A 112411-nucleotide genomic window follows, 5' to 3' on the forward strand; every position below is an offset into this window, starting at 1 on the left:
TAACACATCGTATGTAGCCCCTACCAGGAATCTAATACGATTCTCCTCCATACTCCACAGGTCCCTCCAACTAAGCTTCCTCTTCTCTACACTTTCCCAATTCAACCACTGTCCCTGCTTAGCCTGGGCCACTACCTTTGCACCCCTTAATATCTCCTCCTGTCTACGTATCTGTTCCACGACCAGCTTTCTTTTGTCTTTGAGACCTGCTTTATTCCATACCGATTTGCCTGAGCCAAGCCCCCGGCCAAACTGAACATTACCTACAATCTCTGCATGTCTAAGAGCTGCCTCAGCCTCCTGAACTGCTGATCTTGGGTTCCACTTCCTCCCCTTGGTTGGATTTGGAACCACACCCCTAACTACCACGTCCTTACTTCTAGATAACAAGAGCTCTGTCCTGACCTTGGTACATTTAAATTCCTCTGTTAAACTAGATACTGGCAGCTGAAGTATCCCTTTTCCATACAATGCAACACTACTTAGGCACCTAGGAGCGCCCAACCACTTCCTAATATAGGAGCAAACCAACCTTTCAATTCTCTCCGCAACAGATATTGGAATTTCATAAATTGACAATGGCCACATTAACCTAGGATATAGCCCAAATTGCAAACACCACAACTTCAACTTTCCTGGAAGTTCTGATTTATCTATTCTATCCAATCCTTCTGCCACATTTTTTCTAAATTTTACCACTTGTTCCTCATCATTCAACTCCTCATTGTACCACCTACCTAAGCTCTTTACTGACTTTTCCCTAATTGTTGGGATTTCCTCATCATCTATGACAAACTTCCTATCACTTAACTGCCCTCTATGTAATAAAATGTTTACCTTGATGGACAGTCCACTGCACTGCTTGTTGCAGGAAGCAACTGCTGCTGGCTGGCAGTTGGCTGGCAGTTGGCTAGCAGTTGGCTAGCTGGCTTGTAGTGGTGGTGGGGTAGAAAGTGTTTGAGACACTGTGAGTGTGTCTAACTGTATAATAATAATTCAAAAAGTACTTGATTTGCATACTGCAAGTAGAGACCATGAGTAACTATGCCAGAAAGAATGACGAGGATTCATTCATAGGTGGCACTATACTAAGCATTTCAAAATTAAAATTTTGCTTTTCTTGAGGTTGTGTGTATGCATGTTGTGTGGATGCATGCATGTATGAGGTCACAGCTATTGTGAATTTGCACTTGTCCTTAATTTAATGTGAACTGTGAGTGTGTCTAACTGTATTTTTCTTAATTTAATACATATTTACATTTTTTAAATCTTGTAATGAATCATTTAAATATTTTGATTAATTTTATTGAATAAATGGTTGCTACGGCAGCTAGGGTGCATTTTTGCGATGCCCCAATATCCAGATTTGTTTGAAATATATCCACCAACACATGTACCAAATTTTGTGCTTTCATCACAAAATGAACGATTGCTGTGATGTATTGACCTAAGCCACCCCACCACTGAACAATGAACACTGCAGGAATTCTAAACAGGAGAAGTTTCAGCTTGTTGCAATCTGCAATCCTTTCCCTAGATACCACTATAAAGCTTACACACTGGACCTATCCATGACCATGAATTTTTCCTAACCTAAAGTTTTTTGTGTCTCTGAGCCTTATCAAACTATAACAGTAGTTGATGATTTAATATATTTTGTCAATATTGCTTGGAGGACATGTTGAAATATCTTAAGAGCTTAAGTTGGCACTAAATCTAAGTAGAATAGATTCAGTTGAGCGTGTGTGAGGGATCTGAGGGATTTATGGTTTTGTTTTTAACCAAGCATCCTGCAGTTACTACTTCCCAACTATTTTGGTACGTCACCTTGAAAGAATCCTATATCCATTTGGTTGTGACCCCGGGATCACAGGTTACATATGTTCATAGCATGTGAGCAGCTCTACCAAAGTGTGAATATTCTTTTTTAGAGTCAAATTTCAATTAATTTAAGAGTTTTCAAGAGCTACCCAGAGAGAAATATATCAAAGCCAACAAGGGCAAATTCACTACAGAGGGCCAAAACATTTCTATTATGTGAAATGTGCTGTAGCTTCACAAATGCTGCCAATTCGAAAACATATATAAAAATCTAAAGCAAATACAACAACTGAAACATACTGCAAATGAAAAAAACGTGCTGCAGAAACCCAAAACCAATACATTAACAGCAAACACAGACACAATGCAACATGAAAACACACAAACCCCAAAACTAATGCAACAGAAAACTGTTGAATATTTATAATACTATAAAAGACTAAGGCCAAATATAAAAAAAAGAATATATACCCTTTTATGTAATCTCTTTAAAACACTTTACTTCAAAACACTGTATTGTCTAGTCTCTCTTTTGGGTTGAAAATCAAGCAGTTCCACATAGCGCTCCCCCTAGAGGCCTGGAGAGAGTCCACTGTGTTGATTGGATACGCAGCGTTTTTCTGTTGCATTTGTTTTGGGGTTTCTGTGTTTTTGACTTTGCATCATTTCTGTATTTGCAGCATTTTTGCTGGTTAATATATGTGTTCTGGCTTTCTGCAGCATGTTTCCGTTGTATTTCTGTTGGAATTAAGTATGTGTGTTTGAGTTGGCATCGCATCTGAAGCTGCAGCACGTTTCTACTAGTGGACATGGTTGGGCGGCTCTAGCGCAATTACCCTTGTTGCCCACTGTAGAAAATACCAAGAATTAAAAAAAAAAAAAACATCTAAAGAAATAAATAATTTCGCAGACATGTCTTTTCTTTCCTATCCTGGCAATTGTTTCTCAACCCCCCCTGTGACCCCTTAGAGATTCCCCTCAGGTCAGAAACCATTACCCAGCTTGTCAACATTTAAACTACAACAGGTGGGAGAGCTGTCTTTTACAATTGTAGGTAACTGTAATGCTGCTTCTCAGTGTGAAACATGTTTGATCAATTAATGGTCAAGTGTATAGGATTTAGGGGGATATATCGGCAGACATGGAAGGTAATGAGTATGTTTTCTTGAGTGTATAATCTGTATATTTACATACAGAGCGGGCCCTTTTCCATAGAGTCTGCCATGTTGTTTCCACAGTAGCCCAGAACGAACAAACCAAACACTGACTCTCGATAGAGCCATTCCATTTTTGTGTTTTTGCGTCAGCCACCATAGTTCCACTCCACTTTTGGCACAGGTAAGAAGTTCACTTGGTTGCAATCTGCAACCTCATCGATAGATTGCCACTAAATCCTACTCATTTAACCTTTAATACCATTATTATTTAATATTAATACATATTGTTTTGCTACTGTTTATCAACAGGAAAAAGAACAGTCTCCTTTTTGAGCTTCCTGGAGATCTCTTGCACACCAAAAGCCAACAAGTGATTTTTCTCCAGGCGAGTTTGAGGAACCCTCAGAAACCAAAACCGGGGCGATCCCTAAAACTGACTGAACTGCTCAGCTGTGTATGGCCACCCCTGCTGCCAGATTTCTCCTTTGCCAGCTGCTCTAGCCTAATTAGCCATTTAAAGAATCTCCATGCCAGAGGAGATGTGTTTCCATGTATGTGAATTTCACTCACCAGTCTTTCACTTCAACATGTTTCCCACCCTCCACGACTACAAATCTGCATATGGCGCACATCTGGGCCTTCATTCATGAACATTCAGGGAACTGAGGTGGTTATCTGATGAGAGGAACACACAAGGAAATCTGGCAGGCCATTTTGCTTACTGTGTGACAGACTCGATGTTGACAGAGAGATGGTTTGAGAAGTAAATGCATCTCAGACCCCACAGGGCTCAATCAGGTTAGTATACACAAGTGCTTTTGTTATTTTCCTGTTTAACTGTGAAAAGTGGCTCTATTACATCTTGTGGCACGAGCTGAAACGATGAGAACAGTTTGTACCGTTTGATTATTTAAAAATGAAATCAAAGAACAGCCCTTGGTTTATAATGGATTTACGGCTTACAAAAATAAAAAGACAGATGCAGACACACACATATACACACACACACACACACACACGCACACACACACGCACAAATGCAAACAAAATCATCTCTAATTGGATTAGGGCAGCTCTTTGGGCTGATTCACTGACCATGGAGGCCTTGTCCTCTGATAAGTAGGGATCTAACCAGCGCTGGTTGTCTGTGTACTGACCTCCACAGTTGCTGAGCGTCCACTGACACCTGACACAGCCAGCTTATTCTCCCCACTGGAGCCTAATGTCTGCTGATGGCGGAGACCACCATCCCCTCTTTAGTTTGGGTGCAGTGGGCCGCGTACACATAGGCCAAGCAAGTCTGTCACCCTCCATCCACCCACCTCTCATTAGGACGAGACAACCTGTTTCTGTGCAAATGACTCTTGCTGTATTCTATGCGGGTGGTGGCTCAGGGGTTTCCCACTCACTGTGTCTCCCTGGATGATAGATAATAATTAGGCCCAGGGCTGTGCTAAAATACCCTCAGAGTCTGGTTTGGGTTGGATTTATACAAGCATTTAACATTATGTGGCTTTTAGAACAATTTAGAAAAATTATACCCCACTGTTAGTGGTCTTAAGTTGTGGTTTTTCCCATTACATAGAGCATGTGCATGGCAAGAGCATGTAGCAGCATGAAACCTGCATGATATTAATAGTATGCACGGCAGCAAATTTGGCAGGGTGGTGGCCAACTCAGAGACCCCACCAACAGTGCTGCACTTTTCCCATGCTCTGTACAGTCTATCACCTATAGCCAACTAAGTTAGCAGGTTTTAAACCTGGGTTAGCTACAAAATATGTGATTAATTAATTGCTCTTGTTCTTTTTAGGGGCTCAGATGGAAGATGGTATGATCATGAATCAAAGTAAAGTTAAATTACTTAAACTGCTGTTGGAAAACTGACAGATAATTTAATTTACAAATGTGTGGACCTTTTCACGATGTCATGTACAACACTGGAACACAGCTCATTTCATTACAAAACATGCATGAAGTGTCTAAGTAAGGTATTGGGCCATCACGAGCCCCCAGAATAGCTTCAGTCCTGAAGCATAAGTCTCATGAGCCAATCCAATCACCACAAAAAATCTTAACATGTATGTTTCTGCAAACACTGATACAATAGATTCGTTATTATGTTGTGGATATGTTGAAACTTTACGTTTCAACAACGCTGTGGTTGATGTGTAGGTTTAGGCACAAGAACCATTTGGGAAGGGTCATGTTTTGGTATAGAATAACCAGTTTTGGTGGCAAAAACCCTGCTGGAAATGCAGCAATGTCTCAGTCTCAGTTGCTTTTCATGGCACTCACCCCAGCACAAAAACAGTGAAACGCCCATGTCTGAGGGCTAATATGCTGCTGAAAACAAAGCAATGGATTGTCAAAAAACACCCATGTTTGGTGGCTAAAAAATCAACTGGAGACTGTTGGTATTGAACAGTCTGCAGTGGTCTGCAGCTTGGCAGGCTTATCGCCTAGTTGTCACGCCATCCACCATCCCCTCAACCTCCTCATGACAAAGTCAGTATGAAACATGCAAATGTAATATGCAGTTGTGATTTGCAGAAACATACAATGCCAACATTTTATTCTGGCAGCTGGGCTGCGTGAGCTCTACTGGAGGAATGAACACAGTTCTCCCCACAGATATTCCCTCATTTGGTGTTCTGATTATGGCGGTAGAGATTCTGACATACTGCGCTGAAATCTTCAATATCTGGCGATCTATCATTACTATCAAGCACAAACTGGAGATGGACTAACAAGGCAGATTCACAGACTCTGATTATAGTTCAGGGTCTTTAATCAAGTTCAGGTTGGTACAAGGGTAATCAGTCATTCAGGCAAAAGTATCTGAATCAATAGGCAAAAAGGGTGGCCAAGAGGCAAGAGCAAGATAATGGTTACCAAAATAAAACAGGAAACACAGGGATGACAAATAAACATGAACTCGGGGAGCTTGACGGGTCATGACAATTAGAGCATCTCCAAACTCATCAAATCATTTAGCAACTCATTGCCCTAAAGTATATTGAGTGATCTTTATTTCTAAATTATATATCTCCTCTCATTTATTCAGGCTTTTAGCAATTCTAGCGGCATGTTGGTTGGTTGGTCCACTACTTTGGTACTGCTTGAAATATCTTAACTACTGGATGGATTGCCTGGAATTTTTGTACAGACATTCATGGTGTCCAGAGGATAACTGATGACTTTGATGTTCCCCTTACTTTTCCTCTAGTGCCAACCACATTTGTGGTTTTGAGTGAAATATCTCGACAGTTATTGCATGAATTGCCTTAATTTTTTGTACGGACATCCGTGTCCCTCTCTAGATAAATTGTAATTTGTCCAGTACTTTCGTTTATTACCACCTGCCTGCCTGCAAAACTAATAACATCTCCATCGGCCTCAGCTGTACTTTGTTTTTAGGGCAAATTAGCAAATGTTGCATGCTAACATGCTAAGCTAAGATGGCGTACATGTTAAACATACCTGCTTAACATCAGCATGTATTGTCATTGCAAATATGTTAGCATGGTGAAGTTATCACATACACACAAGCAGAAACCACTATAAAGTGTTACATACCACACACACACTGGCTGGTATGCGCTTACACCAGTAATGAGTAAATTGCATTGAAGTTGGAATTGCTTTTAGATGTATATTTTATGATGTTTAATGGTTCAATGTCATGACTAGAAAAATGAAAACAAATAGGAAATGAATGTTGTGGAGTACAAAGTTAACCAACAGTAATGTTTATCAGCTGCTGCCTGGTGTTTGGTTCAGGAGTTGGTACAAATAAAATTCATCAAATGTAATCAAGTGCAACAAGTCGATAGTATAAAACACGATGAAATATAATCAATTGCAGCTTTGCAACAGTCTATGGAAGCACAAAATTCCACATTCGAAGTCAGGACCAGGACGCTGTCATTTGGATGAGCAGGAACAAACAGCAAATGAATCAAAACTTCACAGAGCGGATGCTCAGTCCTACTACATGTCAACAAGACGACATCAAATCTTTAAAGTATTTTGTTGTTGGAAAAGGAAATTAATCATTTTTCTTCCTTACACATAGTTCACCAACAAAATGCTAAATATGATCGATCTCTCTTTTTCTGCACATGCTCATCTGACAGTCCCGTCCAATTATGGTTAGAAGAAGTGGGGGATGATGCTCATTATGATGGGTGGAGAAGCTTTCTCTATTCCTCTCCGCTTTCTGACAGATGCTATAATTCATAATGTGAGCGGAAGATTGGTGCGTGTTAAGTACCGAGCATAGCCTACACTCTCATTCGACTTAGCTGGTGGTCCGTCTGAATTATGGTTAGGGAAATGTTTTCTGCATGTGTGTGTTTTTAACTTTTAAAAGGACAGAAAGAACCACTCTCGACAAAGCTATCCTAAAAGCATCCATTATGTCCTGCCTCATATGCTGTCTATGAACACCACATGTTGCTGGTCAACGGCATGAAAAATACGACTTTCTAAATCACTTGTGGCAGGTTTACAGTACACTTCCCTCGCTGCGTGTCTGTCCTGCTCTCTCTGTGTCTGCCCTTGCACAAACACACACATAAACGCACATATAAAACCACACACATACATATGCAGTGGCCAATATGAGACACCATCATTCAAGTATTCAAGGAGATAAACTGACTGTAGACGGCAGGGGACAACATTGTTGTCTTTTTTTCTGTGCGATTGGAATCATAAAAGTGATCACGCACATGCACACACAACTTAAACTGTCTTTATGTCATATATAAAGCTGACATCTGTCAACAGTGAAATGAACAGCACATTTCTATCACCATGAATTTAAAATGTGCTCTATAAATTATATTTACACTGCTTTGAAATACAATGTGAACAAAGACTAAAAGACAAAAATGATCCAAGTTAGAAATACTTAGATCCTTTAGATTAAGGATAAATTTGGCAATATTCTATATATGTCTCACAGTCAGCAACATGTGAAGTCCAAAACCAACGAAGAATTGATAACATGTATTGTCTGCGTAGTTTACCCATGATATGTCTTATTTCTCTGTGCTGTAGAGTTCCATTGTTCTCCAAAAATGAACACATGATTGAGCCACACTGTTGCACTGAGTGACGTGTTCCTTCATTATGATGAAATATGGGCACTGTAGCTTATTTTGGGTCAACCCCACAGACACCGACCTGTTGCTGTAAATACTCACGAGACCAGAACACCAAATTTGAGGTGAAAATACAGCCCAATAAGTACACTACTTACTCCTGTTTGAGTAATGTTTAAAAAAAAAAGAAGTAAAAATACTACAGTAAATCAATAAGTCTCTTACAAAAGTAAGGGCATATATTCATGGCCTTTTATTTTCTTTCTTTCTTTTTTTTTTTTTTTTTTTAAGATTTAGATCTTAGTAAGAAACAGTGGGCTTGGGGCTGAGTGACAGACCATGGCACTGTTGGTTTTGGTATTTAAAGTTTCTGCAAACCATGTATACATTAATTTATATGTTATCATGTAGTAGTTACACTGAAATGTTACATTTCTTTGTGCTCTAACAGTACTGTGGTTAACATGTGATTAGGTTTATAGGTACAAAAACTACTTTGTTATGGTTAGGAAAGCATCATGCTTGAGCTTAAAATACCTACTTTTGGTGGCACAATTGAAGCGATGGCTCGGTTAAAAACAACTGCTTTTCATACCATTATCTCGGAAGAAAAAGCAAAAAATGTCACAGTAAAAAAACAACCACTATTCACGGAACTATCCCGGTAGAAAAGCAGCAATGGCTTGGTAAAAAAGAACTGCTTCTCATAGCACTATCCTGGCAGAAAAAGCAGCAATGTTTTTGTAAAAAACTGCTGAAACAGCCATGGGTTGCTAGAAATAACCCATGTTTGGTGACTAAAGAGCTGTATGAAACACAGCGACAGGTCACTAAAAAACACCAGGTTTTTGATGTTTGTTGGTCTCGAACAGTGGTCTGCAGTGGTCTGCAGCTAGGCAAGTGTCTGATATCTGCCATCCCCTCCACATCCTGATGACAAAGTCAGTTCATACACATGTAATCAGAACTTCGTCATTTTAGAAAATTTTGTATGATACATATGTATTGTACGAATGTAATGCATTTGTTGTTTGCACAAATGTACAATGCCAAATTTTTCTTTTGGTGGCTGGGCTGAGGAGCAACATTAGCATTACCATAGAGTTGTGTCAAACATTCACTCTCCTATTAGCTCTGTTTTGTTCTCCACCATCTCCTGAGGGAAATACATGGCTCTTTAGCAGCTAAATGCTCCCATATGTGTACCAGCTAGTTGCAAAGTTTGTCTGCTGTTTGGTGCTGAGCAGGTGGTGTTACAGTGGCTTTATCAGAGTTAACTCCTGCGGCTGAAAACAACATCAATGAGAGCAGAGTTTGCAGGCCTTTTAACCAAAACAATAGCCTGAAAGATGCAGTCGTGTTTTTTATCCAGTTTTCATGTTAAAAATAAATGTATCTTTTGTATGACAATTTAGTAATGTCTTGTTTTTTCCATTTTTCCATTGGTGTTGCTTTCTGTTCAAACTAAAAACAATTTACACACTAATGTGTATTGCAGTGTTCTAGTACCTGGATTTGCCAAAACACAAACTTAAATCAGTCTCGTTCTAACTGTAAAAAGATGTATATTGAGTTATAGTTGCAGCTCCCATTATTCCTCCAGCCAAGAGCTTAAGCTGGCTTCACTGTTCTTCACCAGAAAAAATGTATCTCTTCCCCACAGAATAAGTCAAAACTTTCATGTTAAGTGTGTGTGACCTCAAAATGGGAGCCAGCCCTGCTTATTAAACCAAAGCATAAAAATTCAGTAAAAACTGATAATTGTTTAGTCCAATTTTCCAGCTAAACAATGTTTTGAATCAATCATATCAAACACAATATGTCCTCAAGAATCTGTTTGATTGGTCCCTGTTGAAAGAATCAAAGTCCACCGCTGCCACAAACCAATATGGGATTTAAATCTATGTGGCCATGTGTTGAAACACCCCATCAAGAAAAGTGACCATAAAGCCAGGCATCTTTGAATCTGGGACAACACTAGGTTACATCAACACTTCTATCTCCCACCAGTTGGGCTTTTGTTGCTGTTTCTGCCTGGTGCCGTTCTAAGATACAAATCCAGTGACTGTAGACGAGTCATTCATAATGTAAGCAAAAACAACCTCAAAGCAACCAATGCCTGGGGTTACAGTAACAAACGAAAATGCAATGAAAACCTCAAATACTGTCTAATATTCTACACCGTAGGCCCATCTAATGCACCATAAGTCTGCAAACTAAACTTGAGATCACCACTAAATCACCACTAAAGCGCCTCATGATCAAGAAATGAAATGGTTGATTAAGTTGACCTGACTCTGGATGAAGACACCACTTCCATTTTGGTAATGTGGCCTTTTGATGAGGCCAAGTGTGAAAATAAGTGGGTCATGCAGTATTATGTGCTTGAATGTATTCATTGCTTGTGTATGGATGTAATAATACTAATAGTTAAAGTATAACATGATGTCAACATATCTTCATACAAAGCTTCACATGATGTGTTATGAAAATTGTCACGTTACATACTTAACGTAAATTTACATAGATTAGGTTTAAGAGAAGAAACATGGTGACGGTGTATCTTCAAATAATAGAGATTTTACTTGGCTTCACATGGTCATGAACACTGGTCTCCTAGGGGAAAGTCCTGTGTTTGTTTGAATATCAATAACTGTTAAAGGTTTAGTGTGTAGAATTTAGGGGAATCCATAAGTGCTGAAATTATTTAGAACATGTGTATTCCCTTTCTCTGCCTTCAAAACGGCAGTCCACTAACTAATGTGTGATTATGCCTATTATGCCTATTATTTTCATACAGCCTATGATTGCAACCAACTGAAACTTCTCGCATATGCCAAGCTTGTAGGAGAAATACGGCGAAAACGCATCAACCACCGTTGATTTGGTTTGTCCATTCTGGGCTACTGTAGAAACAACATGGAGGACTCCTTGGAAGAGGACCCACTCCCCATGTAGATATAAATGGCTCCTTCTAAGGTAACAAAAACACAATGATTCTTATATTCAGGTGACTATAAACTAATGAAAACATAGTATTATATTAGCATAATAGTATTATATTGCATTTTTGCTGATACATGTCCCTAAATCTGGCTGGACCTCTAAGTTTTTCACATTGGGGGGGGGTTTAATTTGGCAGTCAGTGACATATATTTGTACCTAAAATTAAATTTGTTTTTATACTGAAAATAGTGTGTCATTAAAAGTTCCACCAGCAGGAGAATTAAGTATATTTAGCACATGCATAAGGAACACTGATGCTAAACACTTGTGACAGTATGCAGGCAGTTCAGCTTTGCCTTGCTCAGCGGCACTCAGCAGGGACATGACGAATCCTGCAGCTACAAGCTCACAGCTGAACTGCACCAGCCGGGCTGGTAGGTTCATCATCTTCCATTTACTGGTCAGCTTCTTTAGATCATCCTGCACAAATGAAAAAAAGTATTTTCTGGCAGAATCTTATGAGCAAATCATTCAAATACAAAGTTTGACATCACTGTAATAATTACATTTTCACTGAGTCCAGAAACCAGCTGTAGAGTTGTTTCTAAACATCCAGGACTCTTATTGTGAAGTGATGAAAACCTCATAAAAATATGTAATACTATAAAAACAAATTGATCAGATTTTGAAAGAAAGAGTTATGGAAGGACACTAAATGTGCTCATACCAGCGACAATACATATTTCCACTGAACACGAACTGGAAAATAAAACTGTGATGGAGGGAAAATGAGGAAAAGGGGGATTGATAAAAGAGACAATGTATCCCAGCTGAGTAATGTAAGTGGCAGATGAATTGAAAACAATATCCCATCCACTAGGCTTGCCAAATTCAGTTACAGATTTCAGCTTTAACCTATTGGATCCCTGGAGCTGTTTTGAAGGGAGTGAGCAGGAAAGCAAACAGTATTAATCCTCAAAAAGTTCAAAATATCTTCCTGTCATAACAAAGGATCGGGCCCTTGTTCTGCGTAAAGTCTGCAAAATAATATTAAGTGCAGATGTGAAGGAAGATGGAGGCATAAACACTGGGCCCTGTCTTTTCTAAATGTTTAAAAATGAGCCCTAATGCAGAAGGGCTGTGGGTATTTGCCCAGCTGTTGGATAAATAAGCAGAAAGATTCAAAGGCTGGATAACCTCCGCCAATGCCCATCAAACCAAACAGATGAGAGAGCGTAGTAATCGGCTCCATTCTCAAATGAGACAACACTGACTCCAATTAGCCTTCAGTCCCAGATCCACAGGGGGAGAAGGGTGGAGATCTGAAAGAGGAATGAAAGTGAGAAGCTTATATTTTACTGAATGCATTCTAAAGATAAGTAACAGAATAAACTTTATTCTCCTTTTGGTGTCCAATTTATGTTTTGTTAAATGCACTAAAATTCCTTACCTTCCAAATAAACCAAAAGCCATGACTGAATGTCAGGGATTTGATCATGCTGTGGATGTAGATAAAAACTATGTCAATATGGAGAGTTGAGGAATCACATACTGACATCCTTTGGTCTTTTCTTTTACAGTTAATGTTACTACAACTAGAAAACTGGATTGTACCTTTACAAATTGTAAATACGTCTGCTGTCTCAGGTGTTTTCCAACATCTGAGTGTACAAAAATTACATGCTGAGTTCCCCAAGGCTCCATATTGGGGCCTTTTTTGTTTAACATCTACATGCTTCCATTGGCTCAGATTATGATAAACAACAAAATATCTTACCGTAATTATGCACACAACTGTGCGACACAAATTTACATAAACATATCACCAGGGGACTATGGTCCAATACAAGCTCTGACTGATCAACTCAGACATATCAACAAATGGATGTGCCACAATTTTCTTCAATTAAACAATGACAAAACTGAGGTAACAGCGTTTGCAGCCAAGGAGGAACAATTAAATGTCAGCGCTCAGCTTTAATTAGCAATGGGGTAGTCATGGAATCAGACCTGAATTTCAATAGCCACATTACGACAGTTGCAAAGTCAGCTTACTATCACCTGAAGAAAATATCAAGGATGAAAGGACTTACGTATTTGGAAAAATTTGGGCTGGTGGACTTTTTCCTTAAAAAGACAAATAAACAGTTTCAACTTGAGGTAGTATATTGATTGTAAGCAGAGGCATAGCACTAAATTCTTGGCCTTTTGCATATTCAGTCTCTGTGGGCCCCCCCGCCCTTGGTCTCTTGATCCATGTCTCTCTCACTGAGCTTTTAAAAAATTTTGTTTACAAAGTCGGTTTGCTTTCTTTACCTTTCCTGTCTTTCTTTCTTTTCCTTTTTGGAACCCCAATTTCCCTTTCTTGGGGAAAGACATGACAGTGTATGTTGGTGCTCCAGAAGCATATGCAGTCACTCAGAGATGAATCTTAGTGCAGGTGTGGACTTAACCATTTTGGGCCTATAAGGGGTGAGAGGGGCCCCAGAGAGCTTTCACAATTGTTTATACAGAGATCAGTCTCTCAACTGATTTATTTAGCCAATTTTATCGGCACTAATTACTTAAAAATAAAAAAATTACATACAAAACCAAACCAGGCTTCACGAGGGTCCCCCTCCCATTTGGTCGTGTGTAATCAGCTAGCATGACATGGTCAGCTTAGAAAAAAGCTTAAAAAATCAGCGCCATACAGTAACGTTGGCTTCCAATTATTTTCACCTGTGGAGGCAGCAGGGGGGCCAGCATTTGTATCAGAGGGGCCACAGCACCCCCTGCCCCCCCCTTGGGGACACCACTGTCCAGTCATGCAGAAACCTCATCACACTTAACAACACTGTCTTACCATGTAATGCAAGGCTTTCTAAGTCTGTTTGTAATTAGATCAGTTAATCAAAGTGGATCAGCTGTTTTCTTTACAAACACTGATGTCACATCCATACATTTCAGCTCTCTGCATTACGGAGGATCCTCCACTTCGATGGCACGCTCTCCTCGGCTTGCTGTTGGTTAGCAGATGAGCGACTGCACCCTCACTCACATTCGGAGTGAAAAAAAGGCTTTGATGTGCAGAAATAATTGGCAGCAGGATCCCTCTGGAAACACATAGGACATCTTTCAAGAGATTCAAGAAATGTTTTCACTACTGTTGAGCTCACTGGCGCTTGCTCCATGCTAGATTGGAGGGGACGGGGTGCACAGAGCAGTAATTAAAGCGAGGTGGAAGAAGTGAGCTGACATTCATCAGGACTGAGAGTGGGGGGGGAGCTGATGCTGAGCTCTGAGCCAAACCAACAGTCTAATTCTTCATCTCCAGTTATTTTCTTGGCATTTTCTTCCTCTGAAGTTTGTTTTGTCATGGTACGGGCCAATATTTTAGCCCAATCTCATACTTCCACATTTAATCCTCACTATTGATTGTACAAATACAATTTTCAAAGTTATTATGTAATTAAATGTATGTTTTGCTGCTGGAAACTTCAAAGAGCCGGCTGTTTCTGAAGACATCGCTTGCCGCTGATGTAATAATTTCCCTGGGATATTTAAAATAAACACATTAGGCCTGAAAGAATTCAAAACTTGTCTCAGACTATAATGCCTGGCCCTGTGATTGGCATGCATGAGGCGTGGAATGCCACTTTTCAGTGGAAGCCAATGGTCGCCTTTAACAGCCCGCGTTTCCAAGCTCCCATGCAGTGTAAATTATAGGATAATAGGGTGCAGGCGATTGCAGACTCTGTTTATTCAATCCATTTCTTCACACAAGTTCCCATTGCCTTTTTCCTTCTCTCTGCCGTGTGTGTGGTGGTCCTCTGATCCTGCTGACCCTCGCCATGTGTTTTCACTTTCAGCTCTGATCTCAGCTCTGCGACCAGCGGGGAACCAAATACAAATTGAACAGTAACCATTCACAGGCCACTCTTTTTTCATACCACCGTTAAACCCGCTTTGTCTTCCTCAGGAGGAGCTCAGGGGATAGATGTCCCTGGTTTGGTCACGGGCCTCAAGTCGGTTCCCCTTGCAGCCATCGGGTCTTGTTGTAGACATCCAGCAACAATGTGGTTTACTGCACTTCATAGCACATTTGACATCTTTTAAATCACATTACTCCCCTAAAAGAATCAACAGGCCACAAAACACAAGCTAAAAATGAAAACCTTTAAATGGGCATAGTCTTTTCTCAAAGCATCTAGAATGACGAGCCGAAGCCAAGAGAAAAAAAGTGCGCAGAGGAACAAATCGCCAGTGTTTGGGTGGTGTGCTTTTTATTATTTCAGTTAAGGTGAAGTTTTCATTAGTCCCATAAGCCCCCCCACCCCCAACCTTTGAAAACGAGCCCTTTTTCTGTGAAACTCGCTGGACAGCAGCCGCTCGCAAGTGGCAGGGTATGTTTGTTCAGCTTTTATTGGGAGATGTGGTTTGAAGAAGTTAAAAAGAACCTTTTTGTTGTTCTTGGGGTTCATATTTTCTCTGGAGTTGCTCCACGTGCAGTGTTTGTTCCCTCGACTGAAAATGAAAGGGGTAAAACCTGAATGCAATAACTCACCTAAAGTGAAGACAAACTCTCAGAAGACTCCACGGATAATTTCTCAGATAAGATATAAATCAAGCAGGGTGCAAACCATGAGCTGCTGGCTTTTATTGAAGGTGATTGCCAGAACTTGTGTTTAGACAGTTTAACTTCATGCTTTAAATGCCCGGCTGAGACTTAGTGAACAATTTAGTGACCTAACAGGATGTAAGCCCAGAATTACACCAAAGCCATGATGTTCGATCGGATGATACGGTGCCGATAACATCTACAGGCTGTTGGTGTAATATCAATTGTGGACATATTAATACATTGCGACAAAGTGCACTAAATATCCCTACATATGGGTTTGTAATATGATTTTCAATAATCTTCCCTTCACTGGGATTCTCCCTCGGAGCCTCTTTATTAGAGTAAAAACACATTCATCACCTGTTTCACATTAAAGTTTCACGCATGCAGCCCCAGCCCCTTGTATCTTGTAAACTCTGCTTCGTTTACTTAGCCTGGATTTCATTGTGGCCATTTTGCACGGTTTACCTTTGTTTAGTTTATTAACCCAGGGGGTTACTTAACCTAAACATCACAGCTGAATGCTTTGGCTTTGGGTTTCAACATCTTTAAGAGAAGTATTTTTTGAAAGTAACAGAGGGTGAGGATGATCGGGTTTATGATCCACACTGACAAATGGTTATATGGTTGTCAAGTGAGAAAGTGATTGGTGGATGACATTGGAGATTCTTGAAATGGTCCTTTTATTTGAAGTCACGCTGTATCAGTGCAAGCACATTTGACATCAAAGGTTTTAAATGTACAGATTTAATTTTTATGTTTGCTTTGACCTTTAAAGATGTCATATGTAACTTTTCTGCATTAAAATGTATACGAATAACTAGACTGATGTATATATTTTCTTGATTTGTGTACTTGCATTATCGCAAACCCTGAGAAATCTGTCATTTTAATCTAAGACACAGTCTGTGTCATTTGGTCATTGTCGCCTGTCAGTGGTGTCATATACCCTTTGCGCATGCGTCATGGTTGTGGTTGTCTGCCAGAAGCTGCCATAAATTGACTTTTTATCCAGTTTTAAGCCACAATTTTACGATACACTTTTTAGAACTTGGTCGTTTTAACTAAATGTCTTAACCGGATGACAGATTTTATGTATCAGACGTCTGGATCTTAAGTTATCAGAGAAGCAAGCTGAGCAAACGTTAGCGGCTGCTCAGCTCGAGCCCCTATCTTGCCAAACAGTGTCGGAGATTCACAGATTGTTAACGTGAAACTGCTTTATTCAGTGTTTTTACCAGTTTAAATCAGCAGATCATTTTGTTTTGGAGAGGAAGAGACCTCTGCTGATAATTCGGCTCCTAGTAAAAACCTCCTGAACGTCTGGATCCTAAGATATCAGAGAAGAAAGATGAGCTCATATTAGCAGGAGCTGGGCTAGCGACAAGCCAAATAGCTTTGGAGAAACATTGATTTTCAATGTGAAACTGTTTTACTCAGTGTTTTTGTTTTGGAGAGGAAGAGACCTCTGCAGATATTTCGGCTCCCAGTAAAATCCGTCTGAACGATGAACGCTGAAGGAATCCTAAATTGGAGGAACTGATTGCAATGACGGCATTGCTCAGTAATTTGTTAGGCTATTATGATTGAGAGACCCCTAACAGCAGAAAATTACATATTGTACGTTCAACATGAAATGTCTTGAATAAAATTCTGCTAATTAAAATTTGCCTCAGTGAAACAAATTTAAACCCAATTCTGTCCTTTAATTTGGACATTGATCCTTGTCTCAGGACTAACAAAACTCAAAATCTGTATCTGCCATCTAACTCCCAGGCTGCATCAGTTTCAACAGCATGTCTGAAACTCCCAGAGGACGCTTCTTAAACAAATAAAGGCTCAGAGCAGCATTAGAGAGAAGGAAAGCCTTCAAAACCTGTGCATGCACTGAAAGTTGAGTGAGACTCTCCTCATTTGCTAAACCAAAAATATCCCCAGTTTAAGGACCAGCTCCACGGCTGACGGCTGGCGCTCGGTTCCCATGCTCCAGCATTGTGTCTCTTCCAGCTGCAACCAGGGAAAATGGGGGAGGCACACTCATGGGTGGTCCGCCCCACATGGTCCCACACTCTGCGGTTTGCGCCCTACATCTGATAGCAGTGGCTCTCAGCTGGGGTGCGCACAGCTCACATTCTCAGTGTGGCATTTTACTGCAACAATCTCAAGCTCCAGGAGGAGGCTGGAACTGTTTACCGGGCAATATCTTCATCAGGGCGGCACACTGCACAGCTGGCCTCCCATACACCAGCACTAACTTTTCTTCACCAAAGGATGTTGTAAAAAATCTTCTATGAGTTTGTGAAGTACTTTCACCATTAATCAGATAGATAATGGTTCTTAGTGATTACAACTTTTATCTTTTCATCCACTTACCCCTGCGTGCTGCCTTTCAAATAATACTTGTAGTAATCGACACTTTTATCTACTTTTGTCACGCTCAGTTAAGTGAGCATTAACTACTTGTGCTGCACCGTAACCATTACTCTGCACACATTTGGCTTAAAGAGACTCTCACACGCCCTTGGTATGGGGGTAAAATCGATCATTTTCTCAGCCAGAAGGTTTTGCAATGTTCACACAAATCACGCAGAAATTTCAATTGCGAACGCCCCACAGTCTAGTTAGTAAGTGAGGGGGGCTGTTAGATCATTTATGATGAAGTGGATTTATCCTCAAGCCCACAAATACCACATTTTATTGACTTTCATACGCTGGCAATCTGATCTGAAGTACAGGAGCACAATTAGCTTCATAATAACATTTTATGGAAATAATCGATATGGAGCAGAGCAGATATTGGTTGGGGCTTCGAGTGTGGTCCTCTGTGCACTGCAGTTCGACACAGTTCTCATGAGCAGAGAAGCCAACATGTTGCAATCATCTTTGAACCCAACCACACACATGTGAAGATGGATATCGCAAATTTTCTGTTATATAAAATACTGCCTATGATGACTGCATAGGTGACATTTTGTCTTCAGCATCAATATTACACATTGTCTGGCTAAAACTCTGTGTTGGTTTGAGTTCTGGTAAAGCTCTGATAACCTTTTCTTTCTTCCATAAATGTTAATGACAGCTCTGCAGTTTGAAGGCAATAACATCAGTGGTGATTTCATATATGTTACAATCACATTACACTTTTACTGATATTTTATTTAAAGTGCTGCTGGCAGAATTCTGTCAACATCTCAGCAGATTGTCCGCCGATTGAAAAAAATTGTTATCTTAAATAAATATTGCCTTTCACATTACAAGCAAAAAAAAAAAAATCTGATAAATTCTCCAGATTTTAATTTTGGATTACCGCTGAAAACTGGCTAAATCCAGGTCAACTTTCCATCAAAGTAGGTGCCTAAGAGCTCAGTCTGATATTCTCTCATGGGAGAATATGATCTATAGCTATGCTGAAGGGGCTGCAAATGCAAAACAAGTGAGAAAATCCAGATGCAACTGTAATTTGGCCAAGTGTTTTCCAGTTGAGTGTGTGTGTGTGTGTGTGTGTGTGTGTGTAAAGGTCCCAGAAGCATAGACCCTCATGTTAAAATGCCCAAACATTACACCAGAAATTAAAATGTTTACAGCCTGGTACAAAAACAGTTCTAGATTTTATTAAGGCTTAAATTTATGCAAAATTATGGGTATGGCTGCTTTGTGTAACAGGTGGGTGCCTTGCATTGACAAGTCACTATCATGGTGATATTGTTGATTAGGTAACATGACCATTGTGAAACTCCATGCATAGCGTTTTCAGTTAATGGAAGTTAATTGTAACATTTTGGTCATCTAAAAAAGTCTTGCTCGGCATTTGGTTTTACTAAAAAGACTCTCTAGGGTCTAATTTTCCTATTAAGTACATTTTGTTTTAACAGTTTTAAGCCTGTTTTTCATTGGCAATAATTAGCATTAGCATTATTACACTCAACCATAGCTGTAAATGTACTGTGCTAACGAAGCTAGCAGCTAGTGTTGGGGTTATTTGTCCCATTTCGTCCAGATATGGTCACTCTGGTCCCAAAAATCCAAGATGCTACAGCCAAAATGCCAAACTCAAGGCTTTTAAACAGGAGTCCACAAACTAATATGGTAGTATCACAATGGCTACATCCATAAATTTATACAGTATATATGTTCATATCACAACTCATATTTTGACTTAAGATAACCAATACAGCTAGGAGCTTTAAGAACATGTTATACAACTTGTTGTACCAATGTCTTCATCCCTACAGAAGCATCAGTTGCTGTTGTGCAAAAACAAATTCAAGTGGGACCATCCAAAATCCAGTCAACCAACGGAAACAAGAGACATGTGTTGTCAAGAAACACAACAGGGCTTCATGTCTCCCCATGAGGACAGTGAAAGCATCACCAGGCATGTCAAATCTGCAGACGGCACACATACTAATTCTGCTCCTCATGTGGAGAGAGGGCCAATGTGAAGAGCATCTGTAATCACAGCCTTACAAAACAATATGAGATGAAAAAAATGTAATCAGATGAATATTTAGTATTATGATTATGATTGATTGTTTAGTAGAGTCTGGTCAGACAAGAAAATACCAAGTTCTTAAAGAGACAATTCCCTCCCAAAATTAAAAATACATATTTTTCCTCATACCTGTGGTGATATATATCAGTCGAGATTGTTTTGGTGTGAGTTGCCGAGTGTTGGAGATATTGACCGAAGAGATACTAGCTTATCTCATGCCACTCAGCTATCTTACATTACAGCTCAGCTTAGGAGGACGCCATTCACGTTTACATCTCGTGCTGTCACAAACGTGAGCCTCTTGTAGATGCAGGCTAGTTCTGCTTGGTGATATGGTTGGCAGATGTAGTTTGGTAGAAAGAAAATTGTTCAGACTAGAAAGTGCTCACTACAAGGTCTGTGGATTGTCTTGAGTAATTGGGTCATGACACATTGCTTTTGAGTTTTAAAAAAATGGCACTTTGGCACGACAAGCCAAGCGCCATCTAATTCCATTACATCTGAGAGAAGGTGAAAATCTCTACAGCGAATATCTCCAACACTCTGCAACTCACACCATAACAGTCTAGCCTGATTAATAGAACTACAGGTAAGAGGAAAAATATGTATTCCTTTAAGTGTTCCTTTAATACTTTTACCAAAATCTGTCACTGTTTGAAAGATAATATACTTGGAAGTTTAGTTAGGCCCACAACATAAAGAACATCATTTTTCTTTCATATAATAAAAGGGTCTACCCATACACCCCACATGCACATGGTAAATCAAACGCTAATGCAATATGTCAAGATCCCAAACAGTCTGAAATAAATAAAGGCATTTTATTAACGGTTATCATGTTTGTAAACAGCCATTTCCTCTCTCCTAGCTCCCAGCTTAATCTCCCTGCTGTAACTTTGAACGCATCACTACAAAGAAAACCATAATTAAAGGGACATGCTGGGAGGGCTTCTTAAATTGATTAAATAATAAAGCAGCAGTGGGAGAAAGCCCCACGCTTGCTGACAGCCTAATAAATATCTTCAGCCATGAAAGATGAAATGTTTGCATTGTTAGTGGCAGATTTCCATGTAAACAATGCTGCTTGGATTAAATTTCACTTCAATCAACTCATCAATGATAGTGCAATACAATGCAGAGCAATAAAAAAACAGACTCCTGGGCTCAGTTTGTTATTGTAAACTCTGTAAATATGGAATTTTTGTTCTAAAATCACACCTTGAAAAAACATCACAATTTCTTGCAATATAAGCGATGACAAAAAAAAGTATTTTAGAAGTGCAGTGAGACACTGAAGTGTTTGGTTTACAATGTGTTAAAACTTAACAGACTGTCTCTTCTACATCTGATAATAATCAACATTTTTTTCCAAAATTGGTATTCAGCATTTGGGAATATAACTCTTCATTTCCTTACAGTCTGGACACCATGAGAACTCTGAAGAGTATCAGTTTCCTTTGTGTTTTTCATGTCTTATCATACTTGAACTCTCAGCAGTGATTTCTACGACAGGCTGAAAGGTGAATTGTAAGATGTTGCAGCTTTTGGAAGGGAAAGTGGCAACTAGCTCCTCTTTCATCCTGAAAGATTTCTGCACTTATCAGTTAAATCTGTCCACAGTCTGTAAGCCACTGGCAAAAGCACAAAAGGATCTTCACATGTGGGTTCAGAGTCTGTGGGTTTATGACATGATCAGAGTCTATCACAGTGTAAGTTCACCTTGTGAACTTTTGATTTTCCAGTCACATTTTCCCTTGTTTTTCTTTAAATTTTAAAAAAAAGGTCGCACTATAACAATATCACATGTGCAGCATATTCTGTGCCTGCTTGTTCCAAAACTTCATTGCATACACTGAATGGAAACCCAAAATGTCATGCATTATCTTACATTCTTTTTAAAAACAGACAGTCTACACCAGGAAATTAGTTACCTATTTGGAAAGATAAAGCTTCATTTGACAATTCAAAGTCTACAGCCATGCCTCTGAAGCTGTAGCTACTTCACAGAGATGCTTGCCAAATACTGATGCTACTTGTACTACTTGTAACATGCTCACAGTGACGATGCTAACATTCTGATGTTTAGCCAAACCAGTTGCCACAACAAATGCTGGCATTTCAACTTTCTGCAAACCACGGATATGTGACATTTGTACGTAATTATGTAGCGGATACGTTGAAACTTTACGTTTCAACAACGATGTGGTTAACGTGTGGTTATGTGTAGGCACAAAACCACAAAAGATCATGTTTAGGCTTAAAATACCCAGTTTGCTGGCACAATCACGTCTGGAATTGCCGTGTATGACTCGCTAAAAACAACCAGTCATGTTGTTTGTTGGTCTCAAACAGTGGTCTATAACTTGTCAAAGGTCACATCATCCACCATCCCGTCATCCCCAGTGATAAAGTCAGCTCATATACATGCAATCAGAACTTTGCCACTTCAAAAATGTTGATATGACGCATATGAAATTGATTTTCAGAAACATTCATGTTTTTTTTCTGGCAATTGGGCTGTGTTTAGCAGGTACAATGTTTACCATGTCAGCCATCTTAGATTCAAGTGTTAGCATGCTAGCATTTGCTACAGCTGAAGTACAGCTAAAGAGGGAACGTCGGTTTTGCAGGTATTTAATTAGAGGATCACCAACATTTTTACCCAGCATTCTAAGAGGGACATGAATGTCTGTACCACACTTAATGGCAGTGCAACCAATACCTGACAAGACATTTCACTCAGACCACAAATGTGAAGCTCGTAGTGACACAAAAAAGTCAGGGAACCAAATCATTATGGAACCATGAATGTCTGTTCAACATGTTGTGCTAATCTATCTAGTAAATGTTGAGATATTTCAAAGCATGAATCAAGATTTTAAACTGCTGGTGGCACTAGAGAATAAGTCAGGATTCGTCCTCTGGGGACCATGAATTTCTGTTCAAAATTTTATGGAAATCATCTGGTGATTGTTGAGATGTTTGAGTTTGGACCAAAGTGGTGAATGACCACCTGAAAGACCAACAGTGCTATCCCTGAAGCCACTGTGCAAATAACCCAATTATCAGAGTAAATGTTGGCATTGTGCATTTCTGCAAACCATGTAAATATAACATTTGTACATCATTATGTAGCGGATATGTTGAAACTGTAAGTTTCTTTACTTTTGGTTTGTGTTTATAGTGTGGTTATGTTAAGGCACAAAACCCACATGGTTATGGTCAGGAAAGAGATCATGTTTTGGCTTAAAACATCCTTTCTTGGTGGCACAATCACGGCTGGAAATGCTGACATCTTACTAAAACTACCCAGTTTGTTGGTCTTGGTGCCTCTCCCAGGTGCCCGCCATCCCCCATCCCCTCCACCTCCCAGTGACAAAGCCGGCTCATATACATGTAATCAGTCACTTTAGGAATGTTGATAAGTATGAAATGTATTTATGTTACCTATCCGTGGTTTGCAAAAAAAAAAATACAATGCCAACATTTTTTTCTGGTGACTGAGCTAGCGCGAATGATGGGCAAAAAGTGACAAAAAAATATGAGCTCTAGAAAATGGACAAAAAAGATTCATGTAACCAATATCTACAGTGTCAACATGTAAGCATGTATCATGCAAGGTGGTTGGAGCAGACGTCACTTATGCATGTTTGTCAGAGAAAGCCTTGTTTCTGGGAGTGTGCGGGCGGGCGTGTTTGATTTCAAAGCATGGCAAATGAAACCTAAAACTTGGAAAAAGCTGACAAAACATAGCGATCCCAGGTGGTTAATGGGCCGGGAAAAATGACCAGTTGACCAACATCATAGACGACCCCATTCTGACGTGCCCTCTCCACCAGCCGACCTCCATCTGCTAGATATTATACATAGAAACTCTTCTGTTTGTCCAACATATGTAACAGATGGGTGGTCTTGTGATAGCAGCACTGGGCCTGTCGTGTCGCTGAATGACACCTTTCCTTGTTTTTTCTTCCTCACCAACAAGTTTTAAAGATGGGAGGCTACCAGGGTGGCAAGTATGATGTCAGGCTGGCAGTGACAACCTGCTCATTACAGCATGATGCCACTTTGATACCAGTCGCCAGAGGGATCTTTTATCCTCTTTCAAACAACCACTGCAGCTCTTTAATCACCCCGTCTTGCCCAGATGCCTCAAGACGACACAAAAAGAAGAGTATTTCTGATTAAGAAAGAAATCTGCATTTAGGGAGCTGATGTGAGAAGGTTTCAGGTGTCAGGGGTGAGAGGTTGAAGGTCCCTGTAATGTGGGTGGTTCTGATGAAGCCCTGTTAGCAGTTAATGAGGGCTGAACTGACGCACTGATCACCCCTTGTAATTTACGGGGGCTAATCGCTGAATATTCCCTTTGACAAGAGAGATTACACGCAGAGTCCAAGGCTGGACAATGGAGATTTACCATGTAATGTCTCCACTATAGACTCTGGACACAAAAAAAGGGTGGATCAGACCGTAGGAGAGAGGAATTAGAGGAGGGGAAGGGGGGGGTGGATGTGACACCAGCCAAGAGGTACCACCTTTGGGACAATGTGAAGATGGGGAGGGGGTGGCAGGATCGAAGGGGGATGGGGCAGGGAGACATAGCAGCACAAAGCTCAGTATAGAGTATTACAATTGGCTGAAATGAGATGAAAACACTCGATTTCACTTGTTTATATTACCAATGGATCACATTGTGTCGCCAGACAACTGTTTTCAGCAAAAAAATCTCAAATAAGCCCTTTGTGAGCTATCTGTCTAACACCACGGGACATACAAAGTTAGCAACTAGCTGCTAAATAAGGAAGCAGCTAAAGTGCCAAATATTTCCTTCAGATGTTTGTGGAGAATAAAACGGAGCTAAAAGGTGAGTGGGCTTACTTACTGTAGGTTAACAAGGTTGCCACAAACACAGCTCCATATGAATGTTGTTCCCTACATGCTGGATGTGTAAATAAGCAACTGTTCGCTGACATGTACAGCATATCAACCATAATAAGGCGATATGTCAATGTAGTTTAACCCAGTCGCCAGAATTGATGTTGGCATTGTACGTTTCTGCCAATTCCAGAAATGTACAGAACTCCTAAAATCCCAAAGGTGATCTTGTGTGCACAAGATTTTGAAAGTATCACCTTTCGGGACTTTAGGGGCTCGATATATAATATATGTACCTTTGTATGTAATGGAAACCAAGCAGCAACCTCCAGGGCTGAAAAATGAAGCCAACATGGACGTGCCAAAAACTGTAGTTCTTTAAATAACCACTTGAGGCTGGTTCCAGAGGAGCCAGTCGCCATCGACCTCCAAGTTAAAATTCTCAGCTTTCCAGCAGAAATAAACATATTTACAGCCTAGTAGAAAAACACAGTTTTGGTCTCTGTAGCTAATTTTCCCGTTCATGACAACTGTACACAGGGTTCATTTTTCTATAACTTACCAGTTTAGATGTTATCAATGCTTAAAGTTACACATAATTAAGGGCAGAGCTGCTTTGCTGCTTTCTGTTGAGTTTCCTTGGCATGTCAGTGGGATCAACCTCTCGCTCTTCCACAGCTCCACACTCTTGTCCAATTTTGTCACTTCTGGCTTCAAAAACAAAACAAACAAACAAAAAAAGATGCCACAGCCTAATGCCAAACTCAAGGCTTCCAAGCGGGAGTCCAAAAACCCATGGGTGATGTCACACAAGCTACGTCTATCATTTTTTTATACACTATAGTTACGAAACCAGTAGTGCAGTGGTAGTTGATGAGGTGGGCACTACTAGGTAGATGGATAGGTTGCAAAGAGGAAATTGGTATACTCTCTTATATATACATTCCAGTGGCTTATTGGCTGACAGAAAAAGAGGTGGGTAAACACTGTATACCTGCATATGCCCTCCACTACACCACTGGCTGAATTTTTACGTGGTTATCGTGTGCTTATGTTTTAGCATAAAAACCCAATTGGTTATGATTAGGAAAAGGTCATGTTTGGGCTTAGAATACGCAGTTATATGTGGCACAATCAAGGCTGGAAATGCTGCCAAAGTCTTGCTAAAAAACAACCAGTTTGTTGGTCTTGAACAGTTTGTACAATGCCAACATTTCTTCCTGGGACCGGGCTGTTTGTTTGCTGACAACAATTTTAAATGAGCTTCTTTTATCACATTTGGAAATACTCATTCTAAGTGTCTATCCTTCACGTGCTACTACATGAATGCCATTTTGGCTCTCTAAGGGAAAACCCAAGGGGAGGATCGAGGTCTCAATGCATCAAGCACATGGAAGGCTCACAACTCAATAAGGCAGAGCTCGCTTTAGTGGTTTTCAGTGACATAGATGACTTTTACAGAGACAAAATTATTCCACACAAAAAGAAGCATATATACTCTTACATGTGTGAATGTACCATATATACTTATCTCGTTGGTCCGTGAAATGTACATTACATTTAGAGGCTTATATTATAATGTGACCAAATGCAATATGAGGTTTGGATTTGTCACGACCAGCTTTGGATTCAGATGTTAAATTGCATATAAGCTAACTTCCATGCTGTCTTTTCTGTATTTCTGAGATAGAAAGGACTCATTGATTTGAACATTTTATAAGTGATTTTGCATACTTTGTCTTGATGTATACCGATATCAGAAAATATCTTTAGTATCGTGCACATTTCACCCATATTGTGCAGCCCTATTGTTGATAGAGGCAGGTAACAGATAGTACTAGATTGTCACCAGAACTGGATTAAAAGGTAAATTTGGTATATTTTTTAACACGAGTCCTATTTCCAATATTTTTGTGTCTAAGTGACTGATAAGAACACAACATTTTTGAAACTGGTCTAGTATTGAGCAAGACCACTGTAGCTGGCAGCTGTGAAACAGGCCACAATGTAACAACTAGGGGCATATTCGCAACGTCAATGTACATCCACTAAAAGACCTTGTTTTTGCCACTGACGGGCTCATATTATTATTCTTAATGTCTGACAACATTATGGAAAGAAGCCCTACAGATATAGACCTTTTTGTTGAAGAGTAAGATCTTTTTTGTTCAACCAGAAACAGCCCTGAAATCACCATCACCAAACCTACCAGACTCCATTTATATAAACAGCAGTTTTAGCCTGGCTATACATAGCTAGCTAATTGTTACACATATCTGGATGATTTAAGGGTTTATTAAATCCAAAGCAGACTTGGTGATTGTCAGAACAGTGAAGAGATTAGCCATGATGGCTTTTGTGATTTTTATTTTATCTTTGTCAACACTGAATGAAGTGTGTTTTACTATGCTAAAATTTATCTATTTATTTAGTTGGAGTCTGGTGAGTTTGTCTGTAAGGATTTTGGGTCTGTTTCTACCCAAATAAAAAGGATCTTACTCTTTACCAAAAAGGTCTATCTCTGTAGAGATCCTTCCCATAAATTGTCAGACGCTTAGAATAACAATCTGAGCAGTGGCACACTTTTAGTGGACGTAAATGGACAGTGCAAAGAAAAACCAAGTAGTTACATTGCAGCTTGTTTTGTTTTGTCTGTCTGCAGTGGTCTCGCTCAGTACTGGACCAATTTCAAAAACTGTTGTTCCCATTAGTCACTTGGACACAAAAACATGGGCAAAAAAGGATCCAGGTTGAAAAATGCTGAACTTACCCTTTAAGGCCAAGTCACACCAGAAATTGGCACAGCAAAATTAATAAGTGTATCTTTGCTAAATAGGTAGTGCAATGGTAGGGTGATGTAGAAACTACTTGCAGGTAGGCAATGTTTTGCGAACCACTGTTGAAGCTAATGGCTAGCCAGGAACATGCTAGTGCTAGTCAGTCAAAGTCTTTATATTTTCTCCATACTTTTCCATTTAGTCCCCCAGACATCTCAGGATTGTAAATCATTCAATACAGATGAGCTTGTGAACATACTGTCAGTGAACAAGCTAATAAGTTGTTGTTAACAGGAAGATGTAAGTACACACAATGTATTTTAAGAGACATATTTTTACCATAGACTCCGGTCTAAGAACCATGTCTCTTTTGTGGATCAGGTTGTACTGCAACAATGTAGGTTAACATAACAGTGGACATACAACACACAGCTGATAAGCTACGATAGTTTCCCCTATTTTCAACTCTCAAGCTCTCCATTCCCTGAAAGGTCAGCCCTGTCAAGACAGCTTGCTATTTTAGAGTAAAGCTAACCTCGACGTGAAAAAATTTGCATGGATTTACTTTGCCCCCTGCCAGCGATTTCCACTGAAATTAATTTAATTCGCAAAAAAATGTTGTGGGATCGGGCCTTTAAGAGGCATAAACAGTCTCAGCGGGGAGCATTTCCAGGAGAGTGAGGGACAACATGTGACAGAGGTCAGGCTAACAGAGGCTAAGCCTGATGCCATATTCTTTGGAATCTGAGGAAAGTGAAATCCAAACCTGCAAGTGCTGTTTTTTGAACTCGTCTCCTGTTCTGTGTTTTCTACAGTTACTTTAACTCATTTGCTGTCTCCTCTTTTGTTTTCTTGTTTTTCTCCCCTTGACATCCCTCGTGTCAGTCACATTTGAGACGTGTGGCTTTTTGTTTTGCCAAAACATCCTTTGGCTTTGGCATGGATGTGGAAACCAAAGGATGCATGCAACATGTTGTACAAGTCTGCGAAGACGGACGGGGATTTTTTTTTTTTTCCCTTGCCGTGCTTTAGAAGCCTGCGCGGACCACCAAAGATGTCAGCTTCAAACTAATTACAAATCTCGAGGATGATCCAATTCGTCTGACATCAGCTGCATGTTTCTGTTCCTCTCTTCATGTTTCTGTGCATTTACTTTCAAGCGCTATTTCACATATATTCACATGCACTAAAAAGAGCTTGAATCCCAAAGGCTCGGCGACGGTCATGGGAATCTGAGGCTGCACATCGAACGTAAACTCCCAGTGGCAGTCTGATGAGAGTCCTTCAGCTCTGAACATGTACGGTATAATTTGTGAAGTTGTGGGCTGTGTCACTTCAGAAGCAATGTTACCCTGTCTCACGCACAGTTTAAGGGTAGAAAGACAAAACTTGAGGTGCTGGGAGGGAGAAGAGGGGGTGCATATACTAAAGACGTAAAGGTGAAGATCCTGTGCCTTGATTTAACAGCTGAAGTTTTGAAAGCCCAGTGCATATAAAAGCCTGCCATCAACACATATAATCTCTTAGCTGAGCCCATTGAAAGCTGGGTCCCAGGGGTTAATTCTCCCATCACTCCATGTTTGAATCAACTCCTGACTCACATTGAGATGAAAGCCACAGAGTCCCAGGACCGAGCCTGGACTCCGAAGGCCCGCTGATTCTGGACGACTGGAGCGGATTATTGCATGTTCGTCTCGTCGGACCTCCATCGGGACAGGGAAACTGAAAAGAAAAACAATAATTAGAGATAATTGCTTGTGTCCAAACACGGGCGTTAAAGCCCTCCTCCCTCCCATCTCCTTTCGTAGTATGTGAGGTGGAATGAAAGGGACACCCCCCTGTTTTGACAGCTGGGCAGGCGAACATAATTTGTGACAGCTGAACTGAAACGTCTTTAACCGCAGGGACAGACACAGAGAGAGAAGGATTTGAGGCTGGGAGAGAACTGGTGAGAGAAAGAGGGAAGATCAGAAGGAGAGGTCCTGCCTAAAAGAAACGAAGAAGATGTCAAAGAAAGAAAAGAGACAGAGAATTGAGACAGAGAGTGATTGCTTTCAGCAGAAAAGGATGAGGGGGGAAATTAGCCACACACCATAAACTTTGAAGAGACGCAGAATTTAAAATAACCCACAAAAAAGACTGGCGTTATATCAAATGCATGCAAGTGGAAATGAGAATATTAAAACAGCAGAGCTCGGCTGAACATGGTGTCATGCCAGGTTTGACACATTGGGTTAATTTGCTGCTCCCTGGAGGTGACCCTTGAACTTCGGGGACTCGGGGTCAAATTGAACTCAAAGTGAGACAGCCAGAATCATGTTAGTCTGAGGAGCTGGGTCATGGGTCAGCTCTGAGATTCTCAGTATATAGGCCAAAACAAGGACCATATGTGGACGGAAACACATTTGAAACAAAAATAAGTCCTCATTTTCCGTCCTCGCTCTTCTTTTTTCTCCTCTTTCTTCGCCTCTCCACCCGCCCCGAAACATCTCGACCCACCGCAGACTTTCTGCCCTAATTCAATAAAGTCATAAATACCACCGTAACAGCAAATTGACATAATGTTGGCTGCATGCCCTTTAAATTGTCAGTGACAGAAGTTTTCCCAGAGGTGAAATATTAATACAAACACAGGATTTCTTTTCCAAAATACCCAGCTCCCAAATTCTCCCATGTTTACTTTTCTCCTTGCTCCTAATTTCTGTTAGTGTGAAATGTTATACTTACTGTTGTATTCACTGACAGGGGAGGAATGGAAACCTGGGAGCTGGGAGAGTAATCCTTTTGGGGCATCGCTCAGCCAAATAAGTAAGTCTCTGTCCTTTCAGCTTCGCTTCATATGACCAGGAAAGCTCCTTTCACCATCTGGGGAGTTTGACTAAATCACTGATTAATCACCATTCAAACAGTAAATAAACTCGCCATTAATAATTTCTCACTGTTTGCTTTGTGTTGCAGTTTCTTTCACTGCAGCATCAAATAGTAATGAGATATGATTTCCACCCAAAATATATTCAACTATCTTCACTATCACGTTATTATAATAATATCATATATTAAAATACTAAAGACTAAAATGAAAACAGGACCAATCTGCTCAGTGTGTCAGGCTGTTGAGCACAAAGGTGTCCACTCTGTGATAAGTGAGAGAACATGAGCACGAGGATCATGTAAGAATGAGGTTGTGAGGATTGATGTTGTTATTTCTGTAAATCGTCAGCAAGTTTAAAATTTAAAGCCACATTACATTTAATGCAGCAGATCTGTTTCCTATAAATGGACCTGCTTTGGAATTCTTTCCCACCTTGAAACCACTTTGGAAGATGATGAACTGAACTCACAACATGCTTCTTTCTGCTAAATATATATTCATCAGTATGATGTTTATTATACTGTTTAAGCCTTATATTATTTATTTGTCTACTGTAAGATAAGATAAGACTTTTTTGATCCCTAGGGGAAGTTCACGTTACAGCAGCACGGAGACAAGAAATTATCATAATAATCATTATATAATCATGATATTTGATATTTCAAGAAATTAGAGAGATGACATTAAAAATATATATATATTTGACTACATAAGTAAATTGTGCAAATATTTGTGCAAAAATTGACATTGCCATTTTCTAATTGACACTAATAATAAACTGCTTCATGCTGGGATTTTTATTTATTTATTTTTTTGTGTGTGTATGTGTGTTTTGAATGTGTCAGAGTGCACAAAAAAGCATCAAAATAGTTTTGTTTTGTTTTGTTTTTTAAATTAAAAAAAAAAAAGTGCCAGTGGAGGATCCCCAAGATCCCCAGACAGAGGTCCAGGCTAATTACTGATATATTTATCATTAATATTAGTTTATTAACTGGCCCCTTGCCTCCTGACATTTTTGCAAAGTGGCCCCCCAGGCAAAGCACGTTGAGTATCCCTGCTCTGTTGGTATGAATAAAGTATATACTATTATATATAATCGTATATACATGTGCAGTATATTAGCACACACTATACAGTAATAATACAACGCTATACATAATAAAAATGGAATAGAATACTATGATATTGCGCATAATGCCATAACATTAAATACAATGCTATGGCAGTGATATAGTATTATTATATAATGATTTAAATACTATAATGCACTGTAAAGTTAATAGATGCTAGTACTTTTAATACTCTTACTCCCACAGTAATCGATATATAATCAAGGACTAGGTGCAGGTGTTTTGTTGTAACGTTTGTTGCAGAGTGAAACAACAAAGTAAAATACTGGTTGGTTTACAGTTTATACTGTATAAAGTATATATTTATTGCTGTTTGTCCTTTCATGTTTTTGAAAAGTCTGACTGCTTTCTGTAGGATATACTGTGGAGGGTTAGGTCTAATGTAAAAAAAAAAAAGTTCCATTTATAACCATTTAAGCAATATTAAAAACTTAAAAGTCATGTTTCCTTTTACTTCTGATTGGTTGATTTAATCCCTTAAATATCCCTCCAGGAGACGTCCCTGTCAGTCTGAATTTCTGAGATACACTTGCAGATGTAATAGTGTCCCTGGGCAGGAGGACACATTTGATTATGTAAGTGCTTCATAATGAGAAAGTAAGGCAACAGAAATCATAGCAATCTTAACAAGGGTTAAAATAACATAAATAGATATAAGTCAAAATTATATTTTAAAAGCAGCTCAATATTTTGAGGTCAAAGAGAGTGTTCCAGAGTGCAGTTCTGCTGTGTCTCCTTTAAATGGAAATTGTGTGACAGCCTGGTTTTACCCTTTGTTTTTGTTATTGTTGGTTTTTAATCTTTTGTCTTTAGCACTTTGCAGATTGGACACGATTGAAAAAATGTCTCCTTTGCTCTTTTGTTTAATATGTTTTGTGTTCAGTTAGACAACCCTCAAAGTTCAATGTATGATACATACATTTTGACACTCAATAACTTCTGCATGTGTCAATGAAATATACAATATAATACCCCACGTGTAAAGGCTCATACTTGTTAAAGTCATATATAATTCTCATGAGACCTAGAGCCCCTTATCATACACAAAATGAAATTCTCTTCATAAATGTAATCGTCTCAGAACTCTTTTTCCACATGACATGTCCTCCTGCGGTGGGACAAAGCACTGACCCTTACACAGGACACATGTAATAGCACTCAGAACACAGTAAAATCCACTGTGGTTGCCCTCATAACACATATATGGTTATTTCCAATAACGTTGCACATGAAGCTGACCTCACTGTGCTCTCGCTGAATGAGCTGAACACCTGCTCCTTGAGGTGCAGCCGGGGAGGGCCGTAAAAATCTGTGAGGGGAAAGTTATTAGAGAGAGAAAGAGAAGGGGAGATGACTTTATCATGGCTGCATGCAGTCGTTGGCGTGCAGTCAATAAAAAATGAAAAATGACTTGAGTGAAGCTGATAGTTTGCCCACATTAGGTCACGTCAGGCATCTCAGCCTCTATCTCAAAAAGTGTGTGTGTGTGAGCGTGTGTGTGTGTGTTTTCCAGGCAAGTTATTGGGTATTTGCATATGTAAGCATGTCTCCAAGTTATTGCACGTACCTGTTGTGCCTTTGTCTACACATATGGTGTGTGTTAGAGAGAAGTGTTTTTCCGTGTGTGTGTGTGTGTGTGTGTGTGTGTGTGTGTGTGTGTGTTTCTGTGTGTGCAGCACAGCTCCATACAAGGATGAGTATGTAAATGGGTTATTATGCTGAGGAGGTCTGCAAATCATTTCCTGTGGGCTGACTATTTATCAAATCCCCTTGAGGTTTAGACGCTCCTCTCGCAAACTTGTCTGCTTGTGTGTGTGTGTGTGTGTGTGTGTGTGTGTGTGTGTGTGTGTGTGTGTGTGTGTGTGTGTGTGTGTGTGTCTGTGCGCGTGTGTGTGCGAGGAAGCTAAAGGAAGAGAAACAAAAAAACAAGAGTAAATGAGTTTGTTTTTCCTGCTTCTTAAGGATTAAAAAAAAAAAGCTGATAATTTGCATTTTCACCACCTTCCCCACCAGAAGAAACACAATAAAAAGTCTGAGGACTTTAATATGAAAGTGACAAACCAGTCAAATAAATTTCAGAGGGACAGTGACAGTGAAAAGACTTAATGCATGTGTGCGGTGTGAGACTCCGGGTGCATGTGAGTTAACTGTGTGTGGGTCTAGTAAACTATCTACCTTTCATGCACAGACACAGACCTGCTCTCTGGGTGGTGACACTGCTGGCGAGTGAACTGAAAACTGCAAACGACAAAAGCTGGAACAACAGGAAGATAATTCAGATTTGATTGGTTTCACGTGTTCTTCATAAACAACAAAGTTTTCCTGTGCCTCCAGCGTGTTTTCCTGCAAACATGGAATCCATTTGTCCCCCGTCTTCATGCCCTGTAGTTGCACAGACTCGAGAAGTAGCACACACACACACACACACACACACACACACACACACACACACACACACACACACACAGTGAAATGAAAGCAGGCACCCAGAGTGAGCCCACCACTGTGGCACTGGGATCTTTTGATATATGGTCAGGAACTTATTTTGAAAACAGCCACTTTCAGCTGCTAAAAATAATCACGAGGGACTTGCAGAGGAATATGTGAATGAGGCTCGCCAGATCTGCCTCCCCCATCAAAATAATGTCCTGACAGAAGCTTGTGTGCTTTAATGTCATTTCAGTTAAAAGTTTTCCTCACATACAGCCAATTCCACACATGCATGTGACATTTAAAGGGTCGGTACACTTAAATGCATAAAACATTTTTTCCTCTTTTTACATCTGGTGTCAAGGCATGAGGAAACTTTGGGTTTTCTTTGTCCAGGATTTAAATATATGTCCATGAGATTTCCATCTAATGAAAATAAGTGGAGCTTTGTTTGTGACACTCACATTAATGAAGAAGTACGTAATAAAAAAATTTAATTGCAACATGTTATTTTTCAGAAAGTGTATTTGCTACTCAACAGAACCCTTTGTCAACACTTTTTCGTAGAGACCATTTTCTCAAAGCAGTGTTTTTTCAAAAAATGCATAAAAAAATTAATTCTGCTGTAGAAATCCATGTTTACTTCAGTTTATATTTTCATACTATTCTCCAGTCTTTGCTGCTGTTTCGTGTGAAAACTGTGCAGTGTTACCTCTTTAAGCCTCTAAAAATTCTTAAATGAAACAATCTAAGAAGAGATAATCACTCTGACAGAACTGCTCCGAGCTTAAATACGTGCAACCTGTGACAAGAGGTCACAATCACTTTGTATCATGGGGTCAAAAGAAAAAAAAAGTTTGGGAATCATTGCCTGAGTGAGTGAGTCAAGAGCGTAGGTTTTGTTTCAACACTGGAGGGGACACATATGAAACAGGGGGTTCGGTCTTTTCCCAAGAGATTTTGAGTGTTTTCCTGCATTCTGGTGAATTTTTATGCATTTTTAAGATGCCTTTTCTGCATCAATTTACAGAGGAAATGTCTTCAGTTTCATCAAAATAAAAGACTGCTGCTACTTTATTTTTTTTTATCGTTATGTTTTTTTTATTGCGGGGACAACTGTACATGCACTATATATTGAGGGGGATGTGTCCCCTGTGTCCCCCCTGAAATCTACGCCCATGGAGTGAGTAAAGGTAAGTAAAAACATCTATTTTGTTATCTGGGTAACCCTTTCGTGGAAGCTTGGTTACATAATGCAAATATTTTTAAAAAAAAATTACGTTGCTTACTGCTGATCATTTACTTAATAAGTCAGTAGGTTCATTAGCAATTAAGAGAAGAAGTAACCCCTTGAAACGGAGACGCCTGCAGTGGAGCAGTCATAAAAACTGAGCTGTGCGCAGCCAGAAATGGTACAAACTTTTCTTAACTTTCTAACTGATAAAGTTTCCAAAGAAAGCAAATATGTCAGGCTACATTTTCGGGAGATGTGAATGAAAGATTTGAATTTAATATCTCGCTTTAAAGGCATAGTGCAAGCATAGAAAATATAGAATCTTTTGGTTTTAAGATTTCACTCAGTGTTAACATCATATATCTTCAGTGAAGAGTTATAACAGTCAGTCAGTCTAAAATAAGATGATTTAATGCACCTTACAGCCACATAAGGTGGAACAAAAGGAGGAAATTGCATGTTAAAAGGTTAAATGAACACTTCTGTGTCTGTTAATTGGAAGGTTGGAAAACTGCTGAAACAAAACTGACTGTAAACTGTTTCTTTTGTAAGTTTGTCTACAGTGTCAGCCACAAGGGCAAAGGTTTTGTTTCAACACTGGGGGGAGGACACATCTGAAATGGGTGTTTGGGAGTCCTCTGCCAGAAAATGTTGAGCAACCAACAATTTCCTGCATTCTGTTGAATATTTATGCATCAGTTTGTGCATTTACTGCACCAGTTTATAAAAATAAAAGTCCTTTGATACTGTCATGTTTTTATTGGGGAGGAGAAATACACACATTTGAAATATTATGGGAAACGTGTCCCCTGCAACCCCGGAATCTACACCTATGGTCGGCTATACATGTTGCAGTTTTCTGTCAGTCAAAACAAAGCCCCATGTTGAGCGCAGTGTTTTAACGGAATATGCTCACACAATGAGCTCAGGTTACAGTCTAAACACCAACTTCAGCTGTTTTGTGAGTTGCACAGACCAAGCCTCCTCAGCCTTATTAGCATGCACCATATGGCTGTATGGTGGTGTAACAATGCAAACACAATGGCTGTGTCCACTGGCTGCCAGCATGCAGAGCAAGGTCAGTGCTAATTACTCTAGTCTAATCATGATTTCGAGGGATTATCTGACCCTTTGGTATTTTTGATTTCAAAAGGAAAATGCCATCTCAGATGTAGTTTCCAAATCCGTCCACAAATGTTTAGCTGGGAGCACATGTGGTTTAGTGAGAGGGCCTCCAGCTCGGGCCCTCCTGCACAATCAAACCACTTTAGTGGCCGCACAATGCACGCTCATCCTGGAAAACACGTGACAAAAAAACACAGTGAGTAAGAGTTGGTTCAGTCCAGCAGAGATACATAAAGAAGGAAAAACACCTGTTGAGCTTTAATGTTATAGACTAATGAGCTCTGTGCGTTTTTAATTTGCAGAAGAGTTTATCCACCTCGTTACAGACATCATCATGTCTCAGGACATAAAGGCTAATTGCCAAATCAGTGTTTTGTACATAACTGTAAATTATTAATTATTGTTGTTTTTCTATTTAAAGGATCTCCAGCTGGAAATAATAAAGTGGTTTCCCTTATTATTAACCACAAAATGACTGCTAATAACCCATTCATAACCCTAAAACTCACTCCCTCATATCAGGACTCGCGTTCTCATGGGACTTTTTCTTCTTTTTTTCAGCCTCTCTTTTATTTCGGAGTTGTTATCGTTCAACATGTTCCGTAATACTTTCATAAATCGTCTCCAATGCTCCAGAATGGTGAAATAATGGGCCCTGTCGGCCACCCGCATTTTACTGTGCTGTAAAAATAATGAAAGTCATATTGCGCTGCGGTTTCAGATCTGCAGGCAAACGGCACAAGTTTGAAGGAGGTCTTGGGATGTTTTCTAAATTGCTATGAATTTTCAATTTTTAGGGGGGTGGGGGAGTTATTTGGAGTGCGCGTGTTTTTTTGGAGCAATGTCGGCAGTTAATTTAGGGGGGATTTCAGCAAGTGTTGGGGGAAAATATACTTTTAGTTATGGAGTCAATATTTATCGAGCTGAGCACAGTGACATGTCACCTCGCCTCTAACAGATCAGCTCAGCTGAAACTTCATCACTGCTGCTGGGATTCAGTTTGTGACTCGTAAAGCCTAAATAATGACGCAGAGCACACCGACAAGCTCATGACACAAAATATAGTCCAAAATGTCGCTTCGTCTACAGTTTTTATTTTTAATCTAGATTTCTGTCATTAACAAAGCAGAATTTTAGGTACTGGTATCACTAGGGAAAAAAGTTCTAAATACATAAATACAATTTAAATAAACGTGTTTCTCCAAAGGCTCCTAATTCAATCACGATTAAATTAATACATTATTTAATTTAATCAAATTAAATACGAATGAATTAATAAACACAGATATAGAGGGTTTTTATTTTTTACTATTCACTGATATGATCTGGCTGTATCTGCATACAGACCTATTTCTGCACTTTATATTTACGCAAATTATTCATTCATTTATTTCGCCCAATTTATTATTAATTTTATTCTATCCACGTGTCCATCCACAGAGCGTTACTTCGAGGAAAAAAGTACGAAACGAAGACGGCAATTGGCTCATTAATTATTAACAATGATTATTTTAGGCGCGGCGAGTTTATTAATATTCTACAGCACCTTTCGACATGAAAAAGAAGACAGGTGCTGTACAGTGAGATACGAAAAAACAAACATTTAAGGCCTTAATAAAAAAAAAATTCAAGCAAAAAGTGAATGAAGCAGATGAATAAGAGTTAGTTGGGGTGCAAGATATAAATGAACAGTCCCATAATGTAAAAAAAACTGCAATGTGAACAGAAGGTTTTAAGTCGTGATTTAAAAGAAAAAAAGCAAATATTGTTTTATTTAATGCCAATGACATTTTTTGCATTTATTATGATAATCATCGTCTTTTTAAGATATGCATTATACTCCAGTTTCTAATCCCGGTAAAACCACCTGACCTGACCCGGTGGGTGAAGGTGTATTGATTTCCTCAGTGTTTCTGCCCCCGTGTGGTGCAGTGACACTTGTGTTTATCCTGCAAACATAACCGACACTAAACGCCTCAGTAAACTGGTGCATTTATCTGAGTGATCCTGCAGGAAAAGGAAATAAACACAACACTACAGCTTCATCTAAGTGGACTGCGGCTCTCATAATTAGCCTGTTACTATTATTATTATTATTATTATTATTATCATCATCAATAGCTATTACTACTGCTTCAGGTAGCAGTAGGAGTAGTACAGCATATTCATTTTGATTATAAACTCTAGTCATTTGCAGATTTGCTCACGTTGAGGTGATAATCCTTTGACTTTTGTGTTGTCTTTAAACGCCACACACCAATATGAGAAAAGCTGCCGGTATGTGAACAGTTACAACTAAATGGTGAATGCACATTATCATGTCTTCCTATTTTGAAGCAAATTTTCTTGCGGCATTGAAAAAAAAATATAGACTATATATATAATATTTTGAAAGTTTTCTCTAGCAAATTGTTCCCATGTTTGTTTCAGGCGATAGTGGCTGTCCACATTCCCTCTGCCAACATTTAACTGGCATGTACAGTGGTTTCTGCAGCTATTGAGAGACAACAAGCTCTGGATAAATACGTGTTTTATTATGCTGAATATAAATTTAGTATCTCTAAGTTTCCAGAACCTTAGAGCCCCTCTGATAGAGCTGAGTCTGTCCATAAATCTCCATTTTAATGAGGTTTTTCTTCCAGGGAGCCTCATCTTAGTGGATTTTATGACTTCATACATAATTATGATGGTAACTGTACATGATAACAGCTGTGAGAGGAAAGTGAGACCCAGGCTAAGTTCCTCTTGTGTTGCTGTGGAGTGAAATACAGGGGACGTTTTGTTCTGCAGGACATTTTATCAAATCACTTTGACGTATTAAAAAGAAAGAGGAAGCTGAGAAAGACATGAAATTCCTAACAAGATTCAGGAGGTGCTTATGTCAGATCGTGTTTGCTGAAGGAAGGGTAGATGTCCTCGTATGCAGGTGGAGGTGAACAGGCAGCGCCGCTCTCGTCAACACATCCTCTTTCATCCTCTGTCCTCTCGGTCCTACAAGGAATCAAACAAGCAGGCAGGATTTAAGACAAGAGCTGGCTAATATCCAAATGTTTACAGGCCCCATTGGTTATGCTTAAAGTTAGGAAGCCGATTGCCCTTTAAAAGAAAACACTGAGGCTGAGCAATTTCTCCCTTGATCATTCCTCTATTTGGCATTAACCAGTGGAAACACACTGAAACAGGTCAGAAGTTGTGACAACATAAGTGAGAGCTGGTGAGCAGAGCATGTGTTCAATATGATCAGGGCAGCAGTTTATAGTTATCCTAGGTTAACTGTATTATTCCTGCTGTCTGCTTTTATTAAAGTGAATTACTTTCCTGGAAACCTGCTGGGAGTAATCGTCTAAAAACAATAAAAGAAAGTGAAAACTTGTAACTTTCCAGTAATGGAATGCAGCTTTGCATTCAGCGGAGCGTCTGTCCAAGGATATTTGATTGGATTTCAAATACATGAGATCCTGCAATTAGTGGAAAGAAAGTTTGTTTTATGACAATACACAATGTTATGTTTCCCTCAGCACTTGGTTTAGGAACAGGTGGGAAAATATGATGAACCAGAAAATCATGCCACAATTAGCTTTTCCTTTACAAAGCACATAAACACTGTAAAATGTGTTTGATATGACGCTATAGTGTTAATTCTGTGCAGTGCAGGCCACATTTTGATGATACAGCTCAGCCAGAAAGACTGAAGTGAATATCAACACAGCTAAGAATGATTCAGTGAGAAACTATTTGGGTTTTAATTGTCCTCATTTCATTGACACAAGGCTTATTTTATTGTATGAAAAGCCTAATAGAGTGTTGCACTGATTATCTCTTCTCAACATTTTCCCCTCTTAACTAAACAGTTTTATTTTGTTACTTTTTCAGAGTGACCAGAACTTATGTGACACATTGTAAACCATAGTCATTTATGTGAATCAATATCAGTGTGTTGACTGTTATAAAGAGATTCATTCCACCATAATTGGCGGAGAGAGTACTGACGGCCAAAAACACTTTGGGCCAAGTGGAAAGTGATCCTGTGGTTAATAAGAAATGAACTCTGGCACACTCTGTTTTAATGAGAAGCTGTGAATGTTTAACACACTCACATCTGACTTAAAGGGACAGTTCAGATTTTTTGTAGTAGGGCTGTATGAGGTACTGATACATAGTCTGTGTATAACAGTAGATGTCAGTCAATACGTCCCCAGTTTGGAGAAGCAGACAGAAGCTAAGCAATGTACTGCTGTGGATGGGGGTCAGCACCAAAATGTATTTTAGATATCTCAACAAAATCCCACCTAAAAAAAATCAATATCAGCTTATGTGTACACTATACTGACAAAATTTTCACCGCTTTACCTTGCTGTCAGACAGCACAGTCCTTTGGCACTACATATTCTCAACTGTAGATCTTTCATATTCCTATGCAATAGCACAACTGTGCTGGAATGGGTGGATTAACTGAATGGGCCTAGCGGGCACAGGCCCAGGGGACCCCCTAAACTTCACCTGCAAAATGTCAGTTAAAATAACATCTTCGGACCAGGAGGAGATTCAAAATGGCCACAGAGAGACACAAAAAGACCGTTAAGAGATGCAAAGGAATTGCAAAGAGACAAAAATAACTACAAGACTTGGCAAAACAACCACAGGCACAGAGAGACCCAAACCAAATAACAGACTCAAGATTACCTCACAGAGGTTACAACATTATAAAATTACTACAAAAAAAACACAAAATGACCAAAAAAGGCACAATATTACACTAAAGAAAACCTCAAAGAGAAACTTACAACTACAAAGAGACACAAAACAACAACAAAAGAAAGAGTCAAATCCACCACTAATTCTAGCGGTGGTGGGGACAGTGGAGACAAAATGCCATTCCCTGTGGAGAGAAGAGGATACCTTTATGAACCAGAGTATAGGCTACAAATAAAGAAAGTTTACAGAGGGAGACTGAGCAGCTAAAAGAGAGAGATGCGTAGGAATACGTAAGTTCTACGGTTGAGAAAATGTAGTGCCAAAAAAAGGGCTCTCAAACGGAAAAATTAAGCAGTGAAAATATTATCGGTATAGCATCCACTTACAATGATTTTTACGATGAATTTTTTTTTTTTGGTAGGCCTTCTATTAAGTGGCTAAAATACATTTTGCTGCTGACCCCCATCTACAGCAGTACATTGCTTAGCCTCTGCGGTGGTACTTCTGTCTGCTTCTCCAAACTGGGAGCATTCCGACCTTCATCTACTGTATGTAATACATTAACTATGGATAAGTACTTCATACAACCCCACTTCAAAAAATCCAAACTATCCCTTTAAGACTGAGTTTCCTCCTCTGCCAGTTTTATGTGCTCTGGTGTCAATTTTGGGTAAAAAGCGAAACTCCTCACTGGGATCCTTTGCATGTTGATGACCTGTGTTTTGTTTTGTTTTTTAGGTGCATGCACCTGTCCTGTAAAACCACATGTTCATCATCACAGCATGTTTAATTAATGCAGGACCTCAGCAGGAATAAAACAGTTTCCTTTAAAAGGTGGAGACACATCTGTCACGTAAGCACCGTTCCCTACCTGCCTCGTCTGCGATCGTCTGCTGTTTCTGTGTTGTGAGCTGAGCCGCCTTCTTCTGCTGTGAATGCTGCATTATCCACGCAGCGTACAGCGTCATGTGGAGAACAGGCTGCAAGGATACCATTCACAGACCTGCCAGGCTGTAACCCAACGGCCTGGTGTACTTCCTGGGCTGTAAAGCTATACTGAGGTGGAATGCATAGCATTGTCGCTGCATTGTGTAACATGATTGGTTGATTTCTGCCACTTATCATACAAGAATGTCCTGCTGAGTTTTGCTCCATCACAGGCATTACAAGCACTTCTTCATCCCACTGTATGCAGGGCCAGCATGAGATGATCCCAAACTTGCAGACGCTGGTAAGAGCAAAAGTGCCTCCGACGGAGATCAAGATGGGGCCCAGCAATTGGGTCCACTCAAAGTTAGGATTGGATGTATACTGATACCAGCCCATGGCAGTGAAAGTGACACCCACAAGGGCTAGGAACACCCCTGAGAACAGCAGGACGGCTGCAGTCTTCTCACCATCCAACAAACTGTGTGACTGATGAGGGCGAAGAGCAGGTGTGATCACCCGAGCCGGGTCATCAGGTGGCCCACCGAGGGCTGCTGTTGGATTTCTAGCTCTGTTGGTCTCCATTACAGGCCTTTGCACAACCATGTTAGTCCAGAAACCTTGGTCCATGAGTCCCCTGGGTTCTGAAGCACGCTGCTTCAAACAGCCAAGTCAAACTGAATAAACACTAAGTAACTCCAAAGACACTTAATAGCCAAGAGGGCAAGTTATAAATTAAACTGCTCTTGAATTCTGTTTGTTGTAAGAACATGGTGTACCAGTATCAATCACCATTTTCAAATGGCAGCTTCTCTTTTTCAGGGTGTGTGAATGAACTCATGTGGACAACAAGATTACTATTGAATAATGGCTTAGTGAATTAGGGCAGATAATGGCAGAAAGGTCTGTTTGGAGAATTCATGGAACAATTTTAATGTCATAAACATACTGTTGCACAATAAAATAAAAGCATCCAGACACAAGACTGAACTATATTTACAATAATCCCTATATGGTTCATATTTTAGTCAGGTATGAGACATGTCAACGGCCCCCAGAGAGCATATCGTGAGGTATTAAGACCATGAGAGAAGATTTGGTGTGTTTAAAGTCTGTCTGAGAAGCAGAAAAATAAGAAGAAAGGGAGATTCCTGCACGCATAGAACGTGATCTGAAATCCACCTTGTCACATGTCATTTCACACAGACACGTCTCCCATCTGCGCTGTTATGCATAACTTATCAGTGACAGCTCGTGCTGCAATAGTCGAACAATCAGTCTAGCATGTTAAGTGGAGGGGCTTAAAAACACATCACGCTATACGTGTTACAGTCAGAGGCTAAATGAGCTGCACAAAAAGTGAAACCCACACGTAACACGCAGGCGTCAAGCTGAAAGAGCCTCCACACTTCACAGAGGGTGTCTGCTAAAGCTGCCTGTTCACTTATTGTATGGCAGGCTTTACTCTCTATTAGTTTGATTCTCCTTTAATGGCTGTGTGACAAAGCTTAATTTATGTTAAACTTGCTAATTAATCTATTCCCCCACTATAGTCTCATTTAGCAGTATTCAGTGTGTCTCTTCCATAGGCTGCAAACAGCTAGACATGTATGTGTGTGTGCTACAGTAAAAAAAACCCACCTATGTTCATGAATTTTTAATTCTGAATGCAAACACGGTGACATGCAAACATGTTTTTCAGTTGAATTTCATAGCAGTCTGCTCTTCTCCCAGCGGACAGCTTGCATTTGCCTACATAAAAGTACATCCGCCCTGTATTGCGTGTAACAAGTATGCCAATCTGAAAGCAGGATCATGTGCCGCTTATGGCAAAGCAAAACAAAAGGTCTTCAGACTATCAAACACACAATGCCAGTGGCTGATCAAACCTAACCTGTGTGTATCTGTGTCCTTGAGTGTGTGTGTGTCGGGCTGTCTTTATGTTTACCATAGCCTCAGCTCATTTCACTTGGCACTAATGAACAAAGGGACAGATAACTATACAAAGAATCCATATGAGCGCAGTGTTTAAAGAACCCCCCAGAAGTGAAGCTGCACAGATTCTTTCAATTAGCAAACTCCAAATATTTATAGACTGAACATTTCCTCTCTGGAAGGAAGGAGAGTTCTGTGTGTGTGTCTCTTGTTGACTCACACTGGGGTGTATTGATCCCCTGGGCTTATGCTTCATTTCACTTGAGCTCTGCCACCATTCTTTAAAAGCACATCTGTCTAACATCTCTATTTTTCACATCAGAAATAGTCACAAAGCAGCTACATGTTGAAAATCCAGTGCAAGAGGTTCGAGGACTATTGTTCAGTATTAAATAATTATAATACCTCCCAGATGTTGCTTTATAAAGGATAAGATACTAACAGATTTAGAGAACCCTCACTCTTCCTACAACCGTCCCCATTTCCGTCATGCATCAAGTCATCAAAGCTGCACAATGTACCCCTAGATTTATCCCTCATTTCACCTGGTGGAGTCAATTTCCTTAGTGTGAATGGTGTTCTTGTCTCTCTCCTTCCATGTAAACCTTGTCCATGTCTCCTCCTCTTCTGTGTTAACAGGATCCTTGTCTCTTTTCCTTCTGTGTGAATTGTGTTCTTGATTATTTTCCTTCTATGTGTGTGATGTCCTTGTCTCTCACCTTCTGTGTCAACGGTCTACTTGTGTCTCTCCTTCTGCATGAATGTTGTCCTTATCTCCTCTACTTCTGTGTAAATGTCCCTCTCTCTTCTTTCTCTGTGTGAATGGTGTTCCTGTCCCTTTTGCAGTGTGTGAACGTGGTCTATGTATTTTCCTTCAGTGTGAATAGTGTCCTCATCTCCTCTCATTCAGTGTAAACAGTGACATTGTCTCTTCACCATCTCTATAACTGGTTTTCTTGTCTTTCTCCATCTGTGTGAACAGTGTCCCTGTATCCTCTCCTTCTGCGTGAATGTTGTACTTGTCCTCTGCTCTTCTGTGTAAGTGGTTTCCTCGTCTCTTCTCTTTCTGTGTGAATGGTGTTCTTGTTTCCTTTCCCTCTGTGTGTGTCTTGATCTCTTTCCCTCTGTGTGAACAGTGTCCTTGTCTCTCTCCTTCTGTGTGAATGCTGTCCTCATCTCTTTTCCCTCTGTGTAAATGGCATTATTGTCTATTTTCCTTCTGCATGAATGGTGTTCTTGTTTCTCTTCTGTGTGAATAGAGTCCTTATCTCTTATCCCTCTGTGTAAATAGCATGCTTGTGTCTTTTCCTTCTGTGTGAATGATGTTCTTGTCTCTCCTTTGGGTAAACAGTATCCTTATCTCTTTTTCTTTTGTGTTTATGTCTCTTTTCTGTCTGTGTAAATGGTGCCCTTATCTCATTTCCTTCTGTGTGAACAATGTCCCTGTCTCTTCTCCATCTCATTAAACAGTGTCCTTGTCTCTTGTCCTCCTTCCGTTTGAAGGATGTCCTTATCTCGTATCCCTCTGTGGAAATGCTGGCCTTGTTTCTCTTTGTATGAACGGTGTCCTTGTCTCTTTGCCTTCTTCTTCTTTCGTGTGAATGTGTCCTTGTCTCTTTTCTTTCTGTCTGAATGGTGTCCTCATCTCTTCTCCCGTGGGGTTTTTCTCTTTATGGTGTCTTCATGTTGAAAAGGAGGTCATGTGGCTAAGATTCTACCCATTTTAGCAGCACCTGGGAGTGTTTGACGTCCTTCTGGATCTATATTCTTCATGTATATTTGCTATCTATTCATCTTAGTTCATCATTCAGATTTTCCATACTATAATTTTATTATTGTTATCTATTGCATGCCTGTCTGTCCTGATAAAGGGATCCCCTCTTTGTTGCTTTTTCTGAGGTGTCGTCTTTCTCTTTATGTCTCATTAAAAGGTTTGTTGAGTTTTTTTCTTATCTGAATAAGAGGTCTAGGATGGAGGATGGAGGATGTCAGATGATGTACAGATAGTAGAAAACAGTCAAGATGATAATCTTCCCATGAAGATGATGTTTCCTCTATATAGTGTACATAGTCTGTCATGCTCACATTTCAAGGAACTTGTGTTCTTCTCTGTCACATTTGTGGAGAGGCAATACAGTTACAACAACAGATTTGCTTGGGCCAGTAAAGGAGGGCCAGAGGATCACCATAGGAATTAAGATGTGACCACTTCTCAGTGACCCCCCTCCCCCAAACACACTCACACACACATGCTTACCATGACAAATAGCCTGTGACATGCCTCTGTGAACATGGCACGGAAGGGTCCACTCCCTCTCCCCAGGGCTGATACTGGAGTCTACCAGTGGACGGGACTGATGGGCAAATTCACAGAAGGATTGCGCAGCTTATGCGGCCATTAAACCTGAACAAACAAGACAAAAAGGAACCGTGTAATTCTCAAAGCACCTGCAAAGGGTGAAATGCAACTGTGCTGCCATGCCAATAGCATCTTGGCGCTCCTGTGCTATTTGCATGTATTTAAATTAGGTAATATGCATGCATTTGGTGCAAAATTGGCTCCTTTCAATGCAAGTGAGCCTCATTGAAAAACAGTCCAATTAACAGAGATCAGCCACACACTTTTACAGAAATTTTTAGTGTCTTCACAGACTAAGTGGTAACTAAAGTGCATTTAAAAGTATGAGTGGGTGTCATGTCCAGACTTCACACTCAGTGATTATGGCAGCAAAGATTCCTTGCCTTAAGTTTGGAGGAATGCCTCTGCACCTTGCTGGTCAGGACCTGTGGCTCATAATCTGGAAATTTCACTTTTCTTTTTTTCTCTGCCATTGTTCTGCCAACTGTGTTCTTGGCACAAAGGCAACATTTATACTTTGCCACATGGATAATTGCAATCAGACACAAAAAAGGGAAAATTGCACTCAGCTGCAAAACTTTACAGGGATTTTTGCGCTGTTATATCATTATTGCAATATCTATTGTGAATCCAGTTGGGTTTGTCAGTGTGATCAACATGATGTGCTATCAACGGCCACAAACCATTCTTTGTGAATCTGCCTGTGAGTTACTCCTCACTGGATCTAAATTCCACTTCCAGTGAATCATTTCACTTTTCTAGCAGTGGTCAGGAAAAAAATTACTGTGACATCACAACAGTACATAATATTTCCATGTCTGTCTGTTTGCAGTTCATCATCTCTGCCGAACCCTGGGCTTAACATATCACATGACTCAGTGTCTTGAATGTACAAAAGAAACAGAGGGATGAAAGCATGTACAACTGTGCACCAGCTGACCAAGATGCACAATTTAATCACTGCCAGCTACAACTGAGTGTGTTTATAAAATAAACATTCAGGTTGTGTTTGGGTACAATAAAAAAGAAGACAGGAAGACCCTCTATTTAAATGACAGCATCCCTATGGAGACAGCGCTTGGAGTGCAAAAATTTCATTGCAAAGGTCAATTTATTCCTCTCTCAAAGCAGTGGTGCCCCCATAAAATTTTTGATAAGGATGGCTAGCTGGGGCCACTGAAAATCTTGGGGTGGCACTTCAAAACCAAAAGCCATAACTGAATTTCAGGAATTCTATAATGTTGTTGTAGTAGGCTAGTTGAAAACTATGCCTGTATGGGGAGTTAAGGAGTCGCATGCTGACATACTTGTGTTTATTATTTTACAGTTAAAGTTACTAATTATCTTTTGTGCACAGACTAACACCAGTACGTTTAAGATTTTAAAGGAAAATTTCGGTTTATTTCAACCCGTCTCCTATCGTCCTTAATTTGTTTCAAGTGACTAGTGACATAGAAATAATAGTTAGCATGTTAGCCGTTAGCCTAGATAAAGCCGTAGCGTCAGACCTGTTAAAACGTAATTGAACGAGCATCCTTTCAAGTGCAAAGTTAGTCCACTAAACAAGCTTTTTCTCCACAAAGACCGCCTCATATCGTTAGGATAAATGTCAGAGAACATATAGAGAACGACATGTAAACGTGTTGTCTTACCTTACCGGTGTGGTGCCATGTTTGTTTACCATTTAGCTAAGGCTGCAACCGGTCCCATTCCTTGCAACAGAGGCATTCCTCTTCTGTGGGCACTGGGGTACAGCATTCACAGGTAATGTTACACCACCAATCTCCAGAGCTACGCAGCCTTCCAGCAGCCATTCCTCCTCTCTCGTCCTCTAACGTTACCTGTTGTGCCTCTCTCTCTGTCTCTCTCCTCCTCCGTTCTTTAATTTCACGAAGCTCTTGGTCAGTGTATTCTGGCTCAAATAAATAAGGGCGGCCATCAAACTCTGCAAAATCAAATTCCCCCTCCACAAAGTCGAAGTCTGGCAAAAAGTCAGCCATTATTCTATAAATCTTTCATAAAATAAATGAATGAACTTTTCAGGCTACTGTCCGGTTCTGCCTTCCAGCTGCTGCTGTTTGTTCTCGCGAGATTTCAGGCATGGTATGAGATCGCTGCTTGTTCTCGCGATATTTCGGCCGCGCTTTGGGAAGCAGAGCTAAATGGTAAACACACCGTAAGGTAAGACAACAACTCTTAAGATCACCTAAATGTGGGATGTTAGTATATAGGCTTTCCACATCGAGAGTCGATGGCCGCCCTTATTTATTTGAGCCAGAATACACTGACCAAGAGCTTCGTGAAACTGAAGAACGGAGGAGGAGAGAGAGAGAGAGAGAGAGAGAGAGAGAGAGAGAGACACACAACAGGTAAGGTTAGAGGATGACAGAGGAGGAATGGCTGCTGGAAGGCTTTAGCTCTGGAGATTGGTGGTGTAACGTTACCTGTGAATGCTGTACCCCAATGCCCACAGAAGAGGAATACCTCTGTTGCAAGGAATGCAGCCTTAGCTAAATGGTAAACAACAAACATGGCACCACACCGGTAAGGTAAGACAACATGTTTACATGTCATTCTCTATATGTTCTCTGACATTTATCCTAATGATATGAGGCGGTCTTTGTGGAGAAAAAGCTTGTTTAGTGGACTAACTATGCACTTGAAAGGATGCCCGTTCAATTACGTTTTAACAGGTCTGACGCTACGGCTGTATCTAGGCTAACGGCTAACATGCTAACTATTATTTCTATGTCACTAGTGACTTGAAACAAATTTAGGACGATAGGAGACGGGTTGAAATAAACCCAAATTTCCCTTTAAGTTTCACAGTTATCCTATTTTAATTTGTTTTGTATCTAAACATGTTTGTAGATTTATTACTCTTCAAGTAGGCTGATTATCCTTTTCCTGAATAAGACAAATATACAGCTGTATTTGAAGGAGTACATTGATTATAAGGAACAAAACATTCACAGGGGAAAAAGGTATCTTAAGTTTAGAGGAGACTCATTGGTACCCATGAAACCCATTTTCATTCAGATATCTTGAGGTGAGAGTTCAAGTGGTAGCGCTATAGGGCCACTATGAAGTGCCTTCCTTATGCTGCCTTCGCATTCTTACACAGGACCAAACAACAGCAGCACTGGCCTCTCCATCGCAGAATCAAAAGAGGTGTGACAGGCGTGACTTGTGTTACACAACAGCATCAACCTTTAGTGAGACAGATAACATATGCACTGGCAGTGCTTCAAGAACAATAACAATGGCATAACATGACAGTAACAATAATTTACTGTCTCCGTTGAATGGCCGCTAATCTCGTCCTCTGCTGGGAGGGTAAGAAGCTCCTGGACCTCATTGTCCTCCCAATTTGCAACATTTTCGTCCAGTCTTGTTCTTCTTTGAGTTAGCTGTTAACTGCTACAAGGTGCTTTTTAAATCTCTTAGTGGTGGGTCGCACACATAACATGTCGTTGCAACATCACACCCATCCTGTCCATCTTTCTGCAATTGAATCATCTATACAGAACAGCAGGGCAGTGAGGCAGCATGATGGTGTGAAATTCCTGCCAGGAAGAGGCAGTGTAAAAGGGGCTTTTGAAAATGGCCATTTGTTCCCTTGGTAAAATTTAGCTTAATTTTGGAGTGGTAATTAGCCCCCTTCCTGACAAGCTATGAAGACATGGTTGGTACCAATCAATGCCTTTGTTACCTTGTCTAGTTTCACAAGATGCCATTACTTTCATGGGGGCCACAGCCTCTTGAAGACAGCAATGTGGGCCACGGCCCCCCTGGCACCCCTTTTGGGACACCACTGTCTCCAAGGGACATTGAAAGACTAGTCCATAGATACACACCAGGGTGTCGACCACAAATGGTCTTCTCTTCAGTTAATGGTGAGAGTGGGAGCACACCTGCATATACTATGAGCTGTTTCCATGCCTATCTGAACCGACACCTACAAAACTAATCTGTTACAAATGCACATGTGCATATGTCTTATATGACTGATTGACTGATTAATTGGTTGTAAAGCTGGTGATCTGCCGGTGTCAGTCAGATAAAAGCAGTTTGTCTAAGTCCCTTTGAAATGATAAATTCCCTGTCACTTTTGTTAGCAGTAAATTGTGTTCATGTTTTTTTATTGCCAGAGGGAAACAGTTGACAGAGTTCTGCTTGCTGAGTGGAAAATGTGACAGATGCCTTTGGATGTGTGTCTGACATGTTCAAGACTATGAGTTATTCTACAGAGGTCGTCTGGGTTTTTGAGCGAGCAAGAGAAACAGAAGAGAAGAATCCACATTAATGCAATAAACTTACACCATCCGTGTTTGTTCAGATGGTTTTCCTCGTGGTGAAGAGGGAGATCAAATGGGCACATCAATTCTAAATTGTCCATAAATGTTACTGATGTGGGGCTCGCTCTCTGGATTGTAGAATAACTCAAGTCTATGGCTCCAGTGGGCCTTTGGACAAACATAACTGTGATGGTGGACAACAAAGACTAAATGCTCCCTCTGCTCCGACTGTTTCACGGAGCTGATTCTGACGTTCAGACTCTCTCAATCGATACCAGACACAGGCCGCGCAACCATCCCAGAACCTAGAAGTTCCTGTTTTAAAGGAATAGTTCAACATTTTGGAAAATACGGTTATTTGCTTTCTTGTCAAGAGTTAGAGGAGAAGATTGATCCCACCTTCGTAGGTCTATGCTAAATGTAGCTGCATTCGGCTGCCTTAGCTTAGCACAAGACCAGAAATGCACTTAATTTCGTTGTACTCATACATTGACAATAAAGATTCTATTCTATTCTATTCTAAATGTTGAAACAGCTAGCCTCTCCCAGTTCTAAGTTGATAAGCCTATACCAGAACCTCTAAAGCAGACTAATAAGGATATTATATCTTGTTTGTTTAATACATAACAACAAAAACCAAAGTGTACAACCATTCTCTGTTTTATGAGGGAGTTATGTGGCAGACTATTCTTTAAAAACATTTTGGGAAATATGGTTATTCACTTCTTGTTGGGGGTTATGAGGGTTAAGAAAAATGAACACTTGAACATGTATCAGCGTGATAAGAACTACCTAAAATGACAACTCAATCATCTTTGGAAGCAATTTATTTGACATGTACTCCAAGTAGATGTCCTGTCTGCTAACATGGAGGTGGCAGGGTTTAAGACCTATACTGCAGCCAGCCACCAGGGGGGTGATTGAGATGTTTTGGCTTCACTTTTGGGGAGCTGTCATGTCATCCATCTTTACTATACAGCGGTTGGCACCCTCGCATTAGTTGGGTTACCATCCAAATGCCATGCAAATCTTAACCAAATTTTTTGGAAAGTCAGCAAAAGAAAATGCAAATTAGCAGTAGGTGGTGCCAACTCTTCAGTCATGGGTGCCACTGCACTTGGTCGCATTCACCTTTTATTGATACACTAACTTTTCCATCTGCCCCAAGCGTTGAAACTTTGTTGTGATATTTTTTTTCTGAGTTTTTGACATTTCCACCCAGGCCACATGCAAATTGAAAATGCACATGAAAACAGGTGAATGGAAACCCACTTACTGATAGCTAGATGCTCAAGAAATAGTCCTGCACATAACCCAGTCATCCCAGAACCCACATTTTTCTCAGTCTTAATTTTTCAACATTTTAGGAGTTAAATGAGAAGACTAATATCACTTTCATGTCTGAGAGTGGTATCAATCTTCTCATCTAACTCTTTGCAGGAAAGCAAATCATGTTGAATGATTACTTTAAGCTCTTTCAGTGTCTCCCCTGCTACCTGTACAGTCCATAAACTCAAATTCACAGATCCGGTCAAGTTGTATAAAACGCCTGTCCACACACAAGAGTCTACATATGGACCAACAATGTTTTTGGAAATGACTTCAGCTCACATATCTCACTTTGGCCTGTCTGAATAAGATCATACACAAGAGACTCTAAGATCTCTTCCTCTCCGCCTGAGTGAGGCGGACAGGGAGAAGTCAACACTGATGGCTCACACATGTGGCTGTGAGGAGGCAGCTCAGACAGTGTATTTCAAACAGCAAGGAGGAGGTCTTGAGGCAGAGGGACACAAGGCATGACTGAGTGTATAAATATGCACAAGGTGTTGATGTAGTGCTGAGCGTGTACGCACAGTCATGCATATATCCTCCTCTGCACAGCACCACATGAGGCTCTCTCAGTGCAAACAGTACATTAGTAACACGTGTGGACTGGTGTCTTCAAGATTTGTTTTCATGTCCTATCGTCTTGCATGTATGGATTAAAGTCATTTTAAAACACTTACAATAGATTTACTGTTGTTCTTTTGTATCTCAAGTTCTGACTTGTCAACATACAACATTTCATCAGTAACATCTGTATGTTTTGGGGGAATTTAGAGGGTTTTAAATTGTCAATTCACCTCAAGATGACTTTTTTTTCTTCTGTCCCTGACTGCTACATCAGGTAATGCAGGTAATTTCAGTGTGATGTTTCAACCTTTCCACTCAGCACAAATTTAAGTCTTTCAGATGTCTTTCTTTGTTTGCTTTTGGATGCACTGACTGCAGTGAACTCTATACAATAGTCTCTAAAGCTCACCTAGTCACTTACAAACTGTCTAAATGGAAAAATAGGCAACTGTAGCTCTATGGGTTAGAGAGAAATACACTATTTTTTTATGTGCTTTTAAGAGAACTGACACGTTAACATGTCATCATGACCTATTGATTGGACTTATTGTGCATCCCATGGTGGCCCAACATTGCAAAGAAGCAGAGGGCTGAAAATGAAGCTAATGTAGAGGTGCCAAAACCTTCAGTTCCTCTAATGGCCACTTGTTGCTGACTCCAAGAGAGAGTCAGTTCTCATAGACCCCCCTGTGAAAATGCCCAGTCTAACGGTGGACATAAAGAGGTGAATTTTTATATAACTCACCTGTTTAAATTTTATCGAGGCTTCAAATGATGCATAATTTAGGGTGGGCCTCTTTGACTGACAGACTGTCTGCAGCTTGTGGAAACTCTCAGGAACAGCGTGGGGTTTTGGAGCCCAAAATACTTTTTCCCATAGACTTACATTGTGGAAAAGATGTCTTTAAAATCAGTGGATACATTTTTTTGCACCTCATCACCCCAGCAAAATGACTTATTTCACTATCACATTTTGATCCATTTGTTCCAATAACATTTCAGCTGCAAGTTTAAATTCTTTCTTTTCTTTTCTTCTTATTATTATTACTATTATTTTTTATCTCCATTGAAGTTAGCTGAGTGGCTAGTGTGCTTGTTCTATGGGCCCCACAATGCAGAAGATCCATGTAAATTTCATAGGAATGAATGGGGGCCCACCTACAAAGCTCTCTTTTGGCTCCAACACAGCTCCACCCTCTCGTCCAAATATGGTCACTTCTGGATCCAAAAACCCAAGATGGTGACAGCCAATATACCAAACTCAAGGCTTTAAAACAGGAGTCCACAAACAAATCTTTGACATCATGGTTGCTATGTCCATTATTGTTATACAATCAGTGGGTGGAAATCGAATTGAATCGAATTGAATTGATCTGAACTGAATTGAAATGAACTGAATTGAACTGAAATGTTTATTGATCCACAATCAGCTATCTCGTACACAGACGAGTGCTGTTCTTCCTGTGGTCAAAATTACAAATTGCATATCATTTTTAGACATACAAGCATGCATTCATACAGCATACAACACAAACAAAAATATTCAATAAAAAGAGGAAATGAAAATCATTATTTGATTTAAGTTGGTTATATTCTGATCAACTCATAGTCTGAGAACCCTTACGTACTTATGAGGTCCAAAAGAAAAGGTACATAGCCTCTTTTAAAAGAATAAAAGAAAAAAATTCATGTAACACCTTGTGTAAACAAATACAATTTCAATTTGATTTTAAAGGCCATCTTACTTGTTTCATTAACCAAAAAATGTGGTAAAGAATTCCATGCTACCATTGTAGTGCAGTGTTCTCTGTCTGGCCCCTGTCTTATAAGCAGGTAGCAGAAATCTCTTCTCTGATGACTGACGTGTTTGCTGTTACTATATTTCTAACAAAACTAACAAGAGAGTAGTGTAACCTACTTTTAACTGGTAACCAATTCAACTTATTAAGCATCTCACATACTCTAGTTCTGTATGAGCAGTTGAGCACTATACAAGCAGCTTTGTTTTGAGCTATCTGTAGCCCATTAAGATTATTTTCTGATGTGTTGGACCATGTGACTGTGCAGTAATCAAACTGAGATAGGACTAAGGCTTGCATTAATTGTTTAATCAAGCATCCTGGTAAATAGGTCCTACAATATCTAATTGCAGCCATCCCTCTACCCATTTTCTTCAACATGAATCATGGCCTCTTTCGGAGAAAAACTGTGCTCCTTATTTCACAGATTTGTGTTTCTATGAAGTTCAAGCATTGGTATATTTGCTTATTCTCAAGCAGCTTTCACTGTTTTTATATTGTTGAAAAAAAACATAGGCAGTCTGAACGTGACCAACAATCTTTAACTCACTGTACTTAAAAAATGCTCCAATAGTGTCCATAATTACTATTTATACTTTAAATCTGTTGTTCATAGGTGTAGGTTTAGGGTGGGGGACATGTCTCCTCAATATTTAAAACATGTATACATTTGCCCACCCCCCAACCAATAACAACATGAAAGTAGCAGAGGACTTTTATTTTTAAGAATTATAAGACATTTCCACCTTAAATGGCTGCAGAAAATTGGTGCATAAAAACTCACCAGAGTGCAGGAAATTAAGTGTTTGACACTCAAAATTTCCTGGGGCAGGACACCCAACCCCGTTTCATGTGTGTCTCCCCATACATGTAACAAAACCCACACCCTTGCTGGTGTTAACAAGGCTGCCGGTTTACATAGTAGCAGCGGTGCTTTAAGCTAAAAACTAACATCACATGGTCGAAGCGCTAACCTTTGCTAATTAGCACATAAAAAGAGATAAAACTGAGGCTGATGGGAATGTTGGATGAATTAATATTCTGACCTGATGGTGCTAAGGGATCACTAAAGTCATTAGTCTACATTGACTAGGTAACATGAATATCTGTACTTAACCTTTGTGCTAGTCCAAGTCTCCGGGACCATTCAAATTTTACAAAAAGAAAATAACATGATTAAAGCTCCTATTTTATCCTCATGAGGCTAAAAGAAACCACACAGAACACACTTAGTCATTTTAATATATTTGTATATATTCATATATTACACATTTAATACAGGCACGATGAGAAATCATAAAGTAGAGACAAAAAGTGGCTGAGATATTGGTAAAAATGTACAATTTATGAGAATCATTTACACAGTTTTGCTCTCTTTAAACTCTGTTTAATACAACATACAAAGACAGAAAGGATGTGAAAGTGACGGGAAGAAAGGAGCCTTGTAAGTTTATTTTGTGTGAGTTTTGTAGGGACAGCAAGAACCAGCTTGCTTTACTGAATACAATTACAGAACCTGTGTCTGTTTTTTAATGCATTCGCCTCATCTGATCAAAACCGCTGATATAATTCATTAAGAGAAAACACAAAGTGACATGTTGGTTTCTCTCTGTACAAATGTCTGGTGCTACAATTTCAGGATTTTATGTAAACTCAATTGTTTAAAAGACCTTCAAACATTTGGCTGATTATAGTTCAGAGTGAGATACAAAATTAGCTTCAACAGACACAAATGGACATTTCGATTATCCATTTAGGATTAATTTCTAGGTCATTATCAAAGGCTTGAGTCTTAAACCAGAATCATACAAAACATTAAAAACATTAAAATCTGGTGATAATCATCCCGGCCAGATATGATGAATGAAAAACAAATACACGATCAGTTTCCACATACGACACTGGATGAATCAAGTATGGATATGAGTTTAAATCACCAACGAACCAGTCAGCTCACAAATTACAATGTTCTATAGCACAGCGGACAGTAAAAAATAAGCCTGATGTGAAAAGTTATTCTCTAAAATCTTATCTGAGAGGTCAGTTGGCAACATGATGCACAGTGTATGAAACAGGTTAGGGTTACTCCTGCCCCAAAAAGTTTCATCAAATTTCAATCACAGCTTCCACACAACTAGATGCATCTCCAGACAAGTCACATACCAGCATGTTAACCAATTTAAAGGGTAAGTTTGATATTTTTCAACCTGGACCCCTTTTTTTCTCCATGCTTTGTTTCTAAGTGACTAATGAGATACACAGTTTTTGAAACTCGCACTGTCAATGTACTTCCACTATGTGTTTGTTTTGACAGGCTTAGACAGTTATTTTAGGAGGCTGACAACATTATGGAAAGGATCCCTACAGAGGCAGACCTTTTTGTTTAACCAGCAACAGCCCTAAAATTTCTATTGCCGACCCCCAAAACTCTTTTAAACAGTGATTTTATCGTAAAACACACTTCATTCAAAGTCATCAAAAACAAAATAAAATCACAAAACCGTCTTGGCTGGTCTTTCCATACTTCCAACAATCAAAAACTCTGGATTGATCGAAATAAACCCTTAATTCACCCAGTGAGGTGTGAAAATATGGTGCTTACATACACGCTTTAAATACTGTTTATTTAAATGGAGACTGGTGGGTTTGATGATGGCGATTTCTGGGCCATTTCTAGTTAAACAAAAAGGATCTTCCTCTTTAGCAAAAAGGTCGACCTCTGTAGGGATCCTTACCTTACAGAATAACGACCTGAGCCTGTCAGTGGCAAAAGCAAGCATTTTTGGTGGACGTAAATTGATCGTGCAAACATGCTTTTGGTAGTTACATTGCAACCTGTTTTGCCGCAGTCAGCTGTAGTGTTCTAGCTCAATACTGGACCAGTTTCAAAAGGTTGCTCCCATTAGTCACTGAGACCCCAAAACCTGGGATAATGTGGTCCAGGTTGAAAAATACCAAACTAACTCTTTGAGGATCATTACATGGTTGAGGTCAATGAAAAACATAAAAATACTCCATGGAGAAGTACAACAGCCTCTACAGCAGCAGCCTTCATTAGTAAAAGACAAGAATGAAGCACCAAGAGTCAAACGTGGCAATTTTCCATCCACCCATCCATTTTCTATACCCATTTGTGCTGTTCATAGTTGCAAGAGGCTTATCCCAGCATGCACCGGGAGAGAGGCAGGACAGGTCAGTAATCCATCACAGGGCAATGGCAGTTCTGTGTCACAATATTTAACCACAGTCAGCAACACTGGATTACTCAGTGTCGAGTAGTTGCGGTAAGGCATTTGGATCATTAATTTGGCCTTATTGTGCTACTGCTCACTTACATCGTCTACTGCACAGTGAGTATTCAAGAAGTTAATGTCAACCGACGCATGAGGGAAAAAGACAAGATATAAAAGAGTTTGGTGATCAAATTCAAATCACAGAAGGCAAACATGACTCATTCATTTGTGGAAGACAGTCTGGTTTGAAAAAGAGGAGACATTTTCCCTTCAGCATCCAAATAAAAAGGCGTAAAAAACACAACTGGCACATTGTTGGTGCTATTCTCATTGACTGTGCTGTAGTATACAAAAAAATGGGTTAGAAGTTTAGAGAAAAGTTAGATTCAGGCACATTTCTCCATTAATAGGGCACAAAAGTGTGATTAAGAAAACACTGCCAGTTAAAAAAAGGCTACAAGTTAAATTTGGGGTAATGTCCCTTGATTTTTTTTAAAGTATCCAACATTTGACACAATGTTTTACAGTAAAGATTGCTGATATTTTTTTCTTATAAAGTATAAAAATTAAAGGCTTAAAAATGTAAGTAAAAAAAAATACAAGCCATGACTGAAAGGGGAATTTACAAGGGAAAAAGTTCAATTTTAGAAAGACTACACTGATCACAAACCCCATTAGGGGTGATTGTTTAAGAAACTGTGCATTTTACCACAGAGAAATGTAGCTTAAATCTAGAAACCCAAATTTGGGTAAAACATTGACGTTCTTTTTTTTTTTTTGCCTTATTGATCCACAGTATAAGAAGAGGCACTGAGGTCAGATTTTTTTTTGCATTTGTTTGAAAGCACTTCAATGTTATCTTAAGAGATCAAGCTTGTGCCATAAGTGTGTGAGTACTGCTGAAGACAGATTCTACCTTCATTGCTTCATTGCACACGATGAAAAAAGACAAATTGTAGAAGAAGAAAAGATCAGTAAACAAAACTGATTTGAGTGATGAGTCAGAGCTGGTCGAGCAGAATAATCAGTGTTAATATTTACAGTTTGGAGGGAGAAACCTTTTCCTCTCTTCCATGCGGACATGGTTTTGTTTTATATTCCTTATAGGCTCTTGAAAAATGAATATAAGAGGAAGAAGAGCATCTGAAAGATTGTTAGTGCACTATTTTTTCTTTTTTTTATGATTTCAAATACAATATAGATTTATATCTAATCCATAAATTGTTTCTATACAAAAGTGAATTGATCAGAAAGCATTATTAGACTTCATATCTACACATTTCCTGAAAGCTCATCTTAGTTTTCTTTTATTCTTTTTTCTTTTTAACAGTGTTCAGTACTCAGTGCTGTTTTATTGTAGTGAGATTCTCGCCTCCCGGGCAAAAGCTCAGATGGATCCAGAGGTTCAGGAAGCCTTGCAAAGTTGCTTTTGTGTTAAGAGATTTTTTTTATTCTTGAAACCAGAGTGGTGGGTCACCTCAGCAATCTGCCATATAACGTCCTGCAGAGAAGAAGAAAAGATGAGCCGTTTGAGTTAGTGATGCATTAAATATACCAGTATCACATATGTATGGATGATCTAGCGTACCACATACCTGTGGCAAATCTCTTCTTGCTGAGAGAAAGTCTGTATCCAGTTCCCTGCAGCTCCATGTCCACTCCTGACAGGGTGCTCCCCTCATTCATAAACTGTACTGCTAGAGTGGAGGGGCTTGATGGACCGTCTGACAGTTCAAACTTGGCCCTCAGGGTCCCAGCGCCTGGGGTCAAACACAAACAAATACACTCAATGACCAGCAACTGACCCTTCTCACCATGCACATTCTTTACAGCATTTCGAACAAACTGTCTCTGATTGTTAACAGAGAAAAAGATACCTTCATTTTCAGACTTTTCCGAGATGTCACTCAGCTTCCACAGACACTTATTCTGCTCGGAATTCCTAAAACAAGACAAAGAAATGAGCTACTTCTGTTGAACTAAGATAAAAATGTTTCACTTGTTGATATAGCAAGCACCACGTCTTACCAGATGGAGTTGGGCAGAGACTGCATGCCGGTGACTCCTCCATCAACAGGCACTAAGATCTGCACGTTGGAAAGCGGACCAGGGATGGCCATGGACTCCGGGTTGTAGCGGTAGTCTACCCGCAGTTCTGATGCACTCGGTGTACACTTCCAGTATATGGCCAGGTTGAGAGGAGTGGAATGGATCCCGTCAGACTGCACCTGAACACAGCAGGAATGACAAAGCTGCTGAGTGGTGTTCCTAATATCCTCAGCTGCAATGAGACTACGTGAGACCATGTTGGATGACCATACACTAGAAGACTTTCTAAAAGACTTATGTCTGACACACTCTGGCATCTAAAGCCAATGTGAGTTCTTAGTCACAGACTATAAGATTTAGCATAGACTGGGGATCTTGCTGGTTTACTATTTGCAAGACTACAGCTAGATTCCTTTTGAGATTATTTCCAATCCTGCTCCTGGTGGAAAATATTACATTTCTACTGCTTCCCCAGAGTCCCCTCCATGTTTACTGTCCACCTGGTTCGCTGCTTCCAGCTGTTTTTTGTTGACAATGCTCTCGTCAATGAATTTTAGTATTTACATGAGCCGAGACCAGAAACTTAAAATAATATTAAACATGTTTGATTTTGTCAGAACGTCAAGAAAAAAATTGACTTAAGACAGGTGGGACTGAGCGCAGCAACTGTGGTAAAACTCTCATAATTTAATCATGACATTGGAATTTTGTGAATTACTTGCAAAGTCATTTGGTGTAAGGCTGGCATAAAAATTTCAGCATATCGTTTTTACACTAACAGCTTTAGTTTTGTTTGCTGTGTTCAAGGAACAAATGCAAGTGCAAAGTTCATGAATTGGCAGCTGACTCCGTGTGTTTGTTTTACACCTCGATGAGCTTATATTTCATTATATTCTTAGTTGTTTTTTTTGATCCACCACTGCTAAACTGAAACAACGATTTATTTGTCAAGAGAAATCATAAAAAGCAGAGCCTGATTATGGGGTGGCAGGCCGGCCTTTAGTGGTTTGTGAGGTTGAGAGCCATGTGGAGGGCCAAGGCTTGATGCATGATGACAGTGTGGCCGAACCAGCTGAAGAATCACTTTATGAAATATTTAACCCCTCAATGAGCTCTTTCAACATAAAGACAAACATGATATCGAGCTCTTCCAACTGTAACCTACATAGTAAATTTACACTAAAAAAAAACACTAAAGGCAATGTAAATAAAAAGTCCCTAACAGTCACAATACTTTAAAATCCTTCATAGCAATAATGGGTTTGGAGTTATGTGACTATTAGGTTTCTTTCTATTTTTATATTGTATTGCTGGCGTTCTCTGATTGGTGGATTTTTATCCTGGGTGAGAGCCTGTAGTCTGTATAGCATGTATGGTGCTAACAACTTGGATTTTATAAGTCAAGCTTTCACAATATGACTTTTATGCATGATTAAATAAAATATAAACTAATGGAATAATGTAATTAAGCAAATTCTAACATATAAAACAGGCTTTTTTTGGTTTGTTTTAAAGATGATGTCATCCAGCGGTGGCATTTTGCGTGTGAGGCTACAGAACATTAAGACCAGGCCTACAGAATGCAGCTGAGGTTTAAACAAGACTATAACATGGTTTTCAAGTAGTAAATTCAATTATAAAGCAAATTAGTGACCACAGATTAATTCAGTTCCCAAGTGGTCCAGAGAGATTGTGTGGCTGTGTGTCAGGCACAGAAAACAAGGATAAAACTATTTGAATATTCTAAGAATATTACAGACTGAGGTTGCTTTGGGCTGGAGGATCAAGTAGATTTCTGACAAACAACACTATGAAAATACCGCTCTCTTTAACTTTGGAACATGGCTATCAAAAGCAGCACATTTCTCTTAAAAAATACATCCTGCACTGTGTATATTTCCGCTCTGTTCTCTCTCCTTCCCTCATCTTCTTTTCTGCTTCTTTCCAAGTCTTGTCTGGAGCATGAAGCACTTGGAAAAATATGTTTTTAGAGAGCATTCTTTAACTACAGTTATTTTATCTGGATCACATTCTAGGTTCGCCGTTGGCTGACTGACCTGGTATTTTAGGATGTCCACATTATAGTAGGAAGCTGCAGGGTTCTGTTCTGAGGCTTTTCTGAGGTAGGACGTCAGCGCTTGCATGTTGAACCAGAAGTCCTTGGAATTTGAGTCACTTTGGGAAGGATCACTAGATGAAAGACAAACAGTCAGAAAGATATATAAACACACACACACTCACTCATGCACAAGGCATAATCGGAGGCTCAATTATTCATTGCTCTTCCTGGCTTTGTGTGCAAAGCTCCAATAGCTTGGAAAAAATGACCCTGTTAAATCCAACCAGCTACTAAATCATGAATTCCATTTGATTCAATTAGTCCAACCATGTGGTCTTGGAATAACCGAAAGGAAGAAGAAGAGCAAGAAAAATTAAAAAAGATGTCACTTTACTAACTTTTTTTTAAGAAAGGATGTGAACTCGTCACATACAATTTGTTTTAAAAACCCTCAGTTTTAAAATAGAACCAACACATTTAGTGACATATTGAAACTTGCACTTCATGAGCTAATACATACATCAAACGCCACTGACTGAGACTAAAGAGGTGAGAGGTAAAATAATGTACGTTAAGTGAAGCAGCTGTTTTATGAAGTTTGCTGTTCTTTGCTATTTCAGAGCGTGAAGTATTTCAGAAGAGACATGGGCTGTTGAGAACCTGGCTGTTAAAGTCTGGTGGAAAATACTTCCCTGACAGCTTAATGATAGGTTTATGTCAGATTACTAATTGAATTTCCTCTCGCTGACGCAGACTACATTTCCTCGTTTCTCACTCAAACCATCGCGTCCAAATCCCTCTTTCACTTAACCACGACTCTGCAGAGCTGACGAGCTGATAACTTGTCAAAGTTCTTCACTTGCAAACCAGACCGTTTGTATATTTCTGAGCACCTCACCTGTATAGTAGCTGTTGGTTGGGTAGGATCTGCTCCAACCTGCTGGTGTTCTTCAGTTTGAATGTGAGCACAGCCGGGGAGGGGTTGGTGGTGAAGACCTTGATGATACCCATGGGGAATGACAAGGTCATGTCTCCTGTGATCTTCACAATACACCTGTGGAATAAAGTCATTTGACTGTGAATTATGTAGTATGTATTATCTAATGATTTTCCCCCCGATTCATCAATAACAGTTTCTTTAATCAAATGTCAGAAAACTGTGAAAGATGGCCATCGATATTTCTCGACCGCTAACTTTACCTCCTTTGATTACTTGTTTTGTCTGACCAGCAGTCCAAAACCCACATATATTCTATTTTATCAAATAAGCAAAGATAAAAAATAGGAAAAGGATTTTTTGTGTGAAAAACAATTTTTACAGTTAACTTTTTACCATTATAACTCACTACAGAGCTACACTGAACATATTTGGTCTAACAATGGATCATACTTAAGCCTACTAATCCACTGATTTATTTAACTTCATGGGCAGTGCTGGCAAACTGTTGGAGAACAGCTTGTGAAGATAGTTATTCCAATTTGTGCTGACTTTTGTTCTTGTCTTGTTCATTAATTTTGTTCAACTTATCATTTCAAATACAACCACAAAAAGTGATTTTTTTTTAACCACAGAATCCTGGGAGTGCTTGATTTTGAAGGGGACAGTAAATTACTTATTTAGGCCTAATACCATTTCATGTTTTTACCGCTACCCCTCTTTTTCAAATGCCACCATGCCCCTCACAACAGAGTTACTTGGGGTACTGGTTAATAACCTCCCCTGTGAAAGGGACAACCATTCAAGAACCTGATATGTCATCAGTATGCTGGCGTGTCTGTGAACAGATGCAGGGAGTGTTGCTGGGAAACACTCATTTCTCTTGTGTGGGCTACAGGCAGCCTTTTGCAGTTCTCAGGACACTCACCATTTGTTTCACACTATCAATCGATCAAATTAGTCATCAAATAAAAAAGAACACTGCTTAATTACCAGGCAAATAGCAGTGCTCTGTAGGCTAATATAAGCCTCTAACCCTGCCAGTCTGCAGTGACGTTAGAGGAGCGGTAACAAGTGGAACAGGACTATCATGCACCAATCAGCAATAACATTGTACCATTACCTAGCTAGCTATTTAGCTACCTAGATAACATCATACTAGCCGAATAAAAAGGAAAGACATTTGTGGGTTTCTTTTGTTGTCTGTGCGGCCATCCTGCTGATGGTTTCTCACAATACTCGGTTTGAAGTGCCTCTAAAAAATACTCAGTTTGTAGGGCCATGTAGCCCTAACAACTGTTTATTTCGCAGAATGGGTAGGGCCGGCTTTAAACCGAGGCACTTTTTAAAGTGGATATTGAACACACTGGCTTTAGGTCCCAAGAGTAAGACATCTCCCTTTCCACTTTTCTTAATAAACATCTGTATGCTTCTATAGTCTAATATAAACCCAGTTTCTTCCCTCAGTTGGGGTTAGCCTAGGCTGTGGTGGTAACGGCCCACAGCGGGTCTCAACCTCGCACCGTGTCTCCGCTGCATTGCTTATGAAATGTTCCATTTACTAATCCCTGCAAAAATAAGCCTTCTGCACAGCAGCAATTTAACAGCAGTTAACCAATAAAAGGCTGTATGTTTTCTCTGCCCCAGACTATAATCTGCTCCATGTAGGTTATCCACTCTGAAAGAATGGTGTCAGACTAACGCAAAACATTCCACACATGCAGAGCGAGAGGGAGGTACACTCTGCTAACTGCACAACCAAAAGGTCTGGGTGTGGAGCACACTGGGCGAGGGGACCAGACAACGTGTACCCTAGAACTAATATGTGTTGTAGTTAAAGTTCAAATATGGACAAAAATGTGTATGCGTGCAGGTCCATGTCGGGGCCTTTGAGCAGCAGAAGGTCATGTGAGACTCACTTAGTAGGATCAGCTCCTTTGAAGTAAGCATTAACTGATTCTGTGAAGGCCACGGCAATGGGCAAAGCATCTTGGGATGCCAGGGTCACAGGGCTTGGACCGCGAGACGTCCCTGAGAATGAGAAAAGCACGGAGTTTGAGGTCTGTTGACTCAGCTGCAGGTCAGACTTTCACAACAGCAGTGTCCAAAGCTCACATCACAATTAGGAAGGTTTCATCATGCAAAGATGCTAAATATCATTCTCAATATTCATATTATTGCATTTCATGGAGTCAGTCATTCATACATTGCAAACCAGTACATTCTGTTATTTTTCAAATAAACAGAAATAAGGTATGTTTTTAGAGTTCATCGTGCTACAGCTGCTTTAGTTAAATATTAAGTACTATTAGAGGGACAGAACAACCTCAGAGAGAGCATATTAAAACTCAAGTCAATTCAGTCAATTTAAATACTTAATTATTTTAACAGTTACATCTTTATCATGTTAGGGAGTTGATGCTGTTGACGGTGAAACAGATGTGGGAAACAGGCTAAAAAGGTGAATATGGAGAGCACACAAGACAGAGAAATGCAATCACTGCAAAGCAAGACATCCAGTTGTCCGTCCAGCCCATCATACTGACTGGTGTTAGTTTTAGTTAGAGGAGAGTCCTCTTGTATGAACTTCAACCATACCTGCTGGTGTTTCACACCGCTTCTCAAAGGTAGGCAGCTTCGCTATGAACACATCATCCTCTTTACGCCAAATTAAAAGGCATAAAGAAGAAAGGAGGAGATAAACAAACCCAAATGTGAACAGAGATGATTCTGAGCACAGTTATAAGTCCTAAATGTGTGATGGTGGCAGGTGAGCCCCAGGCTGACAAGGCTGATATGACTGCACAGAGATGAATGAGGAGCTAACAGGCCCTGATGATGACAGTCTTAGCATCGGTGGAATGAATGCAGAATAAAGATGATGATTGCAAGCACCACAGAAAGGAGTTTCTCTTGGGGAAACAAGTTTGGAGAGGCAGACTCACTCTGGCTTAGTAGAAAGAAAGGAGAGAGGGAGAGCAGCTCTGGCTCTGGGGAGGAGAGGGGAAGGGCAAAGGTGTGCTCAGCTCCTGTAAGGAGAGCAGTCAAGGAAGGAAGGAGTGAGAGGAGAGGAAAACAGCACATTGTGTTGCAGAGACAAAAAAGTATGTGGCAGGTAGGTGAGAAGCTGAGGAAAAGGAGAAGAAATAGTGCCAAGAAAAGGGAGTATCTCTACACATGGAGGAAGCTCACCAACAGTGGGGGTGTTGCCGGCACTGAGTGAGGCATTCGAGGACAAGGAGGAGGAACTCTCTGCCCGGGCAAGTGGTGCGGCAGGAGGAGGGCTGGCGTTAGAGGTCTTGGGTGGGCTGAACGGCCGAACCTGAGTGAAAGGAGCCATAATTAGGATGGTAGTGCAACATTAGAATGTTATATTAACAACGATCAATGCTGTGGTGCACATAATGTTGTAATTACTCACAATCTCATTGATTCCTGTAAGTTTTCCAGTGGGGAGTTTGGGCCTGGAGGAGGGTCGTGGTGGGGGCACCAGGGCTCCAGCTGTCAGTGGGGTCGTCGGTCGGTTTGGCACTGGCACTATACAGAGAAACACATGTAAGGTTTACTAGTTAGTGACCATTAAACAGCAGGGGAATCAGGTACAAACAAACATGTGCACAATGTGCAGAGTTCAAGTAGATGCAAAACCATCATGCATAATGACCTCTAAACCATAACAGCAAAACATGTTTACAAATCATTACAGGAAGCAAGTAAAACACATAACAAAATTAATTTCACAAAACGAAACTCAAAGACAAACATGTTGCAAACCAGGCAGTGTGTTAGATAAGCATGTCTGTAAAATAAAACAATGAAAAAAACAACAGAAAACATTAAAAATATGCAACTGTCAACTATGAAACAAATGCACAACACGAGAACTTAGTTAAAATAAAACAAAATTCAAAAGTAAAACTCCAAACCTCAGGCAAAAGACACGTCTCTAGCATCAGTTACAATGTTACCATTAAATAGTTTACTTGATGGAGCTGCTGCCATCGGCCTATCTGTAATCCCAGAGAAGCCATCAGAGAAACAGGGGTTGCCGTCTTCTTTGCTGCCTGGCGCTTTGCAGTCGGCGTCACCAGAGTCATCAGAGAGGAAGCGACTTGACCTGCTAGAGCCTGACGGAGGCCTCTGGAGCTCCTTCACAGATGACCCCAAGCCCTGACGGCGAGCTGGAACGAAATTATCACTGAAGGCGATCCACTGGCTCTGGGACCAGGACACGGAGGAGAAGGCGTCAACGCTCTTTGGAGGGCTGGCAGCAGCCGGGCTTTTGATGGGGTCAATTGGCTCGGTCGGCAGGGTGATGGGGGCACTCTGGGCCCTCGCTGGTACGGGCTTGAGTGCTTGGAAAGGGTTTTCTGGTGAGTCCCAGGGAGAGGATGCGGACGAGGAGAAAGAGGAGACATCTTTGGATTGTTGGCTCTCTGCCAGGGGAGGAGAGCGCTCCCGTTGCATCACCGTGTCAGCTGAAGGGGGTGATGTGATTGACAGAGGCGATTCAAACGACAAATGCAAAGTATAAAAGGTAAACTAGTCAGACATTTAGTACCACAAGCAAATTACCAGTGACACCTAGCAGCAACTTATCATCACAGTGTCAAGACACAAATGCTTCACTGCCTCTCCCTTGAACAGAAAAAAAACTTTCTACCAGTATCAATTGGATTAGAATGCCTGTCTGTTGGATACTGGGATACTGGTTGCCAGTACAGTAGTATGGTTGCCCTGGCTGTGGTCAAAAACATAAAAATGTACCTAATCTGCTGGCTTGACTGATCACATAGTAGTATCACATTTCAGCATTGACCTTAACTAACTAAACTTGCTAACTAAATCCTACAAAATGCTCCTTTAAATAACCAACAATGAAAGCATTGGTAGTTTTTTGGTACAAAATGTGTTAAATACATATATATATACTATGTATATACAGTATACAGCAGAGGAGGAACCAAGTCATTGTTTGAAAGTCAGTCTAAGGGCTCATAGGAGACGACAAAAAAAGTTTAAATAATGGTGGAACAGAACGAAGCAGTAATAAAGTGAAAATAATTCTCCATTCACATGTCAGGATATAACATTATACGGCTGCACACCACCACCGTCTAAGACACTGCCTCAGTTTACATTATTCCTACCTCCACCGTCGCCTCGTTTGCTGTTGCCTGAAACTGTAAAATCTGCCCTTTGGTGTCATCTGTTAGCAGTATCTATGCCCTCATAAAGCATGCATGGAAGTATGAGGGTGGTGACTTTTACAACGTTTGAAACGGACGTATCTACTTTTGTATGTCAAGGAAGTATAAATGAGGCTTAAGTCTTTGCACTTAAGTCTCAGGTCCTGAACTTTGAGTTTCGAGTCCTAAACAATTTGTAATGTGCTCCTCACTAAATGTAAAGTCATTTCAACAACAGAGTAATAATATATCAAATTTACAAAAATCATGAATGCTTATTAAATTTGTATTTATTTGTTAAAACAAGTTGGACGTTATTGCGTCTCAGTCTGTAATTTTGGACCTGCACATTTAGCATACAGCAATTTGTTTTTTATTGACCATTGCACACTTTTTGTATGTGAATAAATTTATCTTTGGTGTCATTTTTCAACTGGTAAGTAACATTACGTTAGTTTTCCCCTGAAACTTGACTGAATGATGTCAGATTGGTTCAAACTAAGTGGATCTATGTCGACTTGCTGGAAATGAATAACATTAATGTTAGCTGATTCAGGAAATGGATGGAAATGAACTAATTTATGGCATACGTTTTAAATGACGTACTTTTTAATCTTTGGACTTGGGGAGAAGGTAGCACATATTTCAAGTCAAAAGGCTCAAGTCCAAATGAAGTCATGAGTCCCTGATGTTAAAGTCCAAGTCGAGTTGCAAATCTTTTTTGATTTTGTCAAGTTGAGTCCAAAGTCATCAGATTTTTGACTTGAGTCTGACTTGATTCCAAGTCATGTGACTTGAGTCTATGCCTCTGGTATACACACTGCATTATATTTATCACTTTGCTATATGTTTGCTTTAGTTTGAGATTGGTGTTCCTCTATGCTGACGCACTTCGCCTTCTTTTACAGAGAAATCAAATAATTCTGCTATTAAAAAAACAAAAACAAAAGAATGGAGTATCAATCTAAGCTCAGATGATTTGGCCAAATTGGGTCTGTTAAACTCATCTCATGTTGCTTTCGAAAACATTCACATTGCACTGCTGATAACCGGACCTTTTATAACTGACAAAATCTGCCAACTGGCATTCAACCAAATATGAAACACCTCTGTGGTACCTGTTATAGTAGTGTTTTTTTTTGTCTTTTCTAAGTGTTGACCATATGTTGTTTAGCCCCTTTGACAGTTTCACACACAGCATAGGTTATGTTTTGTAGCTAGAAGCAGCAGTGGTTACATTTTTTCTACGCTTTGTAGTATTACCACTGGTGGTAGTTTGACAGATTTATATACACATTAATAAATCTTGCCACAATTACTATATATTTTTTCTTGTAACATGAAAAGGAACTCATTGAGTATCAGCTGTGGCTCACAATAAGCTTATCATAGTTATAGTGTATATCTTTACAGAAATATTATGCATACTAGAACTTAAATGTATTGATAGCAATAAATGTGCAAAGTGATGACCCTGATTTTAGACACACATAAGGATGCACATCCTGATAATTCAAGTAGACGTCAGTCTGACTCTCACATGTTCATGTGTATTTTAAAATAAAGAATACTCCAAGGTTAACACAAAGAGAAACAAAAATCCTAACATGAATTCCCTGCAAAACAGTAGCTGATGAATGCTTCAAGTTCTCCAAAAGGGGTTTCACCTTAAATCACCTTCTGGCTCACACAAATTTTACCTGATGCCTCTGGCAGAAAGACATCGGAGTCATTCATCAGAGAAGATGGAGATGGAGGGATAAAAAGGATGACAGAGGCAAGGTCTAACAAGAAAAGTTCAAATAAATGAATAAATGAAACAATAAAACATCAAGTAATTCAAACTCAGACAGTGACATTATAATAAATAAAAACAAAGTAAAAATCAATATGTAAAACAGATAAAAATGTACAAAACACATCAATTAATACAACATATGACATAATAAATTACACATACTGTTACAATCTCTGCCACATTCAGTGTAAGTTTAATCGTTTAATACCTCACAGGCTTGTTTAATGTGTCATGTGTGCATTCGCAGCTGGTAATGCTGCTACACTGTACACAGAGAGATTTAACAGGCTATAAGCTGGGAGTTAATTCCCATCACCGTATCTTAATCAGGGCACTCGACGATGCTCTTTTGACTTCTAAGCCGAGACCTTTGACAGTAACGAGACACTGTTTGACAACATACGTGCCAATGGGCTTTATAGCCGACCCTTTGACCTCAACTAGGTGCCAATTAACTGTGGATTACGCTTAGCCTAGGCAATGGGTCAGCGCTAATGTCACTCTGTTTAAACACTGGTGTCAAGCACGTAAAGCCATGAGAATTGCTCTATCAACACTCAAAATAAAGTAAAACAAACACTCACATATCTCATAGAAATGTGTTACTGTACACACTTAAAGAGGATTTATGAAACAGGACTACAAGATTGGAATATGATTGAAAGGAAAAGGTGGAATAGGAAAAGCTGCCATTTTAATTCTTTAAAGTTGAATATTCTGTTGACCTCAAGGGTCAGTTCCTTAATCTGAGACTGCCCTGAGAGGAGAGGCTTCCAGCTGAGTAGCTCAAAAAAAAAGAGAGGGAACAGAAGACTACATAGTGCACAGAGAAAGGATGAGATAAAGAAATGGAAAGAACAAAAAGGACTGGATCGCTGGCTCAACTGAGTGAGTAAAAACCAGAATGCTTGTTGTGTGGTTGCTCCTTTAAATTATAATCCTTCAAATTTTCATGAAATCAAACCCCATTTTTAATATTGTCTATAATCTGCATTTTTTCTGTAATAGCCATTCAATATATTCATATTTTGTAATTATCTCTCTATGAAGGAGGTTCTCATTGGTAGTGGCGGAGTCCGCCATCCCCACACTCCATTCAGACTGCCTACCTAAACACAAGGGATTAACCGATAATGATGCATGCATGTAATATTAGCCTCACTGTTAACTCTCTTTACACTGTATTAGAGCTGTGTTAAGTTACTGCTAATGCAAACCCAACATTTCCTGCTGCTGATGCTTCACATTAAAAGCGTTCAACTGGCAAAACAGTGAAGCCGTCTTGATTGACTTCATCAAAACAATGCGAGTTGTTTTGGCAGCACTGTAAACTAATATACCAGTTGTTCTTCTGCTGTATTTCTAACAAAGTACCTGCTCAACAAAGCTGTATTTGCTGTAACCACGAGTAACCACAGGTGTCTCTAAATCAACAAGGATTGAAATGATAAGGATTACAACTTTACTGCTTTTAACTGTGCGTTTGCATGCCTATGATGACTGCCTTGTGTTTCCTGTGCCTGTTTGGACGCTGGTTGTTCACGTCCTCAGAAATTAACACTACGCATCCGCAAGATGCAATATGCACATAAATGGTAGGGGCAGTGTGACAAACTTGTCATGTCATGACGTGATTGATTTACACCATGCAAATCCGGTTCTATCAGGCTGGAAGTACTAGTATATCTCCAGCCTTACTGGTGCTAAACATTTTGTTAAGGAATACTGTATAATGAAAAGAGTAAACATGAAATCTAATGTTGTGTATAATTATATGTGTACAGGAATCAAGATAAAATGAAAAAAATAAATTTAGGGATTACCTGTTGTTGATGAAACAGAGGAAGAGGAGCCTGGTGCGAGAGTCGGGCTGAACGGGTCCAGAGACAGAAGGTCGTTGTTGGTCAGTCTGCCAGAGGAGAGAATGAGAGTAGAGCCAAACTTTAAGTAACATTTCAAGCAAAGAACAATTTGAGTAAAAAACAGGCACCAACACACACAACACAGACAATTTGAATGGCAAAGATACTGTAAACATGATGAAAACGGTGGCAGTCATGAACATTTTTATACATACTCATATGATGTTGGCACTCTGGGTTTTGCCAGCTCATCACCTGCAGAGAGAGAAAAACAAACATTAAAGGAAGACCTGGAGACCTGCACAGAGTGATGACAGCAAATTCACTTTCACAGCAATAAAAAAAATAAAATTAAAACCCAATACAAGAGGTTTTCACCAGCAACTATTCATTTGCCAAAAAATCAAAAATCATGTTCAAACTACATTGCACCTTAAACCAGAAATATAAACATAAGTTTTTAATGAACAAATGAGAATCACTGCCATAAAAAGTCATAAAAGTATATTTGCAGTAAGATTAAGGTTGGATACAATATTTTTCTTATTTCTGCCTTACACAGTAAAACCTTAAAATCTTACCCAAATACGACAAGTTAAACAGTTTTTTTAATGTGATGGTAACACTTTAAAACAGGGGAGTGATTTTGAAACAAAAAATAAAATCAGGCATTGCTTTTGTTATTTTGTGCCCCGTTCAAAAGTGTTACACTGCATTGCAAAGATCCATATAAGCAACCTGAAGCAGCACTTAAGCACCAGAGGTAAGAGGACCCAAATATAAAACCATACATGTATGGCAATTCTTAAAAATGAACCAAAAGTTTGCAGCAAGAGAACGCAGTGTCAGTGGTGTTAGTGTGTGTCAGCTGGCTATGTAAAAAGGCTCCGATGAGGGGACAGAGATGAAGGCTGTGTGAGGGGAAGGCAGGGTTTTAGGCTAACTGCTGTAGTGAAAACATACTCACCAGGGCCCTGAGCCTTAGAGCTTAATGTAGGTACTCCTGTGAACCCTAAGTGTATGTAGAGTATACATCTATCAGTGCAATACCTTGTGTAAATTGATGTCTATCAGTGTTTCAGCTGCACAATGTGAACATTTTTATCATCCAGTTATGGATAAACAAAGTATGTGAAAACAACTTTTGAAAAGAAGAAAAATTTAAACTTGAGCCTTCAGCAGTAACACATTAATCATGCAATAAAGGTCTAAAAACAACACATTATTTTTTTTTAATCGCAATAATCACATGCTGCTATTTTGTCCCTTCGATGCACCCTTACTTGCAGTCAAGCTGCCGCAGCAGCTTCCTATTTCCTGCTGCAGCAGAGACAGAAAATAATGATACCACTACGGCTCAGTTGACAAGTCAAAGGTAATATGCACCTTGTGTCAAACAGAATTAAAATATCACTTAAGTGCTTTGAGTTTGAGTTACAACCTACAAGTTGACAGGTGCAGCTAATCAGACTGATGTCTACGGACAACCTCAACGCCAAAGCCGGCAAAGCAGTATTTTGGAGTGTGCGAATCTTCATAGACCTTTGGATGAAACTAAATCGAAGAACGACAGTGCTTGCCAAAATTGACTGACGGCAGACCAGTCAACACTGTGAAAGACTCTAGTCTAAGGGACATCCTCAGGTTGGCATGTTGTGACCAGTCATACCTTACTGCTGCAGGAAACAATAGTCCCACACATACAGGACCTGTATGAATCAGAGAAAGCAACTAAACTAGAACTCCTTGAAAGTGCAAAGTACATTTCTTTGCATTGATTTGATTCCCAGTGAAGACTCTCTGGTAAGAATTGCTTTACCTTGCGAATATGGACTTCAAAACTGCTTTGAAATGCAAAATAATGGGATTTTAAACATGCAATTAAAAATGCGATTTTGTCACGATTAACTGTTGAAATTCAGCGATTAATCTCGATTAAAAAAATTATTAATTTGACAGTCCTACTTTTGACTCATTAAAAAAAGATTTTCTGGATTAATATTCAATGCTGTTTTAAATCTGCATTAATTCCTCATGAAGCATGATACATGACCTATAACTATTCTTAAAGCATTTCTCAAGCACTTTCTCAAACACACACTTTCTACAAACTGTGCCAGTTTGCAGAATGGAAAAGATAATTTCTGACATGTCCAAATATAAACAGCCAATTAAGCAATTAATCTTATTTGTACCATGGGAGGGAAATATCCCTCAAGCTCACATTTACAGAAAAGCACAGTTATTTACTTTTTCTTGGGATATGTTGGCTTTGGCTAAGTTTCTGGATTTTCCTTTTTAAAGACAACCTCTTTAAAAACAACTTGGGCCAAGAAAAATGTAGCTGAGAAGTTGGACAGTCGACCCCCTTCACAGTCATCCAGCAACACGCAGATACAGAGAGGTCAGACAGAGAAAATACTCACTGGACTGGTTCCTCCGCATCTGTCCCTGAAAACAAAAACAGACATTAATTAATCAAGGACGCGTGCGACCCACCACGAATTTCAAGAGTGTTACTTGCCAGAAATTTGCTCAATTTGTTAGGAGGAGAAAAAAAAATTGGACAAAAATGACACGATATAAATGATCAAACTTCACACAGGAGACACAAAACAGATGAGCATGTTTTTAACAAAGTGAATTAAAGTATTTTAAAGATCATCACTTTACTGCTTTGTTACACTGTGTGCAACTTTTGGAAACTCAGACTTGGACTCCTTTTTACATGTCAAATAGTCTGAAACCTTGAGCCTTTGAGTGTGTTTGTGTAACAACAAGATTTCAAATATATAAAACACAATGAAAATAGTGAAAAAAACTATTATTAATTATTCCCAGTGGCAAAGGGAATTTTCCACTTCAGAGTTAAAGTCAGTAAATCACTGGGCTACTCTCAACTCACACATACCAGACGTTAAACCTAGGGTGAAATATTCAGCAGCGCAAAACCGAGCATCTAAGCCCATGCAACGATCAGTCAGGGACAACAGAGAGCGTGATCCTAACACTTCACCGACTTCCTTTACACAGCCCTTTTTTCTGGACATAAATGTGCCGTGTCATGCTGAGTAACACAAGATATGCAAGATTTGCTCCAAAGGGTCACCAACCCGATGGAAACTTAGAGCATCAATTTCAATAAAGAATTTATTCGCACAAGGAGAAAGGTGGTGGTGGAGGTGGGTGGGTGGGGGATTGGGGGGTGGGGGGTGGTGTCAAGGGAGGAGGGGAGAAAAAGAAACAAAATGGGGTTTAAGGAACATAGCAAAAGCGTTTAACCACCGTAGAGCTGTGAGGCCAGGGTTTAGTCCCACAGGCGCTAAGCGGCAAATGGGTTCAATTACGGCTCTTGCTGGCCACACACACACGACTTCCATTGCTATTTCAATAAAAGGAACACCGCAGAGGGGGAACCAAACAGGAGGAGAAATGAAAAAGACAGAAAAATGAGCACTGAGGAAAAAAAAGAGAAGAAAAATCTCTCAATAATTCACACCAGATGATGCAACGTTCGTCATCACGTCGGATGTATGTTTTAACTTTTATCCAGAACTTTTCTGTGAATATGAAATAATGAAAAGGGTGCGAATCAGAAATCTGAGCAGACAGAGAGTAAGGCAAATGTGATCTAATGACTATTCTGGTATTTAAATGCAAATCAGAGAAACAGCGGTCTGTGTTTTTTTTTTTTGTACTTTTAGGATGAGAAAGTAATTGTGGGTTTGAGTCTCGACAACAACCAAAACCAAACTGCAATGAACAAAGTCAAAGGTTTAAAAGAGAACATTGTTCCTCCTGAATTGTGTTACATTAACTAGGAGAAAAAAAACATCCTAGAAAAACATCCTCTATAAACTTGTTACTTATATTTATCAGTTATTCTGAGGGTGGAAAAAAAGACGAAGATAAAAAAAAACAAGAAAAACATTTGTTAAAACTCGGCAACTAACCCCATAAAGTATTCATAAATAACCACAACAGAGTCCTGTCTAGAACAAGTGGGCTCCAATAAAACCAAAAGAGTGAAAGCAAACAAAGAAAGGAGGAAAAAAGAGTGAGGTACAACACAAACAGGGAGGTGGAACAGTGGTCAGAGTGGAGGGAGAGGCTGAGGGAGAGAGCTGGAGCTGCGAAAAAGATGCCGTGACATTCGTTTAATGTGCAGCCCGGGAGTGCGGCGGGTGAAACCCACTAGACCCCCTTCGCAACACTGAGCGTGCCCTTTCAGCCGCTCCACAACAACATTAACAACAACAACAGCTCAGTGCACACACGGTGCATGTTTGCACACAAGCAGTAGTGGTTTTAAATTTTAATGGCAGCGGCTATTTTCATAGAGCAGCGGAGAGTGATTCAGAGATTGAGTGATGGTGAGGAAGAAGGAGCTGAATGAAGGGCTCCATGACTGAGGTCAGATCAGACTGTGCTGTGTGTGTGTGTGTGTGTGTGTGCGTGCGTGTGTGTAGTCTGCCGGCCAGTGCTGCAAAGCATTCCCTAAAGTGGCTACAAGGAGGGCAGTGTGCATGTGTGTGAGTTCGCAGTAAAGGCCAACAACATCAGCTTCTTAACTCAGAAATTATTGTTTTTGAGTTCTTGATATTTCTTTCTTAAAAAAAAAAAAAGAAAAAAAAAAATATCCAAAGGCTGTTTAACATAAAACTGATTTCAAAGTAAAGACAAACCATGAAATGTGTGCAAACAGGAACCTCAGTGAACCAGCAGCCAATCCAGTGTGTGAAATAAATTAGATATAATAGACATGCCTTTCCAATGTAAATTAAATAAGCTCCAAAGAAGAGAGACTAACAGCATCTACAATAGCACGGTTAAATGTTCCCCACCAGAGGTTAGATATTCTCCTGTTGCCCTCTAGTGTTGCAGAGGCAGAGCAGACTCCTGCTGCAGCAGAGCAGGACAGCAACAGGTTTGTGTTTTTTGGGATTTTCAGTATTTGTGTGTTTTTAGTTTGTTGTGAAGACTTACCGAGGTCGTTGGTGACAGGATGATGTTTCCAATGGAGGCTTTGAGCTCGTCGATGGTGGCTTGGTTCTGATGCGTGCCATTGTTTGGCTTAACGGGCTTGATTTCTACGTGGAACTTCCTGGGCTCATCTTCATCCTCTGAGTCGCTGGACGAATAGAAGGAATTCTCTTTGGCATGTAGGCAAAAAATAAGTTAAGGAGACAATGATAACAGAACAAAAAAAACAAAGAGAGAAATCATGTACAGTTCGTTTTTATTTAGCCCAGGCCTCAGGCTGCAGGCTGCTGACAGGTGTGAACAGAAACACAAATAGTAACAGATCCCTGATGTGTTAATAGCTGGACTGAGCGTCAGAGTGTGAGCAGCATCAAGACAAATGAGAAGGATATCGTTTTCATTTGCTTCCGGCCTGATACAGAAGCCCTCGGCATCGACTTGGGGAACGTTCTACAAAATAAAAACAGAAATCATGTTTAAAATCATACTTTGTTGCACTGTTCGACTAACACAAACTTCTTTTTTAAAGTAAATGTATTGAATGCGCATTCTTTATGAATAAATTTCAAAGCAACTAAATAATTGTATTTATCAGCTCTTACAATTTTGCACACCTTATTGTTAAAAAGATCTTCTTTACAAATTAACACATCAGGTGAAGAATAAACACGCTGAAAGCAGCAACCCTGCCTGCAGCAATAAGACTGTACAGTACAGAAATGAAAATAGCTTTGGGGGCTCTTCTGTTGTATATTTTTTTATTTATGGCACTCAATATGTTTGCATGGTTGTATGTAACTGTATGAATGTATGGTTGCATGTTCGTACAAAAATATGTATATTTTTTATATTCTATTTAATTTTTTCATTATGTAAAATCATCTATTTAGTTGTTAACTATGAACACAAATGTTGATAAACTCAAAATCATTTAAACTGACATTTGCATGTTCGTACAAAAATATGTATATTTTTTATATTCTATTTAATTTTTTCATTATGTAAAATCAAATATAGACATAGTTCTACTTTATTAATGTAAATTCTTCATCTATTTAGTTGTTAACTATGAACACAAATGTTGATAAACTCAAAATCATTTAAACTGACATTATCATTCAAAGTTTAGGCAAGAAACTCTTTCAAACTGCTGTAAATTACTCAATATGTGTAATATTACACAATTCAGAAAAGGACAAATAATTCAACACTTCAGTAGTACCTGCTATGGTTTCAACCATTTTTTTTCTCTTTACATATTAATTTCACTTTGACACTAAATTTTGACAAAGTCAGATCTTTCTAACTTAGTGTAAATTTAGTAAATTAAGTTGTTTTTTTTTCTTATTCTAATCTAAATCTTTCTTATTGCCATCAAAGTTAACCAGTGCATCAACTGGTACATTGTGTAGTTTATCAGTAGAAAGAAAGTTCCATTTTTATTTATGGCATTTTGTTTTTAAGGCACATGTAATATATATAATAATATAGGACAGCCAAAATAAAAAAAAGAGCCCCTATTTTTTTTTTTTTAGATTTCTGTGTTTATAAAATATATTCGCTTATTGTGATTTATAAAAAAAAACCCCAATTAGATATGAATATTTAGTTTTGTGTGTGTGTGTGTGTGTGTGTGTGTGTGTGTGTGTGTTTGTGTGTGTGTTAGCTTGCTTACAGCATTCTGGATGTCTATGGCCCCATAGTATCCAGGGGGAGCACCATTGGCAGTGTTCTACAAGCACAAACAGAGAGAAATGAATGAATGACTGACTGAATGAATGAATGAGTCAATCTACAAAACAAACAGGAGGGAGGGAACAGAGAGAGAGAGAGAGAGAGTGCGTCAGAGAATGTAATGAGCGAGGATCTTTTTCACCTCCTCCTGTCTGAAATCAAAATAACACACAAAGCTGAAATATCAGCAGACTTGTCAACACAGTTAAAGAATAACCATTTGTTTTTTGGTGAGACTTATACTCACAGCTGCTTCCACTTCTGTCGACTCCCTGGAAGACAAAATAGTCACATCATGATGAGACAGTCTTAACAAATTTCACATGACGGAAAAAATATTATAAAATGTGTTGGTGGACAAAAGATACACAAGTCTTCACTCACGTGGAGTCTGTGTCTTTGTCTTTCCTGCGACCTGGGATGCCAAATGGCTTTCTCTTTCTGGGTTTGGCACCTTAATACAAAAACAAAGCATTTTTTAACCATGGATTAACAAAGAAATCTGTTCTTGATCCAAGTATCTAAGTTTTAACTTGCTTTAAACATTCAGATCTTAAGTGAAACACAACTCACAGTGTATTTCTTAAAATCTAATATTTTACTTTTGCAAACTTACCTTCAGTAGCAATAGCTGCATTGCACTCCTCAAACTCAATGGGTCCTAATGAGACAAAAAAAATCTTTTAGGTTCATTTGGCACGGAAAGGGTCAATGACCCACTGCTGTGAATGCTGTGAATGTACATCACGCAATAGTCACACACACAGATACACACACCACAAACACACTTTGGCAAATACACAACATGCAGTCTGCCGTGCCATACAGAGTGTGTATACAAACAGGGCGAGGGCTGGTCCCAGAGGGCAGACAGGGTCAATAGCAGAGTCAACTGTGTGTCTGGTGGCCCTCACTGAGATGTGACACTCGCTTCTGGGGACGCAAAGCACTACTCTACAGAACAGAGTCGTCCTCACAGAGACACATACAAAACCCCACCTGGGACATCACGATTCTGAGATTTCTAACTTTGATGCAATACCTCGAAAAATATCAACGTTGGAGACAATTTTCAATACCACCGGGAAAAACTGACATTAAAGGCAAACAATTTGAAATTTGTATTAAATGATAAATATAACAAGGCTATAACATGATAATGACTTTTCTTTCCTAGGTCAGTAGCAGACAACAGCAGAATGACTGTAGTAAACATTAACAATGACATATGTGCCAGTCACACATTAACTAATTCAACAGAGTGCACTATATTAATGCCAAGTTAATAACATTTTGATCAAATATATTTGAATCTATAAGCCAGATTTATAATGTGGTCATTGGCCCCAACTCTTTACCTGCGATCTTTGGCGCTCCACCTGATGCCAGCCTCTCTGTCACAACGCTTGATTTAAAAAGTTCCAGGAAATCTGGGACCCTTCTATGGAATACACTGACCTGCTGAAAACTGCAAAATTGCATTTCTACTGTTGTTGGTACATTTTATTATTTACTGGTATTATTTGACTTTTATTTACTCATTTGTTTCTCATTTATTATTACTTTTTTAGTCACCCTTTTTTTTCTTTTGGTTTGTCTATATGTGCTTCATGACCTAAGCTGAGTGAGGGCAGTGAGTAAGGGAATGAATAATTAGATATGATTTGTTCCATTTTATACAGATTGTGCTGTACTGACTATTGAATAATTCTGGAAAATTAGTAGAAAGAATTGGAATAATAACATTAACAATAAGAGATTTAAAAAGCACAACAAGTACCAGATTATTGATCGGTTCAAATATTCAGAATCAATATGTATTGATAAATCAATATTTTTGACAACACTACCACAATTATGAACCAATTCTATACACAACAGGAGCCTCGGTGCTCACAGCAAACAGCAGGTATGAAGACTTAACTAAGATGAAACTAAACCTCCCACACTGGACACGCAAAGTCACTAACCCTATTACAATAAGACAAACAAGTCCGAGATCACATGCAGTGAAGTGTTTAAAGCCACACGGCACAAATGTGCTCTGGGGCTTAAGAGATGCCCTTCTCTCTCTGGCATGCAAAGAAAGAAAGAAAAAAGCCAGAAAAAAAGAACACACCGTGTATGAAACAAACAAGCATAATCAAACACACACTAACACACAGAGCCACTGAGATGACCATGACAACCTTGATCAATAGATTGAACTAACAAATTGTCGTATCTTTTCCAGCCAACAGGCACAGTATCACTCTGAGCACAACCAGCCATGGATCTATCTTCACAAAAAATAACATTGCTTTTGGTTATTTAGATCCATCATTCAAATGATGAGAAAAGAGCGAAAAACAACAGAGTTTACACTTAATTTAATGCTCATCAATTATACACATTTACCTCCGAGGCTCTGCACTTGGATTGTCACGCTTCAAGTGTGCCTCCGGAAACATTTATGGAGGCTTTTGAAAGGGACGGTGCTTGAACGTACACATGCTCACACAAACACACACACACTGAAAGCTGAAGGAAAACCAGAGGCAGGGCATGCAATGAGTGTGCACGTCAATCAGAGAAATCTGGGAGGCTGGGCTCTTGGTGTTGTGTGATGTTGTTCTGTATTAGAAAGAGCGACACCTTGGGTTCATAATGAAACAAACTGAAATCATTTAGTCTATATAATCCATATGTTTAACTATGTATTTCAAGACACACTTATTCACACTTATTCTTGCATTCTTACACGCCTACTTCTCCTGAAAGTGATGACCTGGAAGACATGCAGTCTGCTCTCAGACCAGATAGACACAGATACACTGCATATAACTAGAAAGCTTAATAGCTTGCAAGATGAGCGGAGAGAGAGAGACAGAGATGGGCCAGGACCCTCTGGCAATATTTCTGATACACTAACATGCCTTGACCTGAAAACAACAAAGCTAATGATATTTTAACTCAGAATGTATACAGTAGCAGCAGTCCAATGCGCTCTCCCCAGAGGATGCCAGTCGGGAGCAGAATTGACGCATTGTTTGGCGTGTGCAACGCTGAGTGAAGCGCAGGGAAGCGGCGAGTCACGAGAGGCATGCATCACGCCAAGTGAAGTGGATAAAGTACACCAATGACCGATCTACTCTACTGTGCAATATCAGGCCTCTTCACCGCCGGCGAACACACAGCGACGGCACGAACGACTGTTTGTGTGTGTGTGTGCGAGAAGAGAGTTCCCTGCCAATCAAAACAAAATTGGCATGCTCATTCAAGAACTTTCTCTCATGGGAGGAAGTGAGAGAGACGGTAATGTCATCGTCCCCATTCGGTCACTGCGCTGAAATAAAACAGGTGAGAATATTTTAACTCGTGAGGTGTGTCTTTCCCTGGAGAGGAAGCTCGTGATAATTATCTCATTTGACATCATCTTTTATGAAATGCATCAGTTGCAGATATTGTCAAACAAAAGTAATGAAAAAGGACCCAGAAAGGGGGAAATTACTGGAAAATTACACATTGCGTTCTTTTATTCGAGCTCTGGGATGTTTAACAAATGCTGTGGATCTACGTAAGGCCCAGGCAGAGCATGAACTCTTTGCCGCAAGCATCCTGCGATTGCATCTGACAATATTTATGCACACCAACTGCAAAAAAAGTCTAAACACCAGACACATGAATATTACCTAAATCTGGGCAGACATTAGGAACTGTTTAAACATCTCCTAAACAGACAGACGACTTTGTTTATACAGGGGAAGATGTTTCTTTTCTTTCTACTCTCTGTGAGGGAAGCATGCAGTCACGCATGAGCGGAGAATGGTTTTTTAAATTGCATATGCTTCACATGGCACTGGGAGTGGGAGAGGGGCGGAGGGGGTTTGCGTGTCTGGCCCACCGCCAGTTGACAGCTCAGCTGGATATCGTTGAACACTCCGAACCCCCCTGCCTCGCAGCGTGTCACTTTGGGATTGTTTCCGCAATAGAAAGTTTATTCAACCTCTCTCTCTCTAAAGGCACTGGACCGGCCATCCGTTCAGCTATTTAATCAGGGGACAGACAGGTTATTTTTCTGACAGGGCCGGGGCTGCTGCGCAATCCCTAATGAACAGCTTGATACAAGAGGAATTTTCTGACCGTTTTTTTAGCCTCAATTAATTCTGCTGTCCAAACAAATGAAGGCCACCACTCCTCGGACGCAGCGTCTGGACACAGGGATCACCATTTGTGTACACACAAACACAGTGGAGGTGAACCCTTTGTGTCTGTGACCTGACGTAATGTAGTACAAGTACAGGGACTGGTAAAGTAATTGGATATTTAAGACGGAGCTTTAAACTCTTCACACATGCATTTGATTTTAACCAATGATTAATAACAGTAAAAGCAAAATAGTTGACAGTATAAAAAAATGAAGCTTCAGAGCATCTACAATAACAGCAAGAGTAACTATCAATGAATGAGTTGTGTGTGTATGTGTGTGTGAAAAAGAGGGAGGTGAGGGGGTAGAGCCGAAGGAGTCTGAGGAGTATTCCCTTGATTATTGTGGCATGGCAAAGTTTACACAAGAGTCATTGTTGAGCTCTGACCTCCTGAAAAGGTTGGTTCTGCCTGCTTAGTCTGCGAGCACTGCAAAGCCCCCTGTGTGTCACATGCTTACTGGAATGCCAAGCCTGCCTACCTTTACAGCAGATTACTATGATTGACTCTGATGGCCCTCTCTTAGTTCTAATTGCCCCTCTCTATACACCTCTACCCTCCCCACATGGCAGGAACAGGCAGAAGGCCCGCACCCCGGACCATTCATTTATTTACGCACAACACAGACACTGACAAACATTTATTACTACAACAAACATGGTGGCTTACCTGGTCTCTCCTTGCCCGTTCCTTTGCTCTCGGCCAGTTTGTGTATTAAGCTCTCCACTGAGGTGTTCTCGATGTTCCTCACAAATTCATTGTGGAGCTACAAAATCCAAAACAAGAAACCACAATTACTGACAGTTGCCTGCATTTGGAATTTAAAGGGATAGTTTGGATCTTTTGAAGCAGGGTTGTATCAATCAATCAATCAATCAATCAATCAATCAATCAATTTTATTTATAAAGCCCAATATCACAAATCACAATTTGCCTCACAGGGCTTTACAGCATACAACATCCCTCTGTCCTTATGACCCTCGCAGCGGATAAGGAAAAACTCCCCCAAAAAAAACCCCTTTAACGGGGGGGGAAAAAAAACGGTAGTATGAGGTACCTACCTAATTGTATTACACACAATAGATGTTAATCACTACGACCCCAGTTTGGAGAAGCAGGCAGATGTACAAGCACGGAAGCTAAGCAATGTACTGCTTAGGAGGGGGGTGGGCCCGCATCAAAACGTATTTGAGCCACCTAAAAAAGTCCAACCTAAAAAATTTATATCAGCTCAAGTGTATGGTATATTTAAAATATTTCCACCACTTTACCTTACCTTCAGACAATAATTTCCAACAGGACACTGAAGCCATTACATCGCTCTCTTTAAAGCCAGACTGCACTGACAAAAACAGTCATTTAACATCACTGACGACAGGAGCTGCTGGTCTATCACTGCCTCGATCAGTTAGTTTGTGTTATTAAGTGACTTTGGTGTTTAAAAGTGTTAGTTAAGATTCACTTAAAGTCACACAGTAACAGAAAGAAACTAACTGATTGAGGCAGCCATGGACCACCAGCTCTCTTATTCAGCAAGCTAAAATTACTGTTTTTTTGTGAATGGAGTTTGGTTGCTTCAACAAGAGCATAAATGGGAACCTGAAGCCATTAATGGGTCCCCAGCAGGGCTGTCTGACGGCAAGTCAATGTGGTAAAAAAATTCAGCATACTCTTACACTGATATTGTTTTTTTTTTTTTTTTTAGGTGGGACTTGTTTAGGTGGCTAAAAACTATTTTGTTGCTGGCCCCCATCCACAGCACTTCACTGCTTAGCTTCCATGTCAGTACTCCTGTCTGCCTCTCCAAACTGGGGGCGTGCTGACCAACATCTACTCTATGTAATGCACTGACTATGGCTAAGTACCTCATACAACCCCACTTCAAAAAAATCCAAACTATCCCTTTAAGAGAGTTGTTGAAGAAAGCACATAGTTAAATTAAGTTTAACTGCAACAGACTTTTGGATTCATCCAGTGCTGGGGTTTAGAATTTACACAGTGAATTGTTTGAGTTATTCATTATTTATATTCACTGCAATCAATGAATGAAAAGGTTGATTTTGGGCCATTTACTGTGGTCCAATTCTCTTACAGAACATTTAATGACTGCCAGTACTTGACAAATAGAGTTGTTTAACCAAGTGAGATTAACGACATATCCTAGTACTGGCAGTGCAGCCATATTAGATTGCGGTTTGCCGCGCGGACTGAAGAATGAAACATTCTCATTTAATTTACCTCTATGTTGGTGAGGTGAAAATAAAATAAAAAACTTTGTAACATCAATTAACCATTTTTATCTATTGTCAAGTAGTGTCTTCCCACTTGCATTAGTTTTCATTGTACATACCAATATATATTCACTTATTATATATGAGAAATGATTATCTTTAGTTGGAGGAAATGCAGTCAGATAAGTCAGTGTTCAATAAGCTAATGTTAAATGTATTGTTCAGTGATTGTTTTAGCCCTCTATGTTTTCAGTTATGTCATACCATACAAGCAAGCATCAGTATCACGTGTTGAGTGTTTTAGGACGGGAGACAGATGCAGTCTGTTGCTGTTAGTTCTTCAGTGTAACTCACACTGCTTTGCCTTTTGTTGGTATTTATAACATTTTTTTTGGTAATTGGCCTGTGGAGACGTACTGTACTTTACTGTGATTCTATTGTGTCAGGTTGAATCATTGTTGTTGGCACTGTGGTCTGCTGAAGCCCTTTGGGCAGTATCAGAGGAAGGATAGTGTTTGTTTGCTTGTTTGTTTTGGATGTGCATGTGTGCTTGTGTGCTCACTGAGGGGGAAGTGAAAGCGATGTATAGGCATGGGGATGAAGAACAGCGGCTGACTGTGCCATCTCACCAAACCATTTAGATGTGCGTGATACTGTAAGCGTAGAGTGGCTCCACTATCAAACAAACACACACGCAAACACACACATATGTGTCTGCCCCCCGGGCCCCTGTGGCGAGGTGGAGTGCATTAGCCTTCTGTGCCCTGGTAGGAGAGGATGTTGGGGAGGGAGGGTGATGTGGGTGAGGGGCTGCCGTGGTGAGGAAGTATGCTCAGTGCAGCACACGCGATCTGTCAGGTGCTGCTGCCATGACGGAGGGCAGCAATGTCATCAACCTGCGTGCCCCGCTCGCCTCTCACACACATGCATGCACACACACACGCGCGCACACACACAAATACAGACCTCGTCTCGACCACATGCTCAAAACATGCATCTACCTTCAAGGGATCCCTACACACTCACATGCTCACTTACAAAAACAAACACAGCACGCAAACCCAACAGACACACCTGCCCTTATGTGATTTTAAAGGGACAGTTCACCTCAAAATCAACATCCATATTTTTCCTCTTAGCAGCAGTGCTATTTATCATTTATGTTTTGGTGTGAGTTGCAGAGTGTTGGAGATATCGACCGTAGAGATGTCTGCCTTCTCTCTGATATAATGAAACTAGATGGTACTGACTTGTGATGCTCAAAGTGCCAAAAAAATTTATTTGAAAAACTCAACAGCGATGTCTCTTTCAAGAAATCATGACCCGGTTAGTCAAGATAATCCACAGACCTTGTTGTGAGCAGGAACTTTTTTCTTTCTACCGAACTACACTAGAGCCGCAAGTAACAATTATTTTCATTGTTGACTAATCTGTTGATTATATTCTCTAGAAATCAATTAGTAGTTTGGTTTATAAAACATTAAAAAATGATGAATTATGTCAATTAGTGTTTACAAAAGCCAACGCTAACATCTTGCGATGTCTCAAGCACAAGCCACTTGTCTATGAGTAGAGTCACACATGTTTCTGTGCAGTGATTCGGTGAGCAGGTGCAGTTTGTAGAGAGAAAATAGTTCCTGCATGAAACTGCTTACAACAAGGTCTGTAGATTATCTTAAGTAAACAGGTCATGATTTCTGGAAAGAGACATTACTGTTGAGTTTCTCAAATGTATTTTTTTGGCACTTTGAGCACTACAAGCCGAATGCAATCTAGTTCCATTATATGTAAAAGCACCATATGTAAGAATGTGGCCAAAACGGTTACTGCACTCAAATTCAAAATACTTTCGTGAGTCGTGTCCGCCCCCCCCTCCCCTACAGATTCGAGGTTGCTGGACAGCGGCACACTGGAGACTGATTTGTTTGCCCACGGGCGGCTGCCGTGGCAGGGCCGCATCGCTGCGTCCTTGATCCTCGGTTTTCCAGCGGACCGTTCGAGCAAGTCCGGCTTCTCTGCTGCTAACGCTGCTGCCGGGATACAGCTGAGGAGGAGCCGGCTGCTAATGCTATGTACCGGTACACTGCTAATGCTGCTTGCCATGCTGCTATAGCTCAGTCGTAACTGTAACTAATGCTGAGACTCTACTGACTGTGTGACTGGTAGACGGCGGTGGGTGGCGCAACAGGCCAAAACACAAATTCAAAACATAAACATGATTTGCAGACTGCAAAAATGTTTTTTAAATGCGAATATTCTGGCTGTACTATTGTTGTCGGTGAGATCAGTATGTTATATGAACATTATTCCTTTGTCTCTGTGACATATTAGGATGATTTTATGACTATTTGCTTTAGATTTCCTACATATAGCTCCTTTAAGAAGAGGCAGACATCTCCCACACTCTGCAACTCACACTAAAACAATTTAGACTGATAAATACCACCTCACACAAGAGGAACAATGGAAATTTTTTCTTGTATTTTGGGGTGAAGTGTCCCTTTAAAACTTCAGAGCAACACTTCACTTTTTTCTACACACATTTAAACTTTAAAGATCTACATATGGTATTTTCCTTTTTCCTACACTTCTCCCTCTCATCCGTTCTAACCCTCTTACCCTTCATGCCCACTGAGCTGATACTGGCTGAGCCATGTCTGAAAAATCTTGCAACGTTGACATGATTACTTCTTGATTTTAGTGACACCTTCGGTTACAGGTCCCCTTTGCTTTGGTTTCATGCACTGCACTTCCCTGCAATCACTTGTCTCTGGTTGTTTGATACCCCTGGACTGACAGCAGCTCCAACACTGGACTCCACTATTGAGAAAGTAATTCTGTTGTACAACAGTCAAAGTCACTACTAACTCCACTGTTGACCCGGTGAGAGTGTAGACGACCATGTCTCCTCTGATAAATAGATACACATGTCCTAAGCTGTTCCTTTTCACCTGCCAGCGGGGAGCTTCGCTGGGGGTGTAACACACACGCACACAGATTCATGCTGTTCTAGCCAAGATGTGCAGGCCTCTTTGCAGGCGCTTTGACCATCCATTAGAGGTTGCTTGTGCAGCTACAAGGACGTTGTCCCTCAGCAACTTCCCACCAAGAAGCACTGCTGGTCTTATCCAATGATGACCAGCCAAATTGGAAGTACTGCAGCTGTCTACTTTCTTTCAAACAATGGGCAAAAGGTTTTCCCCTCTGTACCACGTAAGGGGCAATAACAGATATTACAATGGTTGATATCTTTGAGATAGTAATATCTGCAGTGTTGAAATCATATATATTTGATGTTTTATTAAAGAAGAGCGACTAATGAATTGCAGATTAGTGCTGGATTGCATAATAAATTTTAAGGAGATAGTTTGGATTTATTGAAGTGGGGTTGTATGACGTACTTATCCATAGTCAGTGTATGACATACAGTAGATACCGGTCAGCATGCCCCTAGTTTGGAGAAGCAGGCACAAGTACCGCCACTGAAGCTAAGCAATGTACTACTGTGGATGGGGGCAGCAGCAAAACATATTTTAGCCACCTATCTATCCATCCATCCATCCATCCATCCATCCATCCATCCATCCATCTTCATCTGCTTATCCGGGGCCAGGTCACGGGGGCAGTAGGCCGTGCAAAGCACCCCAGACATCCCTCTCCCCAGCAACGCTTTCCAGCTCATCCTGGGGGACCCCAAGGCGTTCCCAGGCCAGACAAGATATGTAATCCCTCCAGCATGTTCTAGGTCTACCCTGGGGCCTCCTGTCATCATTAACAGCAATAACAGCTTAGGTGTACACTATATCGAGAATATTTCTGCTGCTTTACCTTGCCACAGACAGCCCTCTCTGATGGGGAAGCCTTAATGGCTTCGATTTCCCATCTATGCTCTGGTCAATATTAACTCTCGCTTGCTACTACTACTTCCTTGATCACATAGTCAGTGTTATGTGCGACTTTGGTGAATCTGATCTGAACCTTTTAAATGCCAAAGTCACACAATAACACACTGATGAAGGCAGCAGTAGACCAGCAGCTCCTGTGCTCAGTGATGTTACATTACTGTTTTTCTAAATTGAGTCTGGTGTTGGAGAGACTGATACATCAGCTTCAGTTCCATGTAAGAAACTGCTGTCTGACGGCAAGGTAAAGCGGTGAAAATATTCTAAATATAGTGTACACTTAAACTGATACAGAATTTCTGAGGTGGGACTTTTTTTAGATGGCCAAAATATGTAATGTTACCGACCTTTCCACAGTGGTATATTGCTTAGCTTTTGTGTCTGTGCTACAACCTGCTTCACCAAACTGGGGATGTGTAGACTGATATCTGTGTGGAATGCACTGGCTATGGATAAGTCCCTCATACAACCACACTTCAGTCAGAACTATCCCTTTAAGAGCATTCTAAGACATCTCTGACTGTTTTGAAAGAGAACTACACAAATTTAGAATTGGCCTTCTATAGCATTGTGGTCCTCACTGGGGACAGTTAAAAAAATCAGAATCAAAGATATGGCCTCTTTCATTCCCCATATTCTTCTTCAGTGTCAAACCTGGCATCTACATTACCCTCAATTCAAATCTCTCAATGATTACCTCTACTGACAGTTAATTCAGAAATTCAGCAGAGATGAGGAGCAGGCTAAAGAGGTCTGGTAAGCTCACAACTCCACACTGACACTGCTTCACATGACATCATTTGAGTCAGTTAACCAGAATTTCCTCTAGAGCAACATTTTTTCCCCCTACATATTTAGCAGACCTCCACAAGACCTGCAAACAGACAGAAATCATGGTGGAGTTCTCCTTTAAGTAATATCAGGAGCTCACAGTAAGTTAGTGTCAGCAAGGAAAAATAATATATCCAACACATTTAACATTTATTTTTCCAATTTGATGGAGCATATGAGATTTAGCTTAAATTGTATCATCCAGTGTCATTTATACAGTCGTATGCTCAGTACTTTCCAAACAGACAGCATTTTCCGACGGGGAACTGAACTGAAAGTGAAACTTTTCTATACTCTCTTCAATGCCAGACTCCATTGACAAAATTAGTAATTTTACCTGTCTGAACACAGGAGCTGTTGGTCTACCACTGCCTCAATCAGTTACTTCGTTTGTGTTATTGTGTGACGTTGATGTTTTAAAAGGGTTAGGTTGGATTCATCAAAGCCACATGATAAGACAAAAAAGTAACTGACTGAGGCAGCGGTAGACCAGCAGCTCCTGTGTTCAGAAAGGAAAAATAAAGAGAGCAGAGATGAGTTTCACTTTCAGTTCAGTTCCCTGTCGGACAAGGCTGCCTGTTTGGGAACTATGAGCATATGACTGGATAAATGACACTTGGATTATACTGTACAAGTTGTGTCAGAGTTTGTAAACAGATGTTTTGATATGGTTTTGCTGTTGTTAAAGGTGGACCCCAGTGACTTCAATTCATCAAGAATTTCCAACGTTTGATGATTCTTCCTTTACAAGAGGCACATGAGAAAAACAAAGTTTTCTATATGAATTCAGTGTAACATGTGGTGAGTGATTAATATACAAATGGTCATTTGGGAGGTTAAGTGTTCCTTTAAAGCTAAACAGCTTCGTCTAATATGCACTACTAAAAGGAATTTAGGCTTTTTAAGAGGAACACTGAACGATATTTGAGCCAGTGTATACTGTAACGTGCATGTAAGTGATAATAGTTCAGTGACCTCCTTTGATAATTGTAATGCACTTGTTTACTTACTGACTTATCCGCCCTCTCTTAGCACACATATCATATTTAATCACCATATGGGTAGGTTTTGTTTACTTTCCTTATCTCTAGTGTTGCAACTCTACTCTATGCATCAGTTATCTGAGAACATCTGATACATTTGTAAATTGACTTTACTGTGGGTGTAGGTTTTCACCATATGCCATTAAAAGATTTTGGGTATAATACCCAACTTTGGGTATAATATATTATTAAGACATTGGCTGAACAAAATGCAAGAATAATAACTGTGTTTTGGAGGTCAATATTCAAAAGAAAATAAAGGCTTAAATAAATGGAAGCAGCAATGTTAATAAAAGACCTCCCAAAACACAGCATAAGGGCTGTATGTCTTCACTTTGTGTTTCATAGTGTGTGTGTGTGAACATCTAACTAAAATAGCTCTCACAATATTCTATATTTTAAATGCAAGTATATGCAGATGTATGATTTGGTCTCTGTGTTTGTTTGTCAGCATAAATGCCTGTGGGCTCAGTGACGAAGCACAATGTTGCAGAGATAAAACTGGTCCCAACCTCCTTCGCCCTGCTCTCTCCCTCCTTCCTCTCTCTCCATCTCCCTCTCGCCTCTCCCATATGTGATAAGAATATTCCCATGGTCCCTCACAACCTGGTTTGAAGAGTTTTATCACCCCATCACCATTTCTTAGACTGCTTTGGTTTTTCTGGCTTGGAAAGGCTGACCACTTGTCTTCAGGCAGTATTTTAATTTGGCTCAGCAACAGGCAGCAGCACTGCCCATCTCCCGCTCAGAAGCAGGAACAGTGGGGCTGAATAACCTGCGGTAGCCTGTCGCTCCACATTCTTTCCAACTTGCCGCACGAGCTGCAGGCTGGACTGGGATGCTCTTGGTGGAGCTGTGTCGCCCTCTATGGGTAATAAGAGAACTGCAGCAGCATCAGGAGAGAGCAACTTCAGATTAATGTGAAGAGAGCAGCAGATTGTAGTTAATCTTGAGTTATTCTGTGTGGTGCTGGTAAGTATGATTGCTGAATAAATAAATGAAAAGAAATCTCTGGGTAACGTTAAATACTGATTAATATCTTTGTGAATGATGTTTGAAAGTCTTCACAATTGGACTTGATCGAACTTGATGCCATTTTCTCAAACCTAAACACACAATCCCTGAAACAAACAAGCCCGCGCAGCGCTTTTAACAATCAGACACAGTATTTGGCAAGTGTTTGGACTTCTGGAGGTGTTTTAGATACGCTGAGAGGGAGTTTTGATCACTTTTTAATTGCTTGGCATAAAAGGCTGAATGGACCATTTCCTGGTTCTCAGTTAAACGATTAGCGAGATCAAAGACGACACTAATTGATATGACACACAGTGAACCCAATGAGCGGAGCCTCAGGTCAACAAGACACCTACTCCACCCACAGGAATGTTTGAGAGGATGTATGTGCGTGCATGTGTACACACTCACCTCTCCGATTTGGATGTGTGTTTCGTCGACGGACTGCGAGTACGACTGGATGATCTCCTTCATGTGGAGAATGTGGTTCTCTTCAATGTCTTGGAATTTCTGGAACACAGGGCGAGGGGCAGTTATGGCACGGCGATGTGCAACAAATCACTTGAAATCAACTGCATGCCAACAAATCTGCATGGTGACGTCAGTGTCATTAAAACAGACATGAAAACAAAAGTTAGGGACAAAATATGGCCAAGGAAAGTTAACTTCCTTATTCTGTCCCAGCCACTTCCTGTGTGTCTGTTTGGGTGGTCTATGGCGCTCACACACACATATAGTTCCTCCCACAAAATGTTTCTGCTCGTGAGATACATTGACGGGGGTTCATTTTGGCTTTGAGCAGTAGTATGGTGTAGATCACAACTTTAAATGCTAGTATTTACTTCCATTTGAGTCTGACTCTGGGCTTCTGGGGTAAACCAAGGAGAATGAGTATAAATAATCATAAACTGGAAAATCAAAGTGAAGATGGAGAGGAAGATCTAACCACAAACACGCAGATAAAGACCACTTACCTCTGCATCTACACTACAGAGACATGCACACAAATAAAACTTTTGTCATTCACCACGATAACAGCTAGCATACGCTCACACACAGACACACCCACCCACCCACAGACACACTCAGACAAAGGGAACACACATGTAGGAGCCCCAGTGATGTCAGAGAGCACATGTGTTCAGTGTTTATAACTCATGTCCACATGTGCTGTGTTTGAGATGAGCCGTAGACTGTGATCCCGAGGAAGCGGGGCTGCAACGCCGCTTTCTCTAGGGGGAAAACAAAAAAAAGCTCAAGCTAACTGGAACCATTTCTGGTGGCGGAGCTGCTGCGGTACAGGAGGATATGGAGGCCAAACTCTGTTGATCTGATTTTAATTTGGAGTTTATCTAATCAGGCTTTCAGATGGCTCCAATCAGGGCTTTCCACAACGATTCCGTTACAGAGGAAAAAACACAATCTGGAGATGATACAGGGCACGAAACAGGGAACACACACACACACACACACACACACACATACACACACATGGGGGACTGACGGATTACACAATGAAAGTGTTGCATACCACAGAGACAGACACTAGACAGAGTTGGTGAGCACATATTTCATTAAAGCACATCCACACAGAAGAGAGAAAACAAGTCGCCACAATACCTGCGCAGTCTCTGCCATCTTCTGTTCAAACTCTGACTTAGCTGTCGCATATTTCTCCACATATGACTTGTAGGTCTCTGTGGCTTTTTTGGCTTTCACTCCAGCCTGCAAAATATAAACAGACAGATAAATGGCTATCATCACTTTATGGGCTACACACAATGGCGTTCTGTTTTCCCACATCAACTGACAAATCAGCAAGGAAACCAAGCTCCACTTCACATCTGAAGGCGAGAAACTTTTGGGGTTAAAGTTTCTGTATAGATGGGAGTGTTGAGGCACTTCATCATGCCTTATTACCATACCATGACTGTGTGGGTGTGTGTACGAGCGAGTGTGACCTCCCACCTTGTCCACATCTCTCTGGGTGGCCCCTTCTTTGCGGAGGCGCTCCTGCTCCACAGTTTTGGCATTGTAGATCTCCTTGGACTTCTGCAGGGCCTGAGAGGTTGTCTGGATGTTCTGCACGGCCTCAAGGGTGGACGCCACTTCCTCTTTTGTCTGACAACACACAAAAGTCTTGTAGAATAACTCAGCTAACACAACAGGCGGAAAAATATGTGCAAATGTCACCTATTGCTCTATTAACCATAGAGTTGATTCTTGAATAGTTTGAAATAACACACAGCCAGCACTTGTCACGGAATCCCCTTATTTGCTATGACTTAATGATGAAATAACAGACACAATTTCAGTGTAGACAGAGGTCCTTTATTGCTCTAGTAAAACACTATAGTAGTCCCTCACTTTGATTCTCCAGTATGTGACACGGGATTGTTGCACAGCACAGCAGGAAGCAGTTAAAGCGACATAGTGGCTGTTAGAATATGTATAAAACTCTCCATTCGTTCTTAATAGACCACATTCATTCCATCTGTATAGCTCTTCACGTTGACTTACTTGAAGGACATAAAAGAAAAAACATCAAGAGGTAACAGCAGTGGCCACAGAGTAAGTGTGCTCGTTTGTTTTACTCATCATCATCACTGAACCCGCATTGTTACTAATTTTGACACATTTATGGTATAATGTAAACATCACTAAGCACAAAAAGGTTAAATCCTACATTATGTACACATTCTGAGCAACAGCTCCAAGAAGAGTGTTTATTTTGTGTTATTCACACCGCTTCACTACAGTACGCACTGTATCTGCAAGTTAGCCAAGAAACACAAAGCGGAGAGGAACAGGGAGTGGAGGGAAGTGACGGAGAGACACTGTGACAGCCTTTTTGTCATGCTGAAAGCACAAGCATAACTCCACTGATTCTGAGCTCCTATTTTACTTTGTGTTCTGTGGCTTCATGCATGAGATATGAGCTGATGGTGTGTCTCAGCTCAGAGGAGAGAAGAGGAGTGAGGTGTAAAAAAAAAAAAAAAAAAATAGAATAGAACACTGCACGCTACATTTTCTCAGGATGGAATCAACTTTTAAACTATTTCCTTTTCTTGTGAAGAGTTGTGGAGATTTGGCAATACTGTCTCTACTGAGGGAGCTGTTCAGGGCAGGCTATGTAGCAAATCAGGGTTCACTAGATTCTCACGAAATCTCATGATTCTTGAGATTCTCGCAATTCACGCAATGTCGCAAGGTAAAGGATTTTGGCAGACATGGAGAAGGAGAGTGAAGTTGTAAATACAGACACCTGCAGCACTAAAATTACTGTCCTCAGAACCATATGGTCCAGACACATCGAACAGACATGACAGCAATGATGGCTAACTGATGCATCGCCTCATGGTATCTGTGTCTTGGCCAAAAAGTTGCATTTGAACACACCACAGAGACAACAGCTAACTAGCACGTATGTTGTGCGCCTGCGTGAGAGGGAATAACTCTGCATACAAGCAGGTGAAGCAACTTGCATTTCCTTGGATCGCGAAGATGTGACCCACCCTTCTCTGCCTTAGTATGCTTCTGATTGGCTTAGCCTGACATTCTTACCCTAAACCTAACCAATCTCGGGGCACCGGTGGCTTAGTGGTAGAGCAGGCGCCCCATGTACAAGGCTGTTGCCGCAGCGGCCCGGGTTCGACTCCAGCCTGTTGTCCTTTGCTGCATGTCACTCCCTCTCTCTCTCCCCCCTTCACGCTCACGCTTCCCTCATCTTGCCCAAACCTAATCAATCCAACCAACAAAAGCAAAGAGTGCTAGTCTACGAGAGGGAAAGTAGGGCAGGTCATGCCTTTACCATCCTACGATTCAAGATGTTAACTGGCCAGTTAGCACATGAGCAATACAACCCACTGTTGGAAGAACAAATTATATTTACTGCGCACTAGCACATGATAACACAAACAATTACAAACTGTTTCTGCTAAAGCGCTCCATGGCTAAAAAAAATAATCTGATCTTACATAAGTTTGTTTTGCTCTCATGCCCTCATGACTTCAGTCTTTTTTTTTTGCTCCCCTCACTTCTGTTTCTGTTCTCATGCACTGAGTTGAACTGCCAATCTGAGGGATTTCTCTCACTGACAGGCTCAGACGTCAATGACATCAACAACAACTAGGCGACAGACGCTCACCAACAGCCAGACACTGACCGATGACCAACAGTCGGCTTGGTGTGTCAAGGAACTTGAAGCTTCCATTTTGAAAGAATTGTAGTTTTGCTTGAGTATTTGTTTTTAACTCAAGTACTGTCTCATTTGAGGCTGTTGTTGTTTTTTGTTTATTTGTTTTTGTTTAAATGGAAGTTTTAAATAAAGAAGTAAATAATCAAGTGTAAAGAAGTATGGAAATAGTTATATAACCATAATTCAGTGATTGAATTTACAGAACAATTACCGTATTGTGATGAATACTGTTATTGTGATATAAAATAACATTTTCAGTGATAGAGGATTTTGGCCATATTGCCCACTCCTAATTGACATCTAGCCCATACTGTCAACTTCTTTCACTCTTGAGACAATAACTAGACTTCAAAACAATTCATAACGGAAAATAAACATGTAAGAATAGGTCTTTATTTAAACCGATTTTAAACTTTCCTCAAGTCCTCAAGACAAACCTGTGGCAACACTGAAGAAGCAAACTACTGCATCTACTGTTCAACTGTTCAAGGGAACGAGTGAAAGACAAGTGTGCACTTTGATTATAGCTGGGTGTCAACCTTCAAATTCTCAATATAGTGAACGCTTAAGCTGATACTGGTTTTTCCAGGTGGCTAAAATCTGTTTTGTTCCTGCCCATGTCATTGCTTAGTACATTGCTTAGTGTCCGTGTTAGACTCAAGCCTGCTTCTCCAAACTGGGGGCATGCTGACTGACATCTACCAAATGTAACACACTGACTATGGATAAGTACCTCACACAACCCCACTTCCAAAGATCCTAACTATCTCTTTCAGACAACATTTAATATTTAAGACTTGAATGCTACGGTTTCCTCACCTTTTTGTGTGCTTTGGCCTGCTCTTCCACATACTTCTGAACCTCTTTTATAAGTTCCTGGAGTTTCCTCACTAGCTCCATGTGACAGCTGGCGAGCTTCTCTGTTGAGGTCTTAAACACATCCCACACTGGTGCAAAAGTCCTTGGATAAAAAAAGACACTTCAGAGGCTAGAACATGGCAAGACCTCTTTACACAAATTCATACTGGTCTTTCCTTCAGAAAACTAGAAAGCTGTTAACACTCACCCGAGCTGAGAAAAGTTGCCAGCTGACTTGGCAAGTTTGGTCATAGACCTGGCATAGGCCTCTTCAATCGTACTCCTAGGACAGAGCAGAAATACACACACAGATTAACCCCAAGTTATCAGTATCATATGTCAATAATAGAATAATTCTACCTTTAAAACCCTTTTAATGTACAGTATGACAAAGTTTTTACAAAGTATTTGCAACTAGGTTATGGTCCAAATAGTGCATGTCACTAAACAAGAGAAGATCCCAGCAAAAAACACCCACTTAGAAGTAGCAACATAAATGTTTGACCACATGCGCCGTGTGTGGGCAAATAAGTGTGGTCTGGCTTGTGATTTGTTCATAAACCTCATGTCAGAGCGGACAGGGTGTAAAAGCTAGTGTTTGAATCCCCTGCTTCTCTCAATTTCCCTTTCTATCCCTTCATTCTGCAGCAAAGTGACAGGAGTATAAAAGACAAAAAAAAACTGCGGCAGTGTTATAGTGAAAGCCTGAATTATGCATGTCTCATTTAGCCAGCCTCTCTCTGCAGTCACGTCACAGGAGCAAGGTCAGCCAGGGGGAAACAGGACAAACGTGCACACACTCTCTCTCTCACATACACACACACACACACACACACACACACACACACACACACACACACACACACACATTCATCATCAACACACGCAGGTACATGCGGGCAAACATCCAGCATAGCACAACAACACACAGAATGGGACACACTAGAAAATGCATTATAGGCTACATTTCCACTTCCACAACTTTGTGTGAGCCCAGAATGGCAGTTTATTTTTATACTTTAGCATGTTGTAAAGTGCCAGGAGTAACCTCTGCCTTTCAATAAAGCCATAAAAACTTCTTAGTGTTGGTACTTCTAGACTGGAACTTACAAAAGTTTTAAGTGTGTGCTGTCCACTGCAGAGACAAACACATTTTACAGATATTTTTCTTCACAGGTTTTCTTCTATATTAGTTGCACAAAGCAACAAAATTGAGACATGCTTGTCTTAACAAGAACTCTGACTTGTTTCCAAAGGTGTGGGCGTGAGTCACATGACATGACAAGTTGAGTCTAGAGTTGTGACACAAGTCAGACTTCAGTGACAAATTTGATGACTTTAGACTCGACAAACTCAAAAAAGACTTGACTTGGACTTAAACACCAATGACTTGCAAGTTCACTTGGACTAGAGCCTTGTGACTTGAAAATACTTGATACCATTCCCCAAGCCCAATGATGAGCAAGTATGTCATTTAAATAGTGTGCCACAAATCGATTAATTACCTATAATTCCCTGCATCAACTGACATTAAAGTTAATCTTTCCATTTTATTTAGATATAAAACATGCAACAACAAACAATATAACTTTTAAGGAAAAACAGTCTTACAAAAGGTGTCTAACAAATTTGGGCGTGTTATAACTTGTTTAGGACTTGAAACTTAAAGTTCAGCACTTGGGACTCGAGTGCAAAGACTTGGGACTTACTTGAGAAATAGGCCTACACATGCATAAACATGCACAAGGAAACAAGCATCTATGCATAGACAAAACGCTTGTGCTCGTGAAAGTGTGAGATGTAAACATAAACGGCGTCTTCCTCGGCTGAGCTGTATTAGCCGGCAGTAGATGCAGGCCTTCTTCTATGCCGTGATACACTTGGTGGGTGTAGTTGGGTAGAAAGAAAATAGTTCAAAAACTATACGAAACTGCTAACAACAAAGTCTGTGGATTATCTTGAGTTATGGGTCATGATTTGCTGTGAGTTTTTCAGGATGTTTTTTTCTTGTGCTTTGAGCACCACAAGCTGAGTACCACCTATTCCATTTTAGTCGAGAGAAGGCAGACATCTCTATAGCCGATATTTCGCACAAAACTCACACAAAAATAATCATGATTGATAAAAAGCACTAAAAGGGAAAAATGCATAGATTTTTGGATGAACTGTCCCTTTAAGAAAAACACTGACCTGTGTCTGTGAAGTTTAATTTGCACTGAGAGTCTAAAGTCGCAGTTGGATTCTGATGATCTGGAGGTATTGTATCTTTTGTTAGTTTGTGTGTTGTTTTATTGTATACTGTATAGAGTTAGAATGTTGTATGGATTTGGGACACACCATGTGAGATGCACTTAAAAGATCCAGCAAGTATGTGTTCTAGTATGTGAACTTTGGGTTAAGATTATTTTTAGTCTTCAAATCACTTTTTCAACCAGAGAAGGTCATCTGTGGTCGAAATGTGGTCAGCCGTATTCACTTTGAATAAAAGAAGAACTGAGAGTGAGACAGCAGTGTGCTGGTAGCTTTCCATCCTTCAGTACAGATGAATGTTACAAAGTCCCTACAGGAGGTTTGAGGGATGTGTGTATGTGCCTTTTAAAGATTGCTAATATCATTTTAGCCTAAAAATGCTTTTGGGAGTGGGGGCCCTGGCTGACAAAATACAGTAGCAAAAATGCTGGGAATATATTAACACAATGCAAAGAGCTTCTTTCTCCACCAGAGGGAGCCATCGTGCAGTTTTTACAGGAGGAAAAAACATGAAACGTCTGTGAGCTGAAAAGCCAGATGCAGTCTGAAAAACTGGCACAGTGTGATTAGAATTACAATACCCCTAAGCAATATAAGCAATTATGGTAAAACACAATAAATTCATCTCTACCTGAACTTCAGTGTCCTTCATGAATAATGGATTAATTCATTTACACAGTATAAACAATAATTTTCCAGCAAACTGCAAAGACTGTTAATATTTAAGCAGAGTGAAGGCTAAAAGATTATTTATTACAACAAAATGAGTTTGAACAGTTTAAACAGTAACGGTAAGTTTTACAAGTGGTGCACTTGCAAATACTTTCATTTTGGTAGTTCTTCAAAAAGTACATGGTTTCTTCAGTAAATCTTGACATAATGATAAGAAGCTTATTTCCTTTGGATTGTGCCTTATTGTTAGTGTAAAATCATTCATTATTAATAAGACTTTCCAAATATCATTCAGTGAACACAGTCGACTTAGCACATCAGATTAGGGTGTTAAAGTGAGTGACTGAGTGCAGTGGAATCCACTGTTGAATTCCAGTGGTAGACCATCTATCATGAGGCAGGTTATAAACACACACCTCTAACAGAGCGAAGCTAAGCTTTATGGAGGGGGGAAGAATTTGAAAAGAAGCTGTTATTATGGTATTATCAAGCTGCAGACACTGGGGGTGTGGAACATAATGCCAGGTTACAGGTGGGCTAAGGTTTAAGCTTCTGTCACAAGGAGGTTAAGTTTCCACAACATTCACACTCATATACATCTGCCTTTAGCCCCAACTTTAAACTCAATGACTACAAATACTGTTTATTTTCCTGATAAATGAGGAGACCCTCCATTAAAATAAAAAAAATACTTGATTTGATACTTGAGTTTGATATTCGATATTCTTTTTTTACGCAACAGTATCGCAAAAAAAGGTAAACATTCTGAAGATTCAGCTTCTTATATGAGGATAAGTTGCTTGTAACTGCCGGGAAGCACATTTTTATTACATTTTCATGACAGGTAAGACATGAATAACAGAACCAGATGCAGTATAACAGTTTAATCAATGTGTTGTATGTATTGAATTAAAGGGTACATTTGTTGCGTTGTTTTTGTTTTTTTTGCATGTACCATATTTTGGACCTGTGTCGGTGTCTAAGTGACTAATGGAGAAAACAATTTTGGAAGTGTTCTAGTTGAGGGAGAGTGCTGCGGCCAGCAATGCAAAACAGGCTGCATTGTAACCACTTAGGGCATTTGTGCACCGTCATTTTCCGTTCATTAAAAGGGCTTGTTTATTTTAAGTGTCTGATAACATTATGGAAAGGATCCCTACAAAACGAGACATTTAAGTTAAAGAGTAAGATCCTTTTTATTCAACCAGAAACAGCCCTGAAATCGCCACTGCCAAATCCACCAGACCCTACACATATTAACAGTAATTTTAGCATACAGCTATACAGCTGGCATATTTCAGCTGGTTTATTTCAACCAAACCAGAGTTTGTGATTGGTGGAACAGTGATAAGCTGAACCAAGATAGTTTTTGTGAGTTATACTTTGTTTGTTCTGACTTTAAATGACGAGTTCTTTACAATAGTAAAATTGCTGTTTATTTAAATGAAGTTTGGTGGTTTTGGCGATTGCGACATCTGGGGTGTTTCTGGTTAAACAAAAAGGATCTTATTTTTTGACAAAAAGGTCTCTCTCTTTCGAGATCTGCTGTCAAACGCTTACTAACAATCTGAGCATGTCAGTGGCAAAAACAAGCACTAAGAGGTCATAAATTGACAGTGCGCTATTGCCAATAAACTTTACATTGCAGCCTGTTTCACTGCTGGCAGCTGCAGTGGTCTCACTCAATACTGGACCATTTTCAAAAATTCTCTATTTATCACTTTAAAAATACCAAAGTTACCCTCTAAAATGTTAACTATGTAGAAATGGCTCCCTCCTCAGAATATAACTAACTGATGTGTCTCAGACTATGGTGTCTTACCTTTCTCTGATGAAGTCTGTCAGCTCCTTGGAGGAAATTTGGCCATGCTTCATGTTATGGTAGAGCACATCAAAGCCATTATTTTTTTCACCCTGCATTTCAGAGACAAAAAAAGGAATGCAGACAGATCAGTCACCGGAACAAGCACCAAGTCTGACAAACAATACGATAACAACAATTCCTCGGGCATCGATCGAACATTACCGACAAGGCTTTTTCCACAAGCAGCATTCTCATTGTCTGCATGGCATCCAGCTGCATTTGCAGCAGCCTCTGGTCAACCATACTCATCTTCGCCATCTTTGAGAGTAATAGATGCTAAAAATGTTCAAAACGAGGCTCGAGCGTAAAATGTAAGAGACAGCGAGACAACCGTTTGTCCGTCTGTGTGGCTGTAACCATGCCACTGGGTAACTAGTGTCAACTTGCACTGATGCCTTTAAAAATGCAGGTAGCTCTGAATAATTCATATGAGAGAAAAATGTTTGGTTTTCATTTAACAAAATGTATTATAATCACAAATAACCATACCCTTCTACTACAGATATAGTGACACCGTGCTATTACCACTATTAATGGAAAAATACACAAAACAATGAATATAACTGAATTGCAAGTTACAGCAAACAAATCAGTCTCAATGAATTCAAAGGACAATGCCACAATAAAAAATGCCAAGAGGAACTCTCTTACTCTATTAGTACAATACTTCCTGTATTAGAGCCAGACCAATAAATCAGCTGGGCTGACATGTCAATAATATCTTATTGCAGATAGTATCTATGATACAAATTTTGAGGTAATTTGGAAATAGCATCAGCAGTATATACATTCTCCACCAGAAAGCACTGACAAGTGGATATTTTCAGCTTTAAAATGTCCCATTAGGTATCTTTCTTAGTCACAATTAAGAGAGAAATTAAATCTAAGGGATGCATATCAAGACTGTTTGTTATATATCTTTTCATTTTTTTTTAATGATCAGCTTATGTATTGTCCTCCCAGATATCAAGTTATGCATTGGCCTCAAATATCAGTTGGGCTATAACCTGTATAATAACAGACAGCATAATCAATCAGCAGACCAACCCATCAATCAGACATTGCATAATCAAAATTCATGAAACTTACTATTAGATAGACTTCTAAGTTTGTATTGAAGATAAGAGATATATTGGTTTTGAAAACACTGGTTCAGTAGTAACAGCAGTCTCTCATGCTTGTATGACACATTACTATCTACCAGGCCTGTCATGACGACTACTTTTGGTGGAAGATATGTCCCAAAAAAACTGTGATGAATGATATAGTCATTTTAAGACCATTTTATGCCACTGATATTACAATAACATACTAGCATTATAATGTAAGTACAACCTTTCAAAGAAGAATGGACATTTAATTCTTAAGAACATTCATACATTAGAATGTAAAAAATAAACATTAAAATGTATTTAACAAATAAAACAAATAAATGCACGTGTGTGTGTGTGTGTGTGTGTGTGTGTGTGTGTGTGTGCGTGTGTGTGTGAGGGGAGGAGCAGAGCCCCACCCATGGTGAAACTCTGACACAAAGAGCAGACGTGAGAACAGAAGCTGTGCAACAAGAAAGTACAGCAAAACGTGTCTTAGTCTTTCTATCCTGTTCATTCAGCTTAGATGCAGTGAAAAAAGCAATTAGGCGCTGCGTCCAAGTCTTATGACGTTAAATTCATAAATTATGTTAGAATAAAAAGCCTAAAATGTTGGTTGCATTCTTTCGTAAAGAAACATGAATGTAAACACAAGGGCAATATCATGTGATAAGTGGACATAACCTTAATCATTTTTGCTGACCTAGATAAGTCCACTATGTAATTATCGTGACAGACTTATTCATGACACACCTTCAAATCAAACGTCACTTCTGACAAAAAGAAGAATCACTTCCTCATGGCCCTCCGTTAGGCTGTTTCTTCAGAGAAGGAGGAAACATGCAAATAATGCGTTAAAGCTGTGAGAAGTGCCCTTTTTCTAAAACTCAGATTATCTGATAGCAGATAGATGGCAAACAAACTGGGCCACTGTCCAACAGATTACAAGAAAAGACACTGACTTGATGGTTGTGATTAATATAGTTTAATTGCGACACATAGTAAATAGTGAAAAAAATGATAAGCTCCAAACAAATAAAGACAAAGAGGGAAACTCATAGTTTTCCTAAAATGTGGGCTGAAGTCAAGAGGACAATACTGCTGTTCACAGCAGTTCATCCTCATTCTTGTCCAAATCTACAGGCCAACTTTGTTTCACCTCAATCTGAGACTGTCACAGATACTTCCTGGTTCCTGGAGCAATCCACTGTCAGCAGTTTGGAAGGCTCCAGCATCAGTGCAGCTTTAACAAACCCCTGTTTTTCCACACTGACAGAGATGAAAGGTCAGGAAGTTTGTGTCAGAAAAAATGAAGCTCAGAGTGAGCTCCAATATTTACAGAGCAAATAGACATTAAAAAGGAAAGCATCCCTTTCTAGGCCACAGCTCACTGGCCTACATTCTAACCCAGTGATCAGACCACTGAGGTGTGCTTCCTGTTGTAACAAAATAACTATAACAAAAGTACAAGTTCAGAAGTTATCTCGCCTGTAGCAAGCAGCGTGACATGCCAACTACTGCACCCATTAGATGCCAAGACAGGAAGGAGACCATAACAACTGACCTTACATAACTACATGCAGAAGCGTAAGAAACTCAAAGTGAAACACATTGTCAATTGGCCAATCTGCTTACAAAACAGGGAAGTGACGAAAGTGAGCAACATGGCCCCAAACAGAGCAGAACAGGAAGATAGTCCATTCTGTGCAACAGCTAGGCTCATGTGGAATGTGATATCAGTGAATACAAAAGAAAAATAAAAACAAACACAGGAAAGTGGTCTGGGCGTTTTGGACTTTTCAGCAGGTTACAATACTGGGCTCGACATAAGGATCCCACACAGCAGTGGCCAAGAATATAAAGACTTCACCTTGAGCAAACCTGAAATATCGTGAGATTTATCAGTTTAAATCTCAAATCAGTCCACCGGCTAGTTGAGGATTATACTACACTACATCTACATGAGCAGCAACGGCAGCGAGAAGTGATACTGGAGTGCCGCACAGTTTCTCAACATCCTCCTCTGGACACTCATTGATGAAAGCCTTCGTTCTGGGTGTTTAATATTCCAACCACACATTGTGAAATTCAGAAGTACCCATTATGCTTGGATTTAGATGGAGAGGTTTTTAACTCCCTGCCCCACCCCAAAGGGAGGGTAACATGCTGAGAGGTTAGCACACACGTCAATCAAGGTTTGTTTGAGCAATAGCAGTATGCAGCAGAGACAGCGTCCAACAGACTGAGAGTGAATAGTGTCAGCTGTCCAATATTCAGTCCATGCCAATATAATCAATGACAGAAACAGATCCCAACGTGAACCTTGGCTGTGCTACACTACGCTATGTCTGCACTGCACAGACTACAGGGAGGGGACTCGACGTCTTTGTATGCTTTAGGCTGACATAAAAAAAATGTAATGTAGGTAATAGCCCGGCAACGAGACAGCTTACGTCATGGTTGAACGCACACTAATGCTTTTTCTGGGAAGGGTGCTATCACTCACAAGCACAGAGAAGGCGAGCATTGATGGAAAAAAGCAGCGACCTCACTTAGTATTAAATGTAGAATTTAATATACCGCAACACACTATAACTTCAGGTTATATATTGGTGTTTAGACTGAACAGCTCTGTTCTTTCCCCACATAAAAGGTACTACATCAGGACTCAGGTCCTTGAACACTGGCTGAGGGTTAATGTAACTCTTAGGTGAAATTACAATTAATGAGCAAACAGTTTAGAATTAGTAAAATAGCTCTGACTCTTGATTCTGCCACCTCTTTCCTTAAGTTAATTTAACCCTTTAATTTCTAATAATGTTGACTTACATGGGTAATATTAAAGCTGTAGTTGGTAACTTTAAATTCTTTATAAAACTTGCTGAAACGGTCACTATATCCATTCATTAGAACACGAGACAGGTATGTGAAAAAAACAATCATGTTCCATCTCCTCCTCAAAGTGCTTCTAATGGTATTTGCAAGAATTAAATGCACATGAACAAAAACAACCAGAGCTGAGGAGTCTCTAACTCAGCTGTCAATCATGTTGATCACTGCTCGTGAACTGCGGTCAGACTGTCAAACAAGGCAACACTGATCAAATATAAATCAAGATTCTGTAACAGCCTTGTGTAGTTATCGCCTCAACTCTTTTCAGAAATATATTTTAGTGTACTGTTTAGCTGTGAAATGAGTAAGTTTTTGACCAGGTTGCCAAGTACCAAACAGTCAAGCCAAAACAACCGCGCAGAGCAAACTTTCTCATGTTGGACATAACTGACAGCTGTGCTAGCCAGTCCTCGGCTCTGATTGGTTGTTTTCCGTGACTTACAGTAGATCCTAGCAAATGCCATTAGAAGCACTGTGAGGAGACAGAACATGACTTTTTTCACAGACTATGGCTGTGTCTGACATTCAGCACTAACATGCTATTTAGTATGTCCGAAACATTAGTATGAAACCAACAGTATGTGAATTGCATACTATTTCCGGTTAAATATTAACCTACAGTATGTTAACACTGGAGACTATGCCGCATACATATCCCACAATGCAATGCATTAGAGGACAACGTTCATACTGGACAGCGACCAAGCTAGCTCTCTGTAATGTCAATACACTACAATTGAAGTGTATGTGTAAAAAGTGTAAGATGTCACTTGGCTCGGTGTGATATAATTTTAAAACTATTTTTGACTTACTGGTCGAAGTTACCATGGTTACGTGTCTCGAAACTGGCAAGCAGGCTCTGACGAAGTGATGTGATAATTACAGCTCAGTGTGTTTGAAAAAATACATACTACTGTTTATGAACACAAAAGTATTTTGAACGATTGTACGTATATTGTACGGTGGTGTATGGAGCAATTTCAGACATAGTTTTGTGATACTGTGTAGATGTAGCGACAGTTTCAGCTAAAATATGGCAAGGTTATTTTTATTAAAGGTAACAACTTAGTTATTTTGACTAGGCTGTATGGTATCCGATAAAATCAGACAAGACTCAAGTACTACTTGACAACACTTGACATTTGTGATTTTAGCTGCAGTGGTTGGTTGATTAATTGATTAGTTATCTGATAAAAACGTAATCAGCAACAAATTTAATAACTGTTTCATTTAATACATTTTTTTCAAACAAAACTACCAAACATTCCCTTGTTGTAGAGATTCCACTGTGAGGATTTTTTTTTTTTTACATGTCTTTGTCTCGTGATAGTAAACCTGCATATCATTGGGTTTAAGACTGCTGGTCGCACAAAACAGGCTATTCGAAGGCGTCACCTTGGGCCATAGGAAATTGTATAGGCCTTTTCTGACATTTTAAGGACAAAGTGATTAATTGACAATGAAAAAAAAAAACTAAGATCCAGCCCTATTTGTCACGTTAATGTTTGGTCTTTCAAAGAAAGAGTACACTCTATAGTCTCATATCAAGATATAGCCCAACTTTCTCAGTTGGGCAATACTTATTTTATTTTACTGACCAAAATATGAGATGAAGGAAGTGGTGCAATGAAGTGGTTCAGTTTAGGTCTGTGTACCACAAAGCCATGGACAGGAAACACACCACAGACTTTATTTACACTGTATTGTGTTTTCACACACATCATTAACATCACTGTAAATACAGAGTAAAACAAACACAAAAAGAAAGTTACATGGCTGAAATCTTTAATCTAAAAAACCACCTTAAAGGACAGATAAACAAACCCAACAGTGCTCCAGTTTATCATGTAACATCTGCTGGACAGAGGAGGACAGGAATTCAGTCTCTATCTGTTGTAGGATAATACCAGTTTCAACATCCTGTGTGCAGGGAATCAAGTGTTTATAGCCTGACAGGCAGTAATGCAACCCGTGACATGGAGAGAGCCCTGCTTATCTTTCAACATTATACTGCCTTCTTCTAACAATAAAATGTGACCTGAGCTTGAGAGTCTCTCAGAACTTTCACTAATTACAGTGTGCTGCTGATATGTTGTTTTGTTTACAATGTAAGTCTGCACTTAGAGATGACATGAAAATGAAAATTTTGTATGAAAATATTAAATATGAAAAGTTCAAATCATGATTATAATCACCAAAATTATCATGGTTATAGGTTATTGCGGTATTACTAAAATGTGCTGAAAAAGTAGTGACTCACAACCACAACCAGAATTAACAGCACTAGGCTTTTTGTTTGCATAAACATTAAAATAACATAACCAATACCTCATTTTCACATATGCAATCATAAAGAACGTGCATCAACATTAAAAATAGCCTGTCATTGAAATGCTTTCTTGAGTGACTGTGTCACTGTAGATGAGGACAAGGGACCCGTAGCATCACTGGGTTTGCCTGCGGCACGCCCACTCTGTAAACAGGGAAACAGCAAAACAAACCCACGTTGCATGCTGCGCCTGCCTGCGTCTGGGACACTGTTTGCTAACTCTGGTTAATGCTGAACAATATTTACCGTGATCAAACACAGTTTTAATGATGATCAAAATTTGACATGGTAATACTAATCATTGGGAAATTTACCACAGTTTATGGTGAAATCTGTAATTGATTGTTCCGTAGTCTGCATCTAGGGCTGCAAATAATGTGTAAGCTGTTTTCATTGTCATCAGGCCTTTTATTTTCGGAATGATTCAATTAATCCAAGGTGACATTGTCATTTGGCTTTTTTATCCACCAAAAGACCAATAACCAACAGTCCAAAACCTAAAAATATTCAATTCACTGGCTATTTTCTGGCTAACATTACACCTCTCATGCTGTCACAAGCACAAGCCTCTCATCCATGAATATATGCAACTTCCTTTTGTGCAGTGATATGGTTGGCGGGGGTAGTTCGGTAAAGAGAAAACAGGTCCTACATGATACTCCTCACAACAAGGTCTGTGGATTATCGAGTAACCGGATCATGATTTCAGGAAAGAGACATTGCTGTTGAGTTTTTCAAATGTTTTTTTTTTTTTGGCACTTTGAGCACCACAGGCCAAGTTTCATCTGGGATGTGAAGTGTCCCTTTAAAAGAATAAGAGCTAGCCTTCCTATGCAGGCTGCAAAGTGGAACTACTTTACAAACAAACCAATTTCTCTTCATTTATAAGGAGAACTAACAGAAAATACTTTGTCATAGCTGTAGTGCATATAGTATGTGCATTCATTACATAATGGTGCATAATGTATTATAGGTAGCCTTTAAGTGTGCTTTAGTAAGTCTTGGTCATTTCATTTCCACTAGCAATTCAGTAAACAGGAAACAATCAAGTCGGATAAACAGAGTCCCAGCTGACATTACTCCTGTTTGTTCAGGTAAAAGCAGTGGAAAGAAGTGCACGCTTTCACTGAGGGATTTAAGAACTGCTAATCAAGACTCCTTCTCTCTACACAGACTGTAAACGATGGCCTGGTGTAGCCTGCAGACCCCAGAGCCATAGAGCGGGTAGACAGCAGGATGACATCAGAGTGTCTGCCCTGGGTCATGTGATCAGAGAAGTCTGGGAGCGGTGCACTGAGCTGTCACATCAGACTAACATACACTGCATGTGTAGTATGTGGAAAGCACACACAGGCTGGGCTTATGATATAAACATACATGTAAAAAAAGCGTAGGCATTACTTCAGGATGTGACATCAATTGTATAGCTACTGAGTAATCTGAAAACAGGTTATATTATCACTACGACGATGACCCATTTAAGCACGTCTAAACCCAGCTTGCATGTAAGAGTTCATGAGACACAAAGCAAAAGACAACAAACCACCACGAGGCAGGATATCTGTTTCAAGCAAAAACAAAAGTCAATGTTGACCAAAACCCTTTCCCCCTGTGGGGACATCTTTGCTGTAACCTCACAACTCAATCCCACTGCAAAAAAAACTCAGCAAGACCTTCCTCTAAAGACAAACATTGAAAGCAATATGGTAGCTTGTGTCTGCTGAGAGAAAATGTGTCACCATTTGTCCATCTGTTCTTCTTACTTCAGTCTTCGCTGTAATATTGCGACACTTCACATGCTGGATCATAACTTGCGGGAGTCTGACTGTGAAACTTGCACACAGTGTGAGAACCTGTCAGACCATGGATACACACACACACACACACACACACAATACAGACACTGGAGAGAAGAAAGCCATCCTGGGGCTGTTGGCTCTGTCAACACTGTTTGCTTATCGCACCTCATCTTATTTTCCCATGGCATGCTGGAGGTTACAGACGCCACAATAAACATAAGATCATCAGGGATGTAGAGCTGTAAACTAGAGCATTAGGCCAGCTACCTGCTGCCTTTGTGAATGTGACATACTAATCCACTGCCTGAGACATTTCAAGACGTGCCACTAGTCACACATTCACATTTTCACCAACAGGCCACAGCGAACAAGCTTACTCTTGCACATTTCACACACACAAAAAAAGGGAAACGGACATTTGAGAGTTGCAAACAAATCTAGCGAGCGGAAATGTTGCAGCCAGTGACCAATCAAGTGCTGCAGCTTTGACAGAGAGACGACACGTACCATGTCTGGCTCCTAATTCCTAGAGAACTTGTTTATTCAGCTGAGGAGAGATGTTGTCTACCTCAGAGATTCAAGCCAAGATTACATACAAGGAAAAGAAACAACAAAAATGCCTTTACAAAGACCAGAGTGAAAGAGCACAGAGTGGAGACAGGTGTAGGCTACGCTCTGGCATGCTGTGCAAAAGTGAAACAGATTAGACACCTTTTCTAATCTGACAGCCTAGTGTGTGTGTGTGTGTGTGTGTGTGTGTGTGTCTGCTTGTGGTGATGATTTGTAGTCAAAGGGAAATGGATGCATCCCCTCATGCCAAGTGTGAGTGTGTGTGTGTCCTGCATGTTAAACACACAGCTGATCTTTGCCATCACTGGATTCTCTTGTGCCCCACTGCAGGGCACAAAGGGCAGATTGAAGAATCAAGAGCATCTCAGCTCTCCTCTTTTCCATTTAGTTAATGATGAAGTCTCTTTATGGAAAAGGGCTTTGGAAGTTGACAGCACTGTACTTTCTAAATTACCTCAATTAATGTAATTTCCGGTTACAAAGTTTGTTTACTCAGCTTTGCAAGCCGGACATACTTTACAGCCTTTGCCACCTGGAACTAAGGTCAACTAGGGCTAAAAACTCTAGCTGTGCTTCCCACCTTAGGGGAGACAGGGATGCAATATGAATGGTGGCTATTTGACAACTTCATACTATTGCAACAGCCTACAAAATAAACAAACAGGAACTTCCCTTTCAGCATATCAGCACTAAGGCAACATGAAATGTTATCTAAGCACATTTCTGAGAGTTGTAAGTACACCTGGTCATAGATAAATAACAGAGTAAAGCAATTACACATTTATTTGCATATTTTTTTTTTCCATATTCAGTCATCCAAAACTCCTTGGTCTCAAGTGGAAAAGGTGGTCAACCTAAAAAGACCACAACATTTTTACTAGTTAAGTTGAGATAACTCAATATAAGACTAAAAGTCAAACATTTGATCCATACTTGCAGCAGTGGTAAAGTGCAATACATGGCCTTAGCTGAGAGTAGTAGCCCTAATGAAGCCTGAGTTGTTTTCACTTTTGATAACACTTGACTTTATGGCTTTAGTGTTAAAAAAAACAATACTATAAAAAAGACAGACATGTTGGTAAAGGCTGAACTGAGGATGAAATAATATCAGTAAGGAAAGAGGCTTTTACTTTTCAACCTGCTATATCATACCGTAGCCACGTCAAATCGAGAGAGTAATGACCTTTCGGAAGTGAACAGACAATACTGTACACATTGTAATAGTACTGTACGCACTGCAGCACTGGCTCTATTTAAATATTAGCTAAATGTCCAATGTAATAAGAGGCTAATTTCTTGTTTTTAAAGCTGTTCTCCAACTTACTAAACATCTGGCCTCTCACTGAAACTTTGTTACGGAAGAATATGACGCGTACGGCCAAGGTCTCTGACTGACAGCGGAAGCGTCCAATGGCATTCATGGAACTGACCATAAACATTCCAAACGAGCCTGAGAGAGCCAATTAGCGGGAGCAAGGGTGGACTCTCCGAGGTTTCAAGTTAGATGGGTTTACAGAGGCCCAAACCCCGGGGTGGCAAAATAATAATCGCCGAGGAAAATTAACGATGGCCGGGTGGCTGCTGACCAGTAAGTCTGTCCGCACCGGACACCGCCGGTTCAAGCCTGTGACCAGACGACTACCACTACAACGTGAATAATACTTAATTCCAGGCTGACATGAACATGATAGGGAGGGAACACAGCGAGAGAATAATAAGGAATAGCACCGGTGTAAACACCATGAATAAAAAAAGTACCACCTACCCAGAAATTCTCTAGGAAGTAGGGCGTTATCATCTTGTTTTATTCCTCTTCGCCGCAACTCTTATATTTGTTGTAAGGGAACTTTTAAAGCGTAAATCATCCACCGTCCTCCCCCCGTTTCTGTTGTATCTGCCTTTCCCCGTTTTCCTCCTCTCCCCTTTCTTCTCCCTCCCCACCTACAGACTCCACCTCCACTCGGCTCTACTGCGTCTCTCCCCTTTGGTTTCTTCCCTTGGAAATGTAGATTTGTAATGGACGAAACAGCGCTACCAATGGCGGATAATAACAACAGTGCAGACGACGGGCCGTCGCTAGGCAAAATGCTGCCTTCACGTGCTCTGCGTAAACTCCTGTACTCTTGTGGACTGAACATGTTGAAGCGGTACATTGAGGAGGATAAGGGGCGAATTAGGAAAACAAATACAGTTTAAATTGATTAAGATATAAATAAATAAACACCAGGTCACAGAAATGTAGGCTACACATTATCCACAATGCTAATTGCGTGAAAGCAGATAAGAGTCAAGGGTATTTTAATGTCAACAGCCACTAAATTCACAGCATTGCAATATTTTACTTTGAAAACCATGT

The 112411-nt window shown here is 40.0% G+C and overlaps 2 protein-coding genes across 11 annotated transcripts; both read right to left on the minus strand.

Annotated features, from left to right (window-relative positions):
- Positions 1–39141: 39141 nt before the first annotated feature.
- On the minus strand, positions 39142–43303 carry tmem174 (transmembrane protein 174). Of its 2 annotated transcripts, none has more exons than XM_050053195.1 (2): positions 42144–43303; positions 39142–39564 (listed from the first exon to the last, which is right to left on the minus strand). In XM_050053195.1, the coding sequence occupies exons 1-2, from the start codon at positions 42823–42825 to the stop codon at positions 39455–39457; spliced, it is 792 nt and encodes a 263-aa protein (XP_049909152.1). In that variant the 5' UTR covers positions 42826–43303; the 3' UTR covers positions 39142–39454. The 2 variants fall into 2 exon arrangements, with proteins under 2 accessions (XP_049909152.1, XP_049909151.1); XM_050053194.1 differs by having other exon boundaries at positions 39145–39564; positions 42140–43293.
- A 12412-nt stretch (positions 43304–55715) lies between these two features.
- On the minus strand, positions 55716–112040 carry fcho2 (FCH and mu domain containing endocytic adaptor 2). 9 transcript variants are annotated; one of them, XM_050052634.1, is made up of 31 exons: positions 111821–112040; positions 101333–101424; positions 96797–96871; positions 96550–96691; positions 93501–93653; positions 93153–93257; positions 91944–92042; positions 83181–83277; positions 78943–78987; positions 78711–78780; positions 78574–78598; positions 78268–78324; positions 76983–77042; positions 76596–76769; positions 74036–74060; positions 72577–72621; positions 71825–71864; positions 71571–71656; positions 69650–69733; positions 66729–67238; positions 66182–66297; positions 65953–66082; positions 65706–65789; positions 65359–65418; positions 64680–64791; positions 62722–62877; positions 61822–61954; positions 59744–59943; positions 59593–59657; positions 59311–59475; positions 55716–59216 (listed from the first exon to the last, which is right to left on the minus strand). In XM_050052634.1, exons 1-31 carry the CDS (start codon positions 111851–111853, stop codon positions 59194–59196), a joined length of 3261 nt encoding a protein of 1086 aa, XP_049908591.1. In that variant the 5' UTR covers positions 111854–112040; the 3' UTR covers positions 55716–59193. The 9 variants fall into 9 exon arrangements, with proteins under 9 accessions (XP_049908591.1, XP_049908592.1, XP_049908594.1 ...); XM_050052635.1 differs by having other exon boundaries at positions 66744–67238; positions 111821–112039; XM_050052637.1 differs by lacking the exon at positions 65706–65789 and having other exon boundaries at positions 111821–112038.
- Between the last annotated feature and the right edge of the window lie 371 nt (positions 112041–112411).

Source organism: Epinephelus moara, chromosome 9 (genome assembly GCF_006386435.1).
Source record: "Epinephelus moara isolate mb chromosome 9, YSFRI_EMoa_1.0, whole genome shotgun sequence".
In the NCBI taxonomy this organism is placed as follows: domain Eukaryota; kingdom Metazoa; phylum Chordata; class Actinopteri; order Perciformes; family Serranidae; genus Epinephelus; species Epinephelus moara.

Bases quoted from the DNA above. Each gene is read 5' to 3' on its own strand.
- fcho2 (XM_050052634.1), bottom strand. From the start codon at position 111,853: ATGATAACGCCCTACTTCCTAGAGAATTTCTGG. The intron at 83,278-91,943 runs GTGAGTGTGTAC...TGGATTTTGTAG, and splicing joins CACACATCCAAATCGGAGAG to CTCCACAATGAATTTGTGAG. The intron at 78,325-78,573 runs GTGAGTATAAGT...TTGTGCTTGTAG, and splicing joins CGACAGAAGTGGAAGCAGCT to AACACTGCCAATGGTGCTCC.
- tmem174 (XM_050053194.1), bottom strand. From the start codon at position 42,825: ATGGACCAAGGTTTCTGGACTAACATGGTTGTGCAAAGGCCTGTAATG. The intron at 39,565-42,139 runs GTAGGGAACGGT...GATTCCTTGTAG, and splicing joins GACGATCGCAGACGAGGCAG to GACCGAGAGGACAGAGGATG.